The 144,179-nt window shown below is 40.5% G+C and overlaps 1 long non-coding RNA gene across 2 annotated transcripts; it reads right to left on the bottom strand.

The window, feature by feature from the left end:
• Positions 1–33,982: 33,982 nt before the first annotated feature.
• On the bottom strand, positions 33,983–122,346 carry LOC124556694. Of its 2 annotated transcripts, none has more exons than XR_006968661.1 (5): positions 122,242–122,346; positions 112,862–112,993; positions 112,609–112,778; positions 111,698–112,054; positions 33,983–36,739 (listed from the first exon to the last, which is right to left on the bottom strand). It is a non-coding gene; the product is annotated as an uncharacterized LOC124556694 (long non-coding RNA). The 2 variants fall into 2 exon arrangements; XR_006968662.1 differs by lacking the exon at positions 33,983–36,739 and adding an exon at positions 83,120–83,175.
• Positions 122,347–144,179: the final 21,833 nt, after the last annotated feature.

Genomic DNA, 144,179 nt, shown 5'->3' with positions numbered 1-144,179 from the left:
AAGGAATCCAGCAGATTATGGCTGTTGACCAGGGTAGTATGAAGTTGGACCCAGTAGCGGAGACAACCAAATGCACCAAAATAAATCAACAAACAGAAAACAAATTTTGTAGTGTTTGTAGTAGATTAGTAGCTCAGTAATTGTCAAGGTTTTAATGTAGTTTTGTAGTAGGAGAAGTAGCTGTAGTTTTATATCTATGAAGTGTCAGAAATAAATAATATCTTAGCTTTTCAGATAATAGTCTGTAATCACGAAGAATAAATAAAAAGTACCTCCTTTTTCCTCTTCCAGGTCCACACTAATCTCACTCGTTTTCGAATTTCATTATCATCTTCCGTAAACCATTTAATGACTTCGGGCCTCTCCTCCGAACTTTCAGTCGGTGATACTCTCTCAGTGCAGCACTGTAATTGCTGCCATTCACATGAAATAATTTCACTAATGGTGCACGATGTCTCTTATCGATAGACATACTGTTCACTCACGTTATGCTTGGCAAAAGACAGCGTGGATGTCATACGGCCATACAAAGAGTTTACACTGCCACATTTGCACCTGGTGGCCAAAACTGGAACTAATTTTTTCAACTGTATATCGGTTCCGCATTAACGCATTATCGTATCTACCAAATTTCGCTGCCATACGATAATTACAGCCCACACTGGATCTCTGTGAGTAGCTGCACTTTAATTATAACTACCTGGAACCTTCGTGAACCTGCAACACAGGCCACGGAAGATATGAAGCAATAACATCACTAGTGGACGCTCTAGAGAAGGCAGCACGGGAATGGATGATAAACTGTAACACATGATTTTACAATACTGTCAAAAGTGACATGAGACAATGGTCTCATCTCACCAATAACATACGTATCTGGCTGTTGATGGTATATTTGTATGGTGAATGTTAAAGTAGAATGAAATGGGATCCTGGAATATGATTCATAGAAACGAATTGGATAATCATGCGTTCTTGTTGTCGTAAAGTTTAAAGAATCCCGGAGGCTCAAGTTTTAGCAACACAGGTCACCTGTACATGACTCCAGGATTGTTTCAGAGCCGTTTGACGAACACCAAGAAACTTGCATGGTGCTTGGAGTACCAGTCTTCAGTCCTACTGACCACAGCTCGAACACTGTAATGAGGGTCATGACTGACCTCGACCCTTCGGCCACTAATCACTAGCTGTGAACAGTTGTTTGCACTCTCGGAACAGCACCGTTTTTGATGTCATGTGAAGTCCATCAGACCAAATGGGCGTTCTACTCCTATTATGGAAGTGCTTCGAATCCAGCTCAGTTTCAGCATAGACAGTAGCTGGAACGCCTCTAGGTCCTAAGGCTTTCTTCAGTTTCAACAGTGAGATGCATTTCATCACAGCTGGCGTCTATATTAATTTTTCGTATCTGAAAAACATTACTAAGTACTGGTGTTGAGGCGTAGCGCCGTATACTTATCGATCCTGCCTTGGAGTCGGTGAAGTGGGAGATGTGTCTCAGAGCTGGATAGTGACAGATGGTGACGCGAGACTGGACGCGCACGTAGTTTATGTATCAGCCGAAAGAGGACAATATTGGATAGGGGGACTGTGATTTTAGTTTCGATTGTGCTCACTAGAGTGCACTAAAGTAATAGAATGTTTTTCATAGACTGTTCTAGTATTTTCATAAAGTGTTATTATGTCTTTTTGTGTATGTAAAATGTTATAAATGTGTTTTAGCAGTATGAATGATGCTTGAGTGTGGTTTAAGGTTAATATTAAAATAATTGTTTAACGAGTTATGTAGTAGGATTTAGTGTGGGAACGTTTCGAAGAAGTATGGATATGGACAAAGGGGATTTTTATAGAATAGATTTGTAAAGTAAGTTTATGGTAAAGGGAAAGTTAATTCAGGTATAAATAACAATAGTAAATAACTTTATGCATAAGCAAAACTTCAGCATATTAGATAATTACGTCGGTAAAAAGTGCAGTCGTTAGGTTTACTATTTTGTGATTGCTTATTGATGAAAAGCGCGGATTGACGCGGGAGAGTTCAGACAGAAACACGTCCATGGGCTGTTTTGTTTCCCACACTTAACGTATAGGCAGCCCCACTTCTGGGGTTACAACAGTACCACTACCGTTTTAGTTGATGGAAGCTACACTTGCAGCTTGCTTCTTCTCTTCCATAATCCTACGTTGTGTTTAAAGTCTGTGGTGTGGCAGTTGCTTCTCTTTGAATTTTCTCAAACGCTTTAGTAACAAGGAGTTTAGCCATTTATCGCTGTTGTGATAACAGGAAATATTTTTTGTAGTGCCATACTAAAACAACACTCTAGACATTCGTGTTGGCACTGTAATGGGTCCTAGCAAGCCTAGACTTAGTTCGTGAGGAGATCGAGTAGATACTACAACACACACAAAATATTGGATCACTACATTAAAGTGTGAACTACATGAAATACAGTGCAAATAGTACACCTGAAAAGACGGCGTCGATTTTAAACTGATGACAACGTATGCCACCTGGGGAAGAGTAGGTGTACTGATAATAGTTCCAACGTCGTCCTCCAACAGATAGCGTTGTGATACAAGCTACCAGAACGACATCTGTGTCTGCTACAGCCAGAAGGCTCAGTGTGGTGCAAACGTGTGAAGCACGCAGGAAATCATGCCACAGAGACAAACTCGTGCTTCCTACAGCCAACTGAGCGAGTTTGAAAGGGGTCAAATTGTGGTCTTGCTAGTGGACGGATGATCCTTTCGGAGAATAGCTAACAAGTTGGACGCGCTGCGTCAGTTGTGCAACGATGTTGCTATCACGTGAATATTCTCACATCCGTAGGCGAGGTTCAGGACGTTGAGGAATGCATCACAGATGCCAGCCAGGATCATCGTATTGTGAGGGCAGCAGTGTCAGGTCGTACAGTTACCAAAACACAAATAAGAGGGCTTATGAGCGCAAATGTGTCAATAAGAACTTTTGTGAGCCGGTTATTAACAGTGGGACTACGGGTACACGCACCTCTGGCTCGTCTTCCACTCACGCCACAGCAGAGACGTGCATGGCTCAACTGATGCTGCCAGAGTATAACTTGGAAGATGTAATGGCGCGCCATGGCCTTCATCGATGAAAGCAGACTCTGCCTGCATGCAAGTGATGGTCGTTTGCGCGTACAACATAGACATGAACAGTGCTGTTTCGCAGAGCGCATTCGTCCAAAATACATTGGCCCCACCTGGACCTTATGGGCTGGGGTGAGAGAATCTACAACTCTTGTTCACCTTTGGTGTTTCTGGAGGGGACTCTAACCAGTACTGAGTATGTGCAGAATTTTGTTAGTCATGTTCTTTTCCTGTTCTTGCAACAGGAAGATTATGAGTTGTTACAACAGGATAATACTCCCTCAAACAGTGCCTGCAAAACTCAACAAGCACTGCAAGATGTGCAACAACTTCCATGACCAGCACGATCTCCAGACTATTCTCTAACCAAGCAAATTCCGGACATGATGGGACGAGAAATGGCTTGTGTGACTCGTCAACAACTCCTCTTACAGAAGTACATGAACTGGTCGAGCAGACGTGGCATAACGTATCACAGGACAGTATTCGCCATCTGTACGATTGACTGGATGCCAGAGTCAGCGCCTGCATTGCCGCCAATGAGAGGCTACACCATGCAATTATATGGGTGTTTCAGCATGAATCAGTACGCAGTGCCTCACAGTCACTTGTGGTATTGATCTGTAAATGTGATCATTTCATATACTCCATATTCACTGTTGCAAAAATAAATCTCGAGTGAACTGCAAACCTCTAAAGGGGTGTACTAACTGTTTTTCCCAGCGGTGTACTTAACTTGGAAACAATCCATGAGTTTGCTGACCAAGAGGAGCATTGCAGCAATGCCCGTATTCCTCCTGTACCAAAGTGTGCAAGTGTTGAACCTGTAACCATAAAATCAGTGGAGACTCAATGTCCTGCAGGAGTGCCCTTGCATGTAATTGCAGCTATAGGCTTGAATACAGTGCAGACTGAATTCAAAGCAACTAAAAAACAATTATTTTGATCCTTCTGTAAAGCTGAATAATTGTGTTTAAAAACAAAAGAAATGTCCCGTAAAGTTGTTCTTATTTTCGTTCACTCTACAGTAACTTCAAAGGTGAAATGATCAAATAATAATAATAAGACAGATATAGCAAGTTAACTCATGGTTTTATTGTCAGAAACAATATATTTAAAAAAAAGATATTCCATAGATTAAAATGATTTTATTTATGTAACAGCTGCTGATCAACAATATAATATTTGCAACAAAAGAGATACATTATGCTATTAAAATTCATTTTTCGTTTTTCAAAAAGAGGTTTCATAAATGAATAATGATTTTTATTTACATAACAGCCGCTGGTCAACTATGCAATATCTACAGGAGCAGAGGAGAATTAGACCATAATAATTTATTTTCCTTTTTTCAAAAAGCGATTCCATAAATGCAGAATGACTTTTATTTTCTAACAGCATTTGATCAATTATATAATAGTTACAGCAGCAGAGATACACTATACCAAGACAGGAGAATAACGTCTGTAATTGGTTACAATAGTTTCAGCACATAGGGACTAGCAACAGCACGTGAAGAACATAAACGCAAACACACGAAATACATGTAATTTGTATTCATTTTACAAGCACACACAGTGTGTACGTGGTACACATAATAATATACGAAATTCACAAGCATACACACAAACATCGGCATAACTGTGACAAACACTTCATCTATCCATCAGACGCGTGCGTGAGCGCGCGCGTGCGTACACACACACACGCACACACACACACACACACACACACACACACACACAAACACACACAAACAAACAAACAAACAAGAGAATAATGTGAGAACAGATGAAACATTTGTTGTCGTGATGTGACAGACCGACTTTCAATTGCACTATAGTATGTGCCTCATGTCCCTGTGACCAAAAGACTGCTTTCTGCACTATATGAGAAGATTCATCATCAACAAACAGGTACTCCTTATAGTCTTCGATCCGGACCCCTGTGAGACTAGACAATGAACAACCTTAGCATGTCTTTGTGTGGCATCTGCATCTACACTCTATGCATACGTCTTCGATCTGAGCCGTACAAATCCCACAATCTGTGAGCCATTCACCTCGTCTTTTATCGGGCAGATAACCCTCTTGTGCTGAGGTGATATGCCTTATGGATTATCGGTCTCAAATCCAAAAGTGTCGAATTCCTTGGGATTACACCTGGTTACATTATATGGATCACAACCTTTCACCCAGTAGATGAAACAGTCTGTGTCTACATAAAGTAACTCGATATCAGCGAAATCAGGTTTTGCAGATTTGAAGTGGAATCGGTACATGCGGAGTTTGGAGAGGTCTAGAACACACATACTGATGTATACAGGCCTTGTAAACTCCATTGAAACCTTACCCATCACCACAGCGACAGCTTCATTGAAGATTGTTGCCTGCTCAAATTCTGACTTGGTGGCGCATTCTCTTGCATCATAACGCACATAGCAATGGTTAACTGAACGTGTATCCCAACAGTTTCTAAAATTCTCCATGCTGTTGATGAAAACTGAATTACTCATTAATTCATAAAAATATTTTTCAAAATCACACGTTGTGAGAGCCCTCTGTTCAGTGTTTAAATCAATATACTCCTTTAGCCAGGGATGCTGCTTGTCAGAGATGCCGTGAGGATTGTAAGAAGTCACGTAACCAACGTGAGACACTGCTGGAGGCTCCTGTAGTGTAGAATGCTTTTCTGATTATTCCACAGAATTGTCATCAGCTTAGGCGCTCTGGACACAATGGCAAGTCACTGTATTCATCATGCAGATGGTTGGGATATTCGAGATTAGCCTCCAGGACATATCCCATATCAGCATCAGTAGCCAAACAGAGCTTGTTGCACAGCTTGTGCACAGAGACTGTTTACATCCAAATAAGGGATGCAACTCAATTCGTGAGAGGGCATGTACGCCTCCTCACTCAGTCGTGGGTTATTCACCTTGGCATACCTATAGACACACCGGCAAAGCTCCCATGGATCCCACGTTGAAAAAATGCAACATACAAACATGGGTAAACAGTTCGAATTTGCTATGTGTCTTTTTCAACACTGTGTCGCGTGAAAGCCCTGGCATGGTATAATAGGAGGTAGAATCCGGAGTGTGTGTACCCAGGCATACATTCCGAGATTTCTTAAAAACATCTGTGAGTAAGTGACCATCTGTCTCCATACACAATGTAGTATAATCTTCTAAACCAGAGACATTGGACTGCTACGAAACATCCACTGTGTGCCTATACTCCACTTCTATTTGGCAATGGCAGTGAGTTTGCTGCTCAATATGGTTATGGCAGGCAGTGTGGTTTCATGGATTGAACTCCATCAAATCCAGATATTCGTGTGGAAAGACCCCTTCTTCATTACAAGCTAACACTCTGCATCACCGGGAAATGCAGCACCGTTTCAGCAAGATTCTGAAGAGGTCCCTGCATAAATTGTAGCAAATCCAGGAAGCTGAGTGATGTTCTTTGCCTCATTCGCTTGGTGAATTATATGTGTTTTTCTGCATTGTCAGGTATGATAATGACTTTATCATCCTCCAACTCAAAAAGTCCCATGTGTGCAACATTACCAAACCAGCCTCATGAATATATAGACGTTCGCGTCTAACTGTTTATAAGGCCTTAGACGATCTGGAGATCAGAGTTGCTAACAAAGGAGCACAGGTCATTTTGCAAGGTCCATCTGTGTTTTGTGGTTGTGTTATTAATTTTACACTTACGCAATTAGACACACATCAAGCTGGTAATGGTTGGATTACTGTTGCTGTTGTTCGTTATAATGGTGATAAAGTGAAGAATGTTACTGGTTTGGAAGGTTTTAATGCAAGAGATGTGATAGCCTACCGCACTTTTCATGTTGGAGAAGTGTTCAATAGAGATTTGGGTATATCCTACTTCACATCTAACCAGGCATTTTGGTTTAGAACAAGGAATCACCGTAAAATAAGTGAACAGGAGAGTGTGTGTCTGTGGATTAAAGGTGCAGGAAGATGTGCTAAAATACAAGTTACTGGAGATGTAACACATTATTACAGAAATTAAAATAAAGAACTTCTTATCCTATCCTGAATTCCTTTAAAAAAAAGGTCATTAACAAAGGATTACAGGTCATTTTGCAAGGTCCATCTGTGTTTTGTGGTTGTGTTATTAATTTTACACTTACCCAATTAGACACACATCAAGCTGGTAATGGTTGGATTACTGTTGCTGTCCAATTTTGCAAGGTCCACTCAAATTATGAAAGAAGTTGGAATGTATCATATCAGTTTGTACTTCAAGTTGCATCCACTCTGAGCTGCACTGCCGAACTTCTGTGTTAGATGGCAGTGGTCTCTACATGCAGTTTCTCCTTTTCTGTCCAAGAGCAGACCACAAATATGAGATTTACCTGCCTGCTTGTATAATGCATCATTGTCCTGTGAACTGGTGATTGGAATGTGTTTGATACAAAGGCCATCGGTATCCTATGCAAGTTTTCGAACTCAGAGAGCATACATCTTGCAGGATTCTCCCTGATATATGAGTCAAATTTGTTGCAACTAAATTCGCACAAGCATACAACTTGATACGCTGCACATATCGCACATGCAGTTCTGTGAAAGTGGTGTGAGAGGCATTGGGATCACCTTCAGATTGCGCCACAGCAACTAGTAAGTGCTCACTCAGCATATACAACAAAAGGATATGGTTCTTGGTGGAGTGAAGTCTTTAATTTTAAGAACTTTTAATCCTTAGTGGGCATTACCACAGGTACCAGTTCATGGCTCAAGCAGTCAATCAGATTTCAAGATTTTAAACATGGCTGAAACAGCAACTGTTGAAATTCTTCATGGTAAATGATGACAGCCAAAACAGTGGCAACTGTTTTGGCTGTCATCATTTACCGTGAAGTCAATCAGATTTCTTTGTAAATACTAATGCTTACTAAAAGAGTTGAGACATCTGTACAAAAGTGCTGTTTATACTTATTTTTACTCATTTTATGACATATTTTTGTTCTGGACATAGTGTTGCTTTTCACCTTTGGAGCATAGCAATAAATCTACGTGTTTAGGATGCTGACCAGCTACTTTCAAAAAGTAGTGGAGTTCAACTACCTTTACATCTTCTGGCTTGCTTTATGTCTCATCTATTTACAGACAGTAATCATGAACTGAGTAATTAGGGTTCTGTCTCTCGTTTGTTGGCAAGTCTGGCAATGCAATAGAGAATGAGATGCCTTTGAAGTTCTGTCGCAAGCCAGAAGCGACCATGCAAAGCCATATTTATCCTTCTCATCTACATTCTGGACTTTACTGCATGCATTTTTGTTGGCAATATCTGGAGGAAGATGGATGAAACTGGACCTCCATTAAATTGATCAGTACACTTGGACGAGCATGCCTCTGTGCACCTCACTAGAGCCTTGATGAACAAAAGTGATGAATGCAGGTCACAGGAATATATTAGCTGTCAAATACCACGTATTCTATATTAACGGTTTCTCATTGTGCACAATGTCAGCCATATTATGTATCTAGGATATGTACTTGTATCCTGTAATATGACAACTGATGTAGAAGACCAGAAATATGGTTTTTCGACAATGACATACCACAGACAGTTCAGCCATATTTTAACATTTCATCATGCATCTGAGAATGGGCACAAAGCCGAAACCATGATTGTGTACAGCAAATGACCAATTAACAGTCAAATGGTGCAAATTTCTTTTAACAAAATGAGCTCTTTGTGTGTTGAACACTAGGCAGTGCAACATAGAGACTGGATGGCAAGAGAGTAGACACCACTTGAGGCCCCAAATATCATCTACTACTAAAAAAATTCAACAGAATCCCATCAACCCAACTGATACAAAAAAATCAGCTAATTTATATACTTAACCAAATATGTAAAAGACTGAGAAATTAGAACAATTATAAATTTTAACCAAACATAAAAGGGATGGCAGTCAGTTAATTATAAATTTTTAACTCATTTAGAAAATCTTGCATACAAAGAATTAAAAAACATAAACTCCCAAAATATAACCCTAATGATTTTAAAAGTATGACCTATAAAAATATAACTCTAATAAAAATAAAATCATTTTTTCATTTTTAAAAGTCTAATAACTTAATGTCTTATAAACTAGCTCCCCAGATTTAGTACTCTACTATTCACAACCTATATAAAAATGAACTTTTGTTATTTTTAAAAACACTAATTATTTATTTTTATATTTACAGAACTTTGTCTTATAAACTAGAAGAAATAAAACATCACTAAATTGTGGGGCGAATTTGTATATGACAAAAATATTTTTGTTGAGACAAATAATAAATCAAGAGAGTAACAAATAATTAAATGTAATTAAAAGAACAAGTGAAATGTAATATTTGCAACTATTATTTTAAAACATCCTTAACTATAGAATACTTGAAAAGCAAAAGAGGTAATAGTATTCATATATTTAAGAGAATTGCTGTAGAAGAAGAATGAGAACATGAATGCGAATTTTTTACTTATGTGGAAATAGTTATAGAAATATGGGAAGAAACTGAAAAATCAAATGATCTTTTTAAATGATTCAAGGAGTTGTGGTTCATTATGAAAGTCATGATCATTGTTATATCATCTTTATGATTACTATAATTTATCGAAAATATTAAAAGAGTGTATTGATATTTATATATATTTCTTAAAAGTTTCCCTCTTAATCTAAATATTTTAAAAATTAAAATTCTGACATAATATTCTCAAAGTCAAATTCTTTTTCTTCATAAAAAGTTATACAAGCTAAAGTGTTACTAGGAATTACATAATTAAAAGTAGCACATAATTTCAGAGTAGTTTTTTCATGAGGTCATATTTATAACATAAATACCATAATTTTTAGTAAAATTATATCACTATCTCCTTTTAATTGTCTTACTTGGTTAAAATCATGAAATGAATCATACATTTTTTAAAATTTATTTGCTGACTCTAAATTCCAAACTTTTCGGGGGAAAATCTCATTCCTTCCCATTATTAAATAAATATTCTGTAATTTAACATTATCAGATAATGAAGAATCAACCACGTGAGTAATTCTTCAATTTGTTTGAAGAACAAGAAAAACAAAAGCAGGCAAACCGAACTTTGCTGAATTATAATGATTGTTATACATTTAACCCAATATTATTTTTATTTCTCAAAGATGTGATTTCTATAGTTTGTAATTCGTAGAAAGATAGTATTTGAGGATTTTAATCTTTCTTGTTCTAATTCAAGTACATATTTAGATTCATATTTAACAAGAGGAACTAGAATTTCCATATTTTCAACTATAATTTTACCTTCATATGGTAAAGTATCTTTCGTGTGTACTCCAGGATTGTTTAAATTAGCACATATTGGTAGAGAATCCTCAGCACTTGAAGACAATGTAAAAATTCTAGTTAAATCCCCTTCCCACATGACTCCCTTATAATCTTCAAAAATCCTCCTAATATTTCTAAAGGACAAAGAACTTCTTTTGTAATTTTTTATTTTACTATAATTAAGTATATAGCTTAACATTCATATTTTATCAGAAGGATATGAAGTTAAATTCAATAATATAGATGCAGAAATAGAAGGATGAACTGCTCTTGATAAAAAGTTCTTTCTTACTAAATCCAATAATTTTCCAACATAGTTATCAATTACCCTTTTGTTAAATTTTCCATATATTTAGGGTAATCTTAACCATCAGCTTAAATTATTTTAAAACTCATACATAACTGAACACAATTTGGATGAACACAGCCATCACCAATATTTATATTAATTTCAATATTCTTATTAGGAATATTTCAACTATTTGTACATTTCTCATTTACTAGTAAATAATGAAATTGAAAGCTCTTCATATTGTTAATTTATAAAAATTAATATTTATTACATTAATTGTTTAATTTAATTATCTTAAATTATTTTTATTAAAATTTATTATTAGCAGCTCAAGTTTCATTTCCATATTAACTGTGACAGCAGCGCCATTAAAATCTAACAGATTGTTATTTTCATCACTAATATTTACAAATCTTTAACATAGTGCAGCGTTTCAGTACAGATGAATTGTTCAGAAATTAAGAAATTCAGCCTTCAGTTGCAAGGTAAAATTTTATTCGTTTACCTAGGTTTTGATGTCAATAATGGTATCTTCTCAGAACAAAATGGCCCTCAAAATAATTTTATTTTTTTTCTGAAGAAAATACCATTATTGGCATCAAAACATGAGTAAACTAATAAAATTTTACCTTGCAACTGAAGGCTGAATTTCTTAATTTCTCCTAATATTTACTTCATGAATTAGAAAAAACAAAGGATTTTTGTGTGATAAATTAAAGATCCATCAAATTCTAAATTAAGTTTAAAAGAAGCAATTATTGGCCAATCTGCAGAAGAGTCCAGTGCTCTAATAACTATAGAGATATCTGCATCAGAGCATCCCGACACCTTGCTTGAGGAAGGTGGGTACAAAATGAGTCGAAACATTGTGGCAAGACGACGACACCACTCAACTGACCATCTGAGAATAGTTCATGAATGCAATGATATTAGTATCTTGATGAGAATATTTACCTTTTTCTACAAACATCCAGTCAGATAAATTGAAATATATGTTCATCAGCGTAAATGGAATTAAATTTGCAAAATTATAAGTGTATATAATTTCCTTAATATTAATAATTTGATTATTAAAACCTAACTCTTCTCCAATGCTATCTTGTATATCGATATATAATTTAATATCTCTATCAGTAATAAGTTTATTTAAAATTTTATCTTCTTTAATATATATATTAGACTTCTTAGAATGAATAATTTTTTCTAAACTTTTTAAACTCCCAGTAAGAACTGTTATAGTTTCACCATCACAATATAATTTGTTACTTTTTGAAATAATATTTGGTATTAAAAAAGTTGTATAAAAACTTACTGCAACATTTTTACAACTATCTCTTATAGAAACACAATCTTTTTTAAGAACTAATGGAAGAGGTGGCCACTCATTTAATATTAACAAGAGAAATATTAATATTATATTATATTATATTATTTAATTAAATGAAAACTGATTCTGAACCAAAAATAATAATTCCAGAAAAGAAATTAAAAAATAACCATGTCATCCTCTTGTCAAATTCTATATGATGTTAAATTCAGGGGCAATCAGTTGTGGTTAAAATCTATTATTGATTGATAATTACATTTTAAAACCAAGATGGTTAAACTGGAATAAAATTAATCATTTATATGTCTATTCTAAAGGCTTAGGAAACCAAAATATCAAGAATGAATGTAAATGTGTGTAAAAAGGCTATGAGGAAGTATAAATGGAGTCTTTCACTTTGTTACTATTATTGGTAAAAATGATGAAATTATACCATTACATTACTGTGAAGATAATTCAGTTGTTTTATTTGGTTATTTCACTATTGAAAGTCAAGATATACTTGAAGACCATTTTACTAGAGGCAGACATGAGACAAGAGATCGTTTTTTATTCATCCCAAACGTTTTCGAAACTATCAAAACAATTTGTTGCAAATAATTTAAATTTTCTCATTATTTTAAACAAGGTTGTTGTTGTGTGGTCTTCAGTCCTGAGACGTGGTTGATGCAGCTCTCTAAGATACAGTAAAGCAGCATGCCCTCAGGAAAAATTATAGGTGTAGTTTCCCCTTGCTTTTAGCCATTTGCAGTACCAGCACAGCAAGGCGGTTTTGGTTAGTGTTACAAGGCCTGATCAATCAATCATCAAGACTGTCGCCCCTGCAACTACTGAAAAGGCTGCTGCCTCTCTTCAGGAACCACACATTTGTCTGGCCTCTCAACAGATACCCCTTCATTGTGGTTACACCTATGGTGCGGCTATCTGTATCGCTGAGGCATGCAAGCCTCCCCACCAACAGCAAGGTCCATGGTTCATGGGGGGTTATACAAATTTAAATCATATGTACCATGACTTTTCCATTCAAGGCATTTATAGCTCAATGATTGTAAGGAAATGTATAGTAAATATGGAATAATGATAAATTTGGATTTATTATAATGGAAGTGAGAAGAAAATAGATGAATGAAAATACAGAAATAAATAAAAGATTTTTTTAACAATATAAAACGCAAACCATGAAAATATAAAAATATAAATGTATATAAACATAATAAATTAATTAAATAAATTATTGGTATCCTATATATTTATTAAATGTTGTTTTGAAAAGAAGATCAACTTCTTATTCACACAACAGACATAGTTAATGAAGTAATTCCAGGTTTAGGTGAAGATGTATTCAGACATGAACAGAGAAACAGAAAAACAAATAGTTACTTACATTCATTATTAATATTTAGAAGAATTTGATGATATACTGCTAATTAAACTATACGTAAAGTTAATCAGAAATACAAGTTGCATTGCATAAATACAAAGAAGAGAGTAAAATCAGAGTAAATATGAAAGATGAAGAAAAAACAGATGTTAAAAAAATAAATATAAGTGAAAGAATTCTGGAATGTATTAACCACAGGACAGATCTAGTTTCTAGACTTAAGAATATCAGTACATTTAAATTTGTTGTTAAATTATCACTAAAATTTCATGCAGATAAATCAACAGTTGCCGAAAAAACATATGGGAGTACAGATGCTTTAATGACTCTTTTCACTAAAAATGGGTTACTATGATATTGGTAAAAAAATTGATATTAATGATTTATCAAATAATGAAGATATATTGAAAGGATCCAAATAAAATATATTTGAGCAGAGGTATTAAATGTAATAATTTAGCAAAAGGAATTTTTGATGTCTATTTTTGATACTTAGCACCATATTTACACTCAAGTGTAGATGAGAAAACAGGTGGAGCCATAACAAAAAATACATATTGAACACACATGAATGAAGGAATGGAATAACCAATTGAATGTATTTGAATGAATGATGTTAGAGATTTAATCGATTAATTAATTATTATTCATGTAGAGAAATCAGTTGGAAATAAAAATTATTTTAATGAAGTACTTGGAATGGCAAAATTTTAACAAACAAATTTAATTACTTTATAATTAGTAATTCTAAAGGTATATTCCATTTATTTAGTTTTTGAAGAATTTACCTACTTTTAGGAAATGAATTAAATATTTTAAAGACCTAGAAAATATTTTAATTAACAAATTACCATTTAAAATATATTATCCCAATTATCATTATTTTGGGCCAATAACAAAATTAGAAGAAAGACTGGCTAGATGTGATTAACGAATAAGTAAATCAGATGAAGCCTTTATTTTGAATATAGGTAACGTAGAATTAGAAAAAAGACCTGAAACAGATACAGAATTTCAAAAAATGGCAAATGAAAGAAAATATTTTGAAGATTCAACAATACGAGAAAAACTAGGAGGAACAGCTGTAGGAGGAGTAACGTTTGGCAAAAGAAAATAATGCATGTGCCTTGATGAAAGTGGTTGATGATTATAAATTATTTTAATTAAGTTATACGTTTAATTTTTTTAAATATATATAAGATTAAAATTCAATTTACTAAATCATTTTAAAATTTTTATGTAATAATTTTTTAATCGAAATTCATTTTAATAACTATTTATAAAATTGTATGCTATATTAATTTTTAATTTAAATTCATTTTATTATATCTTTATAAATTTTTTATCTATATAAATGAGTAATTTTAGTATCGAATATTCCTTGCTGCTGACTGGTAAAACTAAACATAGAGCAATTAGAAATAAACTTAATAATGAACATTTAAATAGTACTGATATTTTTAACAGTTGCTAAAAATGGAAGGGAGAAAGAAGATGGTGTCAATTTACTTATGATACTAATTATCCTTTTGTGAAAAATATATAGCAAAACATATTATAATACCTATAACAAAAAAGAAATATGAACGAGTATTTCTTTCACTAGTATTAGCTGCATTACTATATTTAGATGCAACTCACTCATTAGCTGGCAAAGGAGTCTTGTACCTAACACAGTAATAAACAAGAGGAAACCTGATAAGGAAATGGAAGGACAAAAAATACATAATATAGCATCAGCTAAAACAGAAACTAGAGTACATAAGTCATGAACCCAAAAGTTTCCCTAAAGAAAATCTTGGAAAGCGCTTAAAATTAGCTATTTTAGAGGTGTTTTTTGACTGACAAATTACTTAATAATAACTTAATTAGAATTTTTTATTGTGGTGTAGTAATTTCAGACAGTTCTGATAATATAGGAACCCTATGTTATTCTTATTAATAATCAAAAATTACAAAAACTGTTTTTGATTCATTTGCTAGCAATATGCCAGAAAATTAATTAGTCATTTGGGAAAAGATATTTATGTTATAATGTTGAAAGTATACAACATTTTGATGTAATTGTTAGTGTTAATTTGGGTTAAAACTATTATCAGATAATTATAGATTTAGTAATAATTTTGGTCTCATAAATGGGTATTTTTTTCAATAAAATCAAGTATGAGGAATTAGAAAGATCTTGGAAGCAAAAATTAAAAAATATGAATTTTAGGAGGAACAGAATCGAAAATTAATACAAAAATTTATAAACAGGAAATAAATCAACGAATTGAAAATATGGTCAAACAAAGATTTAAAAAATAATGTTATATTCTCAATAGAACCAACAGTTATTATGATTGTTAAAGGTACGAGACTCACTGATGTTGCTGATCCAATCAGTGTTTAGAGTTCTGTAACAAGAATTACTTAGAAAATAAATTAGCATGAGCTAAAGCAGACTATGTTGCCAATGCTGAATATACAGCTTAAGACCTACATAACTAAAAATTATATGGAAAAAATTAAAATTTTTCTTACTAATATCTGAATGGACAAGTGTTCTAACAAAATTATTACAAGAAATATAAGTTATGATAGTGCTACAGAAGATAAATAAGATTAATTCAACATGTAACCATGCTTTAGATGAATTTAATGAGTCAGAACATAAGGTATATGATCAACAAATAAGTAAATGCTTATTACAACTGGAAATAAAAAACACGCTTAAAATGATGTTCTTGTTTGTAAAAATATACATAATTATTTATAATTTAATGATCTTGATAATCTTTCTGAAATAACTATTACTAACTTGAATAAATCTAGTTTCTGCCTATTAAAATATACTGTTTCAGTAGATGTAGAATAATTTTGTTTGATGAAATTTAATATTACTTAAATGGATAACCATAATCATGCAAAGCTAAGTCCTTTCAGACAATCATACCTGGTGCGTGAAATGTGAGAAAAGTACTACACATCTTCCATACTGAACAAGAAAAAATGCAAGACAAAGAAGTGAACGCATTTGTGCAGCTTGTAAAAATAAAAAAAGTAAAATTGTTAAAAACATTTGTAGGTATTGGGGCCCAGGTTAATTATATTAGTGAAGAAATAAATAATTAATTATATAAACCAATAAAGAAAAATTTTAAGACAAGAAACATTATTTCTTTTATCATAGATGTTCTACAACAAACTGATTTAGTAGGAATGGATTCTGGCAACTTGAAATGTTTCTCAAAAATGAATAAACGATATAAATATTTATTAAATATAACCGATTTTTTAAAAATATTCTATCTTATTTTAAGATAAGTTACCCAAGAAATTTACAAATTGATAATAGTAATGAATTTTATAATAAAGGTTATCAAGACTTATTAAAACATGTAAAGAAAATCGTTACTCATCTCGGTCAGAATTAAAGGCTTAGATTTTTTAAGCAATTATTAAATGATTAAAAGAAAAAAATGTGGAGAAATTAGCTCTTCACCGTAATTATAAATGGATTGATTGAGTTAAGAAACTAGTTGATCAATTTGATAATACAAAACATTCAACAATAAAAATGAAGCCGATAGATGTTACTAAGAAAACTTATAATTATCCTTATAAGAAACCAAAGTATACAGTATGTGATAATGTTTGAATCAGGAAATTAAATTAAATTTTAAAAAAAGTATATACTGCTAATTGGTAAGAGATATTTTGAAACTGAAGGTATTATACGTTCAGATCCAATTACATATTAATTAAAAATGGTAAACAAAACATGTATGAACAAATCCTACGAAAACAAAACATTTCCTAAGATATCTTGTACAAAAAGTTCTAAAAAAGAAAGATGATTAAGTTTTTGTCAAATAGTGTGGTTTTGATAGTTCTTATGTTAGCTAGGTATCAGGTAATAGTGTTATAATAGAATAATATTTAAAGTTAATTTATGGAAATGAATAATATCAAGAGTAATTTTTCTGAAATTAAATACTACTAAAATTAAAAGCGAATATCATAAAGGAGTTGTTTCACTAGATCATAAATAAGCAGTTTTGGTGAATTAGATACATTCAAATAATTGCAATGATATAAAAATCTTCAATTTTCTGTAATTCTCTGCTATAAATTTACTGTATTGGAGTCATAACCAAGACTTGAAATTTCTTCACAAATAGGTTGTTATTAGTAATAGAATTCAACAGTTTTTCTAGTCTTTTTCTTTGTGTTCTAATAAGTGTATCTAAATTTAATATCATGAATTCTTTAAATAACAAATGTTGGCCTTACATCATCACTATTTGTAGGAGAAATTGTGTGTGGCAAATACTGTTATTTACATAATGTTTTTCGTTTGTTATCTCTGAAGCAATATTAGCTGTTGTTCAGAAATTTTCTGTTCATCTCTCCTACTATTTATTTATTACTTTCACTTATTTCTCTTTTTTGCTTAATTTTTCTTAATTTGTTCTATACAATAATTTTAATGTACTATTTACTTTCTCTATGAATAACTTCTTCTTTTCTAAATTTATATCCACCCTGTTTTTCTGTAGATTTCAAACTTTTCTTATCTTTTTTTGTTTTAGAAAATAAAATAAGTGTATAACCCAAATGGCTGTTGAATTAGGCTTTGGGGTGCACCCAGATTCAGTAATAAATATTGATGATTTTCTGTTTCCTTTTAAGGGCATCTGGCAGACCCTATTTATTTTTTCTGAATGTTCTTATCATCTTTGGCAATATTTTTTCTAATCACTTCTTTTGTATCCTTATATTCTGAAATTTCAGTCACATCTTTTGATTTGAACCAAAGAATATTGTTATTATGAACTGATATACGTTTATTGTCTGTAGGAGGTTTACTAGAGAATAATTTAAATTGTAAATTTTTATTTTGTATTTCTTCTTTTTTTCATAAACTGTTAAGTTTTTTCACTTTTCAACTGTCTTTATTTCTATATATATAGACGCTAAAATCTGTGAAAATTGTGAGCTTGATATATCTATTACTGATTTTCCTTCATAGAAAAATTTTTGAGTGATCATCTAATTTAAACTATTATTAAAATGTGAATATAAATGACAAGTCAGCTTTCATACTTTATACTTTGATATTGGTGTTGAAAGATGTCTACATAAATCTTTTATACAACATTAGGGTGAGTTATTTTCTTCTTTAAAATACAATAAATTAATATGTTTTTCTTTTTTAGAATCATCAGTTGAAACAGGAAACTAAATGTTAGGTATTTTTCTCTTAAAGCTCTATAACAAATTTCTCATAATTAGTTGTTCTACCTGGATTTTTGCGTTTCTGTCTTCCTACTGGAGATAATGATAAAACTATAGACCACAGAAAACATTTTTGATTTTTTTATATTAACACAAGCTTTCTTCTTTTATTTTTGTGGTAGCTGAATAGACAATGACACTTGTAATGAAACACATCCATAAATTGCTAATTGTATTCCAATAATTACAGTTAATGTCTATCCTAACCCACATGTTTGAAAATTTGACATTTATGTTGAAATAGTTTGTTTCTGTTTCGAAAATTTTTTAGATACATCTTTTTCTGTACTAATCCTATAATTTTGACTTTGATGCCAAAAATCCATAACTTTATTACTGGTCTGTATTCTGAACTCACATTAAAATTAAAAAAACTAGTTAGAAACCACTATATAATTTTAAATTTTCTTGCACTGCTTTCATCATTTTTTCTTTCCATAGATTTAAGAAATGATTAGGCGCAACTCAGTTTATATTATTTCCAAAATTTATAGTCTGTACTCTATTTTCAAATGTTTTATCAACTAATTATTATTAACTGTTTTAGTGCACTTAATTTTTCCAAAATGTATATTAATAGAAGAAGGAGAAACCTTTTTTCATGGTGTGTACCATCTATGCAACCAACTGAAGTCAGTTTGTTTGTTGGCATACTCATTTCACTTTATTTATTTTGGAAGCCTCATCAGTGGCCTGTAATATTTGTTTCCTTTCTTTACATACAATAACTGTATTATGTGATAGATATAACATGCTCCTATATTACATTTTGTCGTGTCTTTCTCATGTTTTTTAAGTTAAAATCAAATTTTTTAGCACAAAGTTCGTAATGTGAACTTATCGTCCAGTGGTGTTAACTCAAACAGAGGAAATGATGATAACACGGCCATGTCAGACATTTCCGGTCAAGTTATACAACAGTCTCAAGGATATCCATTTCAGATTCCACAAGACTGTCTAACACATTAAATTCCATCAAAGCTGTAAATTAAGTAATGTAATTCCGAGTTATATTAATCTAAAACTTAGAAACAGCTCATTGGTAGCACAAACAACGAAATCATTTGCAGAAAAGACTTGGTTAAGAAATGAAATCAAATCGCTTTATACTAAGAAATTCATGCTTAATAGGATGTTATATGATATACATCTTGAGTTTTTAGCAATTATTAACAACCCAACAGTGATAATGAAGGTAATACAAAAAATTGAGCCGTCCGCGGTGGTTTAGCGGTTCTAGGCGCAAAGTCTGGAACCGCGCGACTGCTACGGTGCAGGTTCGAATCCTGCCTCAGGCATGGATGTGTGTGATATCCTTAGGTTAGTTAGGTTTAAGTAGTTCTAAGTTCTAGGGGACTGATGACCTCAGATGTTAAGTCCCATAGTGCTCAGAGCCATTTGAACAAAAAATTGAATACATCACAGCAAGCACACTGCAATACACACAAAACAAACAAGAACGAAAAATCAAAACACTCAATAATAAAAATAACCAGAAAGGAAAAGCATGACAAAGTGCAGCACGCCCACCACAACAAATCTTACACAAAATTAATAAATCTCACAGATGCAGAATCAAAAGAGAAAGAAACACAGCTATTAGAAAAAAGGGTTCAAACACAACATCAGTATAAAAATAGATAACCACTAGGTAGAAAACCTAATTGTAGAAACAGAAAACACCCTGACAGAGAGAGAGAGAAAAAGAAAATAGCACTATAAATATTGGGCTAACATGGAAACTAGTGAAGCAAGAAATAAATAATATAATCACCATGTCAAAGAAAGAACAAAACAGTAAACTTCAAATAGAAGAAAAGGCACAAAGAAATTAAAAGAAAAGCTACGAGCTAACAACATTATAGTCACAAGAGGTGATAAAGGGAACAACACAGTACTGATAATAAAGAACAATATACAGAAAAACCTAAAGATTTCATCTCCTCTAACAATACTAAGAAACCGAAATCTGATAGAACAGTGAACTTCCAGACATACATAAAAAACAACCTCAACGACATCAGATACATACTCACAGATAATCAAAAACAACACATCCCACAGAAGAACCCAAAAGCACCAACACTCAGAAGCCAACCCAAGGTCCACAAACCCCATATTCCATTGAGGCCTGTTAATTTCGTGAATGTGCCATCACACCATGTGGCAAAACACATGAACAAAATCATAATTCAACATTACGAAATGAAAAATAGCAGAACAGTGAAAAACACAAATGAACTCGTAACACAAATAAAAGACTTACATGCCCTACAAACAGCATCATTCATCTCTCTTGCCACTGAGAAAACGTACACCTCAATACACCACAATAAAACTAATAACAATAAAGAGAGACAACAATAAACATACATACGACATCTTTAGAAAGCCAACAGCCACAGACATAATTATACATGCTTCGTGCAACCACCCAAAAATCAAAAATTAGTGGGCCTACGACACATGTTACACAGACTAAATAACATCCCACTCAGCGAAGAAAACTATGAAGACCAATTACAAACAATACAACTCAATGGCACAAACAATGGTTACAACACCCATATAGTACAAAAACTCCCGCAAAAAAACTAAAATGTAACTAAAGAAAAATCAAAACAACCAGAGAACACAAACACCAAAGAACCCCACAGACACTACAGCACACATGGAAACACAAAACAACAGCACTCATGACATTAGAAACAGGAAAAGACGTTACACTCTTACATACAAACACAAGACAATACACAAGTTAGCAACTATTCAAAATAAACAGGGATTACACATAGTTTACAGAACAAGAAACACACTCCAATCACATTTGCAAACAACAGCCAAACCAGATAAATAAACTACAAAACTAGATATAAAGAACATGTAAGAAGATGGAGATATGAAAATAGCCATTCTACCGTCGCTGGACACGTGATAAAACATTGACATTGCCCACCCAACATGGAATGTGACATGACAGTTATCACACTGAATACTCACAACAAAAAGCTCCTGACACTGCAAGAAAACTTTTACGTACAAAGTGCTTTCGCAGTGGAAAATAAGGTACTCAACAACATAACCTGTATAAGCAATAACTCTCTGACCATGCTAGCCATCAAAACAATAACAAACCTAAATGTAACCAGAATAAACAATTAATGAATCTCCTTCCCTCCTTCTCTCCCCCCCCACACATATACACACATATTTACATGTATTAAAAGAAATAAACAAGTAAATAAATAATATAAAATAAAATAAAACATTTCCACATCAAAATACACACACACACACACACACACACACACACACACACACACACACACACATATATATATATATATATATATATATATATATATAAAACAGATGTAAAGAAAACAAAAATTAAATCTCAACACAAATAAAAGAAGGAGAAACACAAAACGATAATTTTTAACACTACCAGTACACATCGAAAATACACGTATGTTGATTATAAAATGGAAAGTGCAAGTGATATAAGTGATGCAACAAGTGTGAGTGAATGAATGCCAGAAATCAGCCAGCTGGAGTATGGAAACTAACGAATACATCTTCATGACCACATAAGAGATAACAGTGCTAGAAATCGTAGGCAACAATGAATGATAAGTTCACATTACGAACTTTTTACTACAAAAGTTGATTTTAACCTAAAAAAAAGATAAAGATACGGTAAAATGTAACAGCATATTATATATACCAGGTACTACATTTACACGCCACTGATGATGTTTCCCAAATAAATGAAGCAAAACGTGTATGGCAACAAACAAACTGCCTTCAATTGGTTGCATAGACGGTACATACCTCCAAGAATTCAAAACAACTGAAGAAAAGACAGAAAACAGACAAAAAATGAAGAAGAAATTTCTTTCAGTTGTTCAGCTCTATCATTCTCAAAAACTTTATCACTATATTCAATATTATAATAATGTAATTGTTTCCAATTTTTTCTACTGATTCTTCTATCTGTCATGATGATGTTTTTTATTATAAAATTAATGAAAATATCTTCCCTTAATTTAGTACGTCCCCTTCAATCATCCTCCTTAGAATCGTCACAAAATTGAATCACAGCGGAGTTTCCTTTACAACAGTTAAAAAGTTCATGATAAGTAGAGCATTTAGTCACAATGAAAATGCTTCATTGCTTACTCTTTTACAAAGAAAAAATTTAATAGATTTCTAAAAATAAAAAAATTTCAGATTAAAGAAAAAGTTGAAAATAAAAAAATTCAGATTTTTTGAGAATGAAGATACAAGTTTATATAGGTTCTGAATATTAGATTTGGGCAGATAATTTATAAGATAAAAATTTTATTTCTTTTATGTTAAAAAGAAGAATTAAAAAATTATTAGATTTTTTTTAAAGTGAGAAAATGGGTATTTTTCTTGTATAGTTTGTGATTATTTGAATACTAGATTTGGAAGCTAATTTACAAAACAAAAAATTTATTAGATTTTAAAAATGAAAAACGAGATTATATTTTTTATTAGATTTATACACACATCAAAAAAAGTTTTGCATCACCTCGGTTCCGATAGTATCGATAGAGATCAACATAAACCTCATTTCCACCCTTTTTATTCTTCATGAAAATCGATAGGGCTCATGTCTGGAGAACATGCTGGCCACTCTAGTCAAGCGATGTCATTATCCTAAAGGAAATCATTCACAAGATGTGCACGATGGGGGCGCGAATTGTCGTCCATGAAGACGAATGCCTCGCCAAGATGCTGCCGATCAGGATGCACTATCGATCAGAGGATAGCATTCCATGACCACTAACGGCGTAAGTCGGCCCCACATAATGCCACCACAAAACAGCAGGGAACCTCCAGGTTGCTGCACTCACTGGACTGTGTGTCTCCGACGACTTTCTTGTTGAAGGCATATGCGACACTCATCGGTGAAGAGTATGTTATGCCAATCCTGAGCGGTCCATTCAGCGTGTTTTTGAGCCCATCTGTACCACGCTGCATGGTGTCATGGTTGCAAAAATGGACGTCGGGAGTGAAGTTAAGCGCATTAGTAGCCCTTGGGCGGCGAGAGCGAGGCATGTCATCGACAGTTCCTGTCTCTCTGTATCTCCTCCATGTCCGAACAACGTCGCTTTTGTTCACTCTGACTTGCCTGGACACTTCCCTTGTTGAGAGCCTTTTCTGGCACAAAGTAACAATGCGGATGCGATCGAACCGAGGTATTGACCTTCTAGGCATGGTTGAACTACAGACAACACGAGCCTTGTACCTCATTCCTGGTGGTTGTTTGCATCATTAGGCAGGTTTAGTGACATCTCTGAACAGTCAAAGTGACTGTGTCTGTGTCACAATATCCACAGTGAACGTCTGTCTTCAGAAGTTCTGGAAATCGGGGTGATGCGAAACTTTTGTTTGATGTGTGTATACTTAGTCCCCGCCCCCTCCCATGAGCCATAGACCTTGCCGTTGGTGGGGGGGCTTGCGTGCCACAGCGATACAGATGGTTGTACCGTAGGTGCAACCACAATCGAGGGGTATATGTTGAGAGGCCAGACAAACGTGTGGTTCCTGAAGAGGGGCAGCAGCCTTTTCAGTAGTTGCAGGGGCAACAGTCTGGATGATTGACTGATCTGGCCTTGTAACACTAACCAAAACGGCCTTGCTGTGCTGGTACTGCGAACGGCTGAAAGCAAGCGGATAGTACAGCCGTAATTTTTCCCGAGGGCATGCAGCTTTACTGTATGGTTAAATGATGATGGCGTCCTCTTGGGTAAAATATTCCGGAGGTAAAATAGTCCCCCATTCAGATCTCTGGGCGTGGACTACTCAGGAGGACGTTGTTATCAGGAGAAAGAAAACTGGAGTTCTGCGGATTGGAGCGTGGAATGTCAGATCCCTTAATCGGGCAGGTAGATTAGAAAACTTAAAACGAGAAATGGATAGGTTAAAAAAATGGTTCAAATGGCTCTGAGCACTATGGGACTTAACATCTATGGTCATCAGTCCCCTAGAACTTACAACTACTTAAACCTAACTAACCTAAGGACATCACGCAACACCTAGTCATCACGGATAGGTTAAAGTTAGATATAGTGGGAATTAGTGAAGTTTGGTGGCAGGAGGAACAAGACTTTTGGTCAGGTGAATACAGGGTTATAAATAAAAAATCAAATAGGGGTAATGCAGGAGTAGGTTTAATAATGAATAAAAAAATAAGAGTGCGGGCAAGCTACTACAAACAGCATAGTGAACGCATGATTGTGGCCAAGATAGACACAAAGCCCACACCTACTACAGTAGTACAAGTTTATATGCCAACTAGCTCTGCAGATGATTAAGACATTGATGGAATGTATGATGAGATCGAAGAAATTATTCAGGTAGTGAAGGGAGACAAAAATTTAATAGTCATGGGTGACTGGAATTCGAGAGTAGGAAAAGGGAGAGTAGGTGAATGTGGATTGGGGGAAAGAAATGAAAGAGGAAACCGTCTGGTAGAATTTTGCACAGAGCATAACTTAATCATAGCTAACCCTTGGTTCAAGAATCATAAAAGAAGGTTGTACACATGGAAGAATCCTGGAAATACTTGAAGGTATCAGATGGATTATATAACGGTAAGACAGAGATTTAGGAACCAGTTTTTAAATTGTAAGACATTTCCAGAGGCAGATGTGGACTCAGACCGCAATATATTGGTTATGAACTATAGATTAAAACTGAAGAAACAGCAGATAGGTGGGAATTTAAGGAGATGGGACCTGGACAAACTGAAAGAACCAGAGGTTGTACAGAGTTTCAGGAAGAGCATAAGGAAACAATTGTCACAAATGGGGGAAACAAATACAATAGAAGAAGAATGGGTAGCTCTGAGGGATGAAGTAGTGACGGCAGCAGAGGATCAAGTAGGTAAAAAGACGAGGGCTAGTAGAAATCCTTGGGTAACAGAAGAAATATTGAATTTAATTGATGAAAGGAGAAGACATAAAAATGCAGTAAATGAAGCAGGCAAAAAGGAATACAAACGTCTCAAAAATGAGGTTGGTTGGTTGGTTTGGGGGAAGAGACCAAACAGCGAGGTCATCGGTCTCATCGGGTTAGGGAAGGACGGAGAAGGAAGTCGGCCGTGCCCTGTCAAAGGTACCATCCCGGCATTTGCCTGGAGTGATTTAGGGAAATCACTCAAAAATGAGATCGACAGGAAGTGCAAAATGGCTAAGCAGGGATGGCTAGAGGACAAATGTAAGGATGTAGAGGCTTATCTCACTAGGGGTAAGATAGATACTGCCTACAGGAAAATTAAAGAGACCTTTGGAGAAAAGAGAATAACCTCTATGAATATCAAGAGCTCAGATGGAAACTCAGTTCTAAACAAAGAAGGGAAAGCAGAAAGGTGGAAGGAGTATATAGAGGGTCTATACAAGGGCGACGTACTTGAGGGCAATATTCTGGAAATGGAAGAGAATGTAGATGAAGACGAAATGGGAGATACAATACTGCATGAAGAGTTCGACTGAGCACTGAAAGACCTGAGTCGAAACTAGGACCCGGGAGTAGACAACATTCCATTAGAACTTCTGACCGCCTTGGGAGAGCCAGTCCTGACAAAACTCTACCATCTGGTGAGCAAGATGTATGAAACAGGCGAAATACCCTCAGACTTCAAGAAGAATATAATAATTCCAATCCCAAAGAAAGCAGGTGTTGACAGATGTGAAAATTACCGAACAATCAGTTTAATAAGCCACAGCTGCAAAATACTAACGCGAATTCTTTACAGACGAATGGAAAAACTGGTAGAAGCCGACCTTGGGGAAGATCAGTTTGGATTCCGTAGAAATATTGGAACACGTGAGGCAGTACTGACCTTACGACTTATCTTAGAAGAAAGATGAAGGAAAGGCAAACCTACGTTTCTAGCATTTGTAGACTTAGAGAAAGCTTTTGACAATGTTGACTGGAATACCCTATTTCAAATTCTAAAGGTGGCAGGGGTAAAATACAGGGAGCGAAAGGCTATTTACAATTTGTACAGAAACCAGATGGCAGTTACAAGAGTCGAGGGACATGAAAGGGAAGCAGTGGTTGGGAAGGGAGTGAGACAGGGTTGTAGCCTCTCCCCGATGTTATTCAATCTGTATATTGAGCAAGCAGTAAAGGAAACAAAAGAAAATTTCGGAGTAGGTATTAAAATTCATGGAGAAGAAATAAAAACTTTCAGGTTTGCCGATGACATTGTAATTCTGTGAGATGCAGCAAAGGACCTGGAAGAGCAGTTGAACGGAATGGACAGTGTCTTGAAAGGAGGATATAAGATGAACATCAACAAAAGCAAAACGAGGATAATGGAATGTAGTCGAATTAAGTCGGGTGATGCTGAGGGTATTAGATTAGGAAATTAGACACTTGAAGCAGTAAAGGAGTTTTGCTATTTGGGGAGCAAAATAACTGATGATGGTCGAAAAAGAGAGGATATAAAGTGTAGACTGGCAATGGCAAGGACAGCGTTTCTGAAGAAGAGAAATTTGTTAATATCGAGTATAGATTTAAGTGTCAGGACGTCGTTTCTGAAAGGGTTTGTATGGAGTGTAGCCATGTATGGAAGTGAAACATGGGCGATAAATAGTTTGGACAAGAAGAGAATAGAAGCTTTCAAAATGTGGTGCTACAGAAGAATGCTGAAGATTGGATGGGTAGATCACATAACTAATGAGGAGCTATTGAATAGAATTGAGGAGAAGAGGAGTTTATGGCACAACTTGACAAGAGGAAGGGACCAGTTGGTAGGACATGTTCTGAGGCATCAAGGGATCACAAATTTAGCATTGGAGGGCGGCGTGGAGGGTAAAAATCGTAGAGGGAGACCAAGAGATGAATACACTAAGCAGATTCAGAAGGATGTAGCTTGCAGTAAGTACTGGGAGATGAAGAAGCTTGCACAGGATAGAATAGCATGGAGAGCTGCATCAAACCAGTCTCAGGACTTAAGATCACAACAACAACATATTTAGAGTATAAATTTTTTAATTTTTCTTTTGTACATGAGAGAAATTCAGTTAAAAATTCATAACTGACTGCTTTTCAATCACTTTCATATATTGTTAAAATTTATAATTTTTCTGAGTCAATTACTTACATATTTTGTTCAATTTATAATTTCGCTGACTTTTTCAATCAGGTGGATTGATGAGATTTGGTAGACTTTTTTTAGTAGCGGCTGCCCCACTTTTCATTACAAAAGCTATCACTTATCAGTACAAAAGCTATGATTTTAACTGATTAATACAATAATATGTGGGGTAGTAGCTCCAAATATCAGCTGCTCAGGAGAGAAGATATCAACGGATGTATTTTGTTTGTGTGTGTGTGTGTGTGTGTGTGTGTGTGCGTGTGAGTGCGTGCACGCGCACGCGAGCGATCGCGTGCGCTCGCTACCTGCGCAGTTGGAAACAACTACAAAGTGGTGATGGTGTGGCTACCTGTCGACATGTCCTAGTGGTACGACCTTGTGTCACTAGCTGCTCGGTAAAGAAGCTGACAATAAATTTTCTGGTAAGCTGATCGTTCATCTTCGTCATAACAAAGGTGCACAGCAAGCTTTGCATAGCTGTGGAGAGCAATTTGTAACTTTAAAGTAATCTCCTAAGCAGATTTCAGAAATGTTTGAACAATGAAGGGAGGCAATTCCAGCATCTCCTTCCTTAATATACGTGAGTAATTTACGTTTTTGTTTACGTGTTTATGCCATGTATGTTAGAAATAACTTACGCGGCAAACCATACTAAATCTACTGCAGACCTCCGCCCACCCGCACTGGGGACACATGAACAGGATATGCCAGCGGGCCAGACGCTGCAAACGCGATTGTGTTCACGATTGATCGCCCTGTATAACTACAATAAATCATAGCGCATTGTCAGCAGACACTATAGCTGTTGAAAAAGAAAGTAAATAGTTAATTGAGAGCAGTGTGGTAAATGTCACTGGTCGTGAAGCTGTTGAGTAGGTTTCTCAGGGAGGTACTAGCAGAATCTCAGAAAAAAAGCAGCCGGTCTTGAAGGTTCAATTGAAAAATTAAAAACTGAATTAAAAATGAAAATACTGATAATCTGCAAGGGGAAATCAGTTTAGTAACCTGTTTTCCTTAAGGAATGTAAGGGAATGAAGAAATTATATAATTGTGTTTTATCAGCAAATTTTTCTAATAATAAGCGAACAGTAGAAGTTGATGAGCTTAAAATTTGTTGCTGGGAATCTGATGTTACCAAGACATTAAGGATCAGAAGCAAACTATTGCAAACTGTAATGTAAATCATGAGCAAAAAAAAAAAAAAAAAAAATGGCTCTGAGCACTATGGGACTCAACTGCTGTGGTCATAAGTCCCCTAGAATTGAGAACTACTTAAACCTAACTAACCTAAGGACATCACACACATCCATGCCCGAGGCAGGATTCGAACCTGCGACCGTAGCGGTCGTGCGGTTCCAGACTGTAGCGCCTTTAACCGCTCGGCCACTTCGGCCTGCTAAATCATGAGCAGCTGGATTCAAAATTTGGCAAGGTCTCCATTGCTGAAATTGATTTAACTAACATAGTAAAGGTGATCAAAAATACGTATCTTGGAAACGCACTCAAATTTCATCTAAAACTGAAAGAGATTCTCAATAAAGTTGAAAGGTCTGGCGCAGATTTAGAAGGAATAGCCATTTATGTCAGTCAGGTTGGATCAGAAATTAAGCAGTGACCTGAGGTATGGTATGGGTAGGAAAAACAGAAAAAAATAATATGACCATTGAGATCCCTAACTATCAGCATTTAAGAGCATGAAAATTTCATAATTTTTCGACCAGAGGCAAGCACGTTGTCTTTATAAAATAATCTGAGGGAATATTACCTGCTCAACGCGACGATAAGAAGCGGGTTGGTTGCGTAATTAGCATATTAGAAGATGAAGCGTTGTCTTGCGAATGAGAATGGGGTCATATTGTTTGAGGGGACTTCAAAAAGTAGTCCCCTCAAAAAACATTATTATTGCAGGTCAGGTAATTTTTTAGTGCTGCACTGCACAACAAAGTGACACAGGTAGATGACATTATTTCTCAACATAGTCACCAAGCGTGTGTAAACTATTTTCGGAATATTCTGCCATTTTTTCGATTCCTTGGTACAAAAACCCAAACCTTAGGCACGTGGCCATTTGAGAACTGCTGTGTGAATGTCATCATCGTAGAAAAATCACTTTCTCCTCAGATCATCTTTGAGCTTTCCGAAAAGATGGAAACTGAATGGTACGAGATCTGGACTTTCCGATCAACATCACCCACATTTGGGCGACCTTAGACAAATTGTTTACACTGTTTCACTATGGAAGGATGCAACTTTTCATTTGGTCCATAGATCGCTAAAATTTCACAGACTCACTGTGTAATCTGGACAGCTTACCCACAAGAACTGCATTGTCCTGTATACTTAAAATCTGGAATGCGTTTTCAGCTGCCATGTCATTTCATTAGCACATCGTGATGCACCTGTTTTTAGTGTCTGCAGGAAAACCCAGAACATGTGCTCTCTTCTGACAATGCGACACTCTTGTTGCGTAGCAGCGTCAGATGTCATGTGCAACTTACTTCTTGAAGTCCTAAAGTGATACCAACAACAAATTTATAGGCTCTTTCATGAACCAGTAATGGTTGACTAGTGCACAGAATTGCATAAGGAAAGTCTCATTTATAGGTAGATATCTTCCAAACAGCGGTTGCAAAAGCTATAAAAAAATTCTTCTAGCACACTTAGAAAGTAACTTGTACTTAGACAATCCACTGTAACAATCTGACTTGGTTTCAACCATCACAAAAAAATTACCCATATCAGTACAGGAAAATCTAATAGTAATTACAAAACGGACGTTAATATACTAGAGCATGTCCAGGTTTCAGTTAGATTTGTTAGCAGCCAATAATTGGACTTTAGAGCATGGCCAGAAACAGGTAGAGAGTGGAAAGATAAAGCAATGCACAAAGATGTAATAATACCCCACTGCCTAGAAACGACATGACCCCAGAAAAGAATGAGATGCAGTGTCATGGATGGGAAGATAGATCCCAGCAAGAAAATAACGGGTCATGTACTTACCACCACAAGTATCCCACACAGGAATGGAGTGTATACGACAGAGTAAGAGGAAATTATTATGGGGACTGCAGAACTTTTCATGCTAGTGGTCAAGGGTGTAGATATTTTTACCTTTTGGGAGGGTGTGTGTGTGTTCAGTTTTGTTCAGGTACAAGATTTTCTGTCAGAACGGTATTACAAGGTATTAGTAGCTAAACTGTGAGAGACCTTTTCAGTATTTAGAACTGGAACAATGGTTGCATATACTGACAATTCCGATACAAGTGAATGAAAACGAAATCACTGTAGTAGAAAAACTGTGGCACATATAGGTGATTTTACAAAGTATTCGCGATATCCATACCAAGTGTATTGCTCTACAGATGAACTTGTAAGTCAAGAATCTCTTCCCATACCCCTCAATTGATTTTAATCAAATTTGGCACACATCCAGTAAACTTCCTGAGTATCAGCACCGTGAGGTCTATATACTCCTACCTCCATTACAAGTGAACATAAGGCCAAAAACGTGTTTTTTCCATCCCTGCTGTTTAGACTGCCCTGTATGATAGACTAACTATGTGGGAATAATATCAGCCTGCCTTATCGGCCTGGGCAGCTTACACATCAGAGAGAAACAGTTCTACTGCCCCCAATCTGTAGGCTGCCCTACAGGACAGGCATCTCTTGTTACATTGGTATCAGCCATCTTTATTGAGTTGCTTTGCATGGCAGACTATATGTCAGGTGCAAGAAATGGTTCTCATACACCTGATGCATAGGTTGCTCTGCATGAAAGATATATTGTTCGAGTAATAACAGCCCGCTTAATCAGCCTACTTTGCAGGGGCTACACATGCAGATGGTCATGGCTGGGGGAGAACTGAGATGAACAGAGAGAGGGAGCAGGATTGAATGGATAATAAGAGAGGGGGAGGAGGGTATGGGCAAGCAGAGGGGGCAGGAGGGGATGGACAGTCATAGTGCAGAAAGAGGGGAACGACAGAGAGAGGGGAAGAGGAACTGGATGTAGGTGGAGGAGGATATGGATAGAGAGAGTTGGAGGAGGAGATGGACACAGAGAGTGTGGAGAAGGAGGAAGAGGATGTGAACATAGTGAGAGGTGTAGGAGTCTGGACAGGCAGATGAGGAAGGGATGGACAGATACAGAGAGAGGAGGAGATAATCAGGGAGAGGGGGAGGAAGAGATGGTCAGAGAGAGGGAAGAGAAGGGGGAAATACAGGAGGAATGTGAAAGGTCTAGTTGAGTAGTGGGCAGTTGGAAAAGGAGGATGGGGAGGAAGATATGATCTGAGAAAGGGGGGAAGAGGAGATGAATAAATAGAGGAATCAGGAGAAGATGAAGAGAGAGAAAGGGTGGGGGGTACGAAATACACAGTTGGGATTGGAAGGATGAGATAGACAGAGAGGTGGAGAGAGGAAGAAGGGGACACAGAAAGGTGGGAGGAGGTGAAGTGTACAATATAACGTGTTAAGTGCATATGTGGGTGAAGCTGTGGTGAAAAGGTTAGCATGGAATCCTGAACCACTGGATCAATTTTAACCAAATTTGATAGATAAACTACTTACTACATGTGAATCAGCACTGTTCCAATGAGAGCAGAGATAAGGACAAAAAAGGGTTTTCACACCTCACATGGAGGCTGCCCTCCACAAAAGGCATGTTGTGCTGGTTTCATTGGCGTGCGTTGCAGGGGCTACATGAGCGGATGTACAAGGCTTTTCTTAAAGCAGTGCCTTCTAATACTTGTCATAGTGCCTGGAAACCTACATGAGCTGACACTAAGTGGCACTGCATTACCAGTAGTCACAACACAGGGAACTGTTGGAACTTATGCTGTGCCATTTATTTAATTTCATTTCTCATAAGTACGAGATGTCAACATGAGCATCACTGTAACGTCCTTTCACGACACTATGTTACGTCCTTGTATCATTTCCATCACAGTAACTGGTCAGATTGTAGCACAAGCTGCAAATGTCAGTGCTATAGGGGATTTCGACCAACAGTATTTCTTTCACCACAACAGACCACAGAGCTTACTATTTCATTTCTCATACTGTCCACTGAAATGACACAAGAAATGTAGAACTAGTTATACTGCTTTTGGCTTATGGAACAAAAATAAAGTCCACCATGTTCCATTTACGTGATTTTGCTGTCTTCAACAGTTTTCAGTTTTATTATATTATCAATTTATCGTGTTATCAGTGTTTGCTGTTTTCCAGACAAACATAAACAAAAATACTCTCAAAAGTGCACGCTTTGAGACATAATTTGTAAGTGTCAAATATCAGGGAAATGATCGGTAACCTTTTGGAAGTATTACTTGAAAAAAAATTATTGTTAATGAAGTAAAAGATCCACGCAGTGGACACCAAGTGATAAAGCTACTCCTTATGTTTCATATCTGGACTGCCATAAAAATGCGAAGGAACTGTTAATCAGTACTCAGGGAGAAGTTGTAGTCTAATTCACAATCGATTTATTGATCTTAAACATGACAAGACAACAAAATTATTAAAGAAACATCATACAAAAAATTTTTTATTTAACAAACGCCTTGTTAACCTGGGATCTATGGTGGACAAAGTGATCTGCTGGGGATCGACACACGACGCTAACCAGAACACTACTCGCTCTATCTCACTTCATACACATGAATCCAGGTTATGGCATCAAACTACACCACCACCAAGCATCTATATTCTACCATACAAAAGAAGGAAAAATATGGTTCGAATGAACAGGGTGCCATCTGGAAATGTCTCCTCACCGTTCACCAGAAAAAACGCGCTTTGTCGGCCCACCAACGCCGTGCTTTTACTGCAGTCGTTTAAGTCAGCACCCTGTTCCTGTGAACGCAGGTAAAGCTTACTGTATTTCCTTCCCTAGAGCATGCAAACAAGACCGTAAAATGCTGCCCACCATTTCATCATAGTGTATGAAGTCAAATCGCAGTAGATCGCATTCCCTACACCGAATCAGAAGTCAGAGTACCCAGCAATCTCTCACAACCTCCCCGTTCCTCTCAAATTTATTCATGAGGAGTGTCGCACTTTAAAAGGTTAGTGTGACACGTAACAGGATAAATTGTGACACAAAGAAATGAACATGAATCAACCTTTCTACACCATAAATCCCAGCACAGTGTTATACCCTGTCTTAACCACATTCAACCAGGGGTCATCCATACCCTCTCTGCTGCACGCCCACAAAATTAAATGAAAAATAAAGTGTGATGAGTATACCATCAGGTCATATTCTTGAAGACCCAGATTTAAATAACAATTATTAAACGGTTACAGGGCCATGCAGACATTTATCTACTCATTCATCCTGAAGTTGGGCTCAGAGAAGGTTATTCCCTAACTTGAATGTAATATTGTGGTCTTGAGGATTCTCTGCCCCTTGGAAAAATTACTACCCCTGCTCAATTATACACATTGCTACATTCATTCCTTGACAGAACATTGATTACACACGCTCTCACATTCATCCAAAAAGAAACTATTACTAGGTTAAATTTTACGAGTTATCTGTGCTTCTTATTTATCTAAAATGTGTAAATTTGTCCCTTAAATGTAAAGCTATAAGTATCAACACAACCAAACAACATATGAGTGTCATAAAACCAAGTGAAACTTTACACCAAATGCCAAAAAAATACAAGAGTCCATTAACAAAAACAAAACTTCATAGCAAAACATAGAGAAAACATGTAAATGTGTAAGATGCAAACAGTGAGGCACATATCAGATACGAAAAAATAAAAATAAATAAACGTACATAAGGTAACAATCAGAACAAAGCTTCCTACAGTTCCCTTCTCAAAGGTCGTTAGGGAGCGCAAAATAATTTTTATAAATTTTCAGTTTTCACACGAAAACACCGCACTACACATGTCAGACAACAGGTTGGATGTGGCAGCTATATGGGATGAGTTTGCCAAGGTGAGTTACAGCTTTTTTTTCTTGGCATGTGCAATACAGGCAGCCCCACCGTGTAGCGGGAACTTGTCTCTGGCAGCAATCATTGGCGTCTCATTTACTGACCGTCTTGGATGACGTGGTGGTCGGCAATGCGTGGCCGCTGTTGAAGACTTTCATGGGAAGACCTGTGCAGCATTTGGACACCAGGTTTGAGGTGAACACCTCCTGCCGTCGCCGTCGAGCGTGTATTCAGACATGTAATACCTTCATTCAGCGGACCTCAAGTGCGTCCTGTTGGCTCCGGTTTCGGGCTTCCACTCATTGGGAGGGTTCCTCAGGACCTTCTAGTAGCACTGGCAGTGAAAGTGCTCCGTTGTCGCCTGCGCCAGGCCCCTGTTGGCAGCTGGAGGCCTGAAGGGGCTCGCCATCTTTGGACCCTTATTCATGCAGCTGATGATGTCATGTCTACCAGCTGCCTGCGGGTCGAGCGTGTCTCCAGGCATGTAATACCTTCATTCAGCAGACCTCAAGTGCGTCCTGCTGGCTCCAGTTTCGGGCTTTCACTCATTGGGAGGGTCGCTCGGGACCTTGTAGTAGCACCGGCAGTGAAAGTGCTCCGTTGTCGCCTGCGCCAGGCCCCTGTTGACAGCTGGAGGCCTTATTCACGCAGCTGATGATGCCATGTCTACCAGCTGCCCGCCGGTCGAGCGTGTCTCGAGGCATGTAATACCTTCATTCAGCAGACCTCAAGTGCGTCCTGCTGGCACCGGTCTCGGGCTTCCACTCATTGGGAGTGTCCCTCGGGGCCTTGTAGTAGCACCGGCGGTGAAAGTGCTCTGTTGTCGCCCGGGCCAGGCCCCTGTTGACTGCTGGAGGCCAGAAGGGGCTCACCCGCTTTGGACCCTTATTCACGCAGCTGATGATGTCGTGTCTACCAGCTGCCCGCTGGTCGAGCATGTCTCCAGACACGTAATACCTTCATTCAGCGGACCTCAAGTGCATCCCGCAGGCTCCGGTCTCTGGTCTTCCGCTCATTGGTAGGGTCCCTCGGGACCTTGTAGTAGCACCAGCAGTGAAAGTGCTCCATTGTCGCCCGCGCCAGGCCCCTGTTGACAGCTGGAGGCCTTATCCACGCAGCCGATGATGTCATGTTTACCAGCTGTCCGCCGGTCGCTAAGTCGGCCGCCACCTGCAGCGTCTGCCATCCTCGCAGGACTGCCGTGTGGCCTTGACCGTCCAGCATGTCTGCCAGCCCTTCTGCCCAGTCCACTTCAGTGGATGTCGCCGCTCCGCAAGGTCAGCAACCTCTCCAAGACGCCTCACACATCCCCATCAACTCAGCCGCAAATAGTCTGCACAATCCTTCCAACAAGATTCAGTGCCGTGTTTTTACAAATGTGTGTACAACATAAATACAATGAATTATAATGAAAGATTCCTCCCAGAATAAAAGAATAAAAGGGTTGACAATGCCTAATATATAATCCTATTCTATTACATAAATAATTTGATATTATTACAGTGATAATTTTAAATGATTAAAGTTCTTTGTAATCTTAAGGGGTGGTGAGGTGTTGTACTGTATGATAGTGTAGTGTTAATTTCCCATAACCTTTCATGCACAAAAAATACTAAGCCGGCATACACTACGCATTCACTTCAGTCATACTGATTCCATCTAAGTATACTACTTATTCATGCTATCCAATTACTGCTAAAGATATACAAATTAGTATACTCCCGTTCTTGTGGACATTAAGGTGGCACTAACAGTGGTGTATGGCATGAATCTGGATGAGAACCGATGTCACCAATCTGCTTGCTGTTCTTTCCTAAAACAGTTGTGGCGAAATTATCCTTTTTTTTCTTTTGCTGAAACTGACACAAATTTTTCTCAGGTTGGTGTACAACATTTTCCGCTCCAGCTCCTGAAAGAACATAAAGCACAAGATATTAACGACAATTGACTACCAAGCTACACATCTTCCGTTCTTCTCTTTCTCACAAATTGATCTGTGCCTCACTCACTCTGCCTAAACGTACGAATGTGACTTGCACATTCCGTGCTCACGCCACATAGTACAAACTATCGCCCAAGATCAACCACTCAGGTGCTTGCGAACTTACTCGCAAAATTCCACACGAATATCATTGCACAACAGCGCGGAAACCACATGCGAAAACCACAAGCAAAAAAAAAATCACAGTGAACCACAACCGCATTAGACGCGTTAGCTCATCTGCGTAACCATACTCGAATAAAATATCCAATTCGCGAGAAACATCACACCAAAGGCGGCATCCACAGACAAAAACACACCACAAATACACTCCTGGAAATGGAAAAAAGAACACATTGACACCGGTGTGTCAGACCCACCATACTTGCTCCGGACACTGCGAGAGGGCTGTACAAGCAATGATCACACGCACGGCACAGCGGACACACCAGGAACCGCGGTGTTGGCCGTCGAATGGCGCTAGCTGCGCAGCATTTGTGCACCGCCGCCGTCAGTGTCAGCCAGTTTGCCGTGGCATACGGAGCTCCATCGCAGTCTTTAACACTGGTAGCATGCCGCGACAGCGTGGACGTGAACCGTATGTGCAGTTGACGGACTTTGAGCGAGGGCGTATAGTGGGCATGCGGGAGGCCGGGTGGACGTAGCGCCGAATTGCTCAACACGTGGGGCGTGAGGTCTCCACAGTACATCGATGTTGTCGCCAGTGGTCGGCGGAAGGTGCACGTGCCCGTCGACCTGGGACCGGACCGCAGCGACGCACGGATGCACGCCAAGACCGTAGGATCCTACGCAGTGCCGTAGGGGACCGCACCGCCACTTCCCAGCAAATTAGGGACACTGTTGCTCCTGGGGTATCGGCGAGGACCATTCGCAACCGTCTCCATGAAGCTGGGCTACGGTCCCGCACACCGTTAGGGCGTCTTCCGCTCACGCCCCAACATCGTGCAGCCCGCCTCCAGTGGTGTCGCGACAGGCATGAATGGAGGGACGAATGGAGACGTGTCGTCTTCAGCGATGAGAGTCGCTTCTGCCTTGGTGCCAATGATGGTCGTATGCGTGTTTGGCGCCGTGCAGGTGAGCGCCACAATCAGGACTGCATACGACCGAGGCACACAGGGCCAACACCCGGCATCATGGTGTGCGGAGCGATCTCCTACACTGGCCGTACACCACTGGTGATCGTCGAGGGGACACTGAATAGTGCACGGTACATCCAAACCGTCATCGAACCCATCGTTCTACCATTCCTAGACCGGCAAGGGAACTTGCTGTTCCAACAGGACAATGCACGTCCGCATGTATCCCGTGCCACCCAACGTGCTCTAGAAGGTGTAAGTCAACTACCCTGGCCAGCAAGATCTCCGGATCTGTCCCCCGTTGAGCATGTTTGGGACTGGATGAAGCGTCGTCTCACGCGGTCTGCACATCCAGCACGAACGCTGGTCCAACTGAGGCGCCAGGTGGAAATGGCATGGCAAGCCGTTCCACAGGACTACATCCAGCATCTCTACGATCGTCTCCATGGGAGAATAGCAGCCTGCATTGCTGCGAAAGGTGGATATACACTGTACTAGTGCCGACATTGTGCATGCTCTGTTGCCTGTGTCTATGTGCCTGTGGTTCTGTCAGTGTGATCATGTGATGTATCTGACCCCAGGAATGTGTCAATAAAGTTTCCCCTTCCTGGGACAATGAATTCACGGTGTTCTTATTTCAATTTCCAGGAGTGTACATCGCGCCACTGGCGATAACAATAAACAGCCCACAGCAAAGACACATTGCACTGGGCACTAGTCACAAACCACAGTGACGACACACAAGAAAGACTACACGTATTTAGCGTGGACATTACACGACCATCCTCCAAAATACCTCCAAGAATCTCGCAAACTAATCTCAACGACGCCCTCTCACGCAGAATACTATGAATTATATGCCGAATCGTTCAAGGGCGTGTACTGTGATGCATACACAGTGAACAGAAGAAATATGCTAGTAGCTGATCTCTAAGATGTTCCGAGAAGAATTCCATCGCCAATACTCGTGATCTTTTTGTACTCGAACATTGTTGTTACGACAGCTGATTCTGTCGTTCCGTGCAAACTGCAAAACTGCTAAGATAACATATTACTCACGCGAAATAGGACACAAATAAACGACGAAGTTTCCATCGTGTTATCGGCACACCTCTGCTCTCAACAACTCTAATTGATTCAGCTCTGGGATGACCAACTGTACATCTATAAACTTGCTACATGTTACGAAGAAATACTTGTATAGCCAACTCTTACACCTAGCAGTAATGGGAGAAGTTTCTATGCTAATGACCATGGTGTATCACAAAAATATCTAAAGAAATTATTGTTATCTTTAAAGTTATCATAACTAAACAAACTTATGCTACAATGCTTATGTTCGGATATCCCCGAGCATTAAACTATCTATGGCTTGTTCAGAATATGAAAATGACCATCGTATGTCCCCCTTTCTATTTTCTTCTCTACTCATTCCTCCTGCTGTAACTGCTGCTGTCGTGACCGCCAGCTTTATTCAATAAAGGGTTTAATGCGCGATATGTGTTGCACTCCTGCCGATCTTCCATATCTCAGGAACTCCAGCTCATATGCCTTCCCGTGCGCGACACGGCGTATCCGAAGCGGTCCATTACACACACTGAAGAACTTTTGGCACTGTCCCTTCTGTTTGCTTGAGAGCCTAAACGATTTGACGAGAACCTTCTGTCCAACGTGAAATTCGCGGACCCGAGCCTTCTTATCTTCTCGCTCCTTCCTTCTCCTTCCAGCTTCCCAAATCCTTTCCAGAGCCATCCCGATTATCTCTTGGTGCGGAATCTGTTTCCGCCGGGAAATTCCACTAGCTCCCGTAATTTCTCTGCTGGATTTCTGTTCTTCAATACAGTTATCGGTGCCAAGAGAGTGAAACCATGTGGAAAGTTCATTCACAACATTTTGGAAATCCCGTAACATCACCTCCCATGTGCCGTGCTGTCGATTACAGTAGATACGACACAGATTTCCCAGGTACTTCATCCATCGTTCGGCGGGGTTCGAACTCGGGTGATGTCCCGATATGTAGATGGGTGCCATCCTATATCTCTCCAGAGTGTCCTTCCATCGTTTTGACCTGAACTGAGCACTGTTATCGGTAATAATTTTGTCCACCCTGCCTACTTGCTCTAGGAAGTCTTTCGTTAACGCTTTGCAAACAGTGACTGCCGTGGCTCGTAGTAACGGAGCAAATGTAGCAAACTTCGATGTTAATTCAACGACGACTAAAATGTATCGGAAACCACGGCGAATGACCGGGAGCAGTCCCATTAAGTCCGCGGCCGCCATGTGTCGCAATTTGTTTGGAACGATTGGATGGAGGGGTGCCTTCATTGCCTGGCTGTCAGGTTTTGCCTTCTGACAGGTCTTGCATACTGACAGAACATTCCTTACGCGTCTTTCCATATGTTTAAAATGACACAGGTCCTCCAATTTAAGGAAGCATTTCCGTGGTCCAAAGTGACAATAACTTAAGTGTGTGTACGAGATTAGCTTACTGACTGGCTCGTCTGGTATACAAAGGCTCCAATCGTACTCTTCTTATGTCACGTAATGATGCAGTCATGAAGTTCTCGAAAGCGACTCCCCCCAGATAGAATAGACTAAAGTGACTATCCTCCGCATCTTCTCCCTTTTCATCTGGTCTTCCAATTGGTGAACGTGAAAGTGCGTCCGCAATCACATTTGTTTTTCCCGGGACATGTGTGATTGTGAAGTCAAATTGCTGTAGGAATAAAACCCACCATGTCAGCCTGTCGTGTCCCAATTTTGCCGACAGCAAAAATTCCAACACTCTGTGGTCTGTAAAGACATGGGTCTTGTGTCCAAACAGGAAATATTTCAATTTTTTGAAAGCACACACGACAGCCATTGCCTCCAACTGTTACTGAATAATTCCTTTCGCACTTTGTAAGGACTCGGCTCCCAAATGCTATGGTCTTGTTTACTAATGTCCCCTCTTCCATAATTTGCTGGAATATTACTACGCCAAGACCTGTTTTCGCTGCATCAGTCCACATGCAAAAATCCGCTATTAGGTCAGGGTGAACTAGGATGGGTGCCTCCACAAGAGCATCTTTGTGGTATTCCTTCTGCTGAAATTACGTGCCCAAGAAAATCCACCTTCCTCGTTCCGAAACATAATTTTTCTAAATTAATTGTGACACCGTGTTCCTAGTAGTTCGCCAAGGACCTTGTTGTGTTCGTCCCAAGAGGGCTTTGCGACGGGGATATCATCAACGTAGGACGTGATGTCGTTCTTCAGACTCTCCGACAAAATTCCGTTCAGCCCCCTGATAAATGCTGCGGACGATATATTGAGGCCAAAGGGCAATCGCCGGAACTGATAGCAGTGTCCTTCAACTAGGAAAGCCGTGTATTGACGACACGAAGGGTGTAACTCAATTTGCCAGAAACTTTGATGGAGGTCAATGGACGAAAACACTTTGACACCATGCAATCTTTGCAAGAGATTTCCAACTTCTCCAGACGGTTTGTTTCCGGCAACATTATCATGTTGATTTGCCTCGAATCAAGCACCAAATGTATCGATCCATCTTTCTTTTCAACTGCTCGCAATGGGTTCTTGTATGTGGACACACCCTTCTTGCAGCATCCTCCGTACTTCTGTTCGGACCCTCTCTCGGTATGCGATGGGAATGGGATAATGTGGGACGAAGAACTTCTGATGTTCTTTGACACAGAACGCATACTGGAAATTATTGATCGCCCCTGTCTTAGGTCGGAACACTTCCATGTTGTTCAGTAGCACAGTTTGTAGTTCTGCCCTCTCCTCTTCGATAATATTGTCAATACCACAAACCCTCTCTTGTATCGCATGACGGACGTCGTCCTCGTGTCGTCTCGGTCATAGCGGTAATCCCTATCGTCTCTCGGCACTGTTTTCCGCTTCACTAAATGCCAGTCATCTGAACCTGTGCAGATCTTAAGGCACCTCGCCGGGACTTGAGCTCGCGTTCCCCGATCAATGAAACGAAGCATGATGCCTTTATCCTTATTTAATGTCGCTGTACCACGTCCTAGATCCAGTATTGCATTATACTCGTGTAGAAAATCGGTTCCGATAATCAACTCAGTTGTCAGTTTTGGGGCGATCAGGAAGTTTCCCACCAGCAGGTGACCTTGAAAAAGAAGCTCCAACCTTGTCTGCATGTTTACTTCAGTTACTTTCCCCACTATTGCTCCTTTTATTCTTTGTTTCTTTACCGATAGTTCCGCCCAGTCTTCCAGTCCCTTACATTGTCTATACGTCTCTTCCGCAATGGCCGAAATCTCGCTACCACTATCCAGGATTGCTCTAACTTCCTTCCTTCCTACGGTTACCATAACAATTGGCTGCACGTCATTTTGAGTGAACTCCGCTCTTCCTTCGAGCAACGTTTCTTCAATATCGTCGTATGTAATAACACTGATGAGGCTGGGTCCGAATTTAGTTGCAGATACGATTTGTGCCTCTTCTGCATTCTTAACTAGTCATTGATGTTGGTTATCATTTCCTTGCGCACTTCTACCTGGGGTTCGGCCCCCGAATTTCAATTTCCTCGAAACTGGAGCCATGGCTTCGCCATCCAATGCTTTGTGGTCCGTAGCCTTCATTCCTCCTTCCATTCCAGCCTCTGTTGCGCAGTACATAATTATTGCGGTTCCCATTCCAGCCTCTTCGTTGTTCAACTTCGAAATTTCCCGACCGTGAATGGTTTCCGTAGGGCGCTCCATTCCGTGCATTTCCGTTCCTATTATTGTAATGGTTATATTGTGGACGCGAAATATGGCTTGCGACGTATCTGCCAGACTTTCCTCTGTATTCTCTGATGATCTCTGCTCGAATGCGTACTCTAATTCATAAAGTGTGTTGCGGAAAGTACTGAGCTCCACATTACACCTGCCAGCTAGTACTTGTTGATATGCTGACGGAAGTTTGGTGTAGCAATGACGAGTTATTTCACCGGTAGTGCATGGTACGCCAAGATATTGGTTCTTGTCAAACATCGCATCAAGGAACTTGACAGGGCTTTTGTAGCCTGAACTCTCGAAATCTTTCCCAACAATCATCTCGTATTTTATGCGCTCTTGCGTCTCCTTGGACCAGTAGATATTTAGGAAGCTGTCCTTGAACTCCTAGTAACTTCTACACGTTGCTGGTATTCCGCGCATTTTCTCCGCAACTGACCCTTGCAAGTGTCCGCAAATAAAGTCCAGCTTGTATTTTAATGGCCAATTTGGTGGTAAAGAAATGTCAGATTGTGATATCCAAGTCTGTGGGTGAGTAAAATTACCCTCATCCCGGAAAATTTCGAATTTTCGGACTTGTAGGAAGTGTTGAAAATCGCCGGCCGGTGTGGCCGAGCAGTTCTAGGCGCTTCAGTCTGGAACCGCGTGACCGCTACGGTCGCAGGTTCGAATCCTGCCTCGGGCATGGATGTGTGTGATGTCCTTAGGTTAGTTAGGTTTAAGTAGTTCTAAGTTCTAGGGGACTGATGACCTCAGATGTTAAGTCCCATAGTGCTCAGAGCCATTTGAACCATTTTGACAGGTGTGTCAGTAGGGTCTGCCCACACAGCTTCATACAACCGTCAACTGATACCATACGAATTCCTTTACTGACCTTTAAGTTGTCCTCGTTCGACGTCCCCTCATTTGTGCTCCCTCCTCGGCTTGGAGAAAATGCGACGTTCATCTCATCATATCCTTTGCTTGCCGCTAACGGTGTACAGTTATCCGTCCCGACTGAATTTATTTCAGGTGCTGTTGCGTTCGCGCTTGGTCGCATTTGAATTTGTTTCCTTAGCGCCTCCTCCAATTTCTTCTCTATGTGCGTGTTGATCGCTTCCTGTTGCGCTTTGAACGAAAGGAGAGTCCGGACCACTTCAGTCTCGCTCACTGGAGCTGCAGTTGTTACCACCTGACCTGTGCCTAATTTGCACAGCTCAGATTCTAATTTGTCCATGGCCGCTGTCGCATGAAAATCCGTGGCTTCACGTATTTTTGTGTCGATGCACTGCTCAGCGTCATTTTGTCACTTTTCTAAGCTTTCGAACTTCTTGTTCAAATTGAGCACCGCCTCACGTCCTTGCAATCCCATCCGTTTACTCGCCTTCGATGCTTCAGCTGCTACTCGTCTTGCGAAACTTGCAACTGTCTTGGCACTCTCTGTCGTTTTCTTAGCATCATGTGCAATCTTTAAACCTTTCATTGCCTTGATGTTTACTTTCCGAAGGTCTTCCTAGAGTTTATTTGCCCATGACTTGTGTTCCTCCAGCATCTGATTTACCTGAGCACCGATATTTTTTATGTCCGTCGTCGTCTCATTAATTTCCTCTCCATTATTTTTAGTCCATCAAGTTTCTTCTCCATTCCCATTAAAAATGTCACTAGATTGAAGTCCTCTTCGTTTCCCACCGCATCGTGGTCATTCGAACTCATACACGAATTCTCCGGTGTTGTGTCCGCATCATTGCGTTCTGATACCGCCTTGTCTTCCCTGTCCGGATTTCTAACAATCACATCTGCCTCGGTATGTTGTGGTACGCTCACATCTTCTACCACACGCGATCTGACATTGTCTGTCCCCTCAAGAAAATACATATCGCTTTCGTCTCCCTGATTTCCTTGTTGTGCGACCTCGTTGTTGCTAATTCCGTTCAACAGCACCGCCTCCCTACGTTCAAACTGTGATTCAACCATTTCATTGCGCTCTTCCTCCATGACGTATGCTTTATTTTCCCACTCTCAGTCTACTTCTCTAGCCCTGCTTCTCGTTATCATTCAAATTGTTAATTAACAACAACTTAACTTATTCGAGTAACACGTGGACAACCTATTATCTTACTCACAAGATATACGCAGTATAATACAAAGACAGTAGTACATGAGATTCAGAATAAAAAACAACCAAATACAAAGCAAATACAATAGAAAACACCACAAAAATAATTCGACAACGCCGTTAGCAACGACGGGAAATCGGTCGACAAATGACACAGAAGTCGCTGACACAAATGCACTACGAATAAAAGAAGTAAACACACAAATAACACAATCAGAGCATTAAATATCTACAGCATACTAATGAATCATATTTTTCTTAATAATGCGCACCTGATCGGCAAGTACGCAAACTGACAGCATCACAGAAGTGCCAAGGACCGAGATCCTGGCAGCGGTGCGCTAAATGAAAGACGATTATTGTTAATGAAGTAAAAGATCCACGCAGTGGACACCAAGTGAAAAAGCTACTCCTTATGTTTCAGATCTGGACTGCCATAAAAATGCGAAGCAACTGTTAATCAGAACTCAGGGAGAAGTTGTAGTCTAATTCACAATCGATTTATTTATCTTAAATATGACAAGACGACAAAATTATTAAGGAAACATCATACAAAAAAGAATTTATTTAACAAACGCCTTATTAACCTGGGATCTATGGTGGACAAAGTGATCTGCTGGGGATCGACACACGACGCTGACCAGAACACTACTCGTGCTATCTCACTTCATACATGTTAATCCAGGTTTCGGCATCAAACTACGCCACCACCAAGCATCTATATTCTACCGTACAAAAAAAGGAAAAATATGGTTCGAAAGAACAGGGTGCCGAGAAATATATATTATGGTCCTTCGTCGCAGCGGCGAATACTTTACCGTCTTGCTGGTCAAGGCAGCACACCACGATGCGTTCCGCGACTCAAGTCATGGACGGTGGCAGTCTGTTATTAAATGCATGTTCCCGAAAAATGCAAGTACTCGGTCTTGCGCACGGTTCATTCAGAACGCAAGTACTTCCCTACGAGCCTCTTACACCCCGATGGATTCCAGTGTGCAGGTGGACCCGTTTGCTGGTCTGCCAAACCAATTTGACCCCGTGCCATGAATGTGCGTGTCAGAATATGTCAAATGTTTAGACGGCCGACCTAAGACAAATAAGTACAAGCACGCGTCACTCGTTGTGACCGTGGTGATACAAGCAGTACCTCTGATGGTTCACAAGGTGACTGGCGCAGGCTCTAAGGGGCACACTAGCAAAGGACACTAGTCTCGGCATTTAGGTAGAGACCTGCAGTTCTTTACTAGTGAAGCGCCAATACAAGAGACTTGTACAAGAGTGATACTTCTTCCTTTCTCTCTCTCTCTGTTTTCTCCTCAGCTCGGTTCCAAAAGCGCATTTCTCTTTTTTGACTTCCCTCACTTTCGCACAAGCCAATCACGAGTTGCAGCCCGGCATTCTCAGCTCGGAGAATGGTCTTTGCACTGCAAACCGATTTGACCAATCAGAGACTGTAAAGTTAATTGGAATAACACGGAAAAAAAAATTTAGCTTTGTGGCCTCTTTCCCAAACGTTTGCCGTGTCTTTTGCTAACACAATACAGGGTGGAAGCACAGCCCTCCACAAACAGCTAACTATCTCCCCTGTTGCGTTCATTTCAAAGTTTGCAAAGAACAGCCATAAACTTGCAAACAGCTTCGTTCATTGACAAAACATGTTTTGAAACAGAGTCTGGACGACTGGGCGGCAGTTTCCCTGTACCACGGAAATTTGCAGAACGTTTATATTTCTTTTGGCGGCTTGCTCACTAACAACGGTCCATCCTCTGCTTTATTCCCGTCCTACAAAGAGCTGTTGGCGACTTTTCGACGCTAGGCCGTATACCTTGACTTCTGTCTGTCGTCCGACGCCATCTTAATGTGTTTCTGCACAATGCAACTGTGGCATGCGGCCGTCTGGAAATGTCTCCTCACCCTTCTCCAGAAAAAACGCGCTTTGTCTGCCCACCAACGACGTGCTTTTACTGCAGTCGTTTAAGTCGGAACCCTGTTCCTTTGAACGAAGGTAAAGCTTACTGCATTTCTTTCCCTAGAGCATGCAAACAAGACCATTTAATGCTGCCCACCATTTCATCATAATGCATGAAGTCAAATCGCAGTAGATCGTATTCCCTACACCGAATCAAAAGTGAGAGTGCCCTGCAATCTCTCATTACTAAAATGAAATATGAAGTGTAAGCAAAATTATATATCCACTTTAAACAGGACGTCTTTGTGGTCTCCCCACTTTCCCCACACAGCAAGTCCTGTGGGCATAGTAATTACATCCATGTATAACGGGCGATCAAAAAGTTACTGCATTAATGCAGCGTACATGCAACGTAGTGAGACTCTAATACGTAGGCAAGGGATTAGTGCACCATTTATGTCATTCCATCGTGCATGTGGTAAATGACGAAACATGAACTATGGCCATGTCATTACCAAAGACATATAAATAGGGACAACATGCTATTATTCTTTTCATGGCTACCAAAGAACAAAGACCTGTAGGCATCCATTGGAGAATGAAGACTGTGCATGGGGTAGCATGTCTGTCGAAAACCACCATTTTGGAATGGTATACCAATTTCCAAGCTGGTCGCAATTCGATACAAGATGCTGGCTGATCTGAGAGGCGAGCCTCATCTGTTACAGACAACAACAATCAAGCACCAGCCCTCTTGTCCTGATCTCTCCCCATGTGATTATCACGCTGTCAGTCCTTTAAAAAAGGCGTTGAAGGGTCAAAAGTTACTGTCAGACAAGGAGGTGCTGCAGACAGTTATGCACATCTTTGCTCAGCAGGACATGGTATTTTACCAAATGGGTACCTTGCACTTGGTGCATCAGTGAGATGATGGCCTCAGTGCTCCCAGCGGTTTTGCCTGATTGCCATACCAATTCGGAACTGTACAGCCTTCAAATGGAAACTTTCTCATTGCCCCATATATTTAAGTGAGTTCTTAAATGAGTATGTGAACATTATTCTATACTTTACGGCACATATAAAGTCACATTTCTAGTCTTAAAAAATGTTTTTACCCTAACAGATCTGTCTCCAGGAGCATTATCCTTATTCTATGAAAAACGCTACTAGAAACAGGCTATTTACAAACCAGGTTTATTTGAATAGTAACCCCTTAGTCTTAATATTGAATGGATGACACAAAAATTACGTTTATTGTCATGTTATGTTAGCACGGTATTAAATTAACACATGACAGTGCACGGTACCAATATGTTCCAAAAAGCTGTGCACGAAAATGATTTTTTTGGTGGGGTCATATCTCGGGTTCTATTGATCGCAAAGATAAAGAGTTCAAGTGTCGTGGATAGCCCTTTGCCTAGCGATCATTTTTATACCTATCGGAAGATAAGGTATGCTGTAGCTATCCTACAATACCGGATCAAAATTTAAACATTGCACACGTCCACCAGCCCAAGCAAATTGAGCGTTAAGTATGGTTTCGGTTGGACCTTAGATGGCTTATGAAAGCACCTTTTGTTCATGGAAGGTTCCTGAGAAAACCCGGAAAAACCATTATTTTTGGATACTAAAACTACCAATTGTGGGTATGTCCACTTACATAAATTCTATTCATGATTAACTGTCGAAATTTTTACCATATGTTCTTAAGGTGATGTTCTAGGGGAACCTTAAAACCTTTTTATGATGTCATAATCTCTTACCGAGATCCAGACGTTCAGAATTACCATAATTATGAACGTAAAATACGCACATAATATCTGGTTTGAGGTGTTAATGTAGTTTTAACTGATGTGGCGAACACATGGCAAGGTTACTAGAGACATCGCAAGATTCTGATGTAAATACTTTGACTTGTGCTATATCCTTGTAAAAATAGATCTACGGATGAATAAATCTACTACGACTACTACTACATTTTAGTTAGCAGTTTTTCACCAATAAATTATTATGACGTGCTACCTCTATATAATGGGCACTTCATGCCTATACAGATGTACCCAAAGTGGTACTGCAGTGACAAAAAGTGGGATAAAATGGTCTTAACAAAAGTGAAAAGAACTTGAAATTACTGCCAAAAATTACGTAGAGCTGAAGAGACTACACATTCAGTAAAATATTTCCGCTAACATTTTTAGTCTTTTAACACTACTTTTACATGCAACACACCTTCCAGAAGACAAAACCAAATTTCGGAAACCGTTTTTCGCTGTCGTGTTTACGTGTTAAGGCTTGAAGCGCATTTTTCTAGTTCTGTCAAATATGGCATCTGAAAATTAGCTGTTCCAGTTTCTGATTTAGTCGACACAATCGCTATTTCTCCTTAATTAAATATTAGAAGTAGACATATTCATACTTGGTGTAATATTTCTACTTCTTCTTCCCCGTGCAAATAGTCACTCCATCTACACTCCCGGAAATGGAAAAAAGAACACATTGACACCGGTGTGTCAGACCCACCATACTTGCTCCGGACACTGCGAGAGGGCTGTACAAGCAATGATCACACGCACGGCACAGCGGACACACGAGGAACCGCGGTGTTGGCCGTCGAATGGCGCTAGCTGCGCAGCATTTGTGCACCGCCGCCGTCAGTGTCAGCCAGTTTGCCGTGGCATGCGGAGCTCCATCGCAGTCTTTAACACTGGTAGCATGCCGCGACAGCGTGGACGTGAATCGTATGTGCAGTTGACGGACTTTGAGCGAGGGCGTATAGTGGGCATGCGGGAGGCCGGGTGGACGTACCGCCGAATTGCTCAACACGTGGGGCGTGAGGTCTCCACAGTACATCGATGTTGTCGCCAGTGGTCGGCGGAAGGTGCACGTGCCCGTCGACCTGGGACCGGACCGCAGCGACGCACGGATGCACGCCAAGACCGTAGGATCCTACGCAGTGCCGTAGGGGACCGCACCGCCACTTCCCAGCAAATTAGGGACACTGTTGCTCCTGGGGTATCGGCGAGGACCATTCGCAACCGTCTCCATGAAGCTGGGCTACGGTCCCGCACACCGTTAGGCCGTCTTCCGCTCACGCCCCAACATCGTGCAGCCCGCCTCCAGTGGTGTCGCGACAGGCGTGAATGGAGGGACGAATGGAGACGTGTCGTCTTCAGCGATGAGAGTCGCTTCTGCCTTGGTGCCAATGATGGTCGTATGCGTGTTTGGCGCCGTGCAGGCGAGCGCCACAATCAGGACTGCATACGACCGAGGCACACAGGGCCAACACCTGGCATCATGGTGTGGGGAGCGATCTCCTACACTGGCCGTACACCACTGGTGATCGTCGAGGGGACACTGAATAGTGCACCGTACATCCAAACCGTCATCGAACCCATCGTTCTACCATTCCTAGGCCGGCAAGGGAACTTGCTGTTCCAACAGGACAATGCACGTCCGCATGTATCCCGTGCCACCCAACGTGCTCTAGAAGGTGTAAGTCAACTACCCTGGCCAGCAAGATCTCCGGATCTGTCCCCCTTTGAGCATGTTTGGGACTGGATGAAGCGTCGTCTCACGCGGTCTGCACGTCCAGCACGAACGCTGGTCCAACTGAGGCGCCAGGTGGAAATGGCATGGCAAGCCGTTCCACAGGACTACATCCAGCATCTCTACGATCGTCTCCATGGGAGAATAGCAGCCTGCATTGCTGCGAAAGGTGGATATACACTGTACTAGTGCCGACATTGTGCATGCTCTGTTGCCTGTGTCTATGTGCCTGTGGTTCTGTCAGTGTGATCATGTGATGTATCTGACCCCAGGAATGTGTCAATAAAGTTTCCCCTTCCTGGGACAATGAATTCACGGTGTTCTTATTTCAATTTCCAGGAGTGTATGTTAGTCGAAATCTTTTAAAACAAGTCGTAACCAGAGAGCCCAATCATATTTCAAAAACTGTTGTGCGTTTACATGATAGCGAAAATTAGTTGTGGAAGTGTAAAACCGGCAGTAGGAAGCGGATTTCTGGAGTAGATTTTGAAGTGTTTATACACTCCTGGAAATTGAAATAAGAACACCGTGAATTCATTGTCCCAGGAAGGGGAAACTTTATTGACACATTCCTGGGGTCAGATACATCACATGATCACACTGACAGAACCACAGGCACATAGACACAGGCAACAGAGCATGCACAATGTCGGCACTAGTACAGTGTATATCCACCTTTCGCAGCAATGCAGGCTGCTATTCTCCCATGGAGACGATCGTAGAGATGCTGGATGTAGTCCTGTGGAACGGCTTGCCATGCCATTTCCACCTGGCGCCTCAGTTGGACCAGCGTTCGTGCTGGACGTGCAGACCGCGTGAGACGACGCTTCATCCAGTCCCAAACATGCTCAAAGGGGGACAAATCCGGAGATCTTGCTGGCCAGGGTAGTTGACTTACACCTTCTAGAGCACGTTGGGTGGCACGGGATACATGCGGACGTGCATTGTCCTGTTGGAACAGCAAGTTCCCTTGCCGGTCTAGGAATGGTAGAACGATGGGTTCGATGACGGTTTGGATGTACCGTGCACTATTCAGTGTCCCCTCGACGATCACCAGTGGTGTACGGCCAGTGTAGGAGATCGCTCCCCACACCATGATGCCGGGTGTTGGCCCTGTGTGCCTCGGTCATATGCAGTCCTGATTGTGGCGCTCACCTGCACGGCGCCAAACACGCATACGACCATCATTGGCACCAGGTCAGAAGCGAATTTCATCGCTGAAGGCGACACGTCTCCATTCGTCCCTCCATTCACGCCTGTCGCGACACCACTGGAGGTGGGCTGCACGATGTTGGGGCGTGAGCGGAAGATGGCCTAACGGTGTGCGGGACCGTAACCCAGCTTCATGGAGACGGTTGCGAATGGTCCTCGCCGATACCCCAGGAGCAACAGTGTCCCTAATTTGCTGGGAAGTGGCGGTGTGGTCCCCTACGGCACTGCGTAGGATCCTACGGTCTTGGCGTGCATCCGTGCGTCGCTGCGGTCCGGTCCCAGGTCGACGGGCACATGCACCTTCCGCCGACCACTGGCGACAACATCGATGTACTGTGGAGACCTCACGCCCCACGTGTTGAGCAATTCGGCGGTACGTCCACCCGGCCTCCCGCATGCCCACTATACGCCCTCGCTCAAAGTCCGTCAACTGCACATACGCTTCACGTCCACACTGTCACGGCATGCTACCAGTGTTAAAGGCTGCGATGGAGCTCCGTATGCCACGGCAAACTGGCTGACACTGACGGCGGCGGTGCACAAATGCTGCGCAGCTAGCGCCATTCGACGGCCAACACCGCGGTTCCTGGTGTGTCCGCTGTGCCGTGCGTGTGATCATTGCTTGTACAGCCCTCTCGCAGTGTCCGGAGCAAGTATGGTGGGTCTGACACACCGGTGTCAATGTATTCTTTTTTCCATTTCCAGGAGTGTATGACAAACCAAAACTGGTGTTGGATAATCGGTTTACGTAATTTGGGAGCACATGTAAACATGGTGTCGGATACAAATGATTAGCATGACCATTTCTATGAATTACTGTCGATAACGCCAAAAATTTTAAAAACGAGGCAGTGGAAGAAATTCTATTATTCAATAGAAGAATTCATAGAGAATGAAAATATAATTCGATCAGTGGGTAATTAACTGTTAGATGTCATTTTATGTACATATAACAAAATTGTATTATCAGTATTATTATTAGGCTCTTTGTTAAAATCAGCAGTTCTATTTTTGTGGTGAAATTTTACCACAGTTTGACGAGTCTTCTGCACCTGAATCAAATGATTTACATTAATTTTAAATTAATTAGATTATGTGGATTATGAGACAATTAAACCTCATTTCATAAAAAAAAATTTCACAAAGCAAAGTACCAGTATCTAAAAAAAATGTAAAGGAAATGATTTTGTGTTAACTGTATGTTATGAGTACCGTAAAATGGGGTGAATAGTAACTGCAGGGTGAATAGAAACAAAACTTCATGTACACAATTACTTAGAATACTATAAGGTTGTACTGGACATTAATTTTAACTATTATTGTTTTTTGGTTGGCAACACTTCAGACTAACAAGGAAATTATGTTTTGTAGGGGTGGCAGCATTGTAGGTTGATGTTTATCCTAGTGTTTGTGTCGGTAGATTTTAAGTTGTATTCCTACATACTTTGAACTTCATTCCACATACAACAGTTAATGGCATTATAAGTACTACACATAACATCTATATAAAACAGTAAGGGCTGGTTTTTGTTTCACTTTCAATGAAATCAGGTGTGTGAATTTTCAAACTTTGGGTTATGTTTACAAACTTTGCTGTGTGAATAGAAACATATGAATTCTGGTGTTTCCATTCACCCAACTATAACTAAATCTATTAGTATGTCATATTAATACTATATAATTCTATATTTATGTTACATACACGACTAACATATCTTCCTGCTTTCGTAGCTGCTGTTCAAATATGCCGTGGAAATACAAACCCATCATAGGAAGTGGCTACAAAAAACACAGACCTAATTGTATGAACAATTTGTATTCAGAAATAGAGTTTTTACAAGAAAAGCTTAGATGATTTCAAAACTACAGTGTCTTCTATAGATTGGCACCAAATAATTGATGAATTGCCACCAAATTCTGCATTCAATCACATGTTCCAGACCCTTTAAGTGAAATATGATGAACATTTCCCATTAAAACCCAAGAGATATTCAAATGCTAAATCAAAATGTAGACAAAAAACTAACAAAGTAAAGAGGTGGTATACTCCTAGACTAGCCAAAGTAAAATGTATTGTCCAAATACTAAATGACAAGGTCAAAGCTGCTAAAGATATAGATATTAAGGATAGACTGTACTCTAGTCATTTACAGACCAAAAGGATCTACAGAAAGGAAGTAGAAAAAACAAAGAAGGAAAGCAATGCCAGATTTATTAAAGAAACTCACAATCCTTGTAAAGCAGCATGGGACCTAGTTAATGAGCACACGAAAAAAACCCACCTCTTCCTCTAATTCTTGCAGTCCAGATGAGTTTAGTGACTATTTTATAAAAATAGTCGAAAACACAGTAGCTGAAATTCCCGACTTTGGAATAGATCCTGCAGCTGCGGTGAAATTTGAGAATAAATGCAGCATGGTATTGTGGAAGAGAGTGTATCCAAAAGAAATAATGAAAATTGTAAAAAGCTACAAATCTTCAGGGAGCCCTGATATTTATGGTATGTCCTGTACTATGTTAAAACCTGTAATCAGTGAAATTGCACAGCTATTAGCAGTAGTAATAAATAAAAGCCTCCGTGCAGGGGAATTTCCAGACTGCCTGAAAGTAGCACACACAGTGCCTGTTTACAAAAAAAGCAGTCCTCATGAAGTGTCAAGCTACAGGTTCATATCCGTAATACCTGCTGTGTTGGCAGAAGAGCCAACACCGTGTTGCTAGAGGAGGCCGAAATGCATGCGTTTAATTACACGCAGACTGGCGTGAGGTCTGGAACAGTTAAATGTAATTAATATAGTAGCAAATAAAGTACATAGTTGATGTAATACTTAACTTTAATCCACAATTGGAGAACATCGCTCTTGTTGATACATCAATAATAATCTCAATATAAACTGGTAATGGCGCCTTGCTAGGTCGTAGCAAATGACGTAGCTGAAGGCTAAGCTAACTATCGTTTCGGCAAATGAGATCGTATTTGTCAGTGTAGCATCGCTAGCAAAGTCGGCTGTACAACTGGGACGAGTACTAGGACGTCTGTCTAGACCTGCCTTGTGGTGGCGCTCGGTCTGCAATCACTGACAGTGGCGACACGCGGGTCCGACGTATACTAATGGACCGCGGCCGATTTAAAGGCTACCACCTAGCAAGTGTGGTGTCTGGCGGTGACACCACAATACCAGTACTAGCGAAGGTGATGGAATCGATAATGAAAGAACAACTATTAAGTTACTTTGAAGGAAATAGTCTCTTTTATGGTGCACAACGTGGCTTTTGGAAGGGCAGGTCAACAACAACAGCTGTACTTGTCTTAGTTACAAACATAAGTCAGGGTTTTGAAGACAAAGAGTCTGTAGCACTAGTACTCTGTGACCTTGGTAAGGCATTTGACTGCATCCCACATAAGGCCTGCTCAGAAAGCTAAAAACATATGGTATAGGGGGATCTGTCCAGCAAACTCTTGAATCCTACCTGACAAAGAGACGGCAGATTGTCTCTGTGCAAGGAGCTGATTCAGGTGAGAAGAAGCTACAGCATGGTGTGCCACAGGGATCGGTAATAGGGCCCCTGCTGGTCCTTGTCTTTGTAAATGACATAGGCTCCAATGGGCACACCTTGCAGTTTGCAGATGATACTACCTTGTTCTCAAAAGGAGAGAATGTTGAACAGGCAGTCCAACAGGCAGAAGTATTGTTCAATGAAGCTAAGGCCTGGTTTACCATGAGCAAAATGAAAATTAATGAAGGAAACACTGAGAGGATGATATGCAGTCTCAGCAATACTGTAGCACTGGGTAATGCTGCATACGTTAAACTTCTGGCTTTTTCATTGATACCAAATTAACCTGGCAACAGCACACCAAACATGTGTGTTCCAAACTTTCACAGGTCCTGTACCTCTTGAGGAAATTGTAAAGTATAGTACCAGAACAGTACCTTCTAACTGTGTACTATGCAATGTTCCACAGCCACATCAGTTATGGGCTGCTGTTTTGGGGCCATCCTCCAGGCTGCAAGAATGTGCTTTTACTGCAAAAGAAAGCAATGAGGATCAATACTTCAAGCAAAAAGCAGACCACTGTAAACCAATTTTCACCAGGTTAGGAGTTCTGACTATTTACAACCAGTATATATTGAACTGCCTCTTCCACATAAAGAGAAACCATGATATTTACAGAAAGAGAAATAAAGTTCACAAATACAGCACTCACAAAAAGACAGTATCGACATATCAAGGTGTCAATTAGCAAAGACACAAAACAGCTTCCCAGTGGTGGCCATAAAATTGTTTAATGCTCTACCTGATTAAATTCAGTCTTTACCATGGGAGCAGTTTAACTACTGTTTTGTCTAAGCTAAAAGAGCAACCCTTCTACAGTATTGAAGAATTCTTCTCTGGTAATAGTATAGTTTTTACTTGAGCTGCAGCTCAGTTCCATGACTCCAACAGCAACCGTTATATTTAATTTCATTATATACTTGTATCTGTTTTATAGTTATGATATTGTAATCTAATTTAGAACTTAAATATGTCTTGCGGTATAAATTACTATCATAGTATAGTTGTATCTTGATGCTGTCTGTCCAGCTGTGGCTGATGAATGACATAGAATTGGTAATAAAGGTTATAATAATAATAAAGAACAATGCCCTCTCTGACATCAGTAGTAGTAGTAGTAGTAGTAGCAGTAGTAGCTTTATTCATTCGTAGATCTCTTTCTACAGAGATATAGTGACATTATATTGTCTCCACTTAAATTTAACAAATCAGCTAAGACAGTGTTGCTCCTGAGGCTACACAAGACCACCAAACAACAAGTTCTTCAAACCATCCATGTGTAATAGTTAAACAGGTGACCACCTTTGCATTTGTGGCATTTTTTATGGACCGTGATGGATCCCTCCTAATGCCCAACATTTTACTATGGTGCACATGGTCAAGCACACTGCCACACAAAATACAAGCTGTGCTAATATGCAACAGAGGACTCCCATAGGATCATAAATTACGATTAGCAGATTACACATAATTACAGTTAGTAGACTGCATATACACTTTGCAAAATGGCTACCCACCCTAACCAGCAGCCACCGGCAGCACATGATGTAGGCAGCCATGTTGCAGTTGGCAGATGGCTTCTGAATGACGTCAACCCCTTCTGAGGTTACCTGATGTGTGAAGCATGGAGCAGTGGCAGCTATCTTACCCTCTCCAAGTCACCCCCACTGAACAGTACTGACCTCACTCAAGGTTCTCTGACATATCCCATGTGGAGCAGTGGCGGCCATCTTATCTCATTACCCAACAAGCCACAACTGACTGCTAACAGACCTTCCTGATGACAGCTGATGCCCTAGCTGACAATGACAGACAACATGATGCTACTCACACTGCAGGTTTTCGACAACAAACAATGGACTGAACAGCAGTGCTGGTTTCATGCCCACTTAGGCACCACCATGCTCAAGTGTTCCCAACCCTACCAATACCAAAACACCTCCCATGACCTTCACTAGGCAACAGAGACTGCAGCATCAACAAAGTTCATCTCACATCATACCTGGTGAACCACACCAGTTTGTCTCACCCACCCATCAGCAACACATCACACCAAAATCGCACAAAACACCACTATTTGGTGGACCCAGGGTCAGAAATCAGTACAATCCTGAATACCACACTACCCCCTCACACCCCTTGACTCTGCACCTACACTACAAACAGCAAACAGATTGATCATTCGCATTTACAGCATTGTCATCCATGACATTGACCTTGGCAGTGGCCAACAGTTCAGATGGGCATTCCTTTGACCCAATGTCAATGAACCGTTGATTGTGGCCAATTTACTATGACAATTTCATGTCTGCCAGGTTTATGGGATAGAGTACTGCTCTGCAGACCAATTAATGTCACTATCAAGGGCACCATAGAACAATTAATGCCCCCAGCTACACAGCAACATGAGTACACTTACTTTTCAGCGGTACACAGGCTCCAACTGCTACAATCATCCAGTGAGAATCAGCTGCCAGAAACCAATCAACAATACATTGACACAAGGAAAGAACACCTCTCACTACATGAGAAAACTCATCCCTTCAGAGGCCGTTGCTTGAGCATCAAAATCAATTAGCAGATGAAGAATTAAAACTTAGAGCCCTTCAGACTGTACCTACCATCACTGCAGAACAACTACCACCTCAGGACACAAATGCAGCAATTGTATGGCACATGTCAAGGATCTCCATAGCAGGGTGTAGAAAATGCCTTCCATCCCTGGCAACAGCAACTAATACCATCATCTCAAGGAATCGTTGACCCAGAAAATGTTCACCCTGGACTCCATGGAAACTACTGGCGATACTCACACTTGCCACAATTGCAAAGAAGCAGTGGATACCATCCAAAATTTCACTGATCTGCCTGAATCTTCAGGGATGCCAAAAGAAAACAGTCACCTTTGTTAAACACTACAAACAAACAGGATAGTGACAGTGAAACAAGTAACATTACAGTCAGTGTTTGTACAACAAGTGAGTATGACAGACTGACAGACATGTCTTTCTACCCCAACCCCCCCCCCCCCCCTCCGTGTCACCACCATAACAAAAGAGGAACCACCCATTTCCTGCAAAGCATGCCATCTCTCCCTTGAGAAATGGCAAGTCGCCAAAGCCGCTATAGATGAGTTCCTCAACTGAGGCATCATCCACTCTTGGGCTTCACCTGTACATATGGCCTATAAAAAAGATGGTACCTTTTGAATGTGTGGGGACCATGGAATCTTCAGTACATAGGCAATTCCTAATCTGTACTTGGTACATAACATCCAGGATTTTGGACATGCATTATTAAGTGCAATGATCTTCAGCATCATTGACTGTGAAAAGCATATCAGCAGGTACCAATGACGACTGAAGACATTGCTAAAACTAACATTTTCGCATCCTTTGGGTTATTTGAAAATCTATTTACGCCATTCAGACTCAAAAAGAAAAAAAAAAAACAAAAACAAGCATGTGAAACATAGAAGTGATTCATCGATTCTCCTCTACACACATTCCTGTTCTCTTTCCCTTATGTGGGCAACATTGTGATATATTCTTCCATGCCCCAATAGCATGAAGGTCACATACAGTGAGTTTTTTATATCCTAGAGCAGCTAGATATAGTCATCAACACCAAAAAATGCCACTTGACTAACATTCCTAGGATATTTAATTTTGTCATCAGGGATCAGGCCAACAGAACAAAGGAAGGAAGCCAGTTCACTCCCATGCCCACTAACTACAAAGAGCTACATGTATTTCTAGGAATGGTAAATTTCTACGGGCACCACATTTGGCAGGCACCCAAAATCCAGGCATCCCTCACTAACGTCCTTTTCAGAACCAACACCAAGGGCAACCAAATTGTTCCATGATCCAAAGAAATGTCACATGCTTTCAAGGCTATCAGACAGCCACTACAGGGGGCCATGACCCTGGCCCACCCCTCAGCAAAACTGCCAATCACTGCTGACACTAGTGACACTGCCATTAGCACTGTCCTACAGCATACAATTAACAGTGGATGGCAAACCTTGTGATTCTTCTCACATATATTGAAGGGATTGCAAAAGTTGTGATCCATATACAACCACAAACTACTCACCCTCTATGAGTGTTTCAGAGAGGACATTTAGGACCACCCTCTCACACTTTACACTGATCACTGCCCTTGGTGTACACCATTCTCAATCCTGGTTTGGATGTATCACTCCACCACTTCCGGCACCTTGACCTTATAGTTCAGTTTGCAACAGACATTCAGCACGTGAACAGAGTGGAAAATATGGTGGCAGAATACATATCCCATATCTACACCATCAGTATCCTAATAAACTATGAGGACCTAGTGAATGCATAAGAACATGACACATGACGAACACTTACATAAGCTCTTACTCAAACAAATACAGCTACCTGACTCTCATTTCAAAGTTTGATATAATACACTGCAGGGAAGAACATGCCCACTGATCGCCATCCCACTCAGAAAATCAATGTTTGACAGCCTTCATAATCTGTCACACCTTTCAATTTGCCCCACTATAAGGCTCATCACAGAACATTTTGTTTGGCTGCGGCTTAAAGCAGACTGCAGGAAATGGGTGAGGGCATGTCAGTGCAGCAAGACTGGATGGCACCCATCCCCTCCACAAGGCATCTTCACGGTACCTAAAGGACACTCCCGTGTGTGGACTTAGTCAGCCCCTAATTGAGTCCAAAGGCTACAAATCTTATTGGCAACTGGGTAGAAGCAACACCTTCACATGACGTAACAGCTGAATCAACAAAATGGACCTTCATTAACAGATGGATTTCCCATTTCGTTTGCCCCCTATCCATGACAACTGGTCAGGACCAGCAATTCAAATCCATCCTCTTCACTGAACTGTGCAAAGTATGCAATGTCCAGTGGTTCCAAACAATGGCCTACCACTGACAGAGCAACATGTTAGTGAAAAAATGGCACAGTGGACAGAAAGTCTACCATGGGTGCTACCACATCAAGAACTCCCTCAATACCCCAGCTGCATGTCCATGGGCTACAGAGCACTCAGGAGCCAATGGTTTCAAATGCATGCTTCTCTTCCCTGTATGTGCTTCTTGGGTGCAGTTTGAGTAGGCTGTGGAAAAAACATGTCTGTGAGAAGAAGGTGGTGTGATGGTAGTGCCATACTGTGTATTGTATGTGTGTGTTTTCTGTGATACATTTATCAGCAGTGATGATATGTATATTTTAATTCAACCACCCACCAACATCCATGCATTAACACTCACTGCACAAGTAAAAATTATGATAGGTTATGGGCTCATTGCACAAGTGTGGTGAGTGTTTTTTAGTTCAATGAAAAAAGAACAGGAGGTACAAGAATTCATGACGATGTATCTGATGCTCTACCTTAGCTGACAACAAGGGAAACAATTCAGAATGATGGAACCATCTGTGAAGATTGATTACTTATGCAGCAATAACTATTTTGTGTGAGCAATTCACGCTCATTCACTGATACAACATATGAGGCATGGGATGCCATACAACATGGATTTGGAACATGTTATGATCAGTTGAATGTGGAGAAAAAGAAAAAAAAGTGAGAAGGCCTTGTCCATCATTCTAATGTTGGTTGAAAACCACTACCTAGAGACAACTGACACTTTAAAACTAGTGAAGGAATCGTGGGGGGAACAGAAAAAATACACTGCAAAAATGGTGTAATTAACACTATATCCAAGAAGAGGGAGGTAGTAAATATGAAGAAAGAAGACAATATTGGATAGGCAAGACACACTTGACTGTGCTCAGGACTCTTTTGAAACTTCGCCAGCAGTGTGTAACATTAACCGGCCCGCCGGGCGTACTGCGCGGCCCGGTAAACTGCCCTCACACACGTCCGTGCAGCTGCCGCCACGCTATAAACCAGGTGTGCCGCGCCAGCACACAAATGCAGTGAAATCATGCCCGCGGTGTGCTACTAGGCATTCGCGTGAACATTGCCCGTCACGCCAAGCTATTTGCTTTTTCTGTAATAAGAAAGAACATGTTCAAAGTGTTTGCCAGAAAAAGCTCAGATCAGACACTCTTAATCATTCCAGGCCCTTTGCTTCGCGCCGGAATCGAACCAAGGACACTCAGGCTCGTGAACCTTCGCCCATGGCCATTCATGCAATTAATTCCACTTCGTCCAGTGCCACTTTCGCTAACAGTGACTGTGTTCGTCCCACAAACATTGTGCGTCGACGTCGCCGGAAATCACGTCAATTAGCAAGTGCTGCTGTACCTGTATCAGTTCAAATTGCACAAGACAATCGCTCTTGTCGTCAGCAGGACAATAAACTTTTTGTAGATTTGGACTTTAATGGCATGGTCATACCATTCCAGCTCGATACCGGAGCTGCAGTTTCATTGCTCAATCATGACACGTACAAACAACTGGGCAAACCTCCATTGCGTGCCGCAAATGTTCAGTTAACAAGTTATTCAGGACAGCTTATCCCTGTGTTCGGACAGTGCACCCTTCAATTGTTTAACTTGTCTGTAGTAAATCAGGTCCTATCAGTGAACCAGACTGTGCCTTCAGACAGTGTTTCTCGTCTGTGTGAAGACTTTGCAGACATTTTTGCACCGGGCCTTGGTTGCGCTAAGAACTATGAAGCACATTTGGAACTGAACGTCAACGCGCAACCGAAATTTTTCAGAGCGCGCAATGTTCCTCACGCATTGCGTGATTGAGGTCACAAGAACATTAAACGATTTAGAATCACAAGGTGTGAGTGAATGTGCGCAATGCCTCTTCTATTTCAGCTCCGCTTCATCGCTTACGCCGTACAGGTGTTCCGTTCGTCTGGACGACGGAATGCGAACGCGCCTTTCGCCAGTTGAAATCGGCGTTGCTTTCAAATATTTGCCTTACGCCATTCGATCCCCAGAAACCCCTTTTGTTGATGGTAGATGCATCGGATTTCGGGATCGGTGCTGTGCTTGCGCACAAAGTTGGCTCGCATGATCGCCCTATTGCCTTTGCGTCCAAATTGCTCTCATCTGCTCAAAGAAATTATTCCCAGATAGAGAAAGAAGCTTTAGCTCTCGTGTTTGGTGTTACTAAGTTCCATGATTTCTTGTATGGTCGTCACTTTACCATCATCACAGACCACAAACCTTTGACGTCGCTTTTTCATCCGAACAAGCCTGTACCTCCGCGTACAGCGCAGTAATTCATTCGCTGGTCTATTTTCCTCTCGCAGTACCGCTACGATATCTTGTATCGGTCCACTGCTAAGCACGGAAACGCCGATGCGTTGTCCCGTTTGCCTGTTGCTGAGGATAGAGCATTCGATTCTTCCGAACTTGCTTGCATGTTCATTGATGCAGAAACCGATGAAGTGGTCGAATCGTTTCCGATTGATTTTCGTCGTGTAGCTACAGCCACAGCTGCTGACCCTGTCCTTGCTACCGTTTTGCGTTTTGTTGCTACACAATGGCCTTTGTCAAAGTCTCGGATCGCGGATCCGTTGCTTCGCCGATTTTTTGCTCATAGGGAGAGACTTTTTGTACGACGTGGTATTTTGTTGTTGCGTTCTGATAATGATCAGTCCAGAGTCGTGGTCCCACGTTCGTTACAGTCCTCTGTCTTATAGCTTGTTCACCAAGGACATTGGGGTATAGTGCGAACGAAACAACTTGCTCGTCAGCACTGTACTTGGTTCGGAATCGATGCTGCGATTACGAATATGTGTTCTTCTTGCATGGCGTGTGCCGAACAACAATCCGCACCGCCGCGGAAAGTCTTTGCATGGCCGAAAGCCACTTCCCCTTGGCAACGCTTGCACATCGATTTTGCTGGTCCATTCGGGAATGCTCGATGGTTGGTTCTGGTAGATGCCTTCAGTAATTTTCCTTTTGTTGTCCAGATGTCTTCCACGACGTCAACTGCCACCATCCAAGCGTTGTCTGCTATCTTTTGCATTGAAGGTCTTCCGCAGACTATTGTTTCCGACAATGGCCCACAATTCATGTCCGCAGAATTTGTCATTCTGCCAGGCCAATGGTATTCAACTTCTGACATCCGCGCCATTTTCCCCTCAGTCAAACGGTGCCGCTGAACGATTGGCCCGGACTTTCAAGTCACAGATGTTGAAGTTGAAAGAGTCGCATTCTCGGGAGGACGCATTGTTGCTCTTTTTGTCTTCGTCTCGCTCTCAGCCCCGAGATGGTCGCTCGCCGGCTGAGTTGCTCCACGGTCGTCCTCATCGAACCTTGATGTCTTTGCTGCATCCGCCGCATCAGGTTCCTGAGCAGCGGCAGACTCCTGCTTTTGCTCCAGGCGACGTTGTATTCTATCGCCACTATCGAGGTTCACGGCGTTGGCTCACAGGGCGCATTCTTCGCTGCCTCGGCCGCGCGATGTATTTGGTTTTGGGGGCCTCTGGTGAGGTGCGTCGGCATCTCAATCAGCTGCGCCTCTGTCGTCGCACGGGTTCTGCCGCTCCCCGTCTGCTTTCAGCGACTGTGCCGTCCGGTCGGCGCCCTGGGGACCCATCTACTGGCTCGCCTCATCCCTAGGTGTTACCGACGATGCCTTCCATTTTGCCCTATGGCGACGCGCCGCCGCCGCCGCCGCCTCCGCCGCCGCCGCCGCCTGTCCTCAAGCCCGCGCCGCCCGCAGTGAACGCTTCGCTGCAGCCGCCAAGCGCCTCCCTGGGTCACGCGCCGCCGATCGCTTCCCGTGACCAATTGTCCTCCGCCATGGAACTCTTGCCCGCTCCGGACCACATGGCGTCTTCGCGCGTCGGGTACCCCGACACAATGGCGGTCGACCCTTCGGCCCCTCCTGTCTCTTTAAGGGCGAATACACCGCATGTTGACGTGCACCCTGGACTAGGTTTTCAGGCGTTTCCTAGCTCCCCTCGGACCGAATGGCCAGGTGCGGGTGGCACAGCCTCGCCTGTTGTTAGGCTCCCCACCTCATCGCATACGTCAACATGGGGTCCTCCCCACGGCGGGCGGAAGCCTTATAACACGACCGTTCGCCTTTTTGCGGGGGAGGAATGTGGTGTACCGGCCAGACACCACACTTGCTAGGTGGTAGCTTAAATCGGCCGCGGTCCATTTAGTACATGTCGGACCCGCGTGTCACCACTGTGTGATCGCAGACCGAGCGCCACCACAAGGCAGGTCTCGAGTTACGGAATTGCACTCGCCCCAGTTGTACGATGACTTTGCTAGCGACTACACTGACGAAGCCTTTCTCTCATTTGCCGGGAGACAGTTGGAATAGCCTTCAGCTAAGTCCATGACTACGACCTAGCAAGGCGCCATTAGCCTTACATAGTTTGATAGTTATCGTATGAAATGTCTCATCAAGAACGATGTAAACCAAAGAACGATATAAAGTTAAGTATTCGAGGAGCTGCATAATTTTCTTATTAGAATTCACTACTAATCCTGTTCCAGAATTCACGCCCGTCTGCGTTAGATAGCGTCCATTTCGGCCTCCTCTATCTACAAGGTGTTGGCACATTTGCCAACACATCACAAAGCAAATAACAATACAGTGATGCCCCATGACAACAAACCACATCAATGAGTGGAAAATGAAGCAACAGCCAGGTGGGCAGAGAAGCTTTACCCCAAAGTATGCGGAGTCACTAAGTATAAAGGAAAATGTGAATTGTGTGGTTGAGCTTTCCTGGTGATGATAACACACCACCAAGGAGAGCAGAACCTGTAGCAGATGATGCGGTTGAGTCACCAGCTGTTCAAGGAGATGGGAACCAAACCAGGGTTGGATATGATACTGAAGGTGCTGTAGTTATCAGCAGTAGAGATAATGATGTGTGTGAGGAGTGTTATACATTGTTGGAAAGTGAAATTTCTAGTGCAAATAGTGAAGCAACGTTACAGCAGTCTTCACATCTGGTGAAGCATAAGAAATTTGGTTTGTGCCTCTTTGCATGTTTTTTGCTACCATGTGTCAAGTGAATCCAACATCAGCAGAAGAAGATTTAGTCTTGGTTCACATGGACAAGTGGTGTACAGCTGTGGAATTGGAGATAAGTAGCCTAAAACAATACAAAACATGGCAATTTGTTGACAGTTCAAAAGCTGATTGTGTTATATGAAGTAAGTGGGTGTTTACTACAAAGAGAAACAGAGAAGGTGAGATAACTGAAGTTAAAGCAAGGTTAGTAGCTTTGGGTTATAGCCAAATATTTGGAGTAGATTACTGGGAAAGCTACAGCCCAGTAATGAGACAAAGAAGCTTGAGGATTCTGATAGTGATTGTAGTAATTATCGGATGGAAAATCAAACACATTGATGCAGGAACTGCTTATCTTAATAGCCTCATTTTCATGGAACAACCAAAATTGTTTAGTGTGGGGAATAAAGTGTGTTTATTGAATGAGAGTTTGTATGGGCTTCACCAAACGGGTAAGGATTGGAATGACTTTTTCTGCTCTGTGATGAAAAATTTAGGTTTGGAACAATGTGAAAATAACATCCTTGTGTATTCTTCTCTGATCCTTAGATCATTGGGATTCATTTTGATGGTGTTGTAATAGTTGAGGAAGAGAGAACTGCAAAATTCAATAATGTTTTGAAATCTGACATTAGCATTAAAGAAATGGATGAGATGTTGTTTATTTTAGGACTTAAGATTGAGCAGCCTCAAGGGCAAGTGAAATTAAACCAAACTATTTACATTCAGCATACATTGTGATAGTTTAAAATGCACAACTGAAGGGTATAGCTACTCCATGTAATGACAACCATGCTGGTGAAGATGAGAATGAGAAGCCATTTGACCATAAATTATACCAAAAGGCAGTGGGTTGTTTGTGATCTGATATTGCTTTTGCAGGAAGGTTGAGTCAGTTCAACTCTAAGCCAAGTGTTTCACTGGGCTAGAGTAAAAAGAATGTTTCATTATCTGCAAAACTTAAGATTTGAGTTTATTTTTCAATGCCAGTTGTTCTGGTCCTAGTGCGTTCAGTGATGCTGACTGGAAAAATGACCCAGCTGATAGTAAATCTGTAACAGGGTACACAGTTTTGTTAGCTGGAGCAGCAATCAGTTGTAAGAGTAAAAGGCAATCCATTGTAACCACCTCCACAGTAGAAGCTGAATATATTGCAAATGAGGCATGTAAGAAGGCGGAATGGTTTGCATATTTTTTACATGAGAGCAAGTTTTCTGACTTTGTTAGACTACCCCTGCAGGTCAATGCTGACAACACAGGTCCATTGAGATAACCAAGAAAAAGGGTTTGTCAGAAGAACCAAACATTTCAGAGTGCACTATCATAAAGTCAGGCAGACTGTCTTGGATGGTTTTCTTAAGTTTAAGTATATGTTGACTGATGACAATTCTGCAGTCATTTTAACTAAAGGTCTTAGCAGTATTAAAACTGAGAGATTCAGAGACATCTTAGGATTGAAATATATATTATTCCGTATTAGGCTACCTGCCTGTTAAATTTTGTCTCATTTGTGTTCTTATGTTTAATAATGTATTTTTGCAATGTGAAACTGATAAGTTATTCACTTACACCCCCCCCCCCCTATGTTCATGTGTCAATACTCACTGCACAAGTGAAAATTACAACACTAACACATGTCCACAAGGGGCTAAGTGAGTGCTCTCACATAATGCTACATGATGACAGTGTCCACACTGCACTCCAGCATCCATGCACCAGCCCATACAAGGTACTCTGATGGGGGCAGCAAACATTCTCAATACTGCAGAAGAATAAACCTACAACTTTATCCCACCACCAGCTTGAACTGGACTAGGTGCTAACAGCAGAAGAGAACACTGACCTCTCCAACCCTCCTAGTTCAACCTCCCCCACCCCAAACCATTCTGACATGGATCTTTGACTTGATACAGCAACTGTGATCCCAGGTCTGGAGATGTTTCCACATGTCAGAAACATTGCTGGCAGCAACACTCTCCATTCCTGCTATAATAGACATTTCCATATGAACAGACACCACATGCTCATACAATTGATTCATCTCAATGAGCAGTGAAGGGAATCAAAAATTAATAAGCATGGAGAACATGGATGGGGACTGTGGGTAGGTGGTGCTAGATGGAAACGTGAGTCAGCAGGGGAGCATGCTGAAATAGTCCATGCGTTTGTAATAAACACTGTCCTTGGATGGTGCAGTGGTTAATGCAGCTGTGTAGTGAGCAGGACATCCTAGGTTTAAGTCCAGGACCAGCACACAGTTCCACTCCTCACTACTCATTCCCCATAAAGTCCTGATGCAGCCTTCTCTTTACTTCCTTTTCTTTCCCCTCCACCCTCAGCTGCAGATTTTGCATGGTGTCAGTTCTTTCAGACATATCCAGAAGAACAGACACCATGCAATCACATAATTGATTCACCTTGATGGTCCATGAATCCCCTGTCTTCAGTGAGGATGCAAATTTTGTTCGACCTCCAGTAGGAATCAAAAATTAGTGAGAATGGAGGATGTCGATGGAGACTGCAGATAAGTGGTGCTACATGGGATCGTGAATCAGCTGTGGAGCATGCTGAGATAACCTGTCGATTTGTGTGCACTGTGTCTGGATGGCACAGTGGTTAACACAACTGCCTATAAAGCAGGAGATCCCAGGTTTGAGTCCTAGTCTGGCACACATTTTCTCTCATTGCTGCTGATTCTGCATAAAGTCCAGATGCAGCCTGATATCAATAGTGGCTTCCCTTTACTTTCCTTTCTCCACCTCTACATTCAAATTACATAATTTGATCACTGCTGAAATTAGGAAGAACAAGTAGTTGATAAGATAATTTCAATGTTGGCACCATGTGGCACTGTGAACAAACAACATGCTATGAGTAAAGCATAAGGAAAAAAAAGACTAAATGTACCATAACCTGCAAAACATATCAAACTAAAACAATGTACATATGAAAATAGTGCCACATAAGAGCCATGTAATGGTATAATAATGGCGTTGACAATATATACTCGTTTAAAGTAATTACAAAAGTTAAGCTTATCATTCAATGAGGATATGTGAAGGTTACAAATTTTCATTATAGAAGTACCATATTTACCACCAGTAAAATTGCAGGTCAACAACCATAATATGTGATCAGTGAATTTTTGTCAAATCACATATTATACAGGAAAATCCCCTGCCCCCCTCCCCCCAATGAACCATGGACCTTGCCGTTGGTGGGGAGGCTTGCGTGCCTCAGTGATACAGATAGCTGTACCGCAGGTGCAACCACAATGGAGGGGTATCTGTTGAGAGGCCAGACAAATGTGCAGTTCCTGAAGAGGGGCAGCAGCCTTTTCAGTAGTTGCAAGGGCAACAGTCTGGGTGACTGACTGATTTGGCCTTGTAACACTAACCAAAACGGCCTTGCTGTGCTGGTACTGTGAATGGCTGAAAGCAAGAGGAAACTACAGCCGTAATTTTTCCCAAGGGCATGCAGCTTTACTGTATGGTTAAATGATGATGGCGTCCTCTTGGGTAAAATATTCCGAAGGTAAAATAGTCCCCCATTCAGATTTCTGGGCACGGAGGAGGACATTGTTATCAGGAGAAAGAAAACTGGCATTCTAAGGATCGGAGCGTGGAATGTCAGATCCCTTAATTGGGCAGGTAGGTTAGAAAATTTAAAAATGGAAATGGATAGGTTAAAGTTAGATATAGTGGGAATTAGTGAAGTTCGGTGGCAGGAGGAACAAGACTTCTGGTCAGGCGAATACAGGGTTATAAATACAAAATTAAATAGGGCTAATGTAGGACTAAGTTTAATAATGAATAGGAAAATAGGAATATGGGCAAGCTACTACAAACAGCATAGTGAACGCATTATTGTGGCCAAGATAGATACAAAGCCCACGCCAACCACAGTAGTACAAGTTAATATGCCAACTAGCTCCACAGATGATGAAGAGATTGATGAAATGTATGATGAGATAAAAGAAATTATTCAGATAGTGAACAGAGACAAAAATTTAATAGTCTCGGGTGACTGGAACTCAATAGTTGGGAAAGGAAGAGAAGGAAACATAGTAGGTGAATATGGAATGGGAGTAAGGAATGAAAGAGGAAGGGGCCTGGTAGAATTTTGCACAGAGCATAACTTAATCATAGCTAACACTTGGTTCAAGAATCACGAAAGAAGGCTGTATACATGGAAGAAGCCTGGAGATACTGGAAGATCTCAGATAGATTATATAATGGTAAGACAGAGATTCAGGAACCAGGTTTTAAATTGTAAGACTTTTCAGCGGCAGATGTTGACTCTGACCACAGTCTATTGGTTATATGACCTGTAGATTCTATATCTACATCTACATGGTTACTCTGCAATTCACACTTAAGTGCCTGGCAGAGGGTTCGTCAAACGATTTTCACACTACATCTGTAACATTTCACTCTCGAACAGCACATGGGAAAAATGAACATCTAAATCTTTCCTTTCTAGTTCTGATTTCTCTTATTTTATCAAAAAAAAAAAGAAAAAAAAGGGTCACGGCTGCAAAATACTAATTCTTTACAGACGAATGGAAAGGCTGTAGACTAAAACTGAAGAAACTGCAAAAAGGTGGGAATTTTAGGAGATAGTACCTCGATATACTGAAAAATCAGAGGTTGTAGAGTGTTTCAGGAAGAGTATTAGGGAATGATTGACAAGAATGGGGGAAAGAAATACTGTAGAAGAAGAATGGGTAGCTTTGAGAGATGAAATAGTGAAGGCAGCAGAGGATGAAGTAGGTAAAAAGACAAGGGCTTGTAGAAATCCTTTGGTAACAAAAGATATATTGAATTTAATTGATGAAAGGAGAAAATACAAAAATTTAGTAAATGAAGCAGGCAAAAAAGAATACAAATGTCTCAAAAATGAGATCGACAGGAAGTGCAAAATGGCTAAGCAGGGATGGCTAGAGGACAAATGTAAGGATGTAGGGGTGCATATCACTAGGGGTAAGATAGATACTGCCTACAGGAAAATTAAAGAGACCTTTGGAGAAAAGAGAACAACTTGCATGAATATCAACAGCTCAGATGGAAACTCAGTTCTAAGCAAAGAAGGGAAAGCAGAAAGGTGGAAGGAGTATATAGAGGGTCTATACAAGGGCAATGTTCTTGAGGACGATATTATGGAAATGGAAGAGTATTTAGATGAAGATGAAATAGGAGATATGATACTGCATGATGAGTTTGACAGAGCACTGAAAGACCTAAGTCGAAACAAGGCCCCAAGAGTAGACAACATTCCATTAGAACTACTGACAGTGTTGGGAGAGCCAGGCCTAACAAAACTCTACTATCTAGTGAGCAAGATGTATGAGACAGGCGAAATACCCTCAGACTTAAAGAAGAATATAATAATTCCAATCCCAAAGAAAGAATGTGTTGACAGATGTGAAAATTACTGAACTATCAGTTTAATAAGCCACGGCTGCAAAATACTAACAAGAAATCTTTACAAATGATTGGAAAAACTGGTAGAAGATGACCTCGGGGAAGATCAGTTTGGATTCCGCAGAAATGTTGGAACACGTGAGGCAGAACTGACCCTACGACTTATATTAGAAAATAGATTAAGGAAAGAGAAGCCTACATTTCTAGCATTTGTAGACTTAGAAAAAGATTTGACAATGTTGACTGGAATACTCTCTTTCAAATTCTAATGGTGGCAGGGGTAAAATACAGGGAGCAGAAGGCTATTTACAATTTGTACAGAAACCAGATGGCAGTTATAAGAGTCGAGGGGCATGAAAGGGAGGCAGTGGTTGGGAAGGGAGTGAGACAGGGCTGCAGCCTATCCCCAATGTTATTCAATCTGTATACTGAGCAAGCAGTAAAGGAAACAAAAGAAAAATTTGGAGTAGGAATTAAAATCCACGGAGAAGAAATAAAAACTTTGAGGTTCACCCATGACATTGTAATTCTGTCAGAGACAGCAAAGGACCTGGAAGAGCAGCTGAATGGAATGGACAGTGTCTTGAAAGGAGGATATAAGATGAACATCAACAAAAGCAAAATGAGGATAATGGAATGTAGTCGAATTAAATCGGGTGATACTGCAGGAATTAGATTCGGAAATGAGGCACTTAAAGTAGTAAATGAATTTTGCTATTTGGGGACTAAAATAACTGATGATGGTCAAAGTAGACTGGCAATAGCAAGGAAAGCATTTCTGAAGAAGAGAGATTTGTTAACATCAAGTATAGATTTAAGTGTCAGGAAGTTGTTTCTGAAAGTATTTGTATGGAGTGTAACCATGTATGGAAGTGAAACATGGACGATAAATAGTTAGGACAAGAAGAAAATAGAAGCTTTTGAAATGTGGTGCTACAGAAGAATGCTGAAGATTAGATGGGTAGATCACATAACTAATGAGGAGGTATTGAATAGCATGGGAGGGAAGACAAATTTGTGGCACAGCTTGACTAGAAGAAGGGATCGGTTGGTAGGGCATACTCTGAGGCATCAAGGGATCACCAATTAGATATTGGAGGGCAGCGTAGAGGGTAAAAATCGTAGAGGGAGACCAAGAGATGAATACACTAAATGGATTCAAAAGGATATAGGTTGCAGTAGGCTGGGAGATGAAGCTTGCACAGGATAGAGTAGCATGGAGAGCTGCATCAAACCAGTCTCCGGACTGAAGACCACAACAACAAAGATTTTTTATCTAATAGTAAAGTTTAAATTCCATGATTTTGTATAAAAACTTATTTTTCTGTGTTGTTGTTGTGGTCTTCAGTCCAGAGACTGGTTTGATGCAGCTCTCCATGCTACTCTATCCTGTGCAAGCTTCTTCATCTCCCAGTACTTACTGCAACCTACGTCCTTCTGAATCTGCTTAGTGTATTCATCTCTTGGTCTCCCTCTATGATTTTTACCTTCCACACTGCCGTCCAAGGCTAAATTTGTGATCCCTTTGTGCCTCAGAACATGCCCTACCAACCGGTCCCTTCTTCTTGTCAAGTTGTGCCACAAACTCCTCTTCTCCCCAATTGTATTCAATACCTCCTCATTAGTTATGTGATCTACCCATCTAATCTTCAGCATTCTTCTGTAGCACCACATTTTGAAAGCTTCTATTCTCTTCTTGTCCAAACTATTTATTGTCCATGTATCACTTCCATACATGGCTACACTCCATACAAATACTTTCAGAAACAACTTCCTGACACTTAAATCTATACTCGATGTTAACAAATTTCTCTTCTTCAGAAACGCTTTTCTTGCCATTGCCAGTCTACATTTTATATCCTCTCTACTTCAACCATCATCAGTTATTTTGCTCCGCAAATAGCAAAACTCCTTTACTACTTTAAGTGTCTTATTTCCTAATCTAATTCTCCCAGCATCACCCGACTTAATTCGACTACATTCCATTATCCTCGTTTTGCTTTGGTTGATGTTCATCTTGTATCCTCCTTTCAAGACACTGTCCATTCCATTCAACTGCTCTTCCAGGTCCTTTGCTGTCTCTGACAGAATTACAATGTCATCGGCACACCTTCTCCATGGAATTTAATATCTACTCCAAAATTTTCTTTTGTTTCCTTTACTGCTTGCTCAATATACAGATTGAATAACATTGGGGAGAGGCTACAACCCTGTCTCACTCCCTTCCCAACCGCTGCTCTGCTCCCCTTTCATGTCCCTCGACTCTTTTAACTGCCATCTGGTTTCTGTACAAATTGTAAATAACCTTTCGCTTCCTGTATTTCACCCCTGCCACCATTAGAATTTGAAAGAGAGTATTCCAGTCAACATTGTCAAAAGCTTTTTCTAAATCTACAAATGCTAGAAATGTAGGCTTTCCTCTCCTTAATCTATTTTCTAAGATAAGTCGTAGGGTCAGTACTGCCTCACGTGTTCCAACATTTCTACGGAATCCAAACTGATCTTCCCTGAGGTCATCTTCTACCAGTTTTTCCAATCATTTGTAAAGAATTCATGTTAGTATTTTGCAGCCATGGCTTATTAAACTGATAGTTCAGTAATTTTCACATCTGTCAACACATTCTTTCTTTGGGATTGGAATTATTATGTTCTTCCTTAATCTGAGGGTATTTCGCCTGTCTCATACATCTTGCTCACCAGATGGTAGAGTTTTGTCAGGACTGGCTCTCCCAAGGCTGTCACTACTTCTAATGGAATGTTGTCTACTCCCGGGGCCTTGTTTCGACTCAGGTCTTTCAGTGCTCTGTCAAACTCTTCACACAGTATTGAATCTCCCATTTCCTCTTCATCTACATTCTCTTCCATTTCCAGAATATTGTCCACAAGTACGTCACCCTTGTATAGACCCTCTATATACTCCTTCCACCTTTCTGCTTTCCCTTCTTTGCTTAGAACTGGGTTTCCATCTGAGCTCTTGATATTCATACAAGTGGTTCTTCTTTCTCCAAAGGTATCTTTAATTTTCCTGTAGGCAGTATCTGTCTTACCCCTAGTGAGATAAGCCTCTACATCCTTACATTTGTCCTCTAGCCATCCCTGCTTAGCCATTTTGCACTTCCTGTCGATCTCATTTTTGAGACGTTTGTATTCCTTTTTGCCTGCTTCATTTACTGCATTTTTAAGTTTTCTCCTTTCATCAATTAAATTCAATATTTCTTCTGTTACCCAAGGATTTCAACTAGCCCTCGTCTTTTTACCTACTTGATCCTCTGCTGCCTTCACTACTTCATCCCTCAGAGCTACCCATTCTTCTTCTACTGTATTTCTTTCCCCCATTTGTGACAATTGTTCCCTTATGCTCTCCCTGAAACTCTGTACAACCTCTGGTTTAATCAGTTTGTCCAGATCCCATCTCCTTAAATTCCGACCTTTTTGCAGTTTATTTAGTTTTAATCTACAGCTCATAACCAATAGATTGTGGTCAGAGTCCACATCTGCCCCTGGAAATGTCTTACAATTTAATACCTGGTTCCTAAATCTCTGTCTTACCATTATATAATTTATCTGATACCTTCTAGTATTTCCAGGATTCTTCCACGTGTACAACCTTCTTTTATGATTCTTGAACCAAGTGTTAGCTATGATTAAGTTATGCTTTGTGCAAAATTCAACCAGATGGCTTCCTCTTTCATTTCTTTCCCCCAATCCATATTCACCTACTATGTTTCCTTCTCTCCCTTTTCCTACTCTCGAATTCGAGTCACCCATGACTATTAAATTTTTGTCTCTCTTCACTGCCTGAATAATTTCTTTTATCTCATCATACATTTCATCAATTTCTTCACCATCTGCAGAGCTAGTCGGCATATAAACTTGTACTGTTGTAGTAGGTGTGGGCTTCGTGTCTATCTTGGCCACAATAATGCGTTCACTATGCTGTTTGTAGTAGCTTTCCTGCACTCCTATTTTTTTAATTCATTATTAAACCTACTCCTGCATTACCCCTATTTGATTTTGTATTTATAACCCTGTATTCACCTGACCAAAAGTCTTGTTCCTCCTGCCGCCGAACTTCACTAGTTGCCACTCAAAAATAGCCAGGTGAAAATGTTGCATGTGTAATATAAAGAGTTAACCTGTAATAGTAGAAGCAGAAGATGTCAGAAAGTACCCTACATTACAGATCAGTAAGAAAACTATATCAACTGCAATTTTGGCATGAAGTCTTGCAGGAAGAATGCAGCCATACTGCAAACTGAAGCTTCAAGACTGCTTGTGTCACAGTCATATGTTATTTGACGCTTTCTTTGAGTTGTCAAGGCTGTACGCCTGGTTGGTTAGGAAGGAGTTGAAGTTTGTGAAGTCTGAAGATGGGTGTAATCCCGAAACGCGTAACATGTTCTAATAAAAGAGTCAATTGAACAGCTCATGATTTTATTGCAATTGTACAGCATTGGTTGCCAATTATTAACATAAAAATGATCGCAGGCCTCAGACGGGATTTTATGTCCTGTACATCATTACTGATTGTTACAGAGACTAGTTATGTAAGAAAGGTGAACTGAGGCAGGAAAACTGTGTCAAGTAGTTGAAAATTTGAAATTTAAGGACTGAATAAAGAATTAAAGAAAAACTACAATTGACTTCAGCAGTCACACATTTATTACAATCCAAATAAAAAGAAAAACATAGTTCAACAAAAACAGACAGATGTAGTGTTAATTACAATGTAGACAACAATATAATAGAGGGAAACATTCCACGTGGGAAAAATTATATATAAAAACAAAGATGAGGCGACTTACCGAACGAAAGCGCTGGCAGGTCGATACACACACAAACAAACAACACAAACATACACACAAAATTCTAGCTTTCGCAACCAACGGTTGCCTCATCAGGAAAGAGGGAAGGAGAGGGAAAGATGAAAGGATGTCGGTTTTAAGGGAGAGGGTAAGGAGTCATTCCAATCCCGGGAGCGGAAAGACTTACCTTAGGGGGAAAAAAGGACAGGTATACACTCGCACACACACACATCATGTGTTAAAAACTATAGACTTACCTTAGGGGGAAAAAAGGACAGGTATACACTCGCACAGACACACATCATGTGTGTGTGTGCGAGTGCATACCTGTCCTTTTTTCCCCCTAAGGTAAGTCTTTCCGCTCCCGGGATTGGAATGACTCCTTACCCTCTCCCTTAAAACCGACATCCTTTCATCTTTCCCTCTCCTTCCCTCTTTCCTGATGAGGCAACCGTTGGTTGCAAAAGCTAGAATTTTGTGTGTATGTTTGTGTTGTTTGTTTGTGTGTGTATCGACCTGCCAGCACTTTTGTTCAGTAAGTCACCTCATCTTTGTTTTTACAATGTAGACAACTACACTAGCTAAATTTTACTGTCTCATTATAACTTCTGTCATTAGAACTGGATTACTTGCTTCGCTGGATGAAGTTGTGGGGTTATAATTCATTGTATGACTATTTAAGGAACAATTCTGTCTACTTTCTGAAGTATTTTAGGGAAACATAAGTTGGAACAGCTTTGATTATTTGTACTGTTCCACAACTTCGGTAAATTATATGAAATGCATATTTGATACAATGTGCCTTTGGCAGAGTTTTTTGTGTTATTTTAATTTTCCACTACCCATTTTGAGCCTGCCTCATTTTCAAGTGGTAGTATATAAATAGCCAATATAAATACACATACACTGATGAACAGAAACATTACGAACATCTGCTTAGTAACATCTTGGTTTGCTTTTTGAATGCAAGAATTCTGCATGAGATAGATTCTACAAGTTTTTTGTTGGTTTCCAGAGGGTTATGACACCATGGACTATGCAGAAACCACATAATTCCAGTAAATTACAGCATCTGGTGGTGTTCCAAATATGCTCCATCTGGCTCGAATCAGGCAAAGTTGGTGGCCAGCACTAAATGTGAGTTCCCTGTTGCGCTCTTCAAATGATTAAACCATGATTCTGGCTTAGTGGCACATACAGTTATCCTGCCAAGAGATACCATTGCTCTCAGGAAAGATATTTATCATGAAGTGATACAAATGATCTGTAGTAATGTTTATGTAGTCCACAGCTGTCATGGCGCCTTTGATTACTACCACAGGCCCCATGGACATCCAAGTGAATGTCCTCCATAATGAAATACTGCCCTAATTGACCTGGGCCCAGGGCGCACTGCACATTTGGAGCAGCACTTTCTCTGGACAACAGTGCAGCCATTCACATCCATCAACCTGGAGAAATGTGAATCATCTAACCAGGCAACACATTTCCATCAATCAGGAGTCCAATCTCAATTATATTGTGCCCACTACAATCAAAACTGACAGTGTCATTGGGTCAATACAGAAACAGATAGAGATCGTCTCCTACAGAGCCCTATGTTCAAAAATGTGCACTGAATGATGTGCTCTGAAATGCTTGTGCCTGCACCAGCACTGTACTCTGTGACCAGATCTGCCACAGTCTGTCCCATGCACAGCTTTACAGAGTGAGAGAGCCTCTGACCTCCAAGTTCTATGATGAGGTACTGACATCCGACTCCTTTTCAGCTACACCCTGTTTCACTGTCATTCAGCCAGTTTGCATAGATCATAATAACAGTATTTTACCAGCATCTAAGCAACTTCACTGTTTCTGAGATTCTCATTTCCAGGCAACTGGGCCACAACAGTTGAAGCAAAGCAAGCTCTGTATCGTATGTGAGATACAGAGGTGAACGAGTGGGCCAGGACTTACCCCAGTTCACTGCTGGTAGGGCCACGTCACCTTTAACGTGTCTGTGTGTAGCATGCAAGTATTGCACCACAATTAAGTATGAAATTAAAAATCAAAATTCACGTTTAAAACTTTGTTAAAAATATATGTTAGTGTTTCAAATAGTAAGTCTTTATGTTCTAGACTTAATAGTTTATGTAAACATGCTGTTTTAAGAGAAAAATAAGTGGCGCTAAATAATAAAGCTAGAAGGCCAGAATTTGGTCACAATATGTCATTAGAACCCATAAATAAGTGGTACAAGTTTAAAAACTATAGAACAAAAATTAACACCAGAATCCATGCTTTTAGGAAAAATCAAAAGTGCTAAATATTGGACTTAAAAGGGTAAAAATTTGTTTTATGCTTCAGTTCACCCTTATAATAATAACTGAGAGACCATGTTAAGCTACCTCTTATAGTTCTTGAGTAATAAAGTAAAAACTAATTTTGTAACTAAAATATATCTAAATGTAGTAGATTAAGCACCTGTAATTTTAAGAGTAGAAAATTTTGGTTAAGACAGATGAGAAAACCTACCAATTAATAGAGCTATACTAAATTTTAGAGTTGTAGTGTTAATGACAGCCAATACAAGTTCTAGTAAATGTATGGTTCAGAGGTAATGATCTACCGTTAGTTCCAGTATAAAAATTCTAGAAGGGAAAGTGTTCATTCAAGCAAGCTGAAACTTTTTCTGTGCTTTTAAACAACTTATCTGAATGTATGTAAAAATTAAGAAATTTCTGAATTAATTTATAACTATGATATTAAAGATTATGTACGCGAGAAAGTGGTCATTCTGAGGTTGCTTCAGTATGCAGAAAGCAGTAGACAACAGATGTTCCCTCAGCCATCTGCTCCATCACCTATATAAATACAGCCTGAGAGGCAGTAGGAAGGTTCACTTTGCACTCAGCCACTGTAATATTCAAGTCTGTTAAATGTCAGATTGCGCTCTGTCTTGGATGATGTCAGAGCTGGACTGTGACCGATCATGTATTTGCGGTAAAAATGAATAGTGAACTTGCAAGGATTGAACACCATCCTGGATCACTTAAAATTCACTAAGTAACTGTTAGTATGCCATCTGTGAGAATTATAAATCTGCGTGGCAAGTGGTGACTATTATTTCCACTTCTATGGTGAACATTAATTTTGAACATTTATTTTCAATCAAAATATCCATGGGTGTACTGCCGGTCTACAGTGTCCAATGGGCACAATATTTCGGCGATCATACATGTCACCATTATCAGGTGAACTTACAGACTGAGCTCCTGTGAACGTGCCAGCACGGAGATCCGTACGCTATGGCCTCTCAGAGGTTCCTGGGCTGGACCAGATTGTGGTCATGCAGACTGGAAACTTAGGTCAGTATGTTTCTCTTCGCTTTTTGGCTGATCACAAAATTAGTTGCCAGGCTCGCTTGAGAAAGATGGTGAACTGTACAATTAACAACTTAATAATTTTACCCGCCACCCCACACAGTCTGTCAGTAGACTTGCAGCCCATATCATCACTGGAACAATTTTCCATTTATCCCTGCACCTTCCTTACCATCTCTCATACCACAAATCTCACAGCAAGCAGTGGTCATAATGTTTTGGATCACCAGTGTTCATATAAATAGTATCAAAAGAAAGTAACTGAGAAAACTACTAAATTAAGAGACAGAATTGCGGGCTCATGCTTACCTTCATGAGACGAAATGTGTAATACTACCAATAGACCTTCACAAAAGTGCAAGGTATGATAATTTACTAGCTTTCAGAACTATTAATTCTTTCCTTGGGCAGGAGAGAGAGATAGAAAACAGGTCACTCAGACTCCAACTACAATGATGATGGGGTGGGTGCCTCTCAACCAAGGGTCTGAGTGACCGGCTTTATATCTCTCTCTCCTGTCTAATGCATGTCATCATGTTCATGTGTGCCTAATTATAGTTTTTGAGTTCTGCCTATTCAGTGTCTTAGGTTTACTGTTTGTAGTTTATTCTTTATACAAACACTACTTTTAAGACTAGTATTAATGAATGAGTAACTTATTTTTTGAGAAATATTCTGCAGGTCTGGGGCTATCATTATTTCTATGAGACTGAGAAGTTTGTATATTTCTATTTGGCTGAATGTGAAAAACTGTAATAAGGTTTTTTTCCCTTTGATGTTTTTGGTTTGTGTAATGTAGGTCTAGTCACAAACTACATTTCTGTCATAAAAATAGATTGACAATATGACAACTGCACACTTTAGTTATAAATATGACAAAGCCAAATAATGTTATCATTGATAAATAACATTAAAGGCCCATAAATGCAAGTAAACAGTGTCCATACATCATAGTTCTCTTGATTTTACACAGGTACTTCTTGAAAATGAGCCATGATTTGGAATTAGTAGCAAAAACAGAAATAACAAAAAAGAATTTGCTGCAGTTCTCCTGGAATACACTCGTAAAACATGCATTTCATAAAATAGAATACCTAGACAGGGATTTAATTTTCACTGCCTCAGTCACTTTGTAATAATATTTAATAGCAAGCCTCATTTCAGCAGTATGCTGCCATAATTAGATGAATTACAGTTACACGTGCAGCTGGCAAAACAAAACTGTCTACATGTGTTGATAACCTCAGATGCTTTTGATCACGTACAGCTCACATATATGGTAATGCAACACACACTGGGAACTGCACCGCACCACATCTAACACACTTTTAGAAGCACATTTTTTTCCATCTTATTGTAAAAATTTCATTTACAGATCGATTTGATTTTCTGTGCTTGCATACAATTACTGCATATTGTTTTATATGTACATTATAAAACTTTATTTTATCTATTCAAAATGCTGAGGTGGTTCTGTCTCGAATAAACAAATAATAGCATATCTGTGTAATTATGTGGTGGCTGCAAGACAATGTTTGAGACTCTGGAATTCTACTGAAGTAGTTAGTGGTCACATATCCTTGTAGAGCATCAGACCACAATGACAAGCACAATGGCAATGTGCGTAAATACTCCGTGACATGTACAATTCTATGTGTTGTGTTATTATTTGATTTTCAACTAGTTTAGTCTACTGTGCTTCATGTACTAAGGAATCTGATGTATCTATACATGCAAGTATTAATGTAATATAATATGTGGAAATAAATCATTAACTCTCTAAAGTTAACCACAAATTTTGGTGATGGTGTTACATCAGTACAATCATACCGTCTCCATCATGCCATACTGCATCACAACTCACAGGCTTGTTTCTTCCCTGCCAACTGCATTGAACTTATTTTCGCACTTGGAATGACAGGCTGAACAATAAATGTGGAACCACCTGCAGGCAGTAGGATGAGCAGAACTGCAATCAAATTGCAACATAACCCTGTATTGTGATTTGTACAACTGGAGAACCAGTTCGTGTTACCACAGATATCATCAGATGAAACCAAAAACAGCTATGTTGTCACAGCACTAAATGAAGATCTAGCTGCAGAAGTAAAAGACATCCTCTCTATACAGCCGAATACCAAACATATGCGTCCATCAAAAATGCTATCCCAGTCAGTGGCAAAGAAATTGGAAAAACTTCTATGAATGGAAGAATTCATCGATCGCACCCCATTGGAGCTTCTTGTAAGTCTACGTATACTGACAAGTAATACAGTCAGTGATGATGTACTATGAAAACCTGGTTGTCATGCCTACCTTCTGATACACAGAAAATTTTAACGATTTGCACTGATGATTTAAATGCACTAACACAGACAGCAGACAGATTAGTGGAAATGTATCTCTCTGTGAGTGTGTCATCATTAGTGTCACAACAAGACAATATGCCTGCAGTGACTCTTTCATCCATGCAGTCACAGTTAGCTAAACTGGCCACACAAATCACTACACTGCAAACGTCGCACACTCATCATGGGCTACATCGTCAATCACCTACAATGTCTTATGTCTGCTGGTACCATAAGAAGTTTGGCAGCAATGCCCAAAAATATTTGCCACCATGCAAATGGTAACATGACACAGAGTGCATATCTGCAGCAGCTACTCTTGGCAAAAGCAGATGTTGCCTTTATGTCACAGACTGTAACACAAAAATACATTATCTGGTAGACACAGGGGTGGAAGAGTCAGTGTACCTGGCAACCCAACTACCACATTGCAACTGTGATAATTACTGTCTATTCACCACCAGTGACTCCAAGATCACGACATATGGGTGCGTGACACTAGTACTTAATCTCAGATTATGTCGCAGATTCAAATGGCAGTTTACACCCCAATGTATCGCAGTCTATTCTGGGACCTGATTTCTTATCTTATTAAAGTCTGGTCATTGACCTACAACATCTGCAGCTGATAGATTCTGCTGCTAATCTGGATAGCTAAGGAAAGGTATGGTGTGTCACTCAGACAACAGTACACACAACTTCAGGAGATACTCCATAAATAAACCTGTTATGGAGGTTCCCTAAGATCATAAAACAGTCGCAGACCATGGCAACAGTGAAGCACACCACAGAACTGATATCCTTACCACATCAGGACCACCAATCTATGCATGTCCTCAGCATCTAATGCTGGAAAAATTAAAAGTCATGAAGCAGGAATTCTGTAGCATGCTGACAGAAGGCATCTGTCGAGCTTCCAGTGGCAGTTGGGCAGCCCTGTTACATGTGATTCCAAAGAAGAATAATGAAAAGTGCCCTTGTGTTGTTACAGCGAACTCAAGGCAAAGACCACTCCTGAGCGGTATCTGCTGCCACACATAGAAGATTTCACCTTCAACATATACAGTAAGACAATATTCTCTACTATTGACTTAGTGCACTTTGTGTTTTAGAGGTGTCTGTGTGGTGAAGCTGTTTAGTAAATTTTGAGCTGTAGTTTTCAGCTGACATTGGCTATTGTTTCTAGTGAAATATTTCAGTAAAAGTTTCATTCACTGTTTTAATGTCATTGAGTGTTCCAGTGGCCACTCAAATTTTTTATTTTAGCTAAGAAATTGTGTGAAGTTTTGGTGGTATCGGCATTAGTTGTGGTTTAGCAGTATTAATAAAAGTTTTTGCTTTTTTAGTAGAAAGAGACTTTTGAGACCACTATTGTTAGTTCTTTAAATAGTTCTACTGTTGTTACTGAACTTAGGTAACATAGATGTTTAGTTTTTACAGTAACTGTTAAAACTTTGCCATGAGTGAAAAGTGCAGGCTTTGTAGTAGGTTTGTGAGTAGTGGGTTATGCTGTGAGATTTGTTCAAAGTATTTTCACCCGGGGGGAATGCGGTGGGGAAGCCAGTGAGATCCTCTCTTGAGAATGCGGAATATGTGGCAGAAATAAGATGATAGGGGAGCAGGAGCATAAGATCAGTGTCCTTCAGGTGCAGTTAGAAGACACAAAGGAGGAACTAGATAGGTTGAGGAGGGTGAAGAGTGCTTGAGAATGGGAACTGATAAGAAGGCAACTAGGAGGAGGAGATATTCAGACAGCTGTACAGGGTTATTACAAATGATTGAAGCGATTTCACAGCTCTACAATAACTTTATTATTTGAGATATTTTCACAATGCTTTCCACACACATACAAAAACTCAAAAAGTTTTTTTAGGCATTCACAAATGTTCGATATGTGCCCCTTTAGTGATTCGGCAGACATAAAGCCGATAATCAAGTTCCTCCCACACTCGGTGCAGCATGTCCCCATCAATGAGTTCGAAAGCATCGTTGATGCGAGCTCGCAGTTCTGGCACGTTTCTTGGTAGAGGAGGTTTAAACACTGAATCTTTCACATAACCCCACAGAAAGAAATTGCATGGGGTTAAGTCGGGAGAGCGTGGAGGCCATGACATGAATTGCTGATCACGATCTCCACCACGACCGATCCATCGGTTTTCCAATCTCCTGTTTAAGAAATGCCGAACATCATGATGGAAGTGTGGTGGAGCACCATCCTGTTGAAAGATGAAGTCAGCGCTGTCGGTCTCCAGTTGTGGCCTGAGCCAATTTTCCAGCATGTCCAGATACACGTGTCCTGTAATGTTTTTTTTCACAGAAGAAAAAGGAGCCGTAAACTTTAAACCGTGAGATTGCACAAAACACATTAACTTTTGGTGAATTGCGAATTTGCTGCACGAATGCGTGAGGATTCTCTACCGCCCAGATTTGCACATTGTGTCTGTTCACTTCACCATTAAGAAAAAATGTTGCTTCATCACTGAAAACAAGTTTCGCACTGAACGCATCCTCTTCCATGAGCTGTTGCAACCACACCGAAAATTCAAAGCGTTTGACTTTGTCATCGGGTGTCAGGGCTTGTGGCAATTGTAAACGGCAAGGCTTCTGCTGTAGCCTTTTCCGTAAGATTTTCCAAACCGTCGGCTGTGGTACGTTTAGCTCCCTGCTTGCTTTATTCATCGACTTCTACGGGCTACGCATGAAACTTGCCCGCACGCGTTCAACCGTTTCTTCGCTCACTGCAGGCCGACCCGTTGATTTCCCCTTACAGAAGCATCCAGAAGCTTTAAACTGCGCATAACATCACCGAATGGAGTTAGCAGTTGGTGGATCTTTGTTGAACTTCGTCCTGAAGTGTCGTTGCACTGTTATGACTGACTGATGTGAGTGCATTTCAAGCATGACATACGCTTTCTCGGCTCCTGTCGCCATTTTGTCTCACTTCGCTCTCGAGCGCTCTGGTGGCAGAAACCTGAAGTGTGGCTTCAGCCGAACAAAACTTTATGAGTTTTTCTACATATCTGTAGTGCGTCGTGACCATATGTCAATGAATGGAGCTACAGTGAATTTATGAAATCGCTTCAATCATTTGTAATAGCCCTGTACTTTGCATATATGCAATAGATTTGACCAGCTGTCAGAGATGAGTGGAGAGGAGCCTCTTGTAGCTGTAGGAATAGGAAACATGCAGCAGTACTCAGCACTTAGGAAGCCTAAGTCAGTTGCAAATTCTAACAGAAAGGAGAAGGTTCTGTAGCTAGGTAGTTCGCACAGTATAGATGTGGGCCAGCAGTTGCAGTAACAGTTGGGTAGTGAGTACCAGGTCACCAGCATTGTGAAGCCTAGTGCAGGGTTGACTCAGGTGACTGACAGCACAGGGGGGCTATGTAGGAATTTTGTGAAAGAGGATCAGGTATGATTGTGGCTGGAGCAGGGAATAGTCTTGATACGAATGGGGACTATGACGTAAGTGGTGACCTGGTAAAGACAGCTACTCATACTGGTGGCACTAATGTGCACTTCATGCAACTGTTTCAGCATCATGATTAGCCTCATCTTAATGCTGCTGATAGGTGTGTTAACATGGGGCTGGAGAAGGCACTGATGGTGGAGGGCATGCGTCACATTCCAGTGGTGCCAGTTGAGACTACCAATTGATCGGGTTTCACTAGGCATAGCCTGCACTCAATAGGTATGGGAAGGGGATGCTGCCAAAGCTTGTAGATAACAGTGTAGTGGTGGTGGTGGGATCACTCATGGAAAAATTCCTGTAGTAGTTGGTGTTAGAGCTGCCCCTTTTTTAGACTGAAGTCAGCTGATGGGTATACATGCTTAAAGCATGTCTCTCTAATGAAGGAATCACCTTCAGGAAAGGTCATGTATCCAAGTAGTGAAGGAATTAGCATATTTCATCAAAATATAAGAGGTATTAGAGAGAAAGCTAGTGAACTGCTTATAGATGTTGACTCAGACATTATTGGTATATCGGAGCATCACTTAAATAATTTGATAATTTGGAGGCTTTCTTTACCAGGATATAGATTAGCTGGCTGTTTCTCAATGAGTTCTTTGTGGAGTGGGAGAGTGGCCATGTATGTGAAAAAACAGTATTCCATTTGAGTATCATGGCACTGCACTGAAAAGGCATTTGAATGCTGTGCAGAGGCAGTTGAATTTAGTGAAACTAAACTTCTAATTGTTGTTGTTTATAGGTCCTCTAACTCTGACTTCAGAGCATTTCTACTCAAGCTAGAGAGGGTTCTTGGTTCACTTTACAGGAAGTACCAAAAATTAGTTATATGTGTTGACTTCAATATTAATTTTGTAGATGACTGTGCAAAAAAAGGATGTTGGTAGATCTCATAAACTCATATGATCTGATGCAGACTGTGTTTTTCCAACCATGGTGCAAGGGAACAGTAGCAAAGCCATAGACAATATTTTTATTCACTCTTCATTACTAGAAGAGCATTCTGTTACTAAAAGAGTGATTGACCTTTTGGACCATGATGCACAAATTTTGACACTAAAAGGCTTTTGTAGTCAAACAAATGTTATATATGTTATATACAATTACAAATTATGTAGAAAAGTTAATCCAATGGCAATATAGACTTTTTTTAAACCTTGTTAAGGAACAAGAGTGGCAGGATGTTTATAGTGCTGATAACATAGATGACAAATATAATGCTTTCCTTAACACATTTCTCACTCTCTTTGAGAGTTGCTTTCCATTAGAACGTTGTAAACAGGGTACTGGCAGTAAAAGGCAGCCTGGGTGGCTGACTAGTGGGATAAGGATATTATGTAGAACAAAGTGGGAATTATATCAAAATGTTAGAAGTAGTCGCAATCCAGCTACAGCAGCCCATTACAAATAGCATTGTAAGGCACTTAAAATGTTATTAGGAAGGCAAAGAGTATGTGGTACACAAATAGAATACATAATTCACAGGACAACATTAAAACCTTGTAGTCAGTTGTGAAGGAAGTGTCTGGTCAGCAGCACAAGGTCGACGATATAAAGTCAGTTTATAGTTAAAATATTTGTTACTGATAAGTCAGCTATATGTACAGTATTTAAAAATCATTTTGTGAGCATTGCTGGTGAATTAAATAAAAACTACAGTGAATCATATGACTCTCTTGGAAAATGCCTTTCTGAGAGTGATGTCTGAAATACTCCTGTGTGATACTGGCAAGGGGAAGATTGAATCAATAATTAAATCACTGAAGGCTTAGAACTCTCGTGGATATGTTGGAGTGCCTAGCAGAATATTAAACGACTGTGCTGCTCATGTTAGCCCTGTACTTAGCCAGAAGGGACAAAGGGATAATGTAGACAATTTTAGACCTATTTCTATGCCATCAGTGCTTGCTAAAGCTATTGGAAAGGCTCTGCATGTATATCAAAAATACTCCATCAAAAATACTGAATGCCGATACCACCGAAACTTCACACAATTTCTTAGCTAAAATAAAAAATTTGAGTGGCCACTGGAACACTCAATGACATTAAAACAGTGAATGAAACTTTTACTGGAATATTTCACTAGAAACAATATGTAATGTCAGCTTGATTATTTTATATTACATAATTTGCTAGCAAATGTACAGTTTGGCCTCAAAAGCGGTTTGACAACTGAAAATGTGATATTCTCTTTTCTCTGTAAGGTTCTGGATGGATGAAACAAAAGGTTTCGAGTGCTTGGCAAATTTTTGATTTAACTAAGGCATTTGATTGTGTTGATCACAAAATGTTGCTCCATAAGTTGGACCACTATGGAATAGGGAGAGTAGCTCACAATTGTGACTCTTGAAATTTTCCCAGCGTATTTCTTCTTCAAGTAATTTTCCAGTTTGCAGCTGGATCCCATCAATATTCTGCCATGATATTTTGGTGTGTGGTGTATGTAACTTGGGCCAAGGCAGCATGGGTCTACAGGGCTATTACAAATAGACAAAGTACGAATTTTAATTGTCTCGCAATACATAAACCACAAGGAGCCCCTTCTGGACGATCTGTTGTGAATCTCATGGAGAAATTATTTGACTGTGCAATGATGTCAGTGTTTGCGAAAGGTTTAAACTTTGCTCCTATGCCTTCTTCACCCCTTTAATGGATTTCATCAGTTCTATTGAGGAGGCTATTAGATGTCTTTCCGCGGATACTGCAGATGAAGTTTGTCAGAAATTGTGTTGTACCTTGCTGAAATGTGCGACACACTGGAGTAACATCTCTCCAGCAGAAAGGGCTGCTCTTCACAACCTCTGTGAAGATATTGGTACAGTCATACTTCCTGTTGATAAGGGTAATGCTATGGTCCTTTTGACAAGGGAAGCCTACAACAAGAAGATATATAGTCAACTAAGTGATTCTATGTATCGCAAAATCAATAAGGACCCAATGAGACGTATATCCAGAAAAAAACTGTTATTCTTTTGAACGATAGCTCTTTACCTGAACAACTTATCAAGAGGCTGAGACCACACAATGTTGTTCCACCAAGACTCTATGGGCTGCCTAAGTTTCATAAGGATAGCGTTCCACTACTATTGATAGTGGGTAATATTGGTGGCTTTACTTATTCGACTGAAAAACTTCTGGCCTCCTTACGCAAGCCATATGTGGGGAAGTGCTGCCACCATATACTTAATTCCAAGGCTTTTATCAATCGTTTAAAGACTGTTAAGCTGAGCAGCTCGGATATACTAATGACCTTTGATGTAGTCTCTCTTTTTACCAAAGTGCCTTTATTTGACTCGCAACATCTTATTGGTAACTTGTTCAGTGATGATTTGAACATACTCCCTCCTCAACTGATGGTGTTGCCATGGGGATTCCCTTTTCCCCCTGTGGTGGCCAATCATTTTATGGAAGATTTTGAGGAGAAAGCTCTTGAGTCTGTCATCTTAAAACCTACAGTTTTCTGACATTACATAGATGATACTTTCACTGTATGGCCTCATGGCAGACAAGAACTGGAAAAATTCATTTGTCATTTAAATTCTTTACATGAGAACATTGAGTTTACTATGGAGATTGAGAAAGGTGGGACTTTATTCTTTCTAGACATGTTAGTACACCATAAGAATGATGGGTCTTTGGGACATTCGTTGTGTAGAAAACCCACACATACAGATCTATATCTTCAGGCGTCCAGCTGCCATCATCCTGCACAAACGGCCAGTGCAGTGCAGTACTTTAATTCATCGGGCACATGTAATATCAGATGCTGATAGGCTTCACAAAGAATTAGTGCATCTGGAGAAGGTTTTTAAAGAAAATGGCTATACTTTGCATTAAATACAGAAGGCCATGCACAGTTATAATAACAGGAAGCAACGCTCTGAGGAGACTGATGACGACTATAAATCAACTTCGTTCCTTCCATATGCTGAGAACGTGTCTTCTAAAATAGGCAGATTGCTTAGGAAAAATGATATTAATGTCATCTTCTGTCAACCAGCGAAGAGCAAGGCCTTTGTTGGATCCATTAAAGCCAATTTACAATTGAGGAAGGCAGGTGTTTATAAAATTCCCTGCGAGTGTGACTGTGCATACATAGGTCAGACGACACGAACAGTCCAGAAACGCTGTGTAGAACATGAAAGTCACACCCATCTGCAGCAACCTTTAAAATCACCAGTGGCAGAACATTGCATTTCCATGGGAGGACATTCAATGGAATACAATAATATCAAAATGTTAGCACCAGTTTACAGATTCTGGGACTCTGTAATTAAAGAATCCATGGAAACACATCTTGATGATAATTTAATGAATCATGATAATGGCATCAGCTGGATAAAAATTGGAATCCAATTATCAAAAATTATGTGGTCTCAATGGAATCGACATGCTCAGTTGATACTCATCTGTTAGTTTGCTCTTACTCCACCACTAAGGGCAGCACACACAACTTGGGCGCCTCGCGCATTTCACCTCTTAACGTAAGCACCATAAATCACCAGTACGATTCGCATGTGCAGAATTCACTATAAATATCATGACTGCATCAGGTCTCTTTAGATCTTCGTCTAGTCATCTGAGGATGACTGGATATGTCTGGGTTGAAATATCGTGGCAGAATGTTGATGGGATCTGGCTGCAAACCCGAAAATTACTGGAAGTAGCTCACAACTGGTTCACCTCTTACTTTAACAGTAGATAGCAAACAGTCATAATTCACAGTGTTGAGAATGGCTGTGATGTGGGATCCAAGTGGGGTAGGGTCAAATGGTTGGTGCCCCAGGGATTTGTGTTGGGGCCACTCTTGTTCCTTGTTTATGTAAATGATATGCCCTCTAGTATTACAGGTAATTCTAAAATATTTCTCTTTGCTAATGACACTAGCTTGGTAGAAAAGGATGCTGTGTGCAACATTGGCTCTGTTTCAAATAGTGCAGTTCATGACATAAGTTCATTGCTTATAGAAAATAAACTAACCCTAAATCCCAGAAAGACTCAGTTTTTACAGTTTTTAGTACACAATTCAACAAAAGCCAACGTTTTAATTTCACAGAGTGGGCACATAATTTGTGAAACTGAACAGTTCAAATTTCTAAGTGTTCAGATAGGTAGTAAACTGTTGTGGAAAGCTCATGTTCAGGATCTTGTTCAGAGACTAAATGCTGCCATTTTTACTATTCGAACGGTATCTGAAGTAAGTGATCATTCAACGTGAAAATTAGTCTACTTTGTTTATTTTCATTCATTTCTATCATATGGTATATTTGGAGTAACTCTCCCATTCTCAAAGCACATTTTTGGCTCAGAAATGGGCAGTTCACACAATAAGTGATGTAAATTCAGAAACATCTTGTCGACCCCTGTTCACTAGTCTGGATATTCTGACATTGGCCTCTGAATATATATATTCTTTATTGTCATTTCTTGTTAACAATATCAGCTAATTCCAAAGAATTAGCAGCTGCACTCAGTTAATAATAGGTAGAAATCCAGTATGCATTTGGATCACAGTTCCTTAACTCTAGTGCAGAAATGTGTGCAGTATACTGCTGCTTCCATTTTCAATAAGCTACTACAAGAATTCAAACATCATAGCAGTAATACTTTCAAATGGAAACTGAAGAGTTTCCTCATGGGTCACTTCTTCTATTCTGTTGAGGAGTTCCTTGAAAAATTAAGATGATTCCTGTGTTATATTGTTGATTCTGTTTATTTAAACTTATAGCTTGTCTTTTTTGGGTTCATAAACATTTTATTTTATCTGTTATTATTTTTATGTTTTAATTTCATGTACTGACACGTTCCATGACCTTGGAGTTTTTCTCCTCAGTTTGGTCCTTCATAACTAGACATGTAAATAAATACATAAATATACTAGCAAACCTCTGTTCCAACTGAAGACATACACAAGGCTTCCACCTTATCTTTAGGAGACTGGATGCTAGAAACTGAACCTTTTGTCTTTTTGAGTTTGTGAGAATGCCTTTCGGACTGTGTAATGTGGTGCATACATTTCAATGCTTTATGAGTAAAATCACAAGACATCTGGATTTCTGTTATGTCCACATATACAACATTTTAGTGATGTCTGCTTCAGAAGTGGTACATCTAGAACATTTAAAGAAGATATTTGATTGTTTACATATGAAATGGCTGGTTTTAACCCTGCAAAGCGTACCTTGGGGTAACAGAGGTTCAGTTTCTAGCATCCAGTCTCCTAAATATAAGGTGGAAGCCATAGCCAAGTATTCCCATCCTGATGCAGTTAGAGAGCTATGTCATTTTCTTGGCATCGGCAGTTTATATCATCGGTTTATATGCAATCATGCAGTAATAACAGCTCCATTGAATGAACTTCAGAAAGGTGCACTGCAGCCAAATAATGAAGTACAATGGACAGACAAAATTGATACTGATTTCCAAGTTGTAAAAATAGCAATAGCAGCGGCTACAAAATTTGTTCATCCAGTATTACATGAGCCACTTGTGCTCATGGTAGATACATCAGCTACATCCACTGGTGCCATACTTCAGCAACAAGTGGAACACAGTTGGCAGCCACTGACATTTTTCACAACAATGCTGGGCAACTTACAATCGAGAACTGTATGCCACATATGCCACAGTTAGGAAGTTCCGGCACTCGTTATAAGCCCGACACCTTAACATTTACATGGACTATAAACCACTGACATATGCTTTCAGTATGAAAGCAGAGAAGCATCACCAAGACAACTTTGAAATTTGGACTATATTAGCCAGTTTATGACTGACATACTCTATTTGCAAGGAAAGTCAAATGTGTCAGCAGATGCTCTCTCACATGTTGACGCTATTACCACCGCAACTGATTACGAGATCCTAGCTCAATCTCAGCAGCATGATGATGAGTTATGCACATTATTGGATAACCCAACAGGATCAAAGTTACCACACATGACTTTACCAGAAACAAATGTTGTATTGTACTGCAAAACATCTGGCACAAAAGTATGACCATTCACACCTCACCAATTTCAATCACAAGCAGATGCATCAGTGCACAACCTGGCTCATTCCATGGTCATGGATACAGCAAAATTATTCAAACTGAGTTTTTCTGGTCATGAATGCATGAAGAGTGTAAGATATTTGTCAGGAATTGCATGGAGTGCCAGAAAATAAGATCACTCGGCCTGTCAAGGCAGCATTAGGCACATTTATGCCACCAAGTCAATGCTTTGAACATGTTCATATAGGCATTGTGAGTCCCCTTCCGGTGTCAAAAGGCTACAGCTACTGCCTCACAGTCGTGGATCAGTTTTTAAGATGGCCTGAAGCTTCCCGTATGAAAGAAATTACAGCCGAGATGGTAGCAAAAATGTTTTTCCATGGATGGATCACTGAGTTTGGTGTACCGGTATGCATTACAACAGATCAAGGACACCAATTTGAGACTTACCTATTCAAAGCATTGGCAAGTGTAAAGGGAATATAGTTGAGGTATGTCAAACATGATTACACACTGTGTCATAGATGGTTAGAAGACAGTCATTTACTGCCAGGATATCTCAGTATATGCAGGTCATGAGAGATAGCACACAAAAGTTCTTTTTCAAGTTAACATTCTGCAGGAGTGCAGAGATAGCATTCCATGCACTGTGCCCATTTCTCTATGTTAGTCTTCAGAGAAATGACCACTGCAGGAGAGGTATTCAGTGTCTTCTTCTTCACACTGTTCATCTGAACACTGTCCTCAGTTGAACCTGTATTAGACTCCAATCACTTTGAAGATTATATTTCCTGCATTTTTCTCTTTTTCAAGAAGAAAACTTTAGCTTCTGTCTGTTTTGATTCTGCTACAACTTTCTTCTCTTTGAATTGTTTCAATTCTTCCCTGTATGGAGGAGATGTCAGCTACTGAACAGATTCAAAAGAGCTGGTGGCTCTTGATGTAGCTTGTTGATTTAACTTAAACATGCCAAAGTCATTATTCAGGAACTTTTAGACAATTAAACTATTCACCCTTCATCTAGTATTTGGTCGTCACACATTAATTTGGTGCCTAAGAAAGATACACTTTCCGTCTCTGTGGAGACTATCGAGCACTTAACACCATAACAATTTTAGGTAATTATTGCATCACTAATATTCAAGACTTTGCTTGCCAACTGCATGGGGCACAAATTTTCAGTGTAATTGACTGTCACAAGGTGTACCACCAACAGCCAAAGGCATCCAACGACGTTGAAAAAACTGCCATCATCACCCTGTTCAGATTGTTCGAGTATCTGTTTATGCCATTTGGCCTTAAAAACACCACACAGACTTGGCCTATGGTTCATTGACTTGTTGGTTAAAAAAGTGAACTTCATGAATGCATACCTGAACGACTTGTTTACGTTTTCTTCCTCACTCAAGGAACATGAACTCCACTGAAATATGGTTTTACAACTCTTACAAGCAAATGGTGTCATTGTGAACAATGCTAAGTCACAACTCTGCCACACTACTGTCACTTTTCTGGACCACGTGGTTTGTACCAACGACATTCACTCCTACCCAAACAGGATGAGACTACTACTACGGTGCCTCTGCCCAAAGACTTTCAGGGCCTCTGCCACTTCCTCGGAACTGTAAATTGCTATGTAAACACATTCCCCATGCTGCCAATATAGAAGCCCCACTGACAGACGCTCTCATAGGCAAAAACACTTCAGGGTCTCAGGCAGTCACATGGACTGCAGTCACATGCAACCTGCAAGTCAGCTTTACAGATGGGTGTTATGCCTGCTCACCCCATGCCTGATGCTCTGATCTTGCTTACTACAGACATGAGTGATACAGAAGTGGGGGTGGTACTTCAGCAATCTCTGAGTTCCGTTGTACAGCCGCTCAGATTTTTCTCCCACAAACTGTCCGCTTCTCAACACAAATGGTTCACCTTCGACTGGGAACTATTTGCTATTTACACCACTATCAAACATTTCCAAGATGATATTGAAGGTTGCCATCTTGTGGTATTTACTGTCCACAAACCACTCATATACACTTTCTGCAACCCAGTCAAGGACTCATCCCTGAGATGTTTCCATCATAGGGACCCCATATGCCAGTTTACGACCAACATATGTCACACTGGGGGAGACAATGGCATTGCCGATTTGTTATCTTGTGTGTCAGTGTTATCTTCACAACTGGACCTCAGAAAACTCCCTAGATGGCAAACAAATGATACTAGACTTGCCACATTGCACTCTCATACTAGAACAGGACTCAAACTTGAGTTACGGATGCTTCACGGACTCTTGTCACCCATCTCGTGTGACATTTCAACATGACGCTTACGTCCGGTGATTTCTGCACCTTTCCACCAGAACATTTTTAATAGGACTTACAACTTAGTACAATCTGTCATACGCACCACCACATGTCTGTTATCCAAATTTTTTGTTTGTACTGGGATGATAAAACAATGTCGCAGTTAGGCGTGAGCATGTGTGGATTGTCAGTGTGCAAAATTAGGCCATTGTGCACAGCCCCCATGGGTATTTTTGACGTGGCAAAATAAATATTTCAACACATACACATCGATATCATCAGGTCGCTACCCCCCTTGGGCCCTTTTCATTACATACTGTCTGCCATCGACAGGTTTACCCACTGGATGGTGGTAATTTCCCTCACTACTATCACAGCTGATGTGGTGGCCTGAGCTCTTTTATTAATGTGGATCTCACACTTTGGCTGCCCAGCTTCTATCACCACTGACCAGTGCTGCCAGTTCAAGTCCACTCTCTTCTGGAAGTTTTGTGAACTGTGCGGGGTGAAATGATTCAGGACAACAGGATACTGCCCCCAGAGCAAGGGGCTTGTCAAATGGTAGCACTGAACACTTAAAGCTTCACAGATGTGCAATGGAGGGGAGTGGGCTGACGCCGTACCATAGGTAATGTTAGATGTTTGGGCCATGTACAAAGAAGATCTTGTCATATCTCTGGTGGAAGTACTACACTCAGGAGCCCTCACACTCCTGGTAGAGTTAGTTGAGCCTTCACTCACTCTGGATCAAATCTGCAACTTGACCAAGGACTTAGCATCGTGCACTCACGTCACGGTGCATGATGGCACAATCTGACGGATGCTCTGCCCTCCATACTCGGGCCCACACAAAGTCATCTTGGGGCATAACAACACATTTGAAATGCACATTAATGGCACACCTCAAGCTGTATTGTCTGCCACCTCAAACTGGCATGGTTTCTAGGAGAATTGCTCGATACTCCACCTAGCCAGCCTCCCCTCCTGCTACACCTGCCTCACATGAGGTATCTACTGATGGTTTGCGGGTAAGTGAGAACCATTCCCACACATGTGCTGTTACCTACTCCCAGTCACGTGCCAGTGCTACAGGTGCATGTGACATTACCCTACAGAGTGACATGTGTGATGACTCCCTCTCCTGCAGGCAACCTTCCGCCTCTCCCCTGTTAGGATTTAGTGATGTATCATGGGCCAACCTCAGAATGTGTGACGTCACCGACAATGATTCATATGGAGATTCTGTCACCCCATCTACAGGAGTGGTAGTTGATGTCAACACTGATTTCATTTGTAGTTCTAAAGTGTTTTTTGTTGTGTATCCAGATAATGTGTTCTACGAACAAGGCAGCTTCCCCAATGACAACTTGACCCACATTCACCATCTCCAGTCTATCCCCTTGCCTGTTGGTACTGAACCATCAACAGTCAAAGCCCTTCATACTGCAACAGGCATTCAGATTTACTACCCTGGCTCCTCACAATCCACTGTCCCCTCCCTGGATTCCTCCACTGCTGTACAAGGATTCGCCTGGTCAGGCAGGACCATCTGCCCCACTCTCTGGCTCGAGGACTTCATTTACAAATGTCATGTATTGTTTCTGTATAAACAAACTCTCCCCCCCCTCCCTGGAGTGCTTCCTTTACATGTATGCACTCTCATATTTGTCTTTGTGCTTCACACTGTAGGGCCGGGGGGGGGTAGGGGGGGGGGGGAATTATTGGATATTCGTGAAAAGTTCTATGGGACCAAACTCCAAACTGCTGAAGTCATTGGCCCTTAGGCCTACACACTACTTAATCTAACTTAAACTAACTTACACTGAGGACCACACACACACCCATGCCCAAGGGAGGACTAGAATCTCTGAAAGGGGGAAATGCACAAACCGTGGAGAGGTGCCTTAGGCCGCATGGCTACCCCACACAGCAGGGGGCTAATGGTGCGACTATCGACCAAGTCGCGTATCATCTTTGTTTTGTAAGCTTTTTGGAGTGTCCTGTAGTCTTGATGCAAAACTGTAAACACATATGTACCGGTTCAGACCAATAAAATCCTACATATGATATGATGTACAGTGAACATAATTGGATCCTGAAATCCTACAATAAAATACCCATAAAGTATAATTTTATTGCAAGGTTTCTTTTTGCTCCAGCAGGATAATATATACCGGGTGGTCCATCTGAAATTATTCTTTAGCGAAACCTGGCTTACTATCCTCCTACAGACATTGTTGATATGATGTTAATTTTATTAATCAAAATTGCACTCAATGAGCTCGAAATGGATACATGCACTGTCCACCTCGTCATCGCGAATACACTGAAAATCTTGCACATACCCTTACTGTTCTCGCATGTGTTCAACTGGATCCTGAAATTAGTAGTTGTGCGATTCAGAGACAAACTGGAATACCAAAATCAACTGTTTTGAGGATTTTGAAGGCACCTAATTATCATGCATATCATAACACACCGACACAGACACTAATGCCAAAAGATATGCAAATATGTGTGCATTTTTGCAAATGGGCCTTGGAAATGATAAGAGGTGACAACGATTTTTTTTAGATGCGTTATGTTCACTGATAAAGCCACATTCAAAAACAGTGGTGAATTAAATAGTCATTATTGGTCCCCTGTCAATCCACACTGGCACAGACACATTGACAATCAACACAAATGGTCGTTAATGGTCTGCTGTGGAATTCTAAATGGTCACTTGATAGAACCATATCTTTTTGACCAAAATGTTACTGGGGAATCTCATTTACAACTTCTCTGCAATGATTTGTTGGAGCTAATGGAAGATGTTGATTTAGAAACTGGGCAACGAATGTGGTTCCAACAGGATGGAGCAGCTCCCCATTATGCTAAAAATGTGCGGAACATTTTAAATCTACAGTACCCTGGTCAGTGGATAGGGCGCGGTGAACCAATTCAGTGGCCTCCACGTTAACCAGACCTAACATCTCTTGATTTTTTCTTATGGGGTTATTTAAAAAATATTGTTTAAGAAAGACAGCCCACAACATGAAATGATATGGAGCAACTCATTCGAAGAGCATGTGCAGCCATACCATGGGATGAGCTGCTCAAAACTGTGGACAACTTCTGCAGAAGATTGACTTTATGCATTGCAGCAAATGGGAATAATATTGAACAATTACTTCATGGCCAATTTCATTAATTAAGCACCCCAAATTATGAGAGGCAAGGGGACTCACACGAATGAAGCACCCCATGGGAACATCATTCTACTATGTCCATGTCATTGTTCCTGGATAATGCTAAAAGTAGGATACAGTACATTTTGTACAAAAATAGCTTAATTTGGTGCAACGAAAGAATTTGTGCACATTTTTTTATCAATTTTATGTGTCTTTCTCTGATAATTCTAAATAAATTGGAGTTCTTCCCCTATTTTAATTTTTCTCTGTCAATAGTTTAAAAAAAATGTTTCAGACAAATCTTGATTACTTTTTTATGGAGAATCCGAATCTGCAATAAAAAATGGGTGTTTCCATTTAAGATTTAAAAGTTGTCCCCTGCCCCACCCAAGGGGGCGGGGGCTGGAGGTCACGTGTAGTATCATTTGATGTATCATTTGTCTTACTAACTGTTTTTACCTGAGTTATAGTTTTTGAGATAATCTCATCCAAAACTTCAGATGGACCACCCTGTATGTTGGAAACTGTACCTTCTATACTTCAGCAGATTACAGTGGACATTCCCCACATTCCTCCTAAATAATAAATAGTTCCTTAACCACTGCAACCATCTTGTCACACACAGATGAAGTACTGAATCATAGGAAATAAAATATGAAGAGAGAGGTATGAGGGAGAGAGAGTGTGATGGCATAGAACAGCAAAGAGAAAATGCAGAGAAAAAAGAATTATTTGATTAAATTTTGTTGGCATAAGATGACTAACATGTAGGAGTATAGAGATATTCTATTGTTAGTACAGTGTTGTTCATCATAGACAAGGATATTGTCAGGAGTGCCCCAGGGAAGTGTGGTGAAACTGCTTTTGTACTCTCTGCACATAAATAAGATGACAGACAGCTGAGTAACAATATGTAACTTTGTCCTGCAGTGTTACAATGAGATTTGGCATGGTTAATTTAAAGGGGAGGCCGGATGCCCTTCCTGCCACCACCCCCTGGGATATAATCAGTGTACCCCAGTTGTCTGTGTCTAGTGTAAAACATGAAATAGTGTGAACATGTTTCAAATGTCTGAAAGTCATGTAACTGTTGTTGGCGCTGCCATATAGAGGAAAGTGTCATCATTGAGTGACTGTATGAGGTTACAGGATGACAGAATTTCTATTTGGCATGATGAATGACAGTTTTTTTCTAAATGTGGAAAAATGAAAGTTAATACAGATGAGAAGGAATAACAACACTGTAATATCTGACCACAATGTTAATGGTGTGCTGCTTGATATAATTCTTCTTCTTCTTATGCTTGTGCTTTTGTCCTGCAGTGTTACAAAAGTATTTGGCATGGTTAATTTAAAGGGGTGGCCGGATACCCTTCCTGCCGCCACCCTCGGGATGGAATCAGTGTACCGCAGTTGTCTGCATCTAGTGTTAAGCATGAAATAGTGTGAATGTGTTTCAGATGTCTGTGAGTCATGTAACTGGGAAGGGATGTGGAGACCAGCCTGGTATTCACCTAGTGGGGTGTGGAAAACCGCCTAAAAACCACATCCAGGCTGACCAGCACACTGATCTACATCGTTAATCCACTGGGTGGATTCGATCTGGGGTCAGCATACCTACCCAAGTCCAGGAAGCAGCGCATTAGCACTCTCAGCTAACCTATTAGGCCGTGTTGCTTCGTATAATCATGTTTATTAAATATCTAAGGTTAATGCTGTAATAATATGAAACTGAATGAGCACATAAGGTCAGTAGTAGGGAAGAAGAATCATAGACGTCAGTTCATTGGGAGAGTTCTATGCCAGTGCGGCTCATCTGTAAAACAGACTGTGTATAAAACAGACTGTGTATAAAACGGACTGTGTATAGAACACTAGTGTGACACACTCTTAAGTGTTGTTCAACTGTTTGGTGCCCCTCCCAAGACAAATTAAAGGAAGATATTGAGGCAATTCAAAGGCATGCTGATAGATTTGTTATCTGTAGGTGCAATCACTATATGAGTATTATGGAGATGCTTTGTGAATTGAAATGAATATCCCAGGAGAGAAGATGAGATTCTTTTTGTGAAACACTATTGAAAAAATTTAGAGAACTGGCCTCTGTTGAGAGAACCTGTGATGTGTGGTGGTGTTAATATGTGATGGGCACTAATTACTTTTCAAATGAATTCACATCTACATGGTATCACCAAATGTCTTCATATCTCATTGAATAATCCCTGTGCAATGCCAGGCAATACTTATGAGTAGTTTAAAAAATGCAGAATTCACCAGCATCATACCAATTTTCCATTAGAATGAGTAAAAGAGAAAAATCCTGAGTGACTCTTAACAGTTCATGGTTCTAGGGATCAATAAGTTCATTCATTTGGTAAGAAAGATTCTCTGTGGTTTACATTTGCCCTGATCCCTTGTTAACAAAGGTACTGATAAGTGTAAACTTCAGACACTCACTGAATAACAATTATTCTTCTGGTATTCTTTGGATTTTTCTGAGAGAAATAACTGAACTCTAAACACCTTTAATGTAAAAACTAATTTTAAGACATTCTTGTGGAACTATTTTGGAATACTTCCATTGCAGTTCACATACAGAACCTAGTGACAGTACCTTATATTGAAACGTTTTCAAGGCTGTACTGCTATCCTAAACCCAAGGTGAGGAGGATGAATGTGTGATGTAGCTTAGAGTGATGGAAACATTATCATTTTTGGCGGAAGTAAAAGATGATTTTGTGAATTTATAAATCCTAACACATGCTGTGTTGCACTCGGTGTGTGTGTGTGTGTGTGTGTGTGTGTGTGTTTGTGTGTGTGTGTGTGTGTGTGTGTGTGTGTGTGCGTGGTAGATACTTTGACAGTGGTACTTACAGGAGTATTTTGAGGTGGAAATGACTTTTTTTGGATATGAAGTGATGCTTTTGGTTCACTCAGACCATAAATTTTGCTAAATAGCAAAATGAATGCTGTGGAAAAAATTTGGAAAATGTTTTTCATACAACCATGATAAATTTCCTGTACACAACACAAAAACCATTGCATGAAGTGTATTTTTTGGACTTTTGACACAAATTTTTCTTTACGGTATTACATCATAATGAAAAGTACAGCCTGAAAATTAAATGCCGTAATAGCTGTGAAAGTAAATTATTCTATGGCTTTCACCACAGGGATGAAGAACAGTAGTGATCCATAGCATTTTGCCTGATTACTGTGTGTGGGTAATTTGGTAAAAGTATGTGTAGACAAAGATTTGAGTGTAACATCCTCTCACTGTATATGAGTCATGTTTAAATGGCAAAAGAAAGCCATAAGGTGCATAGCAGAAATTAGCCCATATGACTCATGTTGAGATTATTTTAAGAAACTAAATATAATGACAGTGCCTAGCCTGTATATTTACAACTGCCTTGTTTTTGTTAAAGAGAATCTGAGTAAATTTGACTTAAGGAGAACAGTTCCTGACCATAACATAAGAAGTAGACATACAATTAATATGCCATATGACAGGCTTGCAAAGACACATAACAGGTGCAAATATCTTGGTCCTGTCTACTTCAACAAATTGTCTGAAAATGCCAACACAGTGCCAGTAAATAAATTTAAAGCTGATCTTTCAAACTGGATCAAAAGTAAAGTAATTTACTCTGCTCAAGAGTTCCTTGAGTATGTGATAAATGACCCACTTTCCTTATGAGCACAAACTATATAAATTAACAGCAAACTGTACACATGACACACTGAGCAACTATTTTATTACTGTTTCATGCACTTATTGTTAATTATCTGTGTGATTATTTATTTGTCATCCACTGAACTATGTAGTTCATTTATCCTGTAATTGATCTACTAGTAAACTTCTTGTTGTTATTGACATTTGTACAAATATGTATTGTATCCATCTTGGATTATTATATTTTAGTTAATAAATTTGTCATGTTGAAGTTTATTTTATTATTATTGTTATTATTATTGAGTTAACATTGGCAACACCAACTGAATGTAAATATGCTCAACAGAGGAATAAAACATTTTTATTTGTATTTATATAAAAAAAGAACTTTTGTGATCTGTATCAGTAATATATTTTGTGTAAATGTGTCACTCTACACTGTTAGTCTAGAATCAAGTTGTGGAATAAATTCCACTCAGAAGTATTAATAATGTTTGGTTACCTTTTATTGTCTCAGAATTGTTGTGTGCCACAATTATATTCTGTCCAGCTTTCCAGAATTAAGCTAGAATAGAACTGTGGCTTATATTTCTGAACAGCAACACAAATTCAGCAAGTACTGAATATACCAATGAAACAAACTGGTGATAATTGCTGACATGCCCTTCAAACCCAGAGGGGAACTCATGTATAGGCAGGATGGCTATCGCAGAACTTGCCTTATTCAGATAATCCTCAATTTCTTCTAATATATCTCTCACAGACTCAACATTAACTAGTTTCCTATGCCCAAAAAACAAACAGAGTTGTTTTAATGAAAACAAGATATGTAAAATATATATCTTTACAGCAACATTTGCTAGCTAGAGCAATCAGTTTCTGCATACATTATTAAAAATGTTTCGATGGTTTTCATGAGCTCCTCACCAAATGATATAAACCCATTTTCAACCAAGGTTAGAATACAGGAAATTAAAATATCTGATATCTCATTTTGGTTAACTTTATTTTTTAAAAAAGTTCCAATATCTCTGTGGGGAAGAAACACTGCAGTGAGCTTATACTTCCAACTGAACTTAATGTAGTAACAATCTAACGTTGATGGAGAGTGAAAGGATTTATTGGTGTTTAACTGGGGACAAATAATTTTGCCCTAGAGTTACTTTAATCTGCATTTTCACTTTGTAACATTGTTTAGAGTGCTGTCTCGTGAACACAAAAGGTAGCAATAACAGATATGTTTCTGCTTCAGGCAGTTTTATTTACTTAAAATTGGTTTAAAGTCTGAGAAACAAAATATTCTCTGTGATATTAATATAATTTGTAATCAAATAAAAAATTCTGCGTCTCAGATAGTAGGCATACTTGTATTTCTTTTAAATCAAACACAAATGCTATTCAGATGTAAATGAAAGAAATACATGCTTGTCCATCCACTGTACTCCTTAGATGAATTCTTTTCCAGAAATAATTAAAAGTTCCATACATACTTCTTAAATAAAAAGATATATCTTGTTATTCAGTTATAAGATGAAAGATGCAATGCTATGTTAATGTTAGACAGTGAATTACAGTACTAGATAAATGTTAGCTAGTAAATAAGAAAAATTGATACTTACTATTATTTATATTATTGTACTATGTTACTATTATTCTGTAGTTTAATTTTATTTCTATAATTGTACTGACATGTTCCTCCTCCAAGCAAATTACTTGCATGTACAGCTCCATGGAATGGAATACCAAACAAAATAAAATAAAAAAATATGTATGAAAAAATGGTTTTTTCTTACATAACTCATGTCTAGTTGTAATGGGGTCTTCAAATGCTTAATATTCAATGATTGATCTTCAAAACAGTTTTTAATCAATTATTTTAAGCAAGTTGCAGCAAATGCCATGTCTACACCTAAAGTTATAAAATATCACTTATCTTTTTATGTATTTTATCAGTGGCCTCATTGTCTTCTGTGGGCTATGGTGCTAGTCTTGAATCCTATTTCTGATAAAAAGAAACATCAACTGATGAAAGAATATGCTATGCAAATGGATGCCAATCATCATTCAATAAAACAAAGCTTATGACCTTTGAAAACAACTATATTCACTAAAATCTGGACACACTAAACTATTAATGAAAGATACTTCTACCAATAGCACTATTACCAAAACACATTTTCTCCATTTACCATTGCTATTCTGTCACAACAGTGCATTTCAACTCACATCCTTGTCAAGACTGTACAATTGAGAAGAATGTAGATATAATATAAAATCAGTTTACAACATTGTCAATAATAATCAGTGACAGATCTTTGAAATATTGAGAAAAATGAATTTACAGGAATTTAAATAAAATGCTTCAACTTTAATTCAGATATGCACAATGTGAATATTTAAATATGAGACAAGTAAATTTTTTATAAATATATGTACTTCCAGAATTCCACACATAAGCATGTATGGGAGTAGTTCTGCCAGTTCTGTGACGCCACAAGTTAGATATTAATGAAAAAGTAATTTCTTTCTTTTGTACAAAATAAATTATAAAATTTTTCAAAACTGAATATTACAAAAATTTTATAATATATAGTGTCTTAGAGTGGTATGTATGAAAGCTCATGGATACTGATTTTTCAGTGCTTATGATAAGTTTATTTCTTTGGAACCTCTGTGAGGTCAAGCAGTGTTCTGATGTCCATTCTTTACTCTATCAGTATGTGCTTCTCTGCTGCGTACAGTGATTGTAGTGTGTTACTTCACTGAGTCGTCAAACTTTGCCTCACAACATGTATTTTGGCATTTATTTTGGTCATGTGACATATGGTACATATACATCACTTGTCACTAAATAATGCAGAGGATAATAATATACAGTAATAGAATGTATCACATGTGACAGCTCTGGACAGTTCTGATGTGAATGCAAATTATTATAACAACGAATAGACATCATCATATCACAAGTTTGACGTAAATTCAAATGGCTATGTTAATACAATGTCATACATGTAGTTAGTGTGATTTATCACACATGTGACCCCTACACTGCATTTGATAATTTTAGATTATAGGCTTCCACTTCAGCTGGTGAGGAATTTCTTTACAGAGTAGATGCTGTGATCCAACAGAAGTGACTTAAGCTTTTCGTTTCAACAAGCTTTCTTCCTTTAATAATTTGATGTTGTTAGGAAGGTCATTATATAATAGCGCACCTCTACGAAGAACACATTTCTGATAACTTGATGTCCTGGCATACGACACATGGATGTTATTGCTGTTTCTTGTTGCATGAGTGTGCACAGAGCTGTTATGATGATATGTATTGGAGGTTCCTAAATATTCTCTTTAAAGACAATCATTTCAAATATGTACAAGCATGGAATGTTCAGTATCTTTAATGTTGGGAAAAGTGGATGACATGAATATTGTTTCTTTATATTCCAAATGATGCTGATAGCTCATTTTGGGTTTCGAATATGGATTGACTACAAGGTGCATTCCCCCAAAATATAATTCCACATTTGATTGCTGACTGGAAATGCTTATGACATATCTGTTACTTGTTACAGCTTGTGTTAAGTATCTGTAGCAAATAACGGAGTGATGACAGTGTAGCTTTAATATGTGTGTTCCATTTTAAGTCACTTGACAGATATATTCCTAGAAATTTCACATCATCAACCAATTTTAAATTCCTGTTGTTTATTTTCAGTGAGTGGTCATTTTGCTGCTTAGTGTGGGATACATGAAAGCTCATTTTTCTTCTTCAGTAGCAGTATGAATTCTCTATAATTGCTGAATGATAAAGTCTCTTTTGTTATAAAGTTTGTCTAACATTGTTGAGAAATTTCATCTCATACGAATTTTGAGATAGTTGTCAATTAATTCAAGTACTTTTAATTCAGTTAGTAGGTTAGACTGTAAATTGTTGTGCGTTATAGTACGGAACCTAGTTCTGTGCATTCAGTGCTGGGATCACAGTGATGGTAATATAGTAAACTTTTGCCTCTATTAAGCTGGGAAACATGGGATGAAGTGCTCAATGAAACAGATGTAAATAGAATGTATAATAACTTTCATGGAATATATCAATATTATTTTGACATAGCCTTCCTGTTTAAGAAACGTAAATTAAAACCGACTAGAAACAAAAATTTGATCACAACAGGTATAAAAATCTCCAGTGCAAAGAAAACATTTCTGCAGTCATACAAAAGACAAAATATTGTTGCAGGAGAAGCTGAGCAGCAACATACCAAACGAAAGCGCTGGCAGGTTGATAGACACACAAACAAACACAAACATACACACAAAATTCAAGCTTTCGCAACAAACTGTTGCCTCATCAGGAAAGAGGTAAGGAGAGGGAAAGATGAAAGGATGTGGGTTTTAAGGGAGAGGGTAAGGAGGGTAAGGACTTACCCTAGGGTGAAGTCTTTCCACTCCCGGGATTGGAATGACTCCTTACCCTCTCCCTTAAAACCCACATCCTTTCATCTCCCTCTCCTTCCCTCTTTTCTGATGAGGCAACAGTTTGTTGCGAAAGCTTGAATTTTGTGTGTATGTTTGTGTTTGTTTGTGTGTCTATCGACCTGCCAGCGCTTTCGTTTGGTAAGTCACATCATCTTTGTTTTTAGATATATTTTCCCCACGTAGAATGTGCCCCTCTATATATATATATATATATATATATATATATATATATATATATATATATATATATATATATATATTAGTATTCGTTAGTGACTTGTCCTGTATCTGTACCGTTTGTCACATGACCAAAATAAAATTATATGAATAAATGCCAAAATACATGTTGTGAGGCAAAGAAGTGTTGACTCAGTGAAGTAAGACACTACAATGACGTACTGATGCACTGAAGGATGGACTTCAGAACATACAGCAGAATGTAAGACACTGTACATTATAAAATTTTTGTACTATTCAGTTTTGTATAATTTTATAGTTTATTTTGTACAAAAGAAAGAAATTTCATTCTCATTAATATCTAACTTGCTGCATCACAGAACTAGCAGAATCCCTCCCATACATGCATATGGATGGAATTCTGGGAATACATATATCTATAAAAAAATTTGCTTGTCTCATATTTAAATAGTCACATTGCGAATATTTGAATTAAAGTTGAAGCATTTTATTTAAATTCCTGTCAATTCATTTTTATCAATATTTCAAAGATCTGTCACTGATTATTATTGACAATGTTGTAAACTGATTTTATATTATATCTACATTCTTCTCAATTGTACAGTCTTGACAAGGATGTGAGTTGAAATGCACTGTCTTGACAGAAGAGCAATTGTAAATGGAGAAAATGTGTTTTGGTAATAGTGCTATGGGTAGAAGTATCTTTCATTAATAGTTTAGTGTGTCCAGATTTTAGTGAATATAGTTGTTTTCAAAGGTCATAAGCTTTGTTTTATTGAATAATGATTGGCATCCACATGCATAGCACATTCTTTCATCAGTTGATGTTTCTTTTTATCAGAAATAGGATTCAAGACTAGCACCATAGCCCACAGGAGACAATGAGGCCACCGATAAAATACGTAAAAAGATAAGTGATATTTTATAACTTTAGGTGTAGACAAAGCATTTGCTGCAACTTGCTTAAAATAAGTGATTAAAAACTGTTTTGAAGACCAATCATTGAATGTTAAGCATTTGAAGACCCCATTACAACTAGACATGAGTTATGTAAGAAAAATCATTTTTTCATACATATTTTTTTATTTTATTTTGTTTGGTATTCCATTCCATGGAGCTGTATATGCAAGTAATTTGCTTGGAGGAGGAATATGTCAGTACAATTATAGAAATAAAATTAAACTACAGAATAATAGTAACATAGTACAATAATATAAATAATAGTAAGTATCAATTTTTCTTATTTACTAGCTAACATTTATCTAGTACTGTAATTCACTGTCTAACATTAACATAGTATTGTATCTTTCACCTAATAACTGAATAACAAGATATATCTTTTTATTCAAGAAATGCATTAAAAGTATAGATGGGAACTTCTAATTATTTCTGGAGAAGAATTCATCTGAGGAGTACAGTGGATGGTCAAGCAGGTATTACTTTAACGTACATCCCCCCCCATGAAACATGGATCTTGCTGTTGGTGGGGAGGCTTGCGTGCCTCATCGATACAGATAGCTGTACCGTAGGTGCAACCACAATGAAGGGGTATCTGTTGAGAGGCCATACAAATGTGTGGTTCATGAAGAGGGGCAGCAGACTTTTCATTAGTTGCAGGGCCAACAGTCTGGGTGATTGACCAAGCTGGCCTTGTAACACTAACCAAAAGGGCCTTGCTGTGGTGGTAGTGCGAACGGCTGAAAGCAAGGGGAAACTACAGCCGTAATTTTTCTCGAGAGCATGCAGCTTTACTGTATGGTTAAATGATGACGGCGTCCACTTGGGTAAAATATTCCAGAGGTAAAATAGTCCCCCATTCGGATCTCCAGGTGGGGGCTACTCAGGAGGACGTTGTTATCAGGAGAAAGTAAACTGGCGAACTGCAGATCAGAGTGTGGAATGTCAGATCCCTTAATTGGGCAGGTAGGTTAGAAAATTTACAAAGGGAAATGGATAGGTTAAAGTTAGGTATAGTGGGAATTAGTGAAGTTCGGTGGCAGTAGGAACAAGACTTCTGGTCGGGTGAATATAGGGTTATAAATATAAAATCAAAAAGGGGTAATGCAGGAATAGGTTTAATAATGGATAAAAAAAATAGGAGTGTGGGTAAGCTAGTACAAACAGTATAGTGAATACATTATTGAGACCAAGATAGACACAAAGCCCATGCCTTCCACAGTAATACAAGTTTTCATGCCAACTAGCTCCGCAGATGACGAAGAGATTGATGAAATGTATGATGAGATAAAAGAAATTATTCATATAGTGAAGAGAGACGAAAATTTAATAGTCATGAGTGACTGGAATTCGATGATGATGATGTTGACGATGTTTGATTTGTGGCACGCTCAACTGCACAGTCATCAGCGCCCATTCAAAGACCCAATTTTTACACAGTCCATTTTTTTTACCCAGTCCAATCTAGCCATTGTCACGAATGATGATGATGATGATGATGATGATGATGATGATGATGATGACAATGATGATGAAATGACGAGGACAAAACAAACACCAAGTCCCTGGACAGAGAAAATCCCCAACCCGGCCGGAATCGAACCCGGGTCCCCGTGATCCAGAGGCAGCAACGCTCGCCACTATACCACGAGTTGTGGACTGGAATTCAATACTAGGAAAAGGAAGAGAAGGAAACGTAGTAGGTGAATATAGAATGGGTGTTGTGAATGGAAGAGGAAGCTGCCTGGTAGAATTTTGCACAGAGCATGACTTAATCATAGCTAACACTTCATTCAAGAATCATGAAAGAAGGTTGTATACATGGAAGAGCCTGGAAGGTTTCAGCTTTATTATATAATGGTAAGTGAGAGATTTAGGAACCAGGTTTTCAATTGTAAGACATTTCCAGGGGCAGATGTTGACTCTGACCACTGTCTATTGGTTATGACCTGTAGATCCTATATCTCCATCTACATCTACATGGTTACTCTGCAATTCACACTTAAGTGCCTGGCGGAGGGTTTGTCAAACCATTTCACTCTCGAACAGCACATGGGAAAAATGAACACCTAAATCTTTCCTTTCGAGCTCTGATTTCTCTTATTTTATTTAAAAAAAAAAACACGGCTGCTAAATACTAACACTAATTCTTTACAGACGAATGGAAAGGCTGGTAGAAGCCAACCCTGGGGAAGCTCAGTTTGGGTTCCGCAGAAATGTTGGAACATGTGAGGCAATGCTGACCCTATGATGTATCTTAGAAGATAGATTAAGGAAAGGAAAACCTATGTTTCTGGCATTTGTAGACTCAGAGAATGCTTTTAACAATGTTGACTGGAATACTCTCTTTCAAGTTCTAAATGTGGCAGGGGTCAAATACAGGGAGAAAAAGGCTATTTACAATTTGTAAAAGGGCATGAAAGGGAAGCTGTAGTTCACACTTAAGTGCCTGGCGGAGGGTTCGTCAAACCATTTCACTCTCGAACAGCACATGGGATAAAGGAACATCTAAATCTTTCGTTCGAGCTCTGATTTCTCTTATTTTATTAAAAAAAAAGTCACGACTGCAAAGTACTAACACTAATTCTTTACAGACGAATGGAAAGGCTGGTAGAAGCCAACCCTGGGGAAGTTCAGTTTGGGTTCTGCATAAATGTTGGAACATGTGAGGCAATGCTGACCCTATGATGTATCTTACAATATAGATTAAGGAAAGGAAAACCTACGTTTCTAGCATTTGTAGACTCAGAGAACACTTTTGACAATGTTGAGTGGAATACTCTCTTTCAAATTCTAAAGGTGGCAGGGGTCAACTACAGGGAGCGAAAGGCTATTTACAATTTGTACAGAAACCAGATGGCAGTTATAAGAGTCAAGGGGCATGAAAGGGAAGCTGTGGTTGGGAAGGGAGTGAGACAGGGTTGTAACCTATCCCAGATGTCATTCAATCTGTATATTGAGCAAGCAGTGAAGGATACAAAAGAAAAACTTGGAGCAGGAATTAAAATCGATGGAGAAGAAATAAAAACTTTGAGGTTCTCCAATGACATTTTAATTCTGTCAGAAACAGCCAAGGACCTGGAAGAGCAGTTGAATGGAATGGACAGAGTTTCGAAAGGAGGATGTAAGATGAACATTAACAAAAGAAAAACGAGGACAATGGGATACAGTCGAATTAAATCAGGTGATGCTGAGGGAATTAGATTAGGAAATGAGACACTTAAAGTAGTAAATGAGTTTTGCTATTTGGGGAACAAAGTAACTGATAATGGTTGAAGCGTCAGGAAGTCGTATGGAAGTGAAACATGGACGATAAATAGTTTAGACAAGAAGAGAATAGAAGCTTTCGAAATTTGCTTCTACAGAAGAATGTCCCAATGGGTTCCTCAGTTTTGCTGTTGGTCAAAAAACACAGTTAATGTCATATCTTCTGAGAACTCTTCTGATTTTTGACATGGTAGCAAAATAGATTAGATGGGTAGATCACATAACTAATGAGGAGGTATTGAATAGAACTGGGGAGAAGAGAAATTTGTGGCACAACTTGACTAGAAGAAGGAATCGGTTGATAGGACATGTTTTGAGGCATCAAGGGATCACCAGTTTAGTATTGGAGGGCAGTGTGGTGGGTAAAAATTGTAGAGGGAGATCAAGAGATGAATACACTAAGCAAATTCAGAAGGATGTACGTTGCAGTAGGAACTGGGAGATGAAGCTTACACAAGATAGAGTAACATGGAGAGCTGCATCAAACCAGTCTCTGGACTGAAGACAACAAGAACAACAACAACAACAACTGAATAGCATTTAATTTTCTTTTGTACATTTAATATAATTAGGCAGTGCATTAAAGGTCGTAATAGTAGCATACCTTACTCTCTTCTGTACAATGACAAATTTTTTAGTTAAGAATAGAGATCATCCTTACCTCTTTTGTTATAGTTGTGGTATGAACAATTTATTTCATACTGAGCACATTTTATAATGACAAAATTTCTTGTTGTTGTCAGTATTCGTAACTGTATGGAGAGGTTTGTGGAGAATACCACATATAATTCTGGCTGCTATCTTCTGAGCTCATGGGATTTTTTTTGAAACTTTTTGATTACCCCAGCAGATTGTGCCATAACTCATTAATGAGTGAAAGTAATCAAAATAAGCTGATTTTAAAATGGTGATATCAGATGCCAATGTATTAAGAGATCCTATTTTGCAACTATGTAGGACCACCTTTTGTTTCCTGCCTTTGAGAAATGATTGTAACCACTTACCTATAGGCTCTTTGATTTGATAATGATAAGCCTTCTCTAACAGTATCTTGTGGTTTACACAATCAAAAGCCTTGGAAAGGTCACAGAAAACCCCAACTGGTGACTTCCTACTGTTGATAGACTCCAAGATATAATTTGTGAATGAGTATATGGCTCGCTCTCTTGAAACCCCATTTTGAAAACCAGACGTTCTACTTTTTAATAATATTATGGTTATCTAGGTGGGCCATAATACTATTATACAGTTTTTCAAGAACCTTTGAAAATGTTGTTAATAAAGTGACAGGACTATAATTTGTGACATCTGTAGCATTGCCGGACTTGTAAAGAGGTCTCACAATGGCATATTTCATCCTCTCTGAAACAACTCCTTCACAAAGGGATGTATTGCAAATGAGACCAATACTACACTTACTTCATTACTGCAGGCTTTTAACAGCTTGCTAGATATGTTATCTATACCTGAAGATCTTTTACTATTTAATGAGTGACTTATTTTTTTTGATTTCATTGACAGTTATGGGTGATACATTTATATCATTAGAAATTTCAGGGAGATAAAGTTTCAGGTTATCTGCAGCTTCACTTAGTTCACCACTGCAACCTATTTGAGAAGCGACAGTTAAAAAGTGCTCGTTAAATGTTTCTGATATCTGTATACCATCAACTATTTATGAATTGTTAATTTTTTTGTTGTTGAATATAATAAAGAGGGAAACAGGAACTTCACCATCTGACAATGTAAGAACTGCTGTCCTATAAATTAATGATATAGGAAACAACGAAAGTTTAATGCAGCCCATGGACTATCTCAAACTGTATATCCTTGCTCCACTCTGTATGAGTAGGATGATTTATAATAAATTTGAAAGGGAGCATTTTAATGCAAATTAAATTAGGCCCACTGCAAATAAAGCTACCCAAGCCACTGGTGCAGGAATGTTATTCCTCAGTGAATGAATTCATAAATTTAAACTGGATCAAATTGATTAATTATCCAACTATGTACAAATAGGCCTAGGTGTTTATTCACAGAAATATCATTTTGGTGTTATATTACGTATATTACAGCAAATATAATACAAATTTTTAACATGTTTCCTTCACATGAACCAAGTGGTTTTCAGGTGTACATCATGAGATGAACAAAACCTAAGCCACAAAAATGTAAAACTCATTAGATAAACAGGATTTATTTCATGGCATATACTTCCTGAATGTCCTTCACTACAAACATTTAATAATGCAGGTAATTAATGAAGCTACTTAATTAGTTTTTATACTACTGTACGTACCAGTCATCGTCTTGTGTGGCAGGAGCATAGGTAGTTAGCTGCCTTGGTACCAGGGTAGTCACAAATCGTAAGGTCTAAATCTCGAATTCCGTGCACTGACTGTCTCCAGACATCAGTATCTTGTGTGAGAACATAGCATCCATTTGTTTCACTTGTATTTTCCATAACTGCTCTAATGTAAGTGGCTGAATTGTGTGTCTCAGGAATAAAATGAAATGAGCGTATGGCATCGTTGGCCGGGAGGCCCCTATCCGGGAAGTTTGGCCGCCAAGTGCAAGTCTTAATTCAGTCGACACCACATTGGGCGACTTGCACGCTGATGCAATATCAACAAGTGTCAAGATTTCCAGCTTTGCTCTGTTTAAAACAAAATATGCAAAATCTAGAATTTCAGTGGTTGTACAGGCAACAGGAAATAAATTACAAAGATGATTGTATGTTTTTTAATGTAGTGAAACTGTTAATATTGTACATTTATATAACAACAATTAACCATTAAGTGTGGATATTACTAATGGCAGCACCCATTAAATTACAATGTACTGATAAGATACTCCCCTGACACATCACTCATCACCTGGAGAACAAAGCGCATTATATAGGGCAATATACAGATATAATGTTTTCTCTTTTGGATATTACGATTTAAAGGTTTGGGCATCCACAGCTTAGATGCATGACAAAATATTTAAAAAAAATTTAAATGCCACTTAAATCTTCTAAAAAACTTTTTGGTAGTCATATTAGCTGCTAGCAGCTCCTTTATTACAGGGTCATACAGAATTGGTTTTGTGATGATTTAATTGCATCCACAAGTGCATACAACTATGAAAAATATAACATGGATTACAAGGTATAATAATGGTAAAAATAGGGCAGTCAACCAGAAAGATAAGGTAAAAATTACTCACATAACTAATTTAAGATTGCTTCGTTAAAATGTATGGTCTCCCAACATTCGGATGGCATTCAAATTGCCAGAAAAATCTAAATTTGATGGTTACAAGAGACAACTTCAAAAATTCCTATGGGTAGCAGATGCAGGCAGTATACATGAGCACTGTGAGCTATGGGTATGGACCTAAAAAAGGAGCTGAAATAAGCCCGCAGAGGAAAACTATATGGAATAAACACATGTTTGGATAGAAAAATATAAAGACTCACCAGTGATGAAAAATGAACAGATGCCTGTAAAAGTCACATTATGGAGACTTGACTATGTCTGAAGCAGGAAGGCCAGGCCACCTAACAGCCCAGTTGATGTAATGTTACTGAAATTGCCGGCGTGCAGTGCTCCTGAAAGAAATGGCCAACAATAAATATGCTGCTAATGTACAAGAGTGTAGGTGGAAGAAACATGATAATGTACCAATTGAAGGCTCGAAAAGGAGGCAAAAGACAGTGATTAATATAGCAAATACGTATAGGGAAATTACAGGTCATGCAGTGGGTGCAGTTAAGATATTGCAGGTACTAAAAATAGTGCCCAAAGAGGGGATGATTTGTTTGGACTCATTTTGTTGCATCATGGAATAGTCAGTTTGCTAATGAAGAGAAGTTTTAGGAGGCGGACATGATTACAGCAAGATGGTTCAAATGGATGCAGGATTCAGTAGTTATGCAGAGACGAAGACTCCTGCATCGAACAGTCTAATGTGAACAGCTGCATCAAACCAGTCTTTAGACTGAAGACCAAAACAACAACAAAAATAATTGGGTATTAATGGCGATGTAAAGATGTTTCCTCACTGATAGCAGGTATTTAGGTCAATGCCTTCAGCTCATAATATCCTCGAGGAGGAAGAAGGGCCTTGGAGCAATAGTGATATGTATGTTTTTCCACTGAAAGGTCTCGATCCGAACCAAATTCTTGTTGGCTATGTAACTAGCAGGGTTACTTTATTAATAAATATTCGGATGGCGAGAAGATACAGTCTTTAGGTGAAGCATGCCAACGTGGATGTTCAAACCAGCCTTCGAGAAAATGATGCTGAATTAAAGTTTGAAAAGATGGGTAAATATCAGACATCGCTCGTGTTTGGTAGGGGTATGATGGCGATCTCTTCTTGGAATCAGAATAGTAATGGTTTTTGGGGTTGCAAAAATGATGAGAATATTTTGTGTTAGCATATCACAGTGCCGAGACTAGTGATTAACGTGTCTGATGCAGGATGGCAGGAGTCTGTTTAGCAGCTAATCAGATGAGAGTGCAGATAAACATTTGTAGTTTGTTTCAAAGTTTATGCATCAAACGTCTACGAGGGAAAAAAATGGTTCAAATGGCTCTGAGCAGTATGGAACAAAACATCTGAGGTCATCAGTACTCTAGAACTTAAACCTAACTTAAACCTAACTAACCCAAGGACATCACACACATCCATGCCCGAGGCAGGAATCGAACCTGCGACCGAAGCAGTCGCGTGATTCCAGACTGAAGTGCCTAGAACCGCTCGGCCACCGTGGCCGGCTCTACGTGGGAAAGATCACGCCCTCAGAAACTCTTTTGTTCGAAACAAAATGTCTGCTGACGCTGCCGGGGACTCTAGGTGTCTTTTCAATGACCTCATCAGTCCTAGGTCTACACAGAACTAGTAGTGTGTACATATCAGGTGTGCAGCACCTGCATACTCCCTACTCCAGTAAAGTGAAAGAGCGATTTTCAACACGAAAACCTTATCAATGGGATATTTTAGAAGTGAACCAGTAGCTTCAATTTTGCTCGACCCACTACCCATTCAAGTGTAGCCGATGACTGGATTATATCGCCGGCATTTGTGACCGAGCGGTTCTAGGCGCTTAAGTCCGGAACCGCGCTGCTGCTACGATCGCAGGTTCGAATGATGCCTCGGGCATGGATATGTGTGCTGTCCTTAGGTTAGTTAGGTTTAATTAGTTCTAAGTCTAGGGGACTGATGACCTAAGATGTTAGGTCCCATAGTGCTTAGAGCCATTTGAACCATTTTTGACTGGATTATAGGCAACACGCAATTCCTACTCACGTCACAGAGTGCCTACGTCCTGACGCCTCTCAAGGAAGCGCCGGCAAACATCTTTTCTCTAACAGAAGTCGTTCTCTGTGACGTGATTTGTCACCGCCAGACGTTTGATACAAAGACTTTGAATACCATGTATATTCCGCAAACCACTACACGGTCCATGGCGGACGGTACTCTGTAAAACCGCGATTTTATGTCCACTTGCATTCCCGTATTGTGCTGCGGAAAAATTACTCTCTAAATGTCTTTGTACGTGTCCTAATTTCCCTCATGTTATTTTCATGATCTTTGTCTGAGAATTACGACGGCGACAGCAGAACTGTCGACCAGCCTCCATCTAATACAGATTCTCCAAATTTACCCAGTTAAGTTTCACGGGAGCAACATCTCGTTCCTTCCTGAGATTCCCATTCAGGTTCTTTCATGTGTACTTTATCGGTCTGCTGTGAACCTAGCAGCATGGATCCGAATTTGTTCTGTGTCTTATGCCACACTTAATAGATACGGGATCCACATGCTGCAATAATTCTCTGAAATTAGTCGTTCTTACGACTCGTAAGTGGGTTCCGTTACAGAAATACACCACATTCCCAGAACGCTTCCAATATATCAGAGTCTTCTATTCACCTCCTCTACTAAATATTTTACGTGTTTGTCCCACTTCATATAGCTTCAAAGTATTATCCCTAGCCCTTACATACACTACTGGCCATTAAAATTGCTACACCACGAAGATGACGTGCTACAGACGCGAAATTTAACCGACAGGATGAAGATGCTATGATATGCAAATTATTAGCTTTTCAGAGCATTTACACAAGGTTGGCGCCGGTGGCGACACCTACAGCGTGCTGACATGAGGAAAGTTTCCAACCGATTTCTCATACACAGTTGACCGGCGGTGCCTGGTGAAACATTGTTGTGATGCCTCGTGTAAGGAGGAGAAATGCGTACCATCACGTTTCCGACTTCGATAAAGGTCGGATTGTAGCCTATCACTATTGCGGTTTATCGTATCGCGACATTGCTGCTCGAGTTGGTCGAGACCCAATGACTGCTAGCAGAATATGGAATCGGTGGGTTCAGGAGGATAATACGGCACGCCGTGTTAGATCCCGACGGCCTCGTATCACTAGCAGTCGAGATGACAGGCATCTTATCCGCATGGCTGTAAAGGATCGTGCCGCCACGTCTCGATTCCTGAGTCAACAGATGGGGACGTTTGCAAGACAACAACCATCTGCACGAACAGTTCGACGACGTTTGCAGCAGCATGGACTATCAGCTCGGAGACCATGGCTGCGGTTACCTTTGACGCTGCATGACAGACAGGAGCACCTGCGATGGTGTACTCAACGACGAACCTGGGTGCACGAATGGCAAAACGTCATTTTTTCGGATGAATCCAGGTTCTGTTTACAGCAGCATCGTGATGGTCGCATCCGTGTTTGGCGACATCGCGGTGAATGCACATTGGAAGCGTGTATTCGTCATCTGGCGTATCACCCGGCGTGATGGTATGGGGTGCCATTTGTTACACGTCTCGGTCACCTCTTGTTCGCATTGACGGCACTTTGAACAGTGGACGTTACATTTCAGATGTATTACGACCCGTGGCTCTACCCACCATTCGATCCCTGCGAGATCCTACACTTTAGCAGGATAACGCACGACCGCATGTTGCAGGTCCTGTACGGGCCTTTCTGGATACAGAAAATGTTCGACTGCTGCCCTGACCAGCACGTTCTCCAGATCTATCACCAATTGAAAACGTTTGGTCAATAGTGGCCGAGCAACTGGCTCGTCACAATACGCCAGCCACTACTCTTGATGAACTGTGGTATCGTGTTGAAGCTGCATGGGCAGCTGTACCTGTACACTCCATCCAAGCTCTGTCTGACTCAATGCCCAGGCGTATCAAGGCCGTTATTACGGCCAGAGGTGGTTGTTCTGGGTACTGATTTCTCAGGATCTATGCACCCAAATTGCGTGAAAATGCAATCACATGTCAGTTGCAGTATAATGTATTTGTCCAATGAATACTCGTTTGTCATCTGCATTTCTTCTTTGTGTAGCAATTTTAATGGCCAGTAATGTATTTAAACACTGTGATGTGACCAAGATGTTTACCTTTAGTCTAGTAATCGAATACTACCAGGTTATTTATCTTTATTATGGATGTACTCTCACATTTACCCACCCGCCCCAATAGACGTGCGTGTAAAAGCGCCGCTACTGGGATGGGGAGATGCATTAGTCAGGGATCGAATCCGCCCGGTGGGTTAAGGACAAGAGACGATGTGCCAGCCCCAATGCAGTTTATAGGCGATATCCCACATCCCACTAGGTGAATATCGGACTGTTAGCCAAGTCCTGTCTCAGTTACACCTTTCACTAACATTTGGGAAACTTTCACTCACAGTCACATGAATAGCACTACTTGCAGACAGTTGGGATACGTATATTCCGTCCGGGAGGGGGGGGGGGGGGGGAGGTGTAACAGAAAAGTTATCCAGTCACGCCATAACTAATTATGTCACATCCGTTAACAACCATGCCGGCCGGCACTGAGCCGGTGTGGGACAAAAGCAATAGGAGGTACTCTTCATTTATCCTTATTTATGGAGAGGAACCATTCATTGCACATTGGGGAAAATTTTTACAAATCTTTCTCCGTCTCCTTACGCTCATCATCGAGCGAGGTGGCACAATAGTTTGCACGCTGTACTCGCATTCTGGAGGACGACGGTTCAAATCCGTGTCTGGCCATCCAGATTTAGGTTTTCTGTGATTTCCCTAAATCACTCCGGTTAAATGTCAGGATGGTTTCTTGGGAAGGGCACGGCCTAATTTCTTCGCCATCCTCGAAGCATTCCGAGCTGGTGCTCCGTTTCTAATGACCTCGACGTCGACGGGGAGTTAAAATCGAGCCTTCAATCCTTCCTTACCATCATCCAATGACGTTGCTTTACTGTTGACAGCAGTGTCGTCAGCGAACACTCTGATATTTCTGTTGATTGTATTTGATAGAATTTGTATATACACTGAGACCATTAGCTGTCTTATCACGCTTCCTTGGGACACATGCGATCTTTCTTTCGTTTCTGTTGACCATTAGTAAGCTAGTACAACGTACTAGGCTCTAGTAGTCAAAACTTCATCGAGTGAAACACATATCTGTGAACAGATTCCTTATGATCGAATCTTATTTATTAGTTGACAGTGTGGTACAATGTCGAACGTCTTAGGAAACCTAGGAAAAAAATTAATCTACTGTTGCAATTTCCTGTGCTGTTTGCAAGACATCGTGCGTGAATAAATCAACAACGGTGATTTTCGAGGCTGTTCACAGGCCGTACCATACTAAATAAGGGGAAGAAAATGAATATTTGTAAAGGCGTCATTGGAGACAAAGTACATACTCTCGTTGGCCGAGAATAATGCAGGGAATTGCTACTTTCATGAGTCATCAGTAAAATTTGCTGCTAATAGACTCCAGATTTCCTAAATCCTAGTAAATATCCGTAGCCAAGTAGTACAAAGAAACTTTGAAGAGTATTAACAACTAGTAATGGAGAAACGCGTTCGTGTGTTTGTGACGTACAACATCTTCGCTGGCTGACTGTGGTATGTTAGGAATGTTAAGACTGGTGTAGGCTTCACTCTCCTCTAAACGTCTAGTGTGTGATTAATTACTGAACTGGCAAGAGGGCCGCAAATGAAAGGTAATTTACGTGTTGACGGATGCACAGATATTAACAGAGGGACGATAAACGATTAGCAACAATTTTTATTGTTTTTCAAAAAATTCCCAGTTACAGTCCACCAGTTTTGATATGCACTTTACGTCCAGGACTTTTTTATTGCTTTTGGTTCACAAAAAGGAACTGCAGCCCACTAATTTGAGGAAGATATGATTATGAAACGGAGAAGCACGGATTCCGGTGTTGTATGACCACTTGCGGCTGCCGACAACACGGTCTTAACATTATCAAATCAACGAATCATTACAAGTCTTACACATTACGAAAATTTGTCGCAAACAGCAACGAACCGGAGACTGTATCTGGAAGGGTGAAAACTATATCGTTTCGCCCGTTACGACAGCACGACACAGTGTGGACTGCGTGGGCGACGTAGGAGGACCTAGTACGGCAGCGACTGTGGGTGGCGAGTGATATCTCGCATCCGCAACCAGATTAATCGGTACAGGTGCAGTTTGGTAGCAGTTGCAGTAAGGGGTTGGCTGTCAGTCCCGACTGCAGAGTTAGAGTCCGCGAGTACATCTGGGGAGACTGCGAGCACAACCGTCGTCTATCTGCCTACCGACAGCGGTTCCGTGCCGCCAATAGCAGTGAAGCTGACGGGGAGAACACGCGCAGGCGGCGAGCCACCGTGGCAGTGGTGTGGCTGTGAGTGTGCAAGAAATAAAGTGACTTTCAGAGCGGCAACAGTGGTGTGATACGTGAGCAGATTTGTCGGAGAAACATGAACGAGAACGAGATTTTCACTCTGCAGTGGAGTGTGCGCTGATATGAAACTTCCTGACAGATTAATACTGTGTGCCGGACCGAGACTCGATCTCGGGACCTTTGCCTTTCGCGAGCAAGTGCTCTACCAACTGAGCTACCCAAGCACGACTCACGCCCCGCCCTCACAGCTTTACTTCTGTCAGTACCTCGTCTCCTACCTTCCAAACTTTACAGAAGCTCTCCTGCGAACCTAGCAGAACTAGCTCCCCTGAAAGAAAGGATACTGCGGAGACATGGCTTAGCCACAGCATGGGGGATGTTTCCAGAATGAGATTTTCACTCTGCAGCGGAGTGTGCGCTGATGTGAAACTTCCTGGCAGATTGAAACTGTGTGCCGAACCGAGACTCGAACTCGGGACCAGCAATTTTAATGGCCAGTAGTGTATCATTAAAGTCATGGCGAATGTGTCATTTCCTTTCGTTGACCAAAATATCCAGTAGACAAGTATCTGACTCCCAGTCTAATACAGTTTGCTAGTCAACACTTTACGTACCGTAGTTAATCTTCATTTATTATTCTTCAAATATCCAAGTATTTTCTTTGGAACGCAGCCAACGCTAGCAGTCCGGCTGACGGAAGTAATATGGGAACATTATTTGCATTATACAATGCGGTCATCATGAGAAACCACAGAACATTACAAAATCGAAGTACTTGCAGAACATGAAAAAATGGCAGGTACGAACCTGTGATCCTTTCGTTATCGGCAACTCTTCTAAGCGGGCAGAGGTATCTGTGCAGACCGATATCATATAATTTTTTCTGTCAGCGCATGGCCTGCTATAAATCTTTCCAGTTGACGACTTGCATGCCAGATGTCTTTAAGTGTAATTCTATTAGAAAATGGTATTGTGTTACCTGACCATGCACTAGAGTGTCGAGTTTAATTTACTGCTGCCGTTGTTGTTGATGATGATGGTGATAATGACGAGAAAGGATGCCTGCATATAGCCCGCTGACTTAAATTATCACCTTTGCGGTCGCTGACCTCAACGTCTCATCAGTTAGCATCAAAGGTGTGGTGTCTCGCTGAAACAGCGTGCAGAAGTTCGGAAATCAGCAACTCTACCCGATTTCTTCGTCCACAGAGTCAAGAAGTAGCACACATGCGGCTGATTAATAATGCATGAAAATCTGTTGATATGGAGGTATATTTATCGTTCTGCAGTGTAGCAGTAGATAACACGTTTCGGCAGCCAATATTTGAATATCAAAAAGAAAATTATATTCTGCCACTGTCAAAGCTGACATACAACAATAATATTAACAGAATATAGAAGGATGCTGAAAGAATTACAGTTGGTATTACTTTAAGATCATACTGCAGAGACTTCTTCAGTTAACTTGTTATTCTGGCAACCGTTTCACAATACGTATAATCATTAATATTCTTCTTCGTTATCAATATTCTCTTTTCTTAAAAAATAGATCAAGGTGTGAATATAATACTAGGATCAAATAAAGTTTTCAAAAGTTTTCAGAGGTTTTATATTTGCGTAGAACGGAGTCAGATATTTGGGTACACCCTGTCAGAGTGCATGAAATATGTAGTCGAGATTAACGCCGAAGTCTTGACCTTTCTTTTGGGCAACGCCTTCCTCTCCACTGAATAGTGTCTTTACAGGATCTCTTAAAAGCTGGTGTTGCAGTTTATAATAAATTAACATTAGCATTTTAATTCTATAATCGTTCATGACCCTGCATTACAATTAAATTAAATTCTTGACTTCTTTCCGCATGTCAGCGACCCCTCTCAGTGGGACACATAGAATGTCACACATAATATAATGGTCTATCTTCATACGTTGAAAGATGGTTCGGTCACTTCCTTCAGTTCTCACTTAACAGTTATAAAAACAAAGGTAACTTTATTTTAACCGAAAATATTTGACATTTATAAATGAAAACACAATCCACGAATGCCCTGAAGATTTTCTTGTTATTTTTACCCAGATTTCGATCAGTAACCTTATTACGAATCTTGAAATTTTCACGGTGATAACATTTCCAGGAGTGAAGTCGATACTTGTTTCCTGCAACGCACGATATTTTAGCTAGGAATCTGCCAGAAAACTTCAGGTGAGCCGTCCAAGACCGGTACGACATTTGCCTGAAAATGTTAGGCAGGTTCCCAAATGAAATATCGTTCTTCGTAAAAAAAAAAGTCCCGAAACACTGTCGAGTGAAGAATGGCATTATCTGTAACTGACTGTCACAGATAAAGACGACATAGCTCATACTTAACCAAAGCAGAAAATGTTAATACCAGGCAATGAATTATTGTAAGGGAAGGGCTGTTGCACTTGTGGAGAAAATCGCATCTTAGGCTGCAACTGTGCCGCAATTAAATTAAAAGTGAGTAATAAGGAGGTATCTATTTACCTTCTCATATTGCACAGTTTCGCTTAGAATTAATTACTGACGCTGGTATTTCTGAAACTGTCTTGGGGTAATGTCTTTGCACATCAACAATTTCACACTTAGGGTAAATTTATTGCTATGGACAACTTTTACAAATTATGTACAGGTGAGCTAGGTAGAGTAAGAATTGTACATTGAAATTACAAAACCGAACAAATTGCACAGAACTTGGTTTTTATTCAACTGGCGACCAGTTTCGGACTTCAGTCCATTATCAAAACATCCACATAAGTCATACCATAACATTATAATGTTTGTACACTGGCTATATTGCTTGTATGGGTGACCAGGTGCAAGGTACTATTTGCATACGATGGTCTAGCGCTGCATGGTCGCCATTTAAACAAAAACAAACTTCTGTGCAACTCTGACAACTTTGTTATTTCGTTGGATCGTAGTAAGTTGTTGCCCAGTGCTATCCAGCATGCTGGAAGAGACTAAGAATTGTAGATTTAGTATTATTCTGTTGATGTCTCGTCTCATGTAAACACGTATCAGGCAAATTTCCAATATCATACCGCTTAACGTCGGAACATGCGTCAGTCAGAAATTTCACCTTAAAAACTAAATTGTGAGTAGAATGTGGGACTTAACTGTGAACAAGGGCAGCGCAGAGCTGCAGGACGAGAAGCATGATGGTTGCAGGTCGTTCCATGGCCCACAGTGAAGTGCCGGCGCGCCCTCCTGCGCTCCCGCGGCCCTTCTATTCAATAACGACACTAACTGCACTTCCCGCCGGCACCCTCCAGCTGGTGATAGGATAATGCTCCAATCTGGCGCTCTCACGCCAGTTGGCAGAATTGTCACGCCACTGCTCCAGCCTCCCTCGCCATTTTAGTTTTGTCAGCGGCCGGCATCCACTCGACACTGAGGTCACTTTAATCGAGCCTAACAAGGGTTGGCAGAGAATTAGGATGCAGTCTTTCACAAGGCACCGTGCCGGCAATCGCGTCGCCTGCTCCACGAAAATTGCGCTATTAAAGCGATTGATGTGACCTCTGCCGTCCGGGACTGCAGGCGCCCTGTCCCATTAAGTATCAGAGTCTTCAATAATAGGAGATCCGATTCGATGTAAGGAAATAAGTTTAACACGAAATTCGCTACAACAATGGTAGTTTTCGTTCATGCAAGTGCATAACATTATTTATATTTCTTACAGTTACGCTGGACGCTGGTGGCCGAGCGTTTCTAGGCGCTTCAGTCTGGAACCGCGCGACCGCTACGGTCGCAGGTTCGAATCCTGCCTCGGGCATGGATGTGTGTGATGTCCTTCGGTTAGTTAGGTTTAAGTAGTTCTAATTTCTAGGGGACTGATGACCTGAGATGTTAAGTCCCATAGAGCTCAGAGCCAATTAAACCATTTTTTTTCTTACAGTTACCTCCGTAGCTCAGGAATTTATAAAAGGAAGAGAGGAACATTAATATGTTACGTCTTGTCGACGGTGAGGTCATGAGGGACAGAGTAAACTTCGGATTGGGGAATAAAGGAGAAGGAAATCGACAGTGGCTGAAGTGATTTAGAAAACCACGAAAAACTTGAATCGCTGATTCGAAGTATCGTCCTTAGAATATGAATTCAGTAGCTTACCAGTGGGCTACCTCGCTCAGTTGGGACATTTGCAGCAGCGCCATCCTAGTTTTTCTTCACAGTCTCATGGTAGATGTCTGCCGCCTGTTGTAATAGCCAACAGGTGACTGTTTCGGTCACTATTTTCACCGTGATTGAAACACAAATGTCGTCATTGTGAAACGTCTGTTCTTTCTAATCTTCGCGTCAACCCTTCCACCGAAATCAGTAACTTTTGAGGGTTGCCCGCTAGTCTCTTAACTGTAAACAATCTGAAGAGCGTATATGAATACGGGTAACCTTCTACAAGCAACTGATTCTGATGTTTCCCCCGAGCGAGGTGGCGCGGTGGTTAGCACTCTGGACTCGCATTCGAGAGGACGACGGTTCAAACCCGTCTCCGGCCATCCTGATCTAGGTTCTCCGTGATTTCCCTAAATCGTTTCAGGTAAACACCGGGATGGTTTCTTTGAAAGGGCACGGCCGATTTCCTTCCCAATCCTTCCCTAATCCGAGCTTGTACACGTGACCTCGTTGTCGACGGGACGTTAAACACTAATCTCCTCCTCCTCCCATGTTTCCACGCCCTCTAAACCTCACAAGCCTTACGAGAAATATTTACTCGTGTGTTTCGCGCTTCCTAAACGAATCACTGCCAGAATCTGACATCCAGCGGTTTTTTCACTTTATTAATATTTTTTATTCGCTGAATAAGTCTAAGCAAAAGTCGTGATTCCAAATAGATCAATTTTTATTTTCCATGTTAGACTATTTCCATAATTTAATAATCTCGTTTCAGGCCCAAAACTCTCTTAACTGTAATTTACGGTGACGTTTTTCAAGCGAGTTACATACATAGAGTCTTGTTGACTGCGTCATCTGATGCATATGTTGGCTGATAAGTGCAAGAAATGGCGTAGTATTATGCGTCTGAAGACAGAATTTTAAATCCAGAAACTACACAATGAAATAGAGAAAAGGTGTCTAATATGAGACACACTTTTGTAAGCCCATTTGAAAGACCTAAAAGTAAATGCAATTGTATTTTTTATGATGGTAATAAGATCTTGCATTATTTAATTTTATCATAGAATTATCGTATTTGCAATAATAAACAATCTTTCAGAGTAGCTATTAAATCTTCACAAACAAGGCATTTCGTAGAAATGAGATCAAGGTTCCTAATATGAGACAGTAATAATATTTTGCTGTAATTATTTTATTACATAATAATGACGTATGAAAATAAACTTTTTACATGTTCATTCATTTCTGTTATCCTTCACTCATTTCACACTACTTAGGTTTATATTTACAGCATCCGGGGAAAACAAAATTGTCTTCTGTGACACCGCAATCTTCGTGAGCCCAGCGATAACATTTCGTACACTGTGCCCATTTCTCCCCGTGTTTGCCTTCAGAAAAGCGCCCAGTACAGAACAGACACTCGGCATCATCGTCATCACTGCTGTCTGAATCCCCACTGTCATCAAGATGGACATCAGATGCCGAGTCACTAGACGATTCTTCTGCTTTAGGTCTACGACTGGAAGATTTTCCACTCTTCTCCCCAAATAACTTTCTTGCTGTTTTCTTAGCTTCAGCCTCTGATTTCTTCTGTTTACATTCTTGGAATTGCTTCACATAAGGATTTGAAGTTAGTAACGCAGCAGAGCACGAACGCGATGTTTGACCTATTTGACTAACTCCAGGTGGTTTTGCGATGTGTGGGAGAGGTCTGATGTCTGCCGGGCTGACAGCTTGACCATCACCACCAGTAGTTTCGTTTTCGTTTTTGGCATCTCTTTCCTGAAGAGCGTTAGCATGGCGATGAATTGAAAATTCATGTTCCCTAAAGATGTTTCTGTTGCATGGGATGAGACCTGTTTTTCTGAAGGCATTCACAGATGCTTCCATTGTTGCTGGTCGGTTGTAAGCTGCCCCAAATAACTTGGCTATTAATAATGGAGTGATAACACGACCTGGGTTACTTGCCAACCACGTTTCTATCTCTTGGGCATAGTAGGTTTTCAAAGGCCCCATAAATCCGACGTTAAGTGGCTGCATTTTATGCGTTGAGTGAGGTGGAAAACATACAACATAAACATTGTTTTCACGTGCTTTATCTAACATATCGAGATTCTTTGTGTGGGGGAATAATGCCCATCAAGAATCAAAATGACAGGGTCATTTGAAGATGGCTTTACATGACTCACAAAATGATCAAACCACTGAGTAAAAATGTGAGTTTGTATCCAGCCACTTGGATGACAAGCTCATATTGATCCTGCAGGTTCAACATCCATCAAGTTGCAGAAAACATTCCAATTTCTGATCATAAGACTAGTCAAAGTAATCCCTGTTTATCATAATTTAATCGAATTAAAATCAACGCAGTTGCCAAAATTTTACTACAATAAATGATGAAATATTGTTATCTTATGATAGTATTGCGTAAATTACATACAAAATGTGGTGTCACCGCCAGACACCACACTTGCTAGGTGGTAGCTTAAATCGGCCGCGGTCCATTTAGTACATGTCGGACCTGCGTGTCGCCACTGTGTGATCGCAGACCGAGCGCCACCACAAGGCAGGTCTCGAGATACGGAATAGCACTCGCCCCAGTTGTACGACGACTTTGCTAGCGACTACACTGACGAAGCCTTTCTCTCATTTGCCGAGAGACAGTTAGAATAGCCTTCAGCTAAGTCCATGGCTACGACCTAGCAAGGCGCCATTAGCCTTACATAGTTTGATAGTTATCGTATGAAATGTCTCATCAAGAATGCTGTATTCACATGAAGGAATAAAAATTAAGTATTCGAGGAGCTGCATACTTTTCTTATTAGCATTCACTACTTATCCTGTTCCAGAATTCACGCCCGTCTGCATTAGATAGCGTGCATTTCGGCCTCCTCTATCTACAAGGTGTTGGCACATTTGCCAACACATCATTGGCGACGATTTAACGGAAAGGGTCTTGTTCTTTCTAATTGCTTACATTTACTTGTGTCATGGCTTCGCCACCATCTCCAGATGTACTGTCCGAATTTTATCGCTTGCAGAATCAGCAGACGCAGGCGTTATTGGATGCCCTTGGACAGCTCGTCCAGGGTCAACGTGCACTGCAACCCGATGCGGCAGCCGCTGCTTCACCACTACCGCAGCCACAACTCGCAGTTGCACCGCCTTTTAGGCCGTTAGACCTAACGCAAGAGACATGGACCGAGTGGTCACGCCAGTTTGGATTTCATCTCGCCGCCTACAGAATTCAAGGTAATGAGCGGCAGCCTCACTTATTATCCTGTGTCGGTGTGTCCACCTACCGTGTGATAGTGAAATTGTTTCCCCGACGCGACGTAGCCACTCTGTCCTACGAGGAAATTTCGTCGGCATTGGACACCTATTTCAAAGAAACAGTCAATGTCGTTGCACAACTGTATACTTTCTTTTGTACAAAACGTACGGCAGGTCAAACTAATAGGGAGTGGGTTGCAACATTGCAAGGCCTTACAAGGGATTGTGCTTTTGAGTGTGAATGTGGACTCCCTTATTCAGATACAATGGAGCGTGATGCAATTGCACAGAACGTTTCTGATGTTCGCATACGGGAACAGATATTGAAACTAGTCAATCCCTCCCTTCAACAAGTGATAGACATATTGGATAGACAAGACACGCTTGACTTTGCTCAGGAATCATTTGCAACTTCGCCAGCCGTGTGTAACGTTAACCGGCCCGCCGGGCGCGCAGCACGGCCCGGTAAACTGCCCTCGCGCACGTCCGCACAGCTGCCGCCACGCTCTAAACCAGGTGTGCCGCGCCAGCATACAAATGCAGTGAAATCATGTCCGCGGTGTGCTACTCGACATTCGCGTGAAAATTGCCCGTCACGCCAAGCTATTTGCTTTTTCTGTAATAAGAAAGGACATGTTCAAAGTGTTTGCCAGAAAAAGCTCCGATCAACCAATCACAATCATTCCAGGCCCTTTGCTTCGCGCCGGAATCGAACCAAGGACACTCAGGCTCGTGGACCTTCGCCCATGGACATTCATGTAGTTAATTCCACTTCGTCCAGTGCCTCTTTCTCAAACAGTGCCTGTATTCGACCCGCAAAAAGTGTGCGTCGACGCCGCCGGAAATCACGTCAATCAGCAAGTGCTTCTTTGCCAGTGTCTGTTCAAATTGCACAAAACAGTCGCTCTTGTCGTCAGCAGGCTAATAAACTTTTTGTGGATTTGGACTTTAATGGCAAGGTCATACCATTCCAGCTCGATACCGGAGCTGCAGTTTCATTGCTCAATCACGACACGTACAAACATCTGGGCACACCTCCGTTGCGTTCCGCAAATGTTAAGCTAACTACATATTCAGGACAGAAAATTCCTGTGTCAGGACAGTGCAGCCTTCTTGCAACATACAAGGGACAAACACAACTTGTGTCATTTTACATTCTTCGTTCGTCTACTGCAGTGAACTTGTTTGGCTTAGATTTATTTCAGTTGTTTAACATGTCTATAGTAAATCAGGTCCTATCAGTGAATCAGACTGTGCCTTCAGACAGTGTTTCTCGGCTATGTGAAGAATTTGCAGACATTTTTGCAACGGGCTTAGGTTGCGCTGAAAACTATGAAGCACATTTGGAACTGAAAGTAAACGCGCAACCGAAATTTTTCCGAGCGCGCAATGTTCCCCACGCATTGCGTGATGAGGTCGCAAGAACATTAAACGATTTGGAATCACAGGGTGTAATTGAACGTGTGCAAGCGTCTCTCTGGGCCTCACCCTTAGTAATTTTGCCAAAACCTTCCGGAAAACTGAGACTTTGTGTGGACTTCAAGGCAACAGTGAATCCACAACTCGTGATTGCAACTTTTCCCTTACCCCGCCAGGAAAGATCTTTTTGATAAACTGTGCCCGGGTCAATACTTTTCCAAGTTGGACCTAGCAGATGCGTACTTGCAAATCCCAGTGGACGCCGAATCCCAGCGCATCTTGGTGGTTAACACGCATCTTGGTTTGTACCGATTCAAAAGACTGCCATTCGGGTGTGCATCCGCCCCTGCATTGTTTCAGCAATATTTACAAACTGTTTGTGCGTCCGTCCCTACTGCTGCGAACTATCTGGACGATATTGTGATCTCCGGAAAGACGGCAGACGAGCATTTAGCACACCTACGAACATTATTTCAGGTATGGCGCCAACATGGTCTTCGCTTGCGGAAGGACAAATGTGTGTTTTTTGCTCGTGACTTACCCTACCTGGGCCATGTCATCAATGCCCAAGGCATACATCCGAGTCCAGACCACCTCCGTGCCATACAAGATTTGCCTTCGCCACAGGATATGAAACAGCTAAAGAGTGTGTTGGGTAAAATTAACTATTATCATCGCTTTCTGCGCAATGCCTCTTCTATTTCAGCTCCGCTTCATAGCTTACGCCGTAAGGGTGTTCCGTTCGTCTGGACGACGGAATGCGAACGCGCCTTTCGCCAGTTGAAATCAGCGTTGCTTTCTAATACTTGCCTTACGCCATTCGATCCCCAGAAACCCCTTTTGTTGATGGTAGATGCATCGGAATTCGGGATCGGTGCTGTGCTTGCGCACAAAGTTGGCTCGCATGATCGCCCTATTGCCTTTGCGTCAAAATTGCTCTCGTCTGCGCAAAGAAATTATTCACAGATAGAGAAAGAAGCTTTGACTCTCGTGTTTGGTGTTACTAAGTTCCATGATTTCTTGTATGGTCGTCACTTTACCATCATCACAGACCACAAACCTTTGACGTCGCTTTTTCATCCGAACAAGCCTGTCCCTCCGCGTACAGCGCAGAAATTCATTCGCTGGTCTATTTTCCTCTCGCAGTACCGCTACGATATCTTGTATCGGTCCACTGCTAAGCACGGAAACGCCGATGCGTTGTCCCGTTTGCCTGTTGCTGAGGATAAAGCATTCGATTCTTCCGACCTTGCTTGCATGTTCATTGATTCGGAAACCGATGAAGTGGTCGAATCGTTTCCGATTGATTTTCGTCGTGTAGCTACAGCCACAGCTGCTGACCCTGTCCTTGCTACCGTTTTGCGTTTTGTTGCTAGGCAATGGCCTTTGTCAAAGTCTCGGATCGAGGATCCGTTGGTTCGCAGATTTTTTGCTCATAGGGAGAGACTTTTTGTACGACGTGGTGTTTTGTTGTTGCGTTCTGATAATGATCAGTCCAGAGTCGTGGTCCCACGTTCGTTACAGTCCTCTGTCTTACGGCTTCTTCGCCAAGGACATTGGGGTATAGTGCGAACGAAACAACTTGCTCGTCAGCACTGTACTTGGTTCGGAATCGATGCTGCGATTACGAATATGTGTTCTTCTTGCATGGCGTGTGCCGAACAACAATCCGCACCGCCGCGGAAAGTCTATGCATGGCCAAAAGCCACTTCCCCTTGGCAACGCTTGCACATCGATTTTGCTGGTCCATTCTGGAATGCTCGATGGTTGGTTCTGGTCGATGCCTTCAGTAATTTTCCTTTTGTTGTCCGGATGTCTTCCACGACGTCCTCTGCCACCATCCAAGCGTTGTCTGCTATCTTTTGCATTGAAGGTCTTCCGCAGACTATTGTTTCCGACAATGGCCCACAATTCATGTCCGCAGAATTTCAGTCATTCTGCCAGGCCAATGGTATTCAACATCTGACATCCGCGCCGTTTTCGCCTCAGTCAAACGGTGCCGCTGAACGATTGGTCCGGACTTTCAAGTCACAGATGTTGAAGTTGAAAGAGTCGCATTCTCGGGAGGACGCGTTGTTGCTCTTTTTGTCTTCGTATCGCTCTCAGCCCCGAGATGGTCGCTCGCCGGCTGAGTTGCTCCACGGTCGTCCTCATCGTACCTTGATGTCTTTGCTGCACCCGCCGCATCAGGTTCCTGTGCAGCGGCAGACTTCTGCTTTTGCTCCAGGCGACGTTGTATTTTATCGCAACTATCGAGGTTCACGGCGTTGGCTCGCAGGGCGCATTCTTCGCTGCCTCGGCCGCGCGGTGTATTTGGTTTTGGGGGCCTCTGGTGAGGTGCGTCGGCATCTCAATCAGCTGCGCCTCTGTCATCGCACGGGTTCTGCCGCTCCCCGTCTGCTTTCAGCGACGGTGCCGTCCGGTCAGCGCCCTGGGGACCCATCTACTGGCTCGCCTCATCCCCAGGTGTTACCGACGATGCCTTCCATTTTGCCCCATGGCGACGCGCCGCCGCAGCCACAGCCGCCGCCGCCTGTTCTCCCGCCGGCGCCGCCCGCATTCGACGCTTCGCTGCAGCCGCCAAGCGCCTCCCTGGGTCACGCGCCGCCGATCGCTTCCCGTGACCAGCTGTCCTCCGCCATGGAACTCTTGCCCGCTCCGGACCACATGACGTCATCGCGCGTCGGATACCCCGACGCAATGGAGGTCGACCCTTCGGCCCCTCCTGTCTCTTTACGGGCGCATACACCACATGTTGACGTGCACCCTGGACTAGGTTTTCAGGCGTTTCCTAGCTCCCCTCGGACCAAATTGCCGGGTGCGGGTGGCACAGCCTCGCCTGTTGTTAGGCTCCCCACCTCATCGCATACGTCAACATGGGGTCCTCCCCACGGCGGGCGGAAGCCTTATAACACGACCGTTCGCCGATTTGCGGGGGAGGAATGTGGTGTCACCGCCAGACACCACACTTGCTAGGTGGTAGCTTAAATCGGCCGCGGTCCATTTAGTACATGTCGGACCCGCGTGTCGCCACTGTGTGATCGCAGACCGAGCGCCACCACAAGGCAGGTCTCGAGATACGGAATAGCACTCGCCCCAGTTGTACGACGACTTTGCTAGCGACTACACTGACGAAGCCTTTCTCTCATTTGCCGAGAGACAGTTAGAATAGCCTTCAGCTAAGTCCATGGCTACGACCTAGCAAGGCGCCATTAGCCTTACATAGTTTGATAGTTATCGTATGAAATGTCTCATCAAGAATGCTGTATTCACATGAAGGAATAAAAGTTAAGTATTCGAGGAGCTGCATACTTTTCTTATTAGCATTCACTACTTATCCTGTTTCAGAATTCACGCCCGTCTGCGTTAGATAGCGTGCATTTCGGCCTCCTCTATCTACAAGGTGTTGGCATATTTGCCAACACATCACAAAAAATCGTGAGAGAACGAGTGCTCCCAATATGCGATAGGTATCGTAATATGCGACACTGTCGCGTATTTGGATCCCCATACTATCGCATATTAGGAATTTCGCCATCTTACACAAAGAATCACGTACTTGCTAACAACGTTCGTTGGAAAATGAACCTAGTTGTCAATAATTATAGGTAATACCGTTACAAATAACAACATTAAAATATTGCAGTAATATCCACTCACCTCTAAGCTGAAATATTGTCTCAACACCGATGTCGCAAAAACTCAAAACACAAGAAATTTTCTATCAACTTCTACGTACTGTGAAACTTCCTGGCAGATTAAAACTGTGTGCCCGATCGAGACTCGAACTCGGGACCTTTGCCTTTCGCGGGCAAGTGCTCTACCAACTGAGCTACCGAAGCGCGACTCAGAGGCGGTACTCACAGCTTTACTTCTGCCAGTACCTCGTCTTCTACCTTCCAAACTTTACAGAAGCTCTCCTGCGGAACTAAGCCATGTCTCCTCAGTATCCTTTCTTTCAGGAGAGCTAGTTCTGCTGGGTTCGCAGGAGAGCTTCTGTAAAGTTTGGAAGGTAGGAGACGAGGTACTGGCAGAAGTAAAGCTGTGAGTACCGGCCGTGAGTCGTGCTTCGGTAGCTCAGTTGGTAGAACACTTGCCCGCAAAAGGCAAAGGTCCCGAGTTCGAGTCTCGATCGGGCACACAGTTTTAATCTGCCGGGAAGTTTCATATCAGCGCACACTCCGCTGCAGAGTGAAAATCTCATTCTGGAAACATCCCCCAGGCTGTGGCTAAGCCATGTCTCCGCAATATCCTTTCTTTCAGGAGCGCTGGTTCTGCAAGGTTCGCAAGAGAGCTTCTGTAAAGTTTGGAAGGTAGGAGACGAGGTACTGGCAGAAGTAAAGCTGTCAGTACCGGCCGTGAGTCGTGCTTCGGTAGCTCAGTTGGTAGAGCACTTGCCCGCGAAAGGCAAAGGTCCCGAGTTCGAGTCTCGGTCGGGCACACAGTTTTAATCTGCCAGGAAGTTTCATATCAGCGCACACTCCGCTGAAGAGTGAAAATCTCATTCTACGTACTGTGTCCGGCTCAACTATGGTTTCCTACTCGCTGTGTCGTCGTCTGGCACACAATAGAAGTGTTTAAGAAACTCTCCACCAGAGTGCAACCCCAAACAAGAGCACAGTTGGGGTGTCTCATATTAGGGAACTATCGCATAATAGGCACCTTTCCTCTACACACGACGTTCTGAATACTCGTATTAGAGTTGCATTCTGGAGTGACAGGGTTCATATCTTCTTTCGTGCATCATGATTTTCGTCTTCCGTGCTTTTCTTCTTTTTTGAATCACTTGCGGTGAATGTCGGTCTTGTTCCTTCGAAAAGGACGTGACATTACGTAGCAGATACTTGTCCACTCAGACCTTCTTTATCTCCAATTTCGCAGTCATGGAGGGGATATTAAGCAGTATCCTTCCTTTCCTTCCACAAATTCTTCTTACGTACATACATACATATCCAGCGTGCATAGACCATGCGCGTGGTTGGGAGTCACAGAATATTCTTGCATTCATAGGATAAAGTTGGATATCGAAAGATCCTCCGCATTGTCTTTGACCAACCCTTCCTGAAACACTGTCGTCTTTTTAATTTGCACCTGACCAGAAGTAGGAGGGTACTGTACCCGCTACATTCCACGCCTCGTGAAGAAACAGCGTGCAACTGCTATTCAGCGAAGACTGTTCCGCACCAATCTTACTGACGGCACCCATCCAAGTGCGAGGTTGGCATAGTAGATATGGGAGTGTTGTGGTGACATAACAGATGGTTAAGAATAAAAGGTGTTGTTTATCCGTAATGGAGCTCCAGAGGGAAGGAGAGGGACATAGAGAGGAGGGGGACATAAAGAATACAGAGCAAATGCAATGTAACTTTAAAATTTGAGGTAGGAAGCCACCGTATGGATTCAGGTACAGTGGTATACTGTATTGTCAGACTAATGAGCTGTTCTGTCTCGTACATAAGAGAGATACTCACGAAGAAATGTCTCCCTCTACCCAAAGGACTTATAGCACACAAAATAGGGCGATTGAGGTGATCATGTGGATCTTTAGAATATAAAGTGGGGTGTGATAAGCGTAGCGAGACGCCTTGCATGATTGTTATTACTGGAGAATCTAGACAATCTTGTTACAAATATTGGTAATATAAATTATATCAAAGATGTTACGCTCTTTAGGAGAATGAATTTAAATGTGCTTACACCTGCTGCAGAACCGTTTTGCGAAGAGTACTTCGCTATTTGCAGAGCTGTAGCACTGTCGAAAATAACGTACAATTGGTTGAAATCGACACTTCGGGATTGGTAATATGCTGCAGAGTCCCTATGTTTATGTGTGTAGAGCTGTCAGTGGTGGATAGTTGCGGTTCGGACGTACAACTTGCTAGCTGGTCGTCTATAAATGACGCTGCTGGGGAGAAGCATTCTGTAGGTAGAGAAGAGAAACTCTTATGGCCCAAGATGTTACCTGCACGCGACACACTGTCAAATAACGAATAACGTATTACTGGGGTGAGAAAAATAAATATCCAAAAGCTATAGTTTGTAGATGGCCTGATAGCGTTGTCGGTATATATCACAGGTGAAAGTATAAACAGAAATAACGAAGCACATCTGGTAAGCAATAGGAGCATATACTTATGGGAAAAAAATCTGAGCAGCAGCTGAATAAGAAACCACGCACACAATTTCATCACTTTAAACAAAAGTTTCGCGCCAAAACAAGAGCAAACAATTACTAAACTCTCTGTATAGCAAAAGATAAGCAACTGTAAATCTTTCGCAGGTTAGCCAGTTTAAGGGACTAAAAAGTCATAAAAACGAAACAAATGAGAGCAAAACATTATTTTTAACAGAGCTCTCTGTGTGCCATGGTGACGTCGTGGTGCATGCAGCCAATTTTAAATTCCTCTAATTTTGGTACTTCCTGTGGTCCATTTTCGTGGAACTAAACTTTTTTTCGTTCAGAAAACTACAGAAAATTTATTAAGATGAAAATTAAAAAATCGGTTTTTTGACAGTTATTCATGTACACGTCCCATTAACAGTACTGCATGTCACACAACGAATAGGTCGGAAACTGGAATTTCGCCGCGCTTGGTAGCCGCGCGGTCTAGGACGCCTTGCCACAGTTTGAGCTCCTCTCCCCGTCGGAGGTTCGAGTCCTCCCTCGGGGATGACTGTGTGTGTTGTCCTTAGCGTAAGTTAGTTTAAGTTAGATTAAGTAGTGTGTAAGCCTAGGAACCGACGACCTCAGCAGTTTGGTCCCACAGGAACTTACCACCAAAAAAACCGCATTACAGCGTGTGTAAGTGCAGAACCGTTTGCGGCCTTGAAATGTGTTTATGTTCCACGATCTTTTCTCCATTTCCTATATCTTCTTGGTATGGACACCAAACACCAGAGCAATACTTCAGAATTGTTAGCACAAGTGATTTACGTATAATGTTTCAAACTCCTTTTCAAAGTCACTGACAGAGGTTTGTGAGTATTGCAAATCCTGTGTGTGTACATTTGCTTGACAGTTGTCTTTGTTGTGGAGTTAGTGCAGCGTGATGTGTAATTTCACCTATCAAACACCGCTGCTATGCATTTCTCTGTTTCCTCATAAACTATGCATTTTCCATTGACGACGATCATTTTATAGGACTGATGGAAGTATAGCATAATTTCTGAATTGTAATCGGATGTGAGCACTGGGCTCTATACACCTCTGGAAGGTATATTGTGCACGTATCACAAACAATCTGTGTTTTTCTTTAATAAAGAAGGAAGTAGTTTTATCATCTTGAAGTTTTGTCACCGTAGTTAATGGGAGAGAAAACTTGCAGGATGAATGTATGTCATGTGCTGGAAATATATTTCCTTCTTTGGAGTATTAACAGCGTTTCATTCTATACAACTAATATATCGTAAACTACACTGCCTTAACATTATAGCATGCTTAAATGCAGAACCATGTAGCCTTAGGAGTGTGTGTTTATGTTGTACGATCATTTCTCTCTTATATTATAAAAAATATTGGGGGGGGGGGGGCATACTGGGGGTCTTGCCCCGGGAAATTTTCTGAGTTTTAGATGAAAAGTAGTGAGTTTTAAAGTGTTTTTAAGCATTTTAGAGTCATATGATCAACATTAGAACCCCGAAAACTGGACTCTCGATTACTCGACACTCCGGGAGACTCGACAAGCCTGACTCATTTTTTGGCTTTGAAAAAAGAAACGAAACATAAACACGCACGGTATTTTCGTAAAAAGCTAATTTAATTTACAGTAATAATCATGCATACAGACTATTACGGAGCAGTGAACATATAGCTCTGAAAAGACTGAAATCATATTTAAATAAATCCTAAACTATCACTAAAAGAATAAAACATAAAATATTGCTGTTGCACAGTAACAGCACCTTGGTTAATAAGTGAAATAGCTAACTCAAGCTTACTTTGAATAAGGCTCAGCTTTCATTAAATAAAAACAGCATCTCAAAGGTAATGCTTTAGTACAGTAAATAAAGTTAATACAGTATGACTAATACTTTCAGTCAGAAAGTATGCAAATAGCGGGTTTTAATTGGGTCTTACAACCTAAAAATATTTAAGTATTTGAAAATAACTAATACAGGATCATCAACTTGTGAAGGTTTTCCTTTTAAACACAGTTCCCAAAAGTGTTCAAAACTATCACGCCTTCCCTTCAATTGTACAAATCAAGCCCTCATATTTATTTCCAGATCAGCAACATTTAGCTGAGGGCATTGAATTTTTTCATTGACATCCTCTACTGGGTTCACTGCATGGCAATAAAGTCGCAAAAAGGAATAAGTCTTGAACTGTAACAGCGACTCAAGGTAGCCTGCACATTTGTAACCTCCCTCTGTTTTGTCCTCTGCAGAAAATGTTTCAGAAACACTCTAGAAGTTCTTCAAAGTTTTTCAATATTCTCAAGATACTAGAAGCTCGCATAGCCCATCGAGTCGGGCAAAATGGTCGTAGACCAGCTTGGTCGTTGGCGCTCTCACAGAGTATGCATCTGAAAAGTGCCATCATTTTGTTGGATTCCCTTACAGTGCTTATTAAATCCTTGGCTAAAGTTATAATATCCTTCATAGACGTAAGATGGTGGAGACTGTCTACAACTGTCAAGTCTAAACTTTCAGCAGTGCAGTGCACATAACGTGCTTTTGGTTTAAATCCAAAACTAAATTTTTTTGGGCCCCTTGAACTTACCTCTCTTATTCGAGGCACCATCATAGCACTGTCCTCTTACGTTATCCATTGTCAAATCAAGACGAGCAAAAACGTCTTTTAAAATACTAAACAGAGTCTGCGATTCAGCGTTGGAGGTCTCGTATAAGCCAATACAGTCTTCATTGACGATTAAGGAATCATCGACAGTACAAATAAAAAATGACACTTGTTCGTGAATCGAAGAATCACTTGTTCCGTCAACCATAATAGAAAAATGTTGAGTCTTCTTAACTGAAGCCAATACCTTTCTCAACAGACTTTCCTAGTAGATCAATGTTCGTGGGACATCCACTTATACCCAAAACGCCCTAACAAATCTTTAAACTCAGGTATGTTATTCTTTCGGAGTTCCAACAATTCAAAAAAAAAATTGAGTTTACATCTTCGTGCCCTCTAATTGCTAATCCTTATCAAATGTTCAAAAAAATGTTCAAATGTGTGTGAAAACTTATGGGACTTAACTGCTAAAGTCATCAGTCCCTAAGCTTACACCCTACTTAACCTAAATCATCCTAAGGACTAACACACACACCCATGCCCGAGGGAGGACTCGAACCTCCGCCGGGACCAGCCGCACAGTCCATGACAGCAGCACCCGAGACCGCTCGGCTGATCCCGCGCGGCAATCCTTATCGGCAAAGAAATTATACAGTAGCAAAAATTGTCTCGGAAAAGCTAAACGGCCTTTCTTTATATCACTATCTAACCGTTCATTCAGTTTGGATGCCACACCTCGGTTAGTCATAGAATTTAGTTTCAGAACACCTTCTTTATGCGTAAACGTATTTTCATGAAGTCGGAATTTTTCCAGAGCCTTTTTCCAGTTAGAAAACCCTACGGAAGTAAATGCATTTTCTTTTTTTGAAGAAAATTGTAGTAGGATTTAACATCCGCCTCTTTGCAGGTTTTGCAAAAAGCTTTTTCGGTACATCTATCTACATCTACATCTACATGGATACTCTGCAAATCACATTTAAGTGCCTGGCAGAGGGTTAATCGGAAATCCGGTAGATGCTTCATATTCTAGCCAAGACTTCTGAAATGATCTTCCCTTACCAGATTGTCCAGATTTCGGCTGTGAATGGTTCTCACCTGAAGACGACGAAGCAATTGACGACACAATAATTGTTGGAGGTTGATTTGCTGTATCATCAACTTACAAGGGCGCCTTTTTGATAACAAATTTGTCCATTGCAAACTTAGTTCACAATACACTAAGAGACTAAAGTAAACGAATAAAATATAGTCATATAAAATAGTCCACTAGACACTAAAGTCGGAACACTAAATACGTCTGCAGCATGCACTGAACAAAACTATCCACACTGTATGACTCCGACAGCATGGTGTGCTCCATATAGCCGTGGCGTCGTAATGTCTCGAAGCGCCAAGGCGACGTGAAAAGGAGGGTTCCTGGCGCTTCTGCTCCAGTCCTTTTGATGTCGCCGCAGCCGCAGCGCTGGCCTGCCGCGCCAGACTTTACCGGAAGGTTAGCGCACCGGGACAAATTCTAAACGTGCCCGGAGCACCGTAACACTATCATGATTCACACCACTCGTTTTCAAAAAATGGTTCAAATGGCTCTGAGCACTATGGAACTTAACTTCTGAGGTCATCAGTCCCCTTGAACTTAGAACTACTTAAACCTAACTAACCTAAGGACATCACACACATCCATGCCCGAGGCAGGATTCGAACCTGCGACCGTAGTGGTCGCGCAGTTCCAGACTGTAGCGCCTAGAACCACTCGTTTTCAGTTAACCTGCTCACTACCGTAATAATTATTTGTTTTAATTCATTACTGAATGTATTTTAAAAGGTAAAACTATCGTCAAACAAGGAAAATAAAAAATTCCAAGATAATTTTGTGATCTTACGAAGCATAATGTAACTAACAATTTTCTTACATTATTGTGGGGGGGGGGGGGGCTCCGCCCTCACAAATGAATTTTTGAGAGGGCTCGGGCCCCCTCAGTCCCCATGGAGTCGGTGCCTGTGCTTCCCACTAACTTACTGGTATGGAATCCAAATACTACAACTATTCTGCAGAATTGGTAGCATAAGTGACTCACATAAAATGTTTCAAACTCCTTCCTTCTGGACCTCCATTATGCATTAATCATATGTTTCTTCTTGTTCTTCTTAATCATCTGTTATGTCGCCACAGTACTCTCAAATGTATTAGGCTTATATCTACTATACACCAATACGCATTGCTAATCTCCTCAGTGTACAAGCATCTAGAGAGATTATGTGTAACTGGACAAGTGAAGCGAGTCAGATTGCTACCAGTCTTTGCAGAATGGCAGTTACTGTTTGTAATGAGAATATTGGTCTATATCACTAGCATCGGTCAGTAAAAGTTTGGAACACGTATTATACACTTTGAAAAAACAAAATATCGAAGCGTGTTGATCATGTGGAACTCAGCTCGTTCTGCTCCTTCACGAGACATCAGATGTCGTGGTTATAGTACCCTCCTACTTCTGGTAAGTTCCAAATTAAATCACAGACAATGTTGCGGGGAGGGTTGGTTAAAGACAGAAAAGAGTTACGAGATGCAGAGAGAGAGGCCATCTAGAGTTTTGCTCAGGGTCCTTAGCCAACAGGTTTAATGACGATAAACACATTAAGACGTTCTGCAAACGTGACAACTCGTCGAGAGTGGTTTTGGATATCGATTAATTGAGTGAAATGAGTTGATATTACGGAAAACACGATAAAATTACGAGAACAGATGGAAAATAAGTAAAATTGATGAAAATACGATAAAAAATAGAGTGATAAGGGTACTTACATGCTTGCCAGGATGTATGAAAATCGTTCCATTCCTCCACCGGTGGGAATGACAACTGATGGTGCATACTATCCGTGCTCTATGGGTTTAAGTCCTGTAGAATATCCATTGTTCCACACGTGGTTATGCAGTGTAAGTTATAAAATTGAAAGACACAACATCGAAAGATTTGGGGGTCAGGATGACTACCACCTAGGACTCCGAAATGGAGATCACATACCTGAGTGGAATACGCATCACCAATATGAGGAACCAATGCGCTGAGTCTCTTCAAAAACGGAACACCAAGACATCTGTTACCCCATCACTGTGGAAGACAAGATTAAATGTAGAGGTCATCAACTTCAGATAAATGTTTGAAAATGCTCCACAATGCTGCAGTGTCTTCCAGTTTCCATATATTGTCATGTGTTCCACACTTTTGTCAATTAGAAACACCGCCTCTGTCTTTTATTTCAAACTTAGTGCGTGTCGTGGGAGCAGATCAACTTAAACCACGCGATGTCCAGCTTTCTGACCTCAAAGTCATAGTAGAAAAACAAACTGTATGGCGGTGTACAAAGCTGTAGTCATACACTGCTTGGCTGTATTACAGCAGAAAAACAGTGTGTCAGACTGCTTATGAAAGGGCATAAGAGTAACCCTCTCTTGTGATTGATAGTCTATGGGATATGGTCGTCCTACAGTATGGGTGACAAAACTTTACACTAGTCTGTCTCCAATGGACCGATAGGTCTACATTTAATATGCTTGACGTCAACAATCAGATGGAAATTGTTTTCGATATATTGAAAGAGAGAGATGATATAATATCTTATTGAGTTCTCTACCACTTGACATTAGCAATGTTCTTATAGTTCATAGTTTTACTGCATTGGATGTTATAAAAATAATGAGGAGAGAGAGAGAGAGAGAGAGAGAGAGAGAGAGAGAGAGAGAGAGAGAGAGAGAGATGACACCATTAAAGTGTCATATTTCTAACATAGTAACTATCAGAATGCATTAAAGGTGATCAGGACATGTATAGGGTGATATTTTAGACCGTTATTCGATAGCGATGAATTCCTGAAATTCTTAGTGCAGACTGTGTATACTCTGCATGGGTGTGAATTTCCTCCTGTACATTAGTGAGCTGTTTTACTCATTGTGATAGCCCTGTACCTACTCAGTGACTAATTGAGGACAAGACAGCCTTCTAACTAACGGGAAAGTGCTGTCGGGATGTGCTGGGATTTCCAGAGAATTAGCAGGAGTCTGCGACTTGACGGAGCACATCTGTTAGTCATGGAAATCATGTGGATTCAAATGCTATATGTAAAAGACTGGAAGATTCATGAGAATAAGGCTGGTAAGCGATACTCTGACGAAAGGGGGTTTCAGAAGTGAGCTCTATACTGCCCCAAATGGCGGCTACTATACCGCACTTTATTCCATTCCTTTGTGCTTACAGTTATTTCGTCATGGGAAGCTGGGATGGTGGCTGCAGATGTGAGCTCCACCCAAGTGGGAGAGCCCTGTCTCTCGCAAACTAATTAAATAAAGAAAAATGCATCAATGTATTATTGACATTGATTTGAATTTCGTGTCGTGAGATCCTTTTCTCCATCACATACTGTGTCTTCTTCCCACAAGTTTTTTCTGGGAGAGTGATTAGGGAGTGGGCGAAGGGTGGGTAGGGGGATGTCCTCTAGTGGTGCCACTGTGCACTAGCTCAGTCGATTGCTGCAAGTCAAGGTGAACACACACACAAAAATCTTACTTCAGGACAACACCTACAATTTGCAGCAGTGTAATTACGTAATTAGGACGTGTAGTTGCTGGACAAAATAATACCTGCGCCTTCCAGTCCAACACACTAGCACGGACTGAGCGTTTCTGGATTTATTTACTTCATTTTGATGTATTTTACAAGACCTTCATCTTCCAAAACAGCAGTGACTGGTGAGATTTTCCCGTCAGATAAAGAGAGAACCAACCCCCCCAAATTGAATTTTATAAATAAACTATATCTTATTACTCTCTCTGTGATGTAGTTGAAATTCCTGTCATTGGATGCTTCCAGTTCACCAGCATTTTTTTCCCCCAGTTAATTCTGAGAGTCGTGGGAAGGGAGGTGGTGACACGTCTTCTGGCGGTGGTATAGTGCAGTAGCTTAGTCGATCCCTGCATGTCAAGGTGAGCACACACATGAAAACCTTCCAACAAGACTACACCTACAATCTGCAGCAGCGTAATTACATAATTAGGACATGTAGTTGCTGTACATGGTAATACTTCCACTTTCCGTGGCAACAACTTTGCATGACTGAGCAAGTTAAACCTATTTTCTTTTTGGATGAGGTAGGGGGAGTGGGGGGAGTGGAGGGGCGATTCAAATGGTTCAAATGGCTCTGAGCACTATGGGACTTAAGATTTGTGGTCATCAGTCCCCTAGAACTTAGAACTCTTTAAACCTAACTAACCTAAGGACATCACACACATCCATACCCAAGGCAGGATTAGAACTTGCGGTCGTAGCATTCGTGCGGTTCCAGACTGAGCGCCTAGAACTGCTCGGCCACCGCGGCGGGCTGGACGGGAGGGCTGTGGGATTTACCAAGATGGCCTTATTAATGGATCAATTTAATTAATTAGTCAATTAAAATGATATCAAAAGTGTTATTGTATTGGTGATGGGGAAGGGGGAGGGTTGGGGATGTCCCAGAGGGGTGGGAAGGAGTAGGAGGATGGATGAAGGGGTTTCTCAGAAGGATAGACTATCTCCAGGAGGGCATAAATCAACCCTCAGAAGCCCCTAAGTCAATTAACAGAACCCCAGGTCTGCCCCTGAATGTGTGCTTTCCTCTGAATGTATACAACGTGCACTAACAAATTGTACTTGTACTGCCATTGCGCTGCTACTGAAGCAGATAGTTGGGTTACACATATCCCATTCCAGGAAGTAACGGGGTCATAGCAGGAAGGTCATCTGATCATCCCTTAAATTAACTATGCCGTATCTGTTCCTAACCCTGCTAATCATGTGTCGATGTGGGACAAAGACACAAGAAAAGTAAGAATACTGCGACTTTCAAATATAGTTATCTTAAAACTGTTTTGTGTCACTATTTAAACTGGTATTTTCTTTTCCATTTCCCTAGTAATTACCTAACTTACAAACGTCAACCGAAACTGTCGCACTTGATCATGACAGTATTTCCTTTTATCACTTTTCTATGTTGATATTCCAAAATCAGTTGCAGACATAGCTGTACTCTTTCACATGAACAAGTTCACGTTCCTATAACTGTCTGGACCAACTTGCTTCGATAGCATAATAGATAAGACAACCAATACGACGGCTCTTAATTTGCATCCCGAATTGTTGTCAGAAATAAGGGCGTTGAACGAGAATTTCCTTATTCCATCATCTTTCTGGCATCCATCCAGGATATTACTATTTGTTGTTCAGATATTTCTGCTCACAGCGTTACCGCCATTCTCATGGTAAATCGACTGCAACATTTTTAAATCGGTTTACACAATACTGTGGAGTAAATGCGTGTGTATCAGAGATAACTTGAATACTACAGCCAATATAACTTGGCGAAATTATCAGGAGCACTAGTTGACGAATAAAACTGCATACAAACAGAAGGTGCAGCCCACAACAGAGGTAACATTAAATTAGAATTTGTTATTGCTGGAAGACTGACACAGCAATTGTGAGAACAACACTATCACATATGGCAGAGTGCTAGAGGAAATGGCCACCTCTCTCGGAAATTCAGCGTGGACTGCAACGTATAAAAGTGATGTACACTCTTAGACGAACATTTAATCAAAGTGTGTCATACACAAGCTATCACATTCGCCTGACCTCTCTACAACACTGACGTATTAAAATCCTTACAACAGAGGAAAGACGAAATATTCCACGTGAAGCAAGCTGTTCACCAAGTCATGAAGTATATGTCTCAAATAACTGGTGTAGACACTAGCTATCAAACTAAATTACATTACGATTTACGAAAAAGTGCCCAAAATGTTGGAAATGCCTAAATACCACCTCATATTTGTCCCTTAATGTGTATGTGACACTAAATTTCCTTCCTAAGTAGATGTTTGGAATATTTTTCTGGGGAGAGTAATAGTATACATCACTAACCTACAGAACTTGGTATCAGCAGCATAAATCTGGGTTGTTTGTTCCCTCGAGGAGGTCTGCGATCTGTATCGTTTATGCGATTTTTCCGGTCTTGTCATGCAAATTATTCTGACAGAGCCTTACAGTGCTGGATCACATATTGTAAATGTGTGTGTGTGAGTGTGTGTGTGTGTGAGTGTGTGAGTGGTTGTCTGTGAATGGGAAAGTATCCGAGGCGATTACATCTGGTCAGAGTAATACTGCATTATTAATTATACAGGTGATTAAGACGGCAATCATCTGCGGAACCCGAGCTGCCTGACTGTGGCCAGAGTAGCTGCCCTGGCATGCAGACACACACACACACACACACACACACACACACACACACACAAAGCACTAATCAACACTGTAACTCTCTGTGAGAATAACTGACAAAGCAAGGACAAGACTGATGATCCTGTATTTTGGTCCCCTCCCAAACCAAGAACAGAAAAATCGCATAACGGAGATTAGATGGGTAGATCACATAACTAATGTGGAGGTATTGAATAGAATTGTGGAGAAGAGGAGTTTGTGG

Source organism: Schistocerca americana, chromosome X (assembly GCF_021461395.2).
Source record: "Schistocerca americana isolate TAMUIC-IGC-003095 chromosome X, iqSchAmer2.1, whole genome shotgun sequence".
NCBI classification, from domain to species: Eukaryota; Metazoa; Arthropoda; class Insecta; order Orthoptera; family Acrididae; genus Schistocerca; species Schistocerca americana.
This window is presented reverse-complemented; position numbering and strand designations above follow the sequence as displayed.